At 41.1% G+C, this 121896-nt stretch overlaps 2 protein-coding genes across 4 annotated transcripts; both read right to left on the reverse strand.

Moving 5' to 3' along the window:
- Window positions 1–1426: 1426 nt before the first annotated feature.
- On the reverse strand, window positions 1427–9734 carry LOC138065824 (snaclec bitiscetin subunit beta-like). The gene is made up of 6 exons (XM_068931232.1): window positions 9644–9734; window positions 6906–6997; window positions 5002–5216; window positions 3188–3319; window positions 2047–2182; window positions 1427–1803 (listed from the first exon to the last, which is right to left on the reverse strand). Exons 2-6 carry the CDS (start codon window positions 6961–6963, stop codon window positions 1709–1711), a joined length of 636 nt encoding a protein of 211 aa, XP_068787333.1. The 5' UTR covers window positions 6964–6997; window positions 9644–9734; the 3' UTR covers window positions 1427–1708.
- Window positions 9735–48558: 38824 nt separating this feature from the next.
- On the reverse strand, window positions 48559–121210 carry EPSTI1 (epithelial stromal interaction 1). 3 transcript variants are annotated; one of them, XM_009672447.2, is made up of 12 exons: window positions 120945–121210; window positions 110929–110987; window positions 108786–108869; window positions 105019–105092; window positions 104295–104378; window positions 99351–99424; window positions 84007–84100; window positions 80676–80759; window positions 77660–77733; window positions 76096–76201; window positions 69910–69950; window positions 48559–49166 (listed from the first exon to the last, which is right to left on the reverse strand). In XM_009672447.2, exons 1-11 carry the CDS (start codon window positions 121133–121135, stop codon window positions 69930–69932), a joined length of 945 nt encoding a protein of 314 aa, XP_009670742.2. In that variant the 5' UTR covers window positions 121136–121210; the 3' UTR covers window positions 48559–49166; window positions 69910–69929. The 3 variants fall into 3 exon arrangements, with proteins under 3 accessions (XP_009670742.2, XP_009670741.2, XP_009670744.2); XM_009672446.2 differs by lacking the exon at window positions 48559–49166 and adding an exon at window positions 52196–62837; XM_009672449.2 differs by lacking the exon at window positions 48559–49166 and adding an exon at window positions 62856–68902.
- Between the last annotated feature and the right edge of the window lie 686 nt (window positions 121211–121896).

A 121896-nucleotide genomic window follows, 5' to 3' on the forward strand; every position in this document is an offset into this window, starting at 1 on the left:
GATAGCCTGCTAGGGAAGAAAGGGAACTGTATTCAATGACCAGTAAGCCTCTTCATAAATCAGTTTCCTACCTCAAAGACACAGGCCCCTTTATTCTCTCTAGAGAAAGTGATTTTGTCAAAAAATAAGGAGCGGGGCACACCTCTGACAATATGATATTGTGTTATTTGCAGAAATATGCTTAGATTAACTGGTCAGTTTGTTGGTTCCCCTCTGAACTCACCACAGTCACTTTGATTCGGGAAGTTGCATTCCTTGATAGACAGAAGTTTTGAAGAATGAGAATCAGATCCTCCTTGACTTTGTCCCCAGCTTTGCTACTATCTTCCCTTGTGACTCTGAATAAACCACTATGGAAGTTATTCAAACACTGGAATGACAGTCAGCCAAGAAAAAAAATTCGTTTTGTATAAAGCGTAGCTTTGTCTTGGTAGGGCTGGCGTTCCTTGAGATAATTATAGGGAAAGCCGTTGGACTCTGGGGGGAACCCAGCTATGCCTAGCAGAGAAAGGTGAGTTTCTGGAGTGGCTTTATGTCTGGTGCGCTCTACTCCTCAGCAGCCTGGCCAGACATGCACTCATCACAGGTGGCCTAGAGCTGTGAAAAAGTACATGTTGCCTGCACCAGATGTTTGGTCTCTAAACAGCAGGTGAGTCCTATCTCCAGGACATCCCTGGGACCATCTTGGCACAGCCTGACCCTTAACATATTCATACCCCTACTTTATTCATGAAGAAGAAAATCTCACACCTGCTTAATAGGAAATACTCAGGTAAATACGACAGCTGGTGTTTTATCAATGGAACCGTTCTCTGAGACTGTACTTGATAACAGGACAGTAGAGGGGCTAACACGTTTGCTAGTTTTCCCATCCTTCCTAACTGAGGAGGTTTTTGTCATCACCTGGAAAGGCCGAACAATCATCCATGGCCCCCTGTATGAAGGTTTCCCAGCTACCTTTTTAGCTAGTGAGGGAAAGTATCTATAAATAGGAGCTTGCAACTAACTGTTGGAGTGAAAAACAACAAGTGTACTTACAACTAAGAAATACAAAGTGAAGATATTTGCTTATGTAGCACACAGTCATGGATCATATTTAGAACTGAGGCAAACAAAATGGTGATAAAAAGTTTTGCTTCATTTAACAAAATATCACCCTATTCAGTTCACAAAGTGGTGCACCACCTCCTGTGCCTAGTGATATACTTCTGACTTCTGCCTCTAATGTGGGCACCATCTATTGCTATATTACAGTGTATTGAACTGGCCATTTAACTGCTTAGATATTGGAAACGTTCAATTAACTTTCCTTAGATCTATCTGACACTAAGAAAGGAAAAATTCCAGGACTGAAAATGTATGACTTGACATGATTAAATGGTGAAATGAATAATGTTTTAATGAGTGATTTGTAATTATTTAATAATTAAAGAGCTCTTATGAATATTCTTGAAAACCCTGTGGAAAAGCTAAATGCTTTTTTCATCAAGTATTCAAATCAAATCAGAACTTATTTTTATAGCATCATTTGAAATGTAGTCTACAAGAACGTTGCTACAATAATGCAAACAGAACAGAAAAGTGTTGTGCTATAATAGCTCTGCTTTTTTAAGATAAGAACTTGATTCTTCCATGCAAAAGATTTTTCTGCACAAATGGACTACAGCTGAACTCTATCCGAAGCACAGTGGCAGCCAGTTAGATTTCATCAGTGGTACAGTGACAGGTGCGTTGGGTCTGGTCTGTAAACGCATATGGATGGTAGCCTCTTGCTGCAAGCAGAGCTGCCCCATTCGCCCTGGCCTGGAAATAAAGATAGAGAGAGAATGCAAAGAAAAATAAGAAGAAGTGATAAGGGAACTGTTTCACTCGTGATGTGAAATCATTCAAACTCAGGTCAGTCTCTGGAAATCTAATTTTCTTTTAATTTATGTTTCTGTAGTATGCACATTGCAGCAGTGGGCACATTTTAATAAGATGTTTTCTCCACCTAATCCTGGAAAATACTCATCCCGCAGTTCATAAATCATTTCAAGTTTTGCTTACCTCCAATATCCAGTGTCAAGCAAAATTTAATGTTTAACAAGTTGTTAACTAGTCTTCTGACAGATGTGAGAAGGGATGACAGAGGCCTCTGAATGAAAGTTGTCAGAGATCCGTCAGTCCATTTCAAAGATAACCCCTGCAGACAAAAAAAAAAAAAAAAAAAACAAACCTCCAGAAGCTGACTGGGAACTGCAGGTCCCTCCTGAGTTTAGGAGGCAGTTTGCACATGTATATTTACTGGGATGGAGAATAACTGAATGAGACCTTCTTCCACAGGGATGTGGATACAGTTATTGCCTGAAGGGATATTATTGTCCTACAGAGCTGCATAAATAATTCATTTTTAATTCCATATTAGATTAACTTCACCTCATCTGCTCTTCATGAATTGTCCTCAAATAAACTGTAATTTTCTTGAACATATTTGTTATTCAGAATAGGACTATAGCACTCATAAGTAATTCATTGCAGGTGGGTGACATTCAAAATCTGAGACATCCAGAACAGACGTGTAAGTTGTTGTTGTGCCCTGTTACATTAGTAAAACTTGTAGAATCGAGTTTCTATTTCTAATATGCATTTAAAAACCTGAAATTCACTTGCTTTTAGTATTCTACGATGTTAATTCTAAATTCTTCATATCAGCAAAAGCCCCAGCAGATTCACTGGTTAGAATATTGGTGGGAAGACACTACAAATAAATTCATTCAAATTCTTTTAATGAATATATCTATGCAAGGTTTTTATAACTCAGAATATACTCTACCGACTTGACATTCTGCTAAGCAGAGATTAAGTAGCGAATGTATTATCCATCATCCAGTTTCTCCTTTGATAATTGTACCCAGCTCTCCTTTAGATGATGTCATTGGAATGCAACGTTGATAAAAGCTTGTCACTTAAAAAATTCATAAAACCTCCCTCTTCCTTCACTGTTCATCTGTTCATTGCCTGCCCCTCCCACCCCCCCAAAACACTGAAAGATAAACAGCACTGGCTTTTTGATAACCATTTAGTTTGGCTACAAGGGTAACTATTCACTTGAAAACAAACCATTTTCCATAGAAAAAATTCTGATCAGTTGAGTCATAAAGTTCTTCCCCTTGATGTTTATTTTCATTTCTGGTCATGGCACACTTGCCTTTTGGTAAGTTCCGCCTGTCCAGAATTGGGTTTCCTTTTGTCTCTGAGCAAGTTTATGGAGGAATTCATTCTCGGCTGCACTGGTGATGCTAGTTAGGTGACTTCCTTCTCTTTTAGTCCAACAACTCTTCTGCACAGTAAAGAAGATTACATACAGGAGATATTCACAAAGCTGCAACCACTTCATAAGAGGTGAGCAAAGAAAAACGTAGATCAAATGGTGGGCTTGAGAGAGGGAAAGTGCCAGAGCCATAAAAGAAAGACCCCAGGACCCCAGAGAAAGAAAAATTTTTTGGAAGCAGAAGTGTGAAGTGAGAGGGGAAAGTCATGGAAAGCTTGAAATTTTGAAAGGAGAAAAATGAAAGATAGAAAAAGAAAAGAATAAAGAGAAAGAATGCTCTAAAAGAGTAAAAGCCCAAAGGGTGGGATCCAAAAAACCAAACTCCAATCATCAGAAGTAGTCAAGGAGAAGAGGGTTGTCGGGCACTGGCGATTGCCATCCTTGGAGACTTTCAAAACTCAGCTGGACATGGCCCTGAACAGCCTGCTCTAGCTTTGAGGTTGGCTGTGCTTTAATCACGGGTTGGACTAGATCTCTTCAGATGTCTCTTTCCACTGAAATGATTCCACGGCTGCAAGCTGGGTCTGTAGTGTAAGCAATTACATGGGCTCTCTACAGTCTTTAGAGAATGGGAGACATATCCAGATTGCCATATACTCACTGTAAGAAAGGCATTAAGGGGAGCTGGGATGCAGTGGCTCTCGCTGGAGGGAGTTTAGCATACAGCACAGTCTAGATACTTCCACTTTTTGACAGCAAAAACCAGGCAATTTAAAAAGGAAGTGTGAGAAGAAGATGGACGAGCAGAAATGAAGATGTAGGAATAGTTTGTGGAAGAGGATGCTATTTACACTTTTTCTTCTTCTTGTGTCCCCATTCAGCTGGGGAATGGCAGATAGAGACAGTCATAATAACAATAAACTGGGTCCCTGAGGGGTAGCCTTTGTGCTTGGTAGGGGAAAAGTACTCTTTCATCTGCACCTTTAAACAAGGGCACTCACTGCACTGATGTTCAGGCTCAGGAAATAACTCTTCTCTTTACTAGTCACTTGAATTTAATGCACATGACACCCCATGACAAGAGGAGCAATAGGAACTGACACCCCTTGACAAACTTCTACAGAAGTGTTTGTATTTGGCTCCTGGAAGAGCAAGCATTCTGGTATAAGGCTGCAAAACACAGTGCCGCTCTGTATCATCTGAGTAGGTAGTAAAGTGAAGTCAGAATGCTATTTAGCAAGTATGTTCTATGAAATGTAAAAGGGTTTACTGTTCATAAGGAGCTTGACGAGTTGCAGAGAAAAGTCATGCCTGGTAGGTATCATGGTGTGCGTGGTGACTGGATGGAGAAATCTCTCAACCATAACCCACCAGTTTGGTATCACTATTACAGCCAACGATCCTGAAGGACCCCCTTGACTTCTCTTCACTGCTGTATGCATACAGCAGTGATGTATTTATACATTATTTGCTAATTTTACAGCAAAAGGCAATAGACTTCATGCTTAAAAACTGTAACAGAGGAAGGGAGATGGGGAAATCCAGAAGGTCCAAGCTCCAAACAGGAGTTGGTTCATTGGTCTCCTGTGGCAAGGCAGAGTGCAATTAACCTTACCTGTGGCACCGAGCTGAATATCAAGTACCTTCTGTCAACACTGAAGCAGAAAAGGAGGAAAAATCAGTCTGATACAAGGGAGATAACTGGGAAAGGAGAGAAGAAATGAGTGCTCGTATTTTGAAGAACCAGGTACCTCAGCTTGAGACCACGTCATTCTCTTTTGAACAAACATGTAACAGCGGCCTTTGTAACTAATCCAGCCTTCCTGGCACAGGCTTCGGCAGGTCTGTGTTGCGGGTGAGTCCAGGTGAGATGGGTTATGAATTTTGCTAGGTGCAGGATTAAGTTTGACAGATATTAAGTGCAAGAACCGGGCATTGCGATGTCTGACTGTGGAGTTCTCGCCACCTGAAACAAACATAAAACGTACCTGGAAAAAAAGGTCTCACTCATCTTTTGGAAGATACATAATTATTTCTGTATCTGCTTTTTGATTTAACTAAACTGAGTTCATGACTTCACAGGAACATTCAGTAAAGTGAAACTACAAAATGAAGGGTAAATACTACATAATCAGGGTCTACCTTTTCTCCCTCTTGTGTTTCAAAACTAAAAAAAAATAAAATGTGTGAAACATCACCATATGAAAAGCACTAATTTAGGAGTCAGATGCCATTTAGATTACAAGCAGAATTAGTTTTCTGCTGTCATTACAGGGTCCAGTGGGTGCAGCTGTATTTCAGCAATCCATTTCAATGTGTGGTGCAATGCATCACAATTTGTGAATTCTGCTCTAAATCTGTCCCCCTGAGAGACAGCAGCAGGTTTGCCCTGGAAGGTGCGCAGGCCTTTGTGGATTCCCAAGACTCAGTAGCAAGTGGTTTGGCAAGCCAGCGGGGTAGTGTATTAGCCCAGCTTTGCTCAGGAGGGTCTGGCTCTGGAATAGTAATAGGGATTTCAGGCTGGTGCATCGCGTTACTTTAGAGAGGAACAAAACAGACCTGTCAGACCTGAATTAAGATGGATTTTGTTGAAAGTTCTTGGAATTGGTTTCTTTCCAGTTTCCTTCTTGGTAAGTAGTCAGCACAGTTGGGTTCAACTTACAAAATATCATTGATTTATCTCCCCAAACCACAGATGATTCAGCTTGTAATTTCCTCTACAATTATAGAGTAGATCTCCTTAGAAACTGCTTGTATCCATTCAAAGTTTCATCTTGTGGAAACCACATTTCCCTTCTCTTTGGCTGGATGTGCTTGGCACCAGCCCAGACAAAAAAGGAGGAGGAAGGTGCAATAAATATTCTCCTTCTCCCATTCCCTCTTTTCTGCTTCCTGGAAGGAGATTCACAGCATTGCAATTTCAGCTTTCTCTGAGTGCTTTGGGATCTTGGGCCGCCCCATGCAGTGATATCAGCTATGGGGCTGCTCTGTTCTGCAGTCTCTCTCCTCGCCCCCATAAGCAATAGTAACGGCCAGCATGTTGCATAGCCTTTCTCCTTCAAGATAGGACAAGACAGGGCATAACACAGTAGTCATAGCATCCGCATCCTGACGCAGTGTCATACTACCAACGTCAAGCCAATTGCATAATTGGCTCTGTGTGGGTTGGCCAGCCAGCTGCTGTATGTTTCCCCTTGTATACAACTTCAGGAACACACAGGGGAGCTCTCTATCTTTTCTTGGCATCCCCTGTGACCTTTAAAGTAACTCATTCTTGTGCAGAGAGTCCCTGTCATGGAAAGAGCTTGGCTTCTGGGTTTCAGAAATGGGCTCAGATAAACCACAGGACCTAGTTCGGGTATATAAACCATAGGAGCTAATGACAGTTTGGAGAGCTTTGCGAGAGGGAAGCCTGTTCTAGGGCAAGGTCGTGTACAGCGTGTCTCTAACCTCTAATCTCCCCTCAGTACTTTTCAGAAAAGGTCAAGATGACATTAAATTCATTCTATGTTTAAAAAAAACCCCAAAACTTGCATCTTCTGCCTTAGTAACTGGTCTGTACTGGAAACAGAGGCAAGAAGCAAGGAGGGTGAAGCTAGGAGATAAATTCATTTTTCACAACATCAGGAAGACAACTGAGACATATTACACTCACCTTCTGAGCTGGGGAGAAGTGAGGCTCCAAAAAGCAGGAAAAAAACTAGATGGGACATCGCCGGGAGGCCTGGCAGTGCTGCTGCCTGTGACCTGTAAACAGTGGAAGGTGTTCAGCAACGCACTTAAATGGTGGTGAAACCTGGGGAATAAAAAGATCTGCACCATCATCTTCTGTGTTCCAGAGCTGAAAGATAACTGTTTTTTCATTGCACAAAGACAGGGATAATTCTTTTGCTGACCTGAAACAGAATTTTGCCTCGTTATTGAAGATAGCTTTCATTGGGCCACCTCATGAAAGAGGCTTATGTGAGTTCTTTTTACTTTGCCAGGGGGAATGTGCACATAATCTGCTGGCAGACAGTAACTCTATGGAGCAGAGGCAGATAGAGGTGGATTGAGGACCGGCTGGTGCCGGAGTGGGATCAGTGGCTGGAAGCAGGTCACTAATGGTGTACCTCAGGCATGGATACTAGGGCCAGTACCTAATAGCTTTATTAATGATATAGATTATGGGGCAAGGTGCACCCTCAGCAAGTTTGCAGATGATACAGAACTAGGAGGAGGAGGAGGTGATACAGCAGGTCATTGTGCTGCCATTCAGAGGGACCTCCACAGGTTGCGGAAATGGGTAGAGAGGAACCTCATGAAGTTCAACAAAGGGAAATGCCAAGTTCTGCACCTGGCAGGAGAAATAACCCCATGCACCAGTTCAGGCTGGGGGCCAACAAGCTCAAGAGCAGCTTTGCAGAGGAAGGACCTTGGCGGGTCCTGGTAGACAACAAGTTACACGTGAGCCAGCAACGTGCGCTCGTGGCAAAGGCAGCCAACAGCGTCTTGGGCTGCGTTAGAAAGTTCATTGGCAGCAGGTCGAGGGAGGCGGTCCTTCCCCTCTGCTCGGCCCTGGTGAGGCCACATCCGGCGTGCTGGGTCCAGTTCTGGTTTCCCCAGTACAAGAGGGACGTGGACGTACAGGAACAAGTCGGAGTCAAGTGAAGGGCCACAAAGATGATTAAGGGACTGGAACATCTTTCCTACAAGAAGAGGCTGAGAGAGCTGGGACTGTTTAGCTTAGAGAAGAGAATGCTTGGGGGGATCTTATCAATGTGTATAAATATTTGACGGAGGAGATTAAGGGAGATGGAGCCAGACACTTCTCAGTGATGCCCAGTGACAGGACAAGAGGCAACGGGCAAAAAACGAAATATAAGAAATTCCTTTTAAACATAATAAAAAACTTTTTTATAGTTGAACATTGGAACAGGTCACCAGGAGAGGCAGTGGAGTGTCTATCCTTGGAGGTATTCAAAACCTGACAGGACAATGACCTATCAACCTGCTCTAATTGACACTGCTTTGAACAGGGAGTTGGACTAGATGATCTCCAGAGGTCCCTTCCAATGTCAACTATTCAGTGTGATTTTGTGTGGACTCAACAAACTGCAGTAATTTGGTTACATTTGGTTGTGGATTTCTACTCTCATTCTCTGGGCTTACGTTTGGAAAAGAACCCAAGTAAGTGCCCCATATTCAGTAGTGATAAAAGAAGCAAATTGCTAAGATGTTTAGTGAACTTGGATGGCGAAGATGTAGGATGGATTTTCATAAGAGAAGAATCAGCTCTTTTGACGCCTTTTGATTCCGATTGGAAGTGTTCCTCTTCCATTCACCTTGTCCTTGCTTCTCCCTGGCTACTCTGGTAAAGCATTTCCTATTCCTTGGCTGAAGTTGTTTATGGCAAAGGGGCTACCTCTATGTCACTTTAGGATGCCCAGTAGTCAAGATAACCTTAAAATTCTCATCCCTCTTCCCCATATTTTAGCATTGATATTCCCTTTCCAAATTGTTACCTGTGACTTTGTTTTCCTTAATCAGACTCCTCCCTTAAGTGTTCACTTTAAAATTGAATTACCTTCCTCCCCTCCTCTATTCCAGTTTATCCAAATTGCACATTTACAGCTTTTTTTAATCAGCTCTGAAGAGTATAGGAAGGAATGAACAGAAAGCAGAACAGCCTTGGCACCTGTCAGAGGTGACTGAGGAGGAAGGGTGCCCTGCATTCACATTACAGAAGTTGGGAGGATACTTTTTAAATTCCCTGTACCACGTATAAGTAAGGATGCAATAAATAAAAGCAAAAGAGGCGCAGCGCTGAAAGCAGCAGCAAAAGGGTGAAATTCATTCACTTGCTATAATGGACAAAAGGAAGAACAGATCCCAAAAGAAACATGGTCATCATGATGAACGGGGAGATTTCAGCAGACCTAAGTTAGCATTAATAGGAGTCACTTTGTTAACTCTTCTACGCCGCAGATCAAATTTAGTCCCAGTTTGCCCAGATTTTGACCTTTATAGTACCACAAGAAATCCTCAGAACAATTTCATTTCAACCGTCGCTGTGGCTCTGGATTGCAACAGAGTAAAAGAGACTGAAATCGTAACTATTATATGGAAAATATACATCTGTAGTGAAAAAGAGATAGAGAAGGCATAAGGGATAGATACAAAGGAAAATGATGCCTATATAGAACAGAAGGTGGAAGGTATGTATAAGTGCATTTGTATACATAAGACGCACACACTTGTGTATACACGTACACATACGTGTTTATGTGCATGTGTATATACACACACATATGCATAACAGCAATGCAGAGGTATTAAAATTATATAATGAATGTTACCCCCCATATCTTACTGATAAACAGAGTTTATTAGTGTATGGATGTGTCCTCTTACCTTTTTTTCCTTCTTCCTTTTCTCTGTGGGGAGACAAACTCTTGTCCTTGAAGTATTTATATTATGCCAGCGTTTGCCAGCATGATTCTTTGCTCTGGCAAAGGAAACCACATCCAACATTATACCTGAATGTTCTTGTACAAGTGCTTTCCCTCAAACACAGGTGGGTGGGATCTGATCTTCTCAATACCTTTATGTACATTGTTTTAAGGACCTGATGAACCACACAAAGACTCTTAATCTGAAACACACCCTTAATCTGAACAATTAACTGAGAAATGACATGTGCCTGGAGGGCAAATTCCTGTCGCAGTATGGGAAGTGGTGGGGTTGTGTGTCCGGGGTGACAGGCCTCTGTTAAATTACCAGTGCTAGGCACAGCCGTGATCACCCCAGCGTTTCAGCCAGCACTGTAAAGTCTTTTTCTGAGGCTAGAAAAGGGTGTGCGTGAGTGTATGTAGATTACACTCATGCAATTTAGGTATGTCCTGTAGTGTGGATAGGTGCCTGCTCATTGGTGTGTTGGTTGCAAGACACTTAACCTCGCTGTAATAGAGGCTTTACATGTACTATACCTTCAGGGGAGGATTTTCACATGAGGCCAGTATTGAGGTCTGCTGGCAAAACCATATTATGGGACAGAGCTGAGAAGCTTCTCAAGGTCCATGAAATTTGCATAGACTCTTACCCTTTTCTTAAATCCTGTTCAAACATCCTCATGTACAACAGATAACTTCCTGGGTGCCTTAAAAAAGCATTGACACATAGTACATATTTGCATTGATGCACTTATTTAACATCTAAATATTTATTAAAGGGGCTGAAATGACCTCTTTTATTCCTAGATACAAATATAAGCTCATCACCACCAGGCCAAGAAAAAACTGTTCCTAAAATAACTCTTGACTCTTAAGTTGAGGGTGGGGTATATTTTGGTGAGGACATATTTTTTTACAGATGCCTCTCAGACTCGATTCTGGGTCCAGTTAAGTGTGATTGCTTTTCATGAGTTTGCTCAGCAAACACTGAGACCCAAGTGTCCTTCAGCTTCCTGGGACACCCTCTTGGATATCTGCTCTGGGGCAAGTGTGGTAGGTGTCTCCTGCAGGCAGTGCAGAAAAATAAGATCTAAAATCACATTGGAAAACACTTTCTAGGTGAGCTTTCCTACACAGTGTCTCTCAAGCTGCATATGATGTTAGAAAGCTGTTGCTTCTTCCAAACAATACAATGCAAGATGTGTCTTTTGTGATGAGCAGCAGTGGAGAAGGATTAATGTGCTAATTCCACAGAATAATAGGAAATAAGTGACCAGAGTATTCTGCCTACTCTTCAGTATCATTGTAAAATATTTGTAAAAGAAAGCGTTTCTTGGTACTTGCCATGCACAAAACAGCAATCTTTCCGCTCCAGCTAGATATACAATTCTCACCGGTGCCGATACATTTCATCACCTCTTTTTGTTTTTGTTCTTGAATAATCTGTGAAATAACCACGATCATCCCAAATGCATTCATTACCTGGTATACACTTTTGGCAAATAATCCTTGATCTGTGGGCCCTTTGCGAACAGCCACATTCCAAATGTTCATGCAGATTCAGAAGCTGTCTTGTATGCATCCTTTTCCTGACTCAATGAAATTAATTCTCAGCAGTAGGGTTTCAGACTGGGAATTTAAAATTTTCTTTCTATGAATGTCTTGCAATACTTGTTGGAAAGTTACTGTTTCATTCACTCATTTGCTATTGTATTTGCAGTAAACTGGTAGAGAAAGTTGCAAGGGTTCACGGAGGGGATTTTCAACAGACTTCACAGCCCCTAACCCCCCGACGGAAGTCAGTGGGACACTGTAATTCCATCCCATTTGGCCATATCTGAAATCTCCCCCCTTGGCCTTACTAGCAGAGCTGAAGCTGACTTGTTTGAATCTGTATTCACAAAGCATTTTCATAGGATTTAGTCGGGTCTGTTTCCTCTGCCTTCATTGCCCTATGAAGATGTGTGTTTGCTATCTGGTTCTCATAGCATAGGCGTGTTCCACGTCCCAAAACCTCTGCCTGATTTTAGGATGGCCAATGCTACTCGTTTGCGTTCCAGCTCTCATCAGTCCTACGTGTCCATGCAGAGATGTTTTCTGAGGGCTGAGCAGGGATTTCTTGGGCAGAACCGGAGCAGTCAGGAGCATGGCAAAACAGCAAAGATGTGGTCATTCGAACGAATCAGCCGGGCAATAGCCAAGGTTGTGTAAAACACTTAGACCAGTTCCCAGAGCTCTCTATCATACTCTCTCCTTCTCTTCCTCTACCCCTATGTTGCTGGGATATTTGTCAACAGCATGGAAATGATACTGTTCCTGGGGAGAAATGGAATTTATTATTAATACTATCTCCTGTGGAAAAGCAAGGAGTGAGTCAGAGCTGAATAGAGTTTGTTTTATATATGAAGTCTCTCATTCTGCAAGGTAACTCAAAGCACAGCACTGTGAATTTAATGCTATCAACTCTGGTTGCTGTGTAGGCAAACACAGCAGGCTCTTTGCATTAAGCAGCAACACGCATTGCTGCAGCCATTAGGAACAGTTTCACTAACAAAAAAAATAGGGGAGAAATGCTCATCAGAGTCTTTCTCAGTGGGCAATATTTGATAAGTGTCACAAGCAGCTTTGAATACACACTGGGCTGAGATCAGGTAGGATCACCTTACTTAAATGGCCTGTGCTTTCCTCTCTGCCTTTCACATCTTTTGTGGCTCTCCTTTTCTCTACGTTCCTGCTCAAAATTCTGCTCTCTCTAGCAGTAACTTCTATATCCATGTTGCCCTTCTCATTTCCAAACAAAACAGCATAATACAATTTAAAATGTCAGAATCAACTGATAGAAAGCTCAAAGCGAGAAGCTTTGTCTGTTTGTTTAAGAAAGCAAGCCACCTTTCCCTTCAGTGACCTTTATGTCATCTCTCGTTGTATTTGTCCTGTGTCCTGCGATATGCTGATATTATGTCCTGCCAGAAGCTATTATATGTAGCTGGCGCTTCTCCATAGCTTAATTCCTTGTGGGGAAGGAGTAAATAAAGTATAAGTAAATAACGATGTCAGGATCTGACTCTTGAGATTGTCAGCTGGGCACGGATTAGTATTTTCTCTGAAAAGCACTGCAAACATCCCCATGGAAAATAAGGATGAAAACTGTAATTCATTTCAACTTCGTAGCACAGAAGAAGAGAACGTGAAGAAAAGGAGAACTGAATCTGTCTTACGTCTTTCAAAGGGTACCAGTTTATAAGTCACATGACAAAACATTTGCATAATGCTAGTTTATAGTAGCTTGTTTTTCTCTTCCCAGACGCTCTGACTCTGTTCCTTGTGGGCATAGTGGCCGCATTCCTGTTCTCCTTTCAGCCTCATTTTACAGATCACAGCCTGAATCCATGTAAGGTAGGGGTAGGCTTCTAAGCAGTATTTTTTTCTCTCTAACACCATTTCCCCCCCTCCCTCCATCCCCTTTTCACTCTTAGAGGAGTTGTACTGGATACATCAAGGTACAGAACAATTTCTTTATTGACATAAAGCTTGTTTTTTTGAGGCAGGGAAAGACGGGTGAGAAGCAGCAGCAGAAGCCCAGCTAAAGCTCTCTTCCCTGAGAGCTTTGTGCATAGGAGCCCTTCCAGCTGCCTAGGATAGCAGCTTGCAGCAGGGAGACACAGAGAGAGAAGAGGCACAGGGCACTTTTTCTCTGTGCCTCAGCTATGACCCTAGGTTTTCCAAATATCTAAGGTAAGCCCCACGTTAACGCAGGCCTAAATATTTTCTCATAACGGTGCAAGAGTGTTGAAGGCTCACTTTTATCTCATGAATACAGTGCTTTCAGCTGCTTGCTTTCCACGCTTACAGGAAGCAAATAACGGACTTGGAATTGGTCTGTTGGTTAGTCCTCCATGAAACGAAGTAAAACAGATCTTCCCCCTTGTTTGATCATTTATCTGATCTTGGTGTTAATTTTGAGAGAATAAAAGAATTGAAAGGGTTGAGGACCCTGTTGCTGTGTAACGCAAAACAAATAGGACAGGTTTGGGGTGTCAGTCCTGGAGACTGTATCCTGCTTGATTATCACAGAAGTCACAGTAAGGAAATCACATCAAAGTTCAGGAATATGATGACTAGAATGCACTAAAGAAAAACAAAATTAGATAGGACAAGTTTTGTAACTAAAATTAAATGTGTGAGAAGGGCAAAGAGACAAATCAGGGTAAAGCCATATTTCTGATCTATTTAGAACCAAACTACTTCAGTGTTATTGTTTTGTCCTCACTCCTTCCCTCATCCCTCCTGTGCCTGTTGATGCTCATTACTTTCCTCTACCTTCTCCTGCCTCACCGGCAGCTCTAGCAACATCAGTCCCAAGATAGCACCATAAAGAAAAACGAGACTGCTAGACCCTTTTAACCTGGGTCTGCTCTGCCCTCCTCACCTTACGTTTTGGGGCAGTCACTGCCAGGGAGCGAGGATGAGTGCCCAGGAACCAATAGCGTGGGGGTGGCTGTAAGACACAAGAGGTAGCTCTCCATGGACCAGTTCAGCCACTGTGAGCAGTCTGGATGCACTGAGACAGAGCTTTGCTGTGGGTAGGATACTTCACTTTGCACCACGTCTTGTTTGCCCTGGGCTGTAGCCTGACTACTTCTGGTAGCTGAACCTGCTGAAGTAACTCTGAGCAGCTCTGTATAGTGTTACACAGATATCTCCACTTGGTCAAACAACTTTGTCAAATGAGGGGATTGTGTTGCTTCGGCTTTTCTGCTCTGAGATGCTGCTTTCCCTGCTTGTGACCACTCTTAGATAGACACAGAAGGAGGGGGAAGAGAAAGGATAACAGAATTGGGGAAAACATGGCGTTCTGTTGATGCTTGCAGGATCCAGAGCAGATGGTCAGTCACAGATGGATGCTTTGGGCTGGCAGGTCAGCCACAGCAGCTATCACTTCGGTCACTGGCTCCCTTCCTCGGCTGACTATGTGGCCTGGTCAGCTCTTTTTTCCTTTTTTACAGATCTTTCCCAGTCTGGGCAGATCTGCATGGCTCATAACATCTCATTCTGTGGGCCACAGTACTGTCAGTCCCAAGGTTAGCTGAAAGCTGTGTGTGAGCCTGAGAGAAAAGACAGATGATGGAAGAGGAAGCTTTGAGGGAAGGGGTAATGGCAGGATATCACATCTCTTGGTCTTTGCCCATGTACTAATGGTACTCATGGTGCTACTGTGATTCTTCAGGTCTGAAAGGACTTTGTACCTGCAGTGAAGTGTTGACCCCTGCATGCTGACCCCTGAGCGCCTTCTACAAGGATCTCTTAGCCCATTTGACCTCTTTCCTTCCTCCACCTACATGTCTTTGTTTGTTTTTAAGGAGGCCAAAGACCAGACAGACTCATCCTTTCATTATCTTTTCTCATTACTTCTGGCGCATCTTGTAATTAACTGATTTCTGACTCCAAGCAGTCTCTATATATTCCTTGGGCTTTCCGCGCTGGCACGTTTCATTGATGTAATGCAGTCTCCTTCCCTTACTTGTGCATCTTTCCCGTCTATGCTCACTATTCAAAACTATTAGAACATTTATAAATCTCAGATTTGCATTCCCAAGCAAGACTGGCGCTGCTATTTTTCAGGCTGTTGTCATCTGCCATCCAAAAGTAGACCAGTCTTTTTGGAAGTGAAAAAGGGCATATCTAACAAGCATCACATCATGGAAACAGGCCCTTAGTGTTTTTAAAAGGTTAAAAATATTCTAACATAACCTTCTCTATATACTTTTTGTCCTAGTTTTATTCCCTGCTTTATTTAATAAAATCCTCTGTAACAGAAAAACAAGGAGGGGGGATGAATCCTTTCAAAACCATGTCAAATTACTTTTGAATCAGACGTAAATTCAGTCATATTGTTCACAAATTACTGTGCACTGCCTTTCTCTGACAGGAGTTGAAGTGAGGGCAGAAATATTATCTCTACAGCATTATGAGACTTTACGATAGCAAACCTATGAGGGAAACATTGCACTACTGATATGTGCTCAGCCTCCAACAGCAGAGATCACTGGGTAAGTACTTGCTGGCACTGTTAGGCACATCAGTAGCCTAAAGAAATCGGAGCCTGGAGGATAAACCTGGGGCTGGAGGGGGTTATGAGGAGAAGTTTATGGGCCATGCAGTCAGTACACATACATAAACATGCACACACAAGCTAAGAAGCACTTGGGCAGCTTATGACTGTCGATTTGTGCCCTTACCACCACACCAACAATTACAGATAGTATGCTTCCTGCTATTTATTTCTTCATTTAGAAAGTGCCTGCCCCTTACTCCAGGCACTAACCATGGACATGGTAAATGCAGAGAGTAAACGTGCAGATGAGCTTTGGCTTTGTCCATCAACTAGTTTAGTAGCTGTGGTCTCTGTTCAACCATCATGTCTTTCATCTCTGCACTCTGCATCTCCTTGAGGGTTGGGAATCCTCGGCTTTGTGTTACCACAAAGTTGGGGTTGCAGCCTTTATCAGAAAGAGCCCTACCAGCAGCACCTCTTGGAGATATGCAGTGACATTCCTGAGAGTAGAATGAGTTTAACTAAAACCAATAGCTTTGGTATCCCCCTGCGATAGCTAGGTTCCAGACATCAAAGATTATTTTCAGACAAAACAACCATCAGTTGTGCCATTGAAACTTCTAGAAGTACATCTTAGTCTACAGAGCACTGGGAAAAAGGCAGAGGTGCTGAATGTAGGCAAATAGTTTCTGTCTCTTGGCTGAGCCCACAACCCTGCTATTTCAGGCAAGATTGCTTCTACTCTTACTACTCTTGGCAGGAGTAGAGCCACATCACCGGGAGATGGTGGCTGCTGACAGAAGTCTCAGAAGCTCCAGCTGTTACTGTGGACAGTACCTTCAGACTCCATCATTCACACTTGGCTAAGGTTACTTCTTGACTCATCAGTTTTACGGACCTCTGCTGCTTTGACCAGTGCTGCTGCGTCTCTGGTTCAGGCAGCTCTTATGTGCAACAGGATGCTTCTCCGGCACACTCATATTTCTTTGGCATTTAGTGATATGTGGCCTTGCCACCCACTGGGGCTGCAGCGGTGAATTGCACATGTACATCCACCCGACATGTGCATTCTTTTCCATCCTCCCCATCTGTTATTCAGGTCACATTACCTAAGACGATCTCCTTCCTGGATTTTGGCTCGAAAGATCATCTCAATTGAAAGGTTTCAGCTGGAACTGGAGTCAGCTGCATTTGAATCCAATGGGCTGGCACAGAAAGACAGATGTTGGGAAAAGAGATGTCTGAGAACTGTTAGTGTCTCTCTGACCATCACTTTATGTTAGAGTCTTACTCTGTCTTTGGTGGATGTAATACTAAAATGGCATTAACTTGTATCTCCCTCTGTCCTGTTGACTTCCAGAAATTAATGTAGATTAAGTCCCAGCAGGTGGACATGGTGAATTCTTGACCTTTACAGTCATGTTAAAGCATTAAATTGTATCCTAGCATTAAGAAAAAATTGAATCCAGGCTGGCATTTCTGAGCTACACATTAGTGTAAGCAATGGGGGAAAAGAAAGATCTGTGATAGGAATAGTCTGGGAAGGCTTACAAAAGACAGCATAAAGTCATTCCCACCTGGCCATAGTAATGATTTAGGCTGGGACTTTTAGAGGCACCTGATGCAGCGATGTGTCCAAAGCCAAAAGACTTTGCCAAATTCCCTGACTTTAATGGGGGATGAAGAGCATCAATGCATGAACCACATCTGAAATGCTCTGCTATGTTAACTTTCTGGGTGTTTTGCTGACCATCTCTATTCTTTTTTTGAAGGGAAACAATGGGACCAATGTTTTTGCTTTCTCTCTGCTTTCCCTACCAGCTGTACCTGTAGGAACAGTAATTTTGTCTCTTTGCTCCCATTTCGCAGTGTTAAAAGTGTCTCAGTATGTCTGCTTAGATTTGGCGGAGTGACAGACGTATTAGCTAGCTGTTCTGCTTCTCCATGCCCTGGGGACCTTTTGCCCCTTTATTTTTGTCCCCAGCTGAAAAAATGGGCTTGTGTCTGAAACAAACAAAAAAAAATTAAGACTTTTCATCCCTCTTCTCCAGCCTTAGACAGGGCATGAGCGAGCTTACTCTGTGCTTGTATCCCTTGAACAACACACCAGCCTGCCCACTACTCTTGAAAAGAGACATGGATGGGGACTAAGCAGAGGAACCCAACAGCCAGGTGAGGTTTCAGACCTTCACTCAGAGTTTGCATGTACCCTTAGCAGACTGTGTCCTCGAGGAGGAGATAGACCAGATGGTGGGAGATAGATATTCTAGGCAGAAGCATATTGGGGTTAAGTGTTGCAGCATCAGCGCTGTTGATGTCTTTTTTTGTTCTTAGGCTATGAGAGGAACATACCTGAAGGCTGCACTGGCAGACACCTTTTCTGCAAACTGAACTGGTCCAACTGTAGTTAGTCAAAAAGGTTCCGTGTGGCTTGTTGTGGGCGAAAAACTGGGGTTTCAACTAAGGAAAAGCTCAACTTTGACTCAGGAGATGTAGTCCAACCAAGAATCTTGGCTTTTCTGGGAGAATAGGATGTGATACTTTACTGTGATACAGAAAAATCGAGCCATTTGGGCCTTGACACAACAAAGCTTGTGGGTATAACTTTCCCTCTAGAAATGCATAGGCTGGAACCAAAAAAGAGGCTCTTTTTCAACTGAAAAATAAATATTCTGCACAATAAAAAAAAAAAAAAGAATTCTTAGCAAATCTAATTAATTGTGTAGTTGTTAAAATCACCCTTCCCAGAAAACCAAGATAGCTAAAACATGCACAGGAGTACCTTCAGACAACGTGCTAACAGCCTAATAAAAATATTTACTTACTTTGATTCAATTAGTGATTTATGCTAATTATCAGGCAGAAATGAACTACCTTTCCATATTAGATCCTAAATAAAATGAATGTAATTATATTCAACTGACTTGAATAATTCACAGGGGGAATTTGTGTAAAGAACTGAATAACCTATTCTGTCTGGTGTGGGAGTGCAGGTTGCACAGCACCTCACAGGATGAAGCCTTCTGATGCTCCCTCTTTTGCAGGCATACTCTGTATCTCTCCAAACCTTGAAAGGACCACAGATACGTGAAGGGATAATGAAGTCTGTGTCTACACAATTATAATGGATTGCTAAAAGTATCAGAGTTGCTGTAAATAAATCATTATATCAGGCTCATTTAGCCTGATTCCTACCCTCAGATGGCTTGTAATACAATCCTAGCTCTGAAAGTCAGCCATTTCTTCAAAATTAGATTTATCGCTAATCAAAAATGGAAGCTATCCTGCCAGCTTTGAAATACACTTGGAAATATAGAGTTGGGCTCAAGCTCAAAGCTGTATTTATTCATTTATTCAAATTTTTTAAAAAATCCCACCCATCTGCAAAGATCTACATGGTCTAACTATTAATTAAAGCTTGCAATGACCATCTAGCAACATTCAGAGTCCACATTAACCTAGCTGTCTAGTAAATCGTAGCAACAGAGGAGCTCCTTTCACCTCTGGTCTCCTGGCAACCCACCTTCCACCTTCCTCAAAAACTCTGGTAAATGCTTTGCAGCAATCTCATTTTTGTAAGCCACAATTTCCCCCTTTCACACAGCCCGAATAAACGAGCTGTCGGCAGGCAGTCTTTGCCGCTCCGAGCGAGGCAGCGCACAGCTCACTGCTGCTGCTGGGAGGAGGCACACCAAAACGGAGCCAACTGTTTCTCGCTACTCGGGCCAGGCTCGTGCTGACCGTGCGTGGGAATGAGCGGAGTTTGATGGTGCGCTGGTTGGGCTTGGCTCTGCGCTGTCTGCCCCGACTGCCCACGCAAGGCAACTGCAAGGTTGCCACCCCGCGCCGCAGAGAACTTGCACCGTGGCCTGCGACTGTCTTAAAAGGCATCTCCCGCTCATCTCTGGCTGTCCCATTTGCTGCACCAGACTGAACAGTCACATCTGTCAAGCCTTGCTCACCTCTGACTTGCCCTGTTTCCTCTCCCTTTCGGGTCCTAAAGGACCGCATAGGGAGAATAAGGATTTTGTATCCTGGAAGGTCTCATGTCACTTCAAGTTCAGGGCCAAACTCTCAGGCAGAGGTGAGCATGATCTCTCCCCCTCATTGCCAAATGTATACACTAAATCCCAGCTAAGTAAACCCATATTCTGCAAATATACATGAGGCTGGGATAACAAACAACATACTGTGTGGGTGGATGTAAATAAACTCCCTTTACCGTCACAATCTAGCCATCTTTTGGAAGCCATGGCAACTGAATAACAGTACTCAGATTCTGACATCGGTGATACAGCATAGAAATTTATATAATATAAACACAGCATAAGTTTACACCAAGTTTTGCACAAGGAAGTGAAAAAGTAGCACTGTATTTGCTTAGAGCTACAGTAGGAACCAGGTATGTGGAGGAGGAGACAGACTGCAGTTACACCTAGGATGGCATATGGCCAGATTATAATTTGTTTTTTAATCCCTTTACTGTCTTGTAAATAGATTTAAGTGTCAAAATACTCTTTGAAATTTCCTTGATGAAACTGTTCCTCAGTGAAATTTTGTTCAATGAGCAACATTCCGTGTATATATAGTCTATATACACGATCTCCAAGGCTGCTTCGAAGATTTGAAAGTTTTTTTCTACCACTGTGTGACCTCAAGAAATACTAATATCAGATAAACTTCACATATAATTCTTGGTCCCTAAGGGAATGATTAAGGGGAGGGAAGAATGTTTTGTCTAGGCACAGGAAATTTGTGGGAACAAAAAATATAACATGGAGCAGAATTCCATTCTGTACAAGGCAGTAACTCAACCCGTGTTTACATTCAGACATCCTCCATGGCTTGCTCTACAGGAAAGTGTTGTCTTTGCTATTAGGTAGAGATTTTTTCATGGGGCGATACTCAAACATTCTTTCTCTTCTTTTCCCTAGATTGTATTCCACTGGAAAAAATATAACATATTGCACAGAATGGATCAATTCAGACAAACACTCTCTCTTGGTGACTCTAATGGGCATGTATAAAAGTGAATACAAACCGGAAACACAAACAGAATCTCAAGTTGAAATTTTGTCAAGCATGGTGTACCATTTCTGCAATACAATTTTACTATTTCATTACAACATGTTGTTCAGTAGAGCCTAGTTAAAGATTACTACAGCTATTTGATATATGGTACTAATTAGTGTAAGAATTGAGTGGTGTCGTGCTAGAGACACCAGGAAACTGGTCACAGAGAGCTAATGTGTATGCTTATGTGTGGTAGGATGGCCCAGCAAGGCTTCTGCCAGTAAAATCATGTAGGACTGGATCCTGCCAAAGTGAAAAGACAGAGTGCGAACATGGATCTGTCCCTTCTAATGTGATAGCCACAAAATAGGGAAGGTAGTGCAACCTGTGAGGTTTGACGGTACAGAGCTTCCTGGCTGTGTAAAACAGGAGATCCTAAGGCAAAGACTGCCTTCATTTTCATCCTGGTTCATCCCGAGATACCTGACTCCTTCCTTCGTCTTGAGTGTAAACCCTCAATGTAGCCCCCAAGCCACAAGGCTGAGGTGCAAACTATTCATCAGGCAGAATCATACTATACGAAGAAAGCTGAAAAATAGCACCTAAGCAGAGCATAAAAATGAAACAGGCTCTCAGCTCTTCACAGCACAGAGGAGCACCATAAGAACTTCTCAAACCATTCCATGCCATTAGTTCCCAGAATAATTCAGTAAATATCTCATGGCTAAAATCTCCCCGAGAGCTGATGGCAAGGATAAGTCTATAGATTTGATCTTTTCCCCATTCTTTCTCAGTGGTTTTACACCTCTGGGACACCAGAATTACAGTAATAAACCAGATCCATCATTTTCATATGAAAACTAATAATGTACGTTGGAAATAAGCAATTAAACAGGATAATATGTTTCAACAAAACACCAACTGTTTCAATCCAGCAGCAGCAGCAGGAAATAACTTCATTTTATTTTAGAAAACTCTTCTTTTTTTAAGGAACATTTTAAAAAGTCATAACAATTTGAGTAAATGTAAAGGGAAGTCTTTAGTCAGCACTCAGAAAATGAGAAAATGGATGATTTAAGATGCAAGACCTATAAACTTGGCCTTCTCAAAGTTGTCAAAGCCCGCGAAGATCTGATGATAAAAGGGACAATTTAAAAAAATAAGGAAATGCAGTAGAATAAAAATCAGGAACAAAAGCTACATAGATTAAAGCAATTATTGTTCAGCTTGCTGCAGTAGAACACGTTAATACAGCACAAACTTTACATGCAGTCTTCTGAATTTAGTAAAAGTTGAGAGGAGATAGTTTTGAAATCTTCAGACCAAATGGATACATCAGAGGTTCTGATCACTTTAAAGGCTGAAATGTTCCCTGGGGTCCAGAATGATCCACGATTTCAGCTTTAGACAGTACACGAAAGGCTTGTCACAGACCTTAGGTCACAATTACAGCATGTGCTCCAACAAGGTGTGAACATCAGCTGGCCTCCTGCCACATCCAGTGGAGTGCATGCCTGCCCATCATCTTCCTTGACCCCAGCCAAGGGCCTGCACAGCCACCCCCATCAAGGTCAGTGCCTATCTTTGGCCATATTCTGCAGAAACCCAGGAGGGATATGGGTGCCAAATGGCATCCAAGTCTTAAAGTTAAGAGTGGCTGAGTCTGAGTAGTAACCAGCTGCCGGACTCTTGACTACCCTTGTAGTCAACGGAGCGGGATCCGTGTTCAGATTGCATATGGTAGATACCAACTTTGAGTATTACGGCTAGGCCATGATATGCTTACTCACATTCAGTGAGTTGTTACCGCCACTGTTTGCACAAGGCCTGCAAGCCCTATCTACTGCCCCTCTGAGTCATTCATTATCCTTCTGACAATGAACGATGGCTTAACAGGCATCTCAGTCCAGCTTTGGTGCCAGGGAATATGGTCTGAATATGGTCTATGTCTATGCTGCTTAACTGGAAGAGGGCTAGGGATCTGTTTCTGGCTCTCAGGCTTGGTAGCATGGACGCAATGTCCACATTGCCCGGTTCAAGCCCTCCTAGAGCAGCTTTCTTTTGGAGAGACCTGGCTACAACAAGCCAACAAATGAGCAACGTGGATGATCAGAGATACACTGTTTGACCTTGTTTCCTGACTCAGTTAGCAGTGTAGACCTACCCAATATAACCATTTATGTAAGCTAGTGCGTAGGCTGACATAACATTCCCAGCATAAAAATGTGGAAGAAAATCCAGGCCTGCCCAAGAAGGCCAAAGTCCTCGTTCTAAAATATAAAGATACGGTTTATAGTCTTTATTAGCATCTCTATAAATATTTATACAGAAATTCTCTTGCTATCAATATATTTTCAGTGCCACTTACATGGCGCAAGACATCCTTCTATCGTTAAGGAAAATCTCATCCCTGCCACACCTCTTTTACTTTTTGTAGTAAGGGAATGATGCACTTTTTTATCCTCGCAGCTCCCTTTCACAGGAGGATAAGCTTGCTGTACTATGAAAGAGCTAATGAATACATTCTGGGGACTAATCCTGAGCGCACAGGGGATGAACAGCCTGACTCATGGGCTTTGGTTGCTGGAATTTTGTTAAGCCCATCAGAGGCAACAGCTGCTCCTTGAGTGAGTGAATCTGAAAACGCTTTCTCGCCTTATTTAGTCATCAGGTTTATTAAAAAGGAGGATAAGGCAGTGAGAGTTGGCTTCAAGGCACTCCATAATGTCACAGCTATGTTGTTACAAGCCCTTGGATTACTTAATTTAATGCTTGCTCCAGTATTTACACTGGACTTCGGTGCAGACGAGCTGTTAGATGGCAACTGCAGCTATGTCTGGAGTGAGGGAAATGTGACTTTTCCACCAAAACTGTCCAGCTGATGGATGTCCCTTCAGTATGGTCTATTTCCCAGTTTTGGGGAACAGGGAGAAAACTGCTGTCTTAGTTGCGCATTGACAGTCCTAAGACAGGTCAGCTGTAGAGGCTGTCAACTAAAGAAGGCACCTCACCTTCTCCATCCATTTCCATTCCCACCTGCTTTGGAGGAGGGGAGAGAATTCATGTGAGGATGAAGGTGGTAATGCTGGCAGACTTTCATGTAGGATTGTGTGGTCTCTCCTTTGGTGATATCCAGGTAGTCCTAGCCTTAGTCTCATCCTGGCTGTCTAATACTGCATTGCAGATCCAGCAGTCCTCAGATAAGAAGCAGATGGAGAACTGCTTGTTTTGTAGAGTAAAATTGTTGATGCAAGCAGTTCCAGTGGGGCTACTCAAGGGATCGTTCACCAGTTTGAGAAGGAAACTCCTAATTCAGCCTTATACTGAAAATAAATATGCAGCAATTCAAACAAGTATACAGAAGTCCTTCATTAAGAGACTTCTGCCAGTTATAGTTAATACAAGCACTTGAATTCTTTCAGACCTACTTGGAGCTGGCAGGATGGAAAGCTACAAATAATCCCACTGGAATCCATTTAAGGAAGCTGCTCCTGGGGACCCATACTCTAAACCTATGTCCACTGGGTGGTACTATACAATTCACCTTACTGTATGGATATCAGTAATACCTGCCATGGCATAAAACACTACAGAAAGCTCTCTCACCCTGCTCTTGTCTCTTTTTACTAAGTGAAGGAACCATACTAAAGGCAAGGAGCATTAGAAAGTGGGAGAGAGGAAGAGGGAGTAGCTGAGAGACCTGAGGAAGGAGGTAACCATAAACCTAAGCATTTGATAATCCAAAGAAATCATTCACTTTCCAAAACTCCAATCACAAACCCTGGGGATCAAGGGGGAAGAAAATATGAACTGGTATTAGAAGGCAAGGGCCTAGCAGAAATGCTAAGTGAGTCTATGACTGCTTAGGCTGCCCCAGGATGATTTCTGCCACACGTACAGGGAACAGCCCCAAAATCAGGTTGCATAAAATTTCATTTCATATCTACTATCTCTCTCCTCCTCTCCACCTGTTGGCCACACTCCTGAGCTCAATTTCTGTTCTTTGGTTCTTTGAAACGTGACCAGGATCCACGCTCGCTCTTCAGGGTCACAAGGGTGTCAGAATCTGCTCTGAGTGGGGGGCATTATACAGCAAGAGAAAAGCTGACAGAATAGGGACTAAATCTTGTTTACCCTTCCCACACCCACACAGAAGCACTACCACACAGTAAGGAGATTATATACACTCCTCCTGATACTGGTGGTAATGAGAAACAAGAAGTAATGAGGTGATTTATTATCCCCTGTCCCTCCTGAAGACCTCAACACACTCTGACTCTGTCCTGTACTCCTCGGCAATTGATTTCAGAGACAGAATTCTATTCACTTTTTTGCTGCAGCAAAATACCCTGCCTGTTCCTGAATACAAACAAATGAGGAGATCAGGCAAGTTGCCAGGTTCTCAGAACTTTCCCTCATAAAAGCAATATATGTGCTTATTGTTCTTCTAGATTACAAAAATTGGAATGGAGAAAAGAAAACAGTAAAATTGCACAGTTTATTTTATGGAATGGAAAACACAGCAGCAGACCACTACTGCAGTGAAGTGCATTTAACCATAAATGTGTCAGGGCTTGATTGAGAGTGCCGTATTCACACAGATGAGTCAAGATTCCCCAGAAGGAGTTCCCACTGAGTTCAGCATGGTTTACCAATCCTGATGGACAACGGAGCACTGTGGAATTGCTCCTGTGGCTAACTGTCCCCCCGACTTTACTCAGTCTATCCTTAACTGCTATCAGTCTTTTGTACTCCCGCGCACCCCAAGGTCTCATTCAGAGTCAGATTCCTATCACTGTACAAAGAGAGATGAAGACACAGTTCTTACCCTGGAGACACTATAAGGCTATCTTCAGATTTTTCTATGATTTAAACATGTGTCTGAATGGAATCTAAGGTGGAAATGAAATATTCAGTGTGGAACTGTGAACTATTTGTTTAGGATTAGTTAGATTCTTAGGCTTTTATTGCAGGCTGGTTTTCTTCATCCTTGATCCTCTTGGCTTCTGTGAGGCTCCCGGTGAAGTAAAGCTGGGAAGGATCCAAATCATGCCACTGAAAGGCAGGCACCAGTACACCTGCTGTTATTAATGATACAGTTGAGTGTACAAGCAATAGCAAGGTATCAGGGCTGGTCTTGACTGAATAAGCAGCTCTCCAGAAGGGTGGTGTTGACAGAGTCACGGTATACTGAAAGGTTTAATCCATGTTTACTCACACTCTCACACTGTGTGGGTCATATCTCCAACAAAGAGCAGACAGTGCAAAGCCTGAGAAAAGAATGGTCGCATGGGGCCTGGGAATCCACAGGCAGCGTGAGCTGACGTGGTGAAAAATGAGGGCAAACCATTAGAAGAGGTCCATATATGGCATTTTCCCTGTCCTGGATGGTGAGGACATAGCTCAGAAGCTAGAGAATTTTATAGCTTAATGACTCCCACTCATAAGCAGGTTTTTTTCATTCATTAACCACATGGTTGCCTGTATTTTTAAGAGGTTTGGAGTTCAAGCTGTCCTTATGGTCCTTGCAGGAGCTTGTGAGATCTTCTGCAGATGATAAGAATCTAAAGGTCTTCAGGCTACACTCTTTTTGCCTGCTGAATAACGATGAAGTCCATGGTTGGCACAGTATGATACATGACCACAAGAATAGGGTGAGTGACTCAGACTGCCCCCAGTCCGCAGTTGCCAGGGTCTGATTTCCTGCAACACAGATGTAAAAAAAGTCACTGGGGGAAAAAAGGTCAGTTAGGAAACTCTAGTATGTAATATAACAGCCTGGTCCAGTGGCCACTTGGGAGTCACCAAAAACAAATGTTGATTTCACTAGATCAGTCTTTATAAGCTCTGTTGGGGCTGACAAAACTGAAAGTGGTCCACAGTACATCACTTACATGAGGTAGCACTAGTGTCAAACTAGATGATAACTACAAACTGTATTTTCTGATAGGCCCGTTGGTCTTCTTCATTAGAGATTTCACCATAACTCGAAAAGAAGAACAAGAAGAAGAAGAAGGAAAAGAAAAAGGAGAAAAAAAGAAATAGAAATAGAAAAGGAAATAGAAAAAGTCCTTCTAATAATACAGAGGCTTATTTTTCTGGGGGATAGACACCCTAAAAATGGAGCTGGCATTCTGGTCACAGCACTTACAGTGTTTATCTCATGTTATTCTGCATTATTCAAGAGCAGTATTTAAATATATACTAAGTTAGGATACTCCCATCCATACTGCAGGCAATTAATTTTCAGAATCCTGCTGAATTTACCTGGTCCAGTAGTTTTATTACCTGCAGCTGGCTACAAGGTTTGGCAAAAGCCATCCAGTAAATGAGGATCTCGGTTCCCTTGATCTGCAGTGGACGTGTGTGCACACATGCAGGACGGTCTGCAGGCTCTTCCAGGCAGTTCTGATCCTCATAGTCTCAGTGGAACATGACTACTGACCCTCTCTTCTCAAAAGCCTGTCCTCCCAAAAGACTTGTCCTCAACTCCTGTTTCACTGCGTGTGACTGTGGTGACAACAGCTTTGGGAAAAGTCTTTTTTTGCTCAAGAAGGAATGCATTCTGCATTACAAATAAATACTTGCAATAGATAGTGCAGAAAGTGCAGAAAAAGAACTAATCACCAGTTGTCACCAGTTTAGCTGTCTAGCAGTTCATCAGGAAACTTCCAAATCTGAAGTCTTTACCAGAGCTGATATCTCATGCAAGCCCATGAGAGGCACCATAAAGTGTGTGAAACCTCCAAAACACAGGAAAGTACAAAATGAGAAAAGGGAAAGCCCTGCTTTCCCGAGACATACCGCACAAAGAGGAGCAGCGATTGCTTTTTATTTAACACTGAATTAACCTGGAACTGAGGTCTACTTTGGCAGGTCAGCTCTAAGATATACCTGTAGTTTGCCACAAGGCATTAGGAAAGAGGCTCTGGAGTTAGCACCAAGCAAGCTTTGTTCTGACTATCCCATTCAGTGCAGCGTCAGCAGACACCACATCTCAGATCCCAGAAGTGCTGCGGCTGCACGAACCTGGTGCTGTGCCCGGACTAATTAGACCTGCCTCTCAGCAAGACTAAAGAGCTTGGGCAGAATGACAGGGCAATGTAATTGTACCACTTCTGGAGCTAATTCAGGGATCACTGCGTTAGGCTGCATTATGTAGTCTAGATGTATTAAAAATTACTCCATTTTGAATGATCTGTGGTAAGAACTCACAAAGGACAGATTTAGCACTGCAGCTGTAGGTACCCATCCATCTCGCCCTCCTACTTCAATTAGCAATGCCTCCTGCGGTGTTTGCCCTTCCAGTCGCAAAGCTTGTGGCATAGCCACATGGGTGTTAGACACCCTCGCGCTCCAGTCTCCATCAAGATCACAGTCCAGCATGCTCTCTGGCAGGAAGGCATCTGACACAGCTTCCCGGTCAACCTTGCAAAAGACCTTACTCCAGCAATTTTCAGGATTGAAGAATGGGGAAGCACAGCATTAAAAGAATGAAAATTAATGGTGTCAGGTACAAAGAAATTAGGTTATCTTAATAATATTGGAGGGTCATTATTAAATTTTGCTGGCTTTTCAGAGTATTTTTTTCAAAGCAGCTCAGATACATTACCATGATAAGCACAGCATAAATGCCCAGCCAGAGAGCCAGACACTATACCGTACCTTATTACGTGTGACTGAAACGGCAAACAGCTCAGATCAATCTTAGAGATATTAAATTAGAGCTGAATCTCTCTCTGTCTCCCGTACAAAGTGCGCTGAGCTAAATCTGAGATAATTCCCATATCAAGAGACATTACAAACCACATTCCATTGGATGAAGATTTATTTTTAGTTTTTCCACAGAATATTTCTGGTTATATGAACAATGGGAAAGGAATGAAATTCTCAGCATTAGAAATGCATTGAATCTGTACATGCATTATGTAGCAGCTGGATGTTCTGTCTTAGACAGGGCCGAATAATGATTCTTGCATAATATAACAATACGATAACTGTGAAGAAGGCTTGGGTTGAAATGGGTAGCAGAGAACGTTGCAGAATCACAGTGACAAAGGCATTAGAAAATGAGGACAAGTAAATAAGCCACCCTAGGGGGGAAAAAAAGATAAAAAAGCAAAAAAAGCAGATGCAATGAATAGAAAGGAAGCTTTAATTATGGGGTAGGTGCAGAGCAAGGGATGATAAATAAGTTAGATTCCTAAACTAAACTAGATGGTTACATACTGGCAGTTTTCTATGTGTGCATCCTTGAAGAAGGATCGTTTCCCACTTCCCATACCACTACTGCAGTTCTTAAAGGGATAAAGTGGTTCTTGCACATTGTTTTAGTGCCCTAAGCACTGAGGTAAGCATCTTAGTCATCATTATCATGGCTAAACTGATTGAGGTCACCTCAGATGGCTTTGTGGTCGTTCTTGGCTATGGCTATAGTAATAGATTAGCGCCAGGGTATGGGCTTAAACACTATCATCTGGCATGTTTTTTTCCTTTGCTAACTATTATTTTTCCAGTCAGTTTCTGGACACAGACGGGGCATAACCTGGGCTAGGGACCATTTGAATATGGACTCCCTTTTCTGAGGAGAAAGGGAGATTTAGCCATACGGAAATGAATTGTGCTGTGCCACATGGCCTCAGGGCCAGTGTGTTTGTTTGCCTGTTCTATTTAGAAACATAAAGTGTAGCCTTTGAGAATTCATGGAGGTCAAATAAGGAACTAGGAGATAGGAAAAATTGTAAGCATAGTTTTATTTATTTAATTTTTTTTAGAAAGGAAGAGAAAAGACTAGTCAACTTAATATCAGTTCCTGGAAAAAATCTGGAGCAAATAATCAAACAAACTGTTTGTAAGTACCAGGAGGATAACAAAGGGATAAATAATAGCCAACAGGAATTTGTTGCAAACAATTTGCATCAAACTGATTTTACTTCATTCTATGACAAAATCTTACAGATAGAGATGAGGCAGTTGATGTCACATATTTTGATTTTAATACTGTCTCATATGACACGCTCATAAAAAATCTCTCTATATATGGTCTTGATGGAGCTTCTATAGTGTGGGTCAAGACTGACTGGGTAATCATACTCTGAGAATATTTATTTGTAGTTGACTGTTAAGATGGAAGGATGTGCTAAGTTGGGTGCCAAAGTGAACTGTCTTGTATCTCACTCTATTTGATATTTTCATTAATGACCCATTATTGGGTCATTATTCCATTCATGGTGGAAAAGAAAATAAGCTTATTAAATTTGCAGATGGCCTGAAGATAAGAAGGATAGTGAATGCGTTGCAGGATAGGACTAGAATTTAAAGAGAAACTGAAAACTGAAAAATGTAGAATAAAATTCCAAGTGGATAAATGCAGGATATAACACGTAGACAAAAGTAACTGACTGCGCAAATATGCTGTAGAGAGTAACTAGTAAGACACTCTTCTTTAAGACAGGCTCTGAAAGTTACAGCCTATTTCCATATTAGCAAGCAGGGCTGTGCAACACGAGCAAATTTGTAGAGTGAAAGAGCTCGTGCTGAGGACCCAGCACGCTTGGGTTCCCTTTTAGAGAGTTTACATCAATCTAGCTTGTGGACTGTCCATTAACAGAAAATGCTCGGTATGTGCGCTCTGGAGGACCATCTTTCAGTTTAGTTTCATCCCAAAGGGAATGTTCTTCAAGGCTGCTCTATAATGGAAAAGAAAGCATGGTATGTGGGCATAGGCGCAATCACTTCAAAAGTACTCTTCTGTCAACTGGAACACTAATGTACGTGCATGCTATATAGTATCATAAACTGGCCCCAACAACTTTATTCCACTGCAAAAGTGGCAAACTTTTAGAAGGTTTTAGAAGCAGGAGAATGGCTTGCAACACATATTACTTTGTTCCACACTGGTAAGAGCTCAGCTAGAGCACTCCATTCGGTTGTAGGTATCAGAAAAACAAGTACAAGCTAGTCTAGAAAAAAGACATTTTGAAAACATGATCTATTGGGAAAGACTGCAAGAAGAATGGTTAGGGACGTGATCACAGACTGCAAACACTTTTAGAGGAAAGGGAATAACCTGCTCCCTGTTCCCATAACGGACAGCACAAGCAAGAATAACTTTAAACTGCAGCAAAAAAAAAAATTAAGTTTATACATCAGCAAAAGCCATAGAAATCTATGGGTAGAGAAGCATTGGCATAGACTGCCTTAGTGAGTTAGTTGTGGCAGTCCCCATGCGGGAAGGTCATTAAAATTTCATTCCTTCTCTTCAGACCATGATTTTGAATAGATGTGATTATACTTATTTGGGAGAAGTCATGGCAGTGAAGATCATTTGCAGAAATAGAATTTCAGGTGAGTTGGGAAGTGTATTGTTTGCCTATTTGGGCACCTGAGGATGGTTTGAGAATTGAACCGTGACCCTAGATTCTGCCTAAATGCCACATCAAGAATCTAAGCTGTTTTGTACATATGAATCTAAGCCACTTCCTCCAAACGACGACATATGAAAATTTGGTGAATCTCCCTTTGGTGAATCCATGCTGACTACTCCTGATCACCTTCTTGTCCTCCACGTGCTTAGTGAGGGCCTCCAGGAGGAGCTGTTCCATCAGCTTTCCAGGGCTGGAGGTGAGGCTGACAGGCCTGTAGTTTCCTGACTCCTCCTTCTTGCCCTTTCTGAAGACTGGCGTGACACAGGCTTTCTTCCAGTCCTCAGGCACCTCTCCTGATCTCCAGGACCTTTCAAAGATGATGGAGAGTGGCCTAGCGATAACATCCGCCAGCTCCCTCAGCACTCGTGGGTGCATCCCATCGGGGCCCATGGATTTATGGATGTCAAGTTTGGACGAAAGATCTCTAACCTGATCCTCCTCAACCAAGGGAGAGCCTTCCTTTCTCCAGCCTTCCTCTTTTGTCCCCAGGGTCTGGAATTCCTGAGGACTGGCCTTAGCAGTGAAGGATGCCTTTGCTGAAGGAGCACAAGGTCTGCTGCAATGGGATTTGGACTTGAGTGGATGCTCAGAAACTCAGAGTACTTCCAGTTCTTCACAGAATGAAGGCCAGACATCTCACATGTCAAAAAGTAGTTGCTGCTCAGGACCAACATGACATTTAGCACTGAGTTAACAGAAGCACAATGGCCTAAGCAGTGCTGAATTATTGTGTTGATGATCATATGTGCAGTGACATTTTAAAAATGAGCACTGGCTTTTTAGTGCCCTACAAAACTGAAAATCTGATCCTTTGAAGCCTCCATGCGTGGAATTCACATTGACTTGTATATACAGAGGACTAGCCAGGTCAAGCCCTGACTATTAAATAATCACTTGTCATTCCAGATGTTGCTGCTTAGAATTGGCATCTTATTCTTTGGCTTAGACAGAATGTCTTCCAAACTTTTTCATACCTTGGGCTTAGCTGAACTGAGAAGACTAATATTAATAGAGCAATTATTCCTGGAGGGAAATCTACACTGGTTTTCATCCCTCAGAAACCCCCCTCCCCCAAACCTGAAATGACAATAACATTGGCAATATCTACCAGCAAAGCAATCACTGAAACAAATAGTCAATACTAAAAAGAATATGAGGCCATCCCAGAACAACCTCCACCTTATTAGGCAGTCTAGACAGCCTGGCTGCAATAACATGAAGAATTTGGCTTTCTCAAGCGACATCATATTATTTTTAGCAGCCAAAATGCTCCATAGGCAACGAAAGCATACAGCCAGGTTTTATTTTGTCAGTGCTGTTAATTTTTAATATACAGTGGAATAAATTGAAAAGGTGTAGGCATTAGTGGGGATAGAATACAATGAACTACACAGGTGGGGAGAATGTGCCCCTGGCTTCCAGGACTCTACAACATAACTCCGTGTTATCTGCACATTTAAACCGTATTGAGATCAAATCCTGCTGAAGTCAAGATTGCACCTGTCCCTAGAGGGGGTTAACTCTAGAAATTGCAGCTGTCTGCACAGTTCACTTATTCTCCAGGGAAAATATACTGAGAACCTGTACCTGTGGCATGACTCTTCTGCTTACACTGTATAAGGAGCTGCAAATTCCTCCTTTTTATGAAGATAGAATATAACCCTTAAGTATCTGGAAAGCAGTCATAGTGGTTTTCCTTTTGGCAAATTTTTGCTCATTCTGAACCAGAATGAAAAGACAGAAATGCAGGGATTAATGCTACTTTCTAGAAGAGTGGGGAGCTGCAAATATAATTCATTACAAGGTAGTAATATAGAAGCAGTGCATTTATAGATAGATGCTGACATACCTAACAAATTGATCATTTTTCTAAGTAGGGGATCTTCACAAACTCATAAGCACAGAATCCACAAGGTAAATCCTTGTTAACTGCACACTTGATAAATAACGATGTGAAGTCCATGAATGGAAACACCAAAGGACTAACCATCACCGGATGAATGCCAGATGGTCTGGACAGACTCGCAAACTTTGTTTGTGAAAGTTGTTTTCCACTTGGATGAAAATGAAGAGGAAAAGGAATGAAATGAGGTTGTGCTTTCACCATCTATGGGTTGGATCCAGCACTTGCTGAAGTTGGTGACGGTTTTGCTCCATGCATGCTGGCTACACGTTGTAAATGGTTAGCTGGATTCTGTCTTCAGGTATATCTTAGGGAGCAATCCTTAGGGAGGAATGTGACTCGAGGCTTGCTTTGAAGCAAGGCATTCAGGCTCATTACCAGTCCCATCCACAAGCAGGTTGCTTCATATTTCTGGGGTTTTATTTCCTTCAGGGTGATAATATATCTGATACTACGTGTTTGTACAGTATGTTATTACCTTAGCTTGGCTGGGGTCCCTGGGCAGTTCTCTCTAATAGACAACATTAGTAATATTAATGGTGAGGAAGAAACTCTACCGCTGGCATCAATTTCTTGTTCCATGGAGAGCCCAAAGGTATGCAAAGCCCTGGAAAGCGTTGATCCTCCCTTCCCTCTAGGTCGCCTTTAAGGCATCTGTGTAGGTGCAACCTGCCATACTCCATTGCATAAAGCACAAGTCCAGAGATTTTTAGCTCATGCCTGTTACAAGCACCACAGTTACTTGTATACTAATAATAACAAACAATAACAGCAACAACAACAGCAATAAGAAATGATCAGGTATTCACTGACTGATCTTTTCAAAGGGAGTTACTGTCATATAGTACAAAGAGAAGGAGGTTTGTACGGAGCGTGGGACCTATTCCCCCCCCCCTCCCCGCTCCCCTCCCTCCACACTAATTCCCCCTATTACCATGCCTACTAATCTGGTTATTTTTTTAATCTATTTGGTTAGAGCTAGAGTTGGAGTTAAGGTAGTTTTTTTGTCATGTACTTCCCCTGGCTGGGATTCCTCATATTTCTGGAGCATAACAGCAGCTTTTGCAGGCAGCTTTGAGAGTACCTCCACCAAGATATGCATAGTACATTATTTACTGAGAAATTTCCAAAGAAGAAACTACCCTTTAAAATAAACTTTGCTAGATCTAGGCAAATAGATTTAGAAACATTAGAGCCAGAGCATTTTCATCTATATAAAAGGATTCTTTTTATTTACTAACCAACAGCTGTGCTTGGTGGATAAGCCCCAGCACAAAAAACATGTTCATAGCTGTAACAGCTACTTTGAAGGACTATTGCCAAAATCCCGCTTTGCCACTTTTCTCTCTCTGTTTTCTGACTTTAAAATAAAGTCATAGTTCTTTTCTAAATATCCTATCAACTGGAAACATTATCCTTGAGGATTCCTCCCCCACCACCATGATTTTCTAGATGCATGCAAGGTGAGCAAATGTAGGGCTATTTCAAGACAGACACTTTTTAATTTGTGTGCATATGGGCCTGATAATCAATGCAGAGTGTCCTCTTGACTGAAGCACAAAGACTTTGGTGGTCTAGGTTCTTCTGGTAAATGTGTACGATTTCCTGGAAAGCAGTAAGCAATTTCACACTGGCGCTGCTCAGGGAAAGGGGAGGATTGCATTTTAGGCACTTAAGTATTGCATATACTTTGGAAAACGGTAACCAGAATATTTAAACATATTAAATATCACTTCGTTCCGTGTTGTCAGATACCAGGAAGGGTCTTGTGAGAAGGCCAACAGAGATCAGTCATCGTTTCATTCTCAAGGTTGGGTGATTATGTTGCAAATACCAGAACCACAGCAGTCATTGATCACACTGCTCACAGCACTGTTGCTAGGCAAATTCAGACCTCAGCTGATCAGGGATGCAGGACCACCTTCTCACTTGGGAATAGTCACCTGAAGCCCTCTTTTGCAGGGTCGTTTGCAGCGGGGTTGCCCCACAATGGCATGTCCCGTGGTGGGGCTGCTACTGCAAGCCATCCAGTGCATTGGGGAAGAGCTTGCCTGGCAAGTGGAGCCATTGCAACCTTCCTTTGTTCCAACCTCTGCTCTCTTCCATTCCCCACTTAGGCCCTGTTTTTTTTGAGATTTGCTCCTTAGAGAAGATTTTACTTAAGTTTGATACACATATAGCTGACTCTTTAATGATAGGTCACATTAAAAGTGTAATTTGAGTGCAATTCTGAGCTTTCATACCAACATACTATAAACAGAGCATTTCCAAGGGACATAAAAATGTGTATGCTGGTTGTGCTTTAATAGAGTGATATGCTCAAACTGTGCTGATTGAACTGTTTGTGGTTGACTGCCTCATCAATTTTCGTTTGGGAACTGAAATGGAATATGAAGGTGGATATGGTATTAATTAGGAAGGAAATTGGCTGCAATATGCTTAGAGGCAAAAATCTTTTCTGGTGGGAATCTGATTTTGTATCATGGCCAAATTGTTAAAGAACCATTTTACTGGAAAAGATATTTTTATGCAATACTGTTACCTTTCAAAAGAAAAAAAAACTGAATAAAACCTGACCATTATTGGATTAAGTAAGAAAAAAAACACCCCACAGAAAAAGAGACATTCTAGCTACAATAGATTCTCAAGAATAAATCTTAGGCAATGCACATCCATAACTCATGTGTAGCTTTTATATCTGTGTAGGTACTTAGGCAGTTCTTGTCACCATGGTACCTTCCACTATCTATTTGGCACTGTAGCAGGAACTTGAGATCATTATAAAACACCCACAAAGCCATACAGTAGTTACAACTGCTGCACTATAAGTGCTACTGAAATATATCCCACATAGAAGCGTTGTATAAAGACAGGTATTTTTCAAAGTTAGATAACAGTTTGGCAGTGAATTCTGATTTGGGGCTTTCTGGCGTGGACTAAATTCAGTCTCCCCACCCAAAAAACCAAAGCTCCTTCAAGCTTTGAAGAAATTCAGATGGCTTCCCAATTCTAGAGCACAGCTTCCTGCATTTCAACTAGCCCTGCATGGGGTTTTTTGCTCTACTGCATCTTAAGTGTAGACCATGGCAAAAAGGCAATAGCAACATAGGCCAGAAGAGACAAAAAATTTGCAGGATACACGCTGGACACACAGTCAGGTGTAAAGTGATGAAAAACATCTCAGGAATGGAGGCAGGAGAAGCAGGATGACAGATTAAAAGTCAGGCTAAAGAACATGCTAGGAGACTGAAATTCATTAAAGGCCTCATGAGACGCAGGGAAGAATGAAATATAAGGAAGAAAAGCAAGAAGTAGCTGAAAGGTATGGAAAGCCTGAGTGCAAACTTGAGAGAACAACGCTGGCAATCAATAGGAGTTGAAAGCTGACAGCAGTTCAGGAATTTAAATTCAAGAAGTGAGACTAGAGTGAGGCTGTCAATATGCAAACTGAAATCTGGTCTCCCAAAGAAGGTAGAACTTGAAGTGCAGAAAACATCACAATTGAAATAAAAGAAAGCTGAACTCACCTGAAGATAGAAAAGAGACAAACAGTTGGATTTCCAAAGAGAAGGAAGAGAAAAAGGGAAGAGAGATTGAGTGGACAGGAGACAGCAGTAAGAGTGGGAGTCTGCCAGCTCTGCAGTGGCTTTTAGGTGTCTTAGCTAGACCTAGAAACAGAAGGAGCAAGTGACAAAGGATGGGTCAAAAAGGCCTTCAGGGGAAAGCTGGCAAAAGGTGAAGAGTTGCGTCAGTCGTTGGTTCTAGCATTAGTGTGGTATTGAGGATCTGGGAGACAGGGATTGTGACACAGCAAAGGAGCTCAGTTTGGACAAGTCATGGTGTTGGATGGCACAAATCCAATTGCTTCGTGAGGAGTTTCTGGAAAGGACAATTCTATATTCCTTAGACCAAACCACAGACCCTTAACACTACCTAGGGGTCTGAAAAATTGAAGCTGCGGCTTGTGCCTGGTGCCTTGAGCAGAAAGGGCTGTCTTAAATAGGAGTTTCCACCTTTTATGTTAAAACTAGTTTTATTTCTGTGTGTACCACAGCTGGTAAATCTGAGAGAGAATGATCAGAAAGGGCAATAATTTCCCTGTCATAGTGGAAGGTGTTGGGCTTTTCAGGAAGCACAGGATTACAACTCTCTTAAAGAGCTTCCCAAAGAAGCACCATCTCTTACCTGAATCTGCTTGACCGGAGAAATTGCTTTTAGCTACACTAAAATTAGATGTCAGAAATTTCAGGGTCAAGCTTTTGTTTTTATCAAAGCTATAAATTTTTAAAAACTTTAAGGGCTTACTTTATAGAGAGTCCACGGTTTAAACCTAGCAGAAATATTTAGCAAATCTGCAAAACAGCTCTACTTATTTTTATGGAAGGCTTCTTCTGCACTAGAGCAATTTCAGTTCGTGAAATGCTCAAAGATGCAGTGCCACCTTTTGGACAAACTGGTGTCATGTTAGGTCAGGCATAAAGCTAAGGAAGGGAGAAAGAAATAAAAACTGACATTCAGGCCCTAGCCAGAATTGGTTCTCCTACAAATGATCAGTTGCAAATGGAAAAGACGAGCAGGAAGGGTATTCATGACTTTTCTTTAACATATTTAGGTTTTCTTTAACATATTTATGACCACATTTCCCAATTCATTTGGAAAGCTTTTTAAGGTCAATGAAGTCTATAACTTAAAAAAAAGAAAGAAGAAAGAAGAGAAAAAATGTGCTATGGAACCGCAGGATGGTTGTTAACTCAGAGTACTGCACCTTGTCTACTGTAACGTTAGATAAGTAGTACCAATTTCTCCAGTGACTACAAATCTACAGTATATGATCTTTCACGATTTAGGGAAGAACACACAAGCAAGTATGTATGCTGTCATCTAGATCCAAGGGGACCATCTGTGAGGTCTTGGAGATTTAAAGGCAGACAGCACAGAAACTATGTGTAGTTCTAATCTAGCAGAGGGATTGTTTAAATGATATATCACTCATTTTCAGTTAACTGTAAAGTCTGTGTGACACGTTGACTGGGCAAAGCATGAGTAAACAAGAGTGAAGCTAACTGTACAAAAAGGTGAACTGAGTAGTCTGGAAATACGTCTATACCCAACGGTACTCTCTTGCTGTACTGTACATACATTAGGTAATCTCCATAGGTAAGCTGTTTGCTGGAGAACACCGAAAAGACAGAGTGCAAAAAAAGTACCTGACACAGAAAATGTCAGGAAAAAGAAAGAAGGTCTACATCCTTCTTCAGTGTAATCATTTGCCTTGTACCCAGATCAAATCCAAGGAGTCCGGGCCAGATAAATTCCCTCCCTTTCTTCCCCCCTGTCTCATAAGAGCAGCAGCAGCAATTGCAGCCCTTGCTCACAAGAACTCCTCTGGGCCCCAATAGTGTGCCACAAAATAATATCCATCCTCCAGTCTACCATTAGGGTGTTGTACCGTTTTCCTGGAAAGATGTGATAAAGCCTTGCACTCTGCGGCACGACAATATTCTGCTGCTGACTCCTGGCAGCGCCAGGGCTGCACACCCACTGGGAGGGCAGCAGGCTGAAACCAGCTTTTTCCTTTCTCTAGCTCAGTCTGTCAGTTTGTGTCTGTCGGACTTGTCCATTTTGTCATCACTGGCCCCTTCCATGCCCTCCGCAGCCTCCATCGTATTGTCTAGCCACGGAGATGCTGTTCTGAGGTATGAAGACCCGTCTTATTTTGCATGAGGAGACTACTGGTAGGTATCTTAGTGGTCCCGGGACCCATTAAGAATGTAATCCGTCTCTCCCCTCTGCCAGCACAGGGGTTGTTATTAGACTCCTCTGTTTACTCCCTTTTCTTCTCGCAAACTCAGCTGACTGCCATCACAGATAGTCTTCTGGAGCAAAGTGGATTACAGAGCATGCACATATTGCTTCCTAGTAGGGAAAAGGAGCTTTCAAGAATGACACAACGTTGTTGTTCCCAGCAGCGTACCTGTGCTAAAGCAGCTGTCTAATGAGCATTGTTCGACTTGCCTTTGACAAAGCACCTTCTGTCTCCAAGCCCATTCCAATAATGCAGTGGCTGAATATTGATCAATCTACGGCCTTGCTAATAATGGTATTTTATCTTTTGGTCTGGTGACTAAAACAAAAAATATAATTAAGAAAATGCATTCAAGTGACAGAAATCCTTTTCACTCAGCCTCAAATGAAATATTTCATTTTGGTTTCATGAGTTTCTCTCATCCTTTAAAAACTACCATTTAGCTGAATTTAGTCTGCAAATGCTGTTAGAAGAATACTATATATTATTAGTTTCAAAATTTTGAAATATTTTATTTTTCCCAGCACTAAAAAAGAAATGATTAGACTTGCATCCCTCATCAAAAAATGTTCAATTTCAGCTGTAAATATTCATGGATTTTGGCAGGAATTCAAATATTGATAGTCTAAAACATGTTTTTCTTTGGTGAATAAATGAGGCACCTGTAAAAATGCATCTGACTCTAATCACATATCTCAACTAAAATATGTGCTGCGAATAAAACATTTTGCTTGCTTTTAATTAGCAGTCTATCTGAAAACATATATAAAATAAAGAAAGACCTGCTCAGAAAGTGATATTAAAAGTTTATATTATACACCAATTTAATGCAGATGCCTCCGTTTCACCTTTGTTCAGTATGGGCACAGAACAGCAAATTGCAATTAACTGTTTATATTCTCCATTATTTGTACTTGTCTGTTATTGTGGCAAGGTTGTACTGTGCTTTGTTGCAGCTTTTACAAGTACAGGCCATGTTGCAGGGGTGCAATCCAATACGACAGGAGAGTTAAACTGTAAAAGAAATGTGATGCTATGTAATTCTGTACATACACAGCAGCTGCTGCATATGTGTTTCTATTGGGGAAAAAAGATGAGTAGGAAATGAGTTTCATGCAGGCGCCACCACATTCAAACGTAGTTGAATGCAGAATTAAACTATTGTACTTCTTGTCATGGACAACTAAAGCTGTAAACAGAAGCAGAGCTTCCTTTTACTTTCCCAAGATAATCAAGTTTGGTGGAATCTAAAATGCTATAAAAGGAGGACGTGCACATTCGAAAGATGGACTAGCAGTCTATCAGGCCTAGGGAAAAAATGGCCAGATCTCATTCACACAGCAGTTTCCAATAAATGACTTGGAGGAAATAAGGTGTTAGCCCTATTAAAAAATATGGAATAGAGTAGTTGCCATGCATAAGAATAAGGTGATGGTTTAAACCTGAGGTCATGCTGCAATTATTTTTCCTGAGGTGCTAGCATCTCCAAATCATCATTCAATACCCATGCCAATGTTCTGCAATTAGAGAGGTGACTAAGTAGCAATACACAGTACACAAGGAAGGAGAAGCTAAAGACAATTGAAAATGCTCCTCTTCACAACTGCAGCAAGAAGGTCTTCTAGTGGGTGCATCCATTCCACTTAAGGCATTGAGCTTAATTTTCAGGTCCATATGCAAAAGTTGTTTTCCCTTAACAAGACTGATATCGTTAAAGCAATACAAACCCTTCCAGGATAAACACAGCTGCACAGAGCAGCTTTAGGGGTAATAGATTGTCATCCCTTATTAGAAGTTGAATCAATATCATTGCTTTAAAAAGGGTCACTCTGTAGTTAGTCTATAGTTTCATCCTCTGTAGTTACACATGGAACTGTGTTTGGACCTGGGCCTTCCAAGGATGCATCCATAGCTGGCATGAAATGAAGTTTTCGTGTGTGCTAAGCCCATGGACTGCAGGTGCCCCACCTCTGTTTTGCATGAGGATTTTTAGTATTTCAGCGTGAACGCCCCTATGCACAGATAACATTAAGTAGCTTTATTGTAAGTGAGAGTTGGTGTTTCTGAGGCATGCTTGATCCTGGTGTAAAAAAGGGGGATTTCATTTGCCTTGGGGAATTTGTAGCCATATGCATCATGGTTGAATCAGAGCTATTCTTCTGGCGTCCAGATCTGGTAGGAGGTTTTCTTTGCTTGTTGGTCTGGTTTCTGGAGAGAGACAGAGTGTTGTAATTAAAGCAACGTGACAGATTTTGTAGATTCTTTCTGATGTGTCCTCGAGATGATACTACACTGAAACATTATTGGAAGGTTGTTGTAAAACACCCAGGACCAAGCTGCTCAAATCTCCCTCCCAATGTCTTGTTAGGCATTAAGATTTGCCTGGGTGAATCGGGGTGGCATCACCTGAACAGAAATCACAATTCAGTGGACACCAGAAAGGCATGCCTAGGAATAGAGTGCCCATAGTGTACTTTTACTTGTACAATTCCTGTGTTATTATTGTGTATATGGAAATATACCGCTTGAAGAAGGTTTGAGGCTTGTTTATACTTAACAGCAGTCCTGATGGCAGTCAGCAGAGAGCAATTGGTGCAGCTGAGCCAGTTAAAACATTATGGAGACAAGCAGTAGTCAGATGCTTTGGCTGACGGGATGCTTAGTGCAGGTAGCAGCCTGTGTGTGTCCTTGCCTATTGCTAACTGTCAGAACTGGAGCATCTATATTAATAGTTTGCTGCCAACTGCTGAACTGGGGTTGCTCCTAAGAAGAGTCATGAGAGTTGCCTCATATGTTCATGCCTGTTTTCTATGCACAGCTGGAGCACTAGAATAGTAAAAGATAGCAAATGAAATGAATGTGGGCCTCTGTCCTCATTTCTGGCCCTATTCTGCAGACCTTATGTGCAGCAGACTGTGTGAGTGACTCTTACGGAAACGTACTTTCTAGATGTGCAGATTAGCTTGTACCTTATTCATCAGCAGAAAGTTAAATACTAGACAGAGAGGGAGGATTTCCTCAACCAAATGCCCTCTGTCTGATTTTGCAGTCTTCCTAAAGATTTCCTTTCGATGAAAAATGTTCAAAAATAACCATTTGTGTCATATGCAGCCTTTATGATGCAAAAGAGAGTGTATTTTGGCAATACCAATGTTTTCTATAATTGGCTAGACTGCAGAAGTATGTACTTGACTGAACTCTTGAGCGACAAGTATTTTACTAGGAGTAAACAACGGAAGATCATCAGAGAGGCATTCACAGGAGAGAGACCAAATCAGTGAGTGAGCAGCAGATGGGGCCTGAGATTCAAAAATGAAGAGCATGGGCAACTTCATCTCCTAAATCTATTATTGATTAAACTGTGAACACTCAAGACTCTCATTTCACTGACATTTAGTGCAGCAGCTCTCAGCTGCCCAGCTTAGGGAGTGAGCAAGCTAGCAGGAATTAGAAAAGGGTTGGATGACTGAGTCTATGCAGATGAAGAGCAATAATATCATTGTTATTAATAATAATTCATGCATTGCTGAAGCCATGAGTACAGAAATTAAAATTAGAGATAAGGAGAGAAAATCTTTAGTAGTACTGGTGGCAGCACAGCTGCACAAGTGTGGAGCTGGCACAAATTTCTTGTTAGTGAACGACCAATCAGCTGAGCACCACTCTCTGCAGCACCTCCGTTCACTCCCTTCTACTGAGAGTCTCTCGTTCTCATTTTGTTCTCGTTCCTAGAGTAGTTGATGCACATCTGCAGAAGTACAGGTGGTTCTGCTTCATCAGAGATTTATGCTTTGATTCCCTTTCTCTTTCTTAGCACCTAGCCTACAGTACTAGATTTTCTTTCCTACCATGCTAAACTGTTTTTCTTCTTGGCAGATTTTTTTTTTTGGCCTAGGTCTTGTCTCCATTTTAATATCTTCCTCTTGATCCCAGCCTTCTTCAGAGTTTGGCAACTGTGCTCTTCTCTCTTCTTTCAGAACAAGATTCTCTCTTCCTTCAAGCTTCTCTTCTCCTGACAAAATTTGGACACTTCTCTTAGGGTATTTCTTAATTGGGTGACAAAAACCCAAATAAAAGGCAAACCTCGATAATAGGCAAACAAAGTGTTTTCTCTTTCTGCTTTTAGCAGAGTTATTGTTCAGTCTTTACTTCTTCATATCCTACCTTGTGAACTGAGAAGACGATTTGGCCCAAGCAAGCCGTTAAATATCCAAAGACAATACTTGGGATATTTTAATTCTTCTTCTTCCTTGTCCCTTCTTCCTGGGTTTGACTGATATGATTCCTACTGTTTTGAAAGCTTTTCCTAAAGGCAACTGGTAGCATCAACAGGATTTTGAACCACCAAATGTCATATCATGCTAATCCTGAAAACTTATTGTCCTCTTACTTTCAAATTATGGCCTGAGCATGGGCTCTTCACGAACAGCACTTCTGCTCTCACCCTCTAGCTGAGTGCCAGCCTTTCGCAGTATGTAGAGCAGGTCTTGGGAGGAGACCTGCAATAGGACAACAGCTAGTTGCCTCATATTATTGACCACTCAAGAGTCTTTAAAGACCCTTGCACCCTGGTATGCAGAGATGAAAATCTGCTGTGTTTAGAGCTGCAAGGAAACAGGATATATGTGGGCGTGTATTGTTCTCCTTTGGCTTGTTGACAGAGGCCTGATTGCTTGTGTAACTTGAAGTTACACACATGTGCAAGTCCTTTGCTGGACAGGCTCTATTGGGACCTCTACTTCAAGCTCAAGTGGTAAAAACTGGACTTGCTGGATGGCAGGTCGTAGCCAGAGCTAGACGGCAGGCAAATTTAAGCCAGTAGCTATGTCTGCAACATGTTGCAATCAGCCATCTCAGTGCTTTTGATTCTGTGATACAGAAGATGTTGAAGGCACTTTTCAGCTTCCGAGAGCGCTTAACCCAAGTAGAGCATGACTTGATCCGCCTGCTAACTGCTGTCATCATATTTTGCACTCTGCTCTGTCTCAAGGGGAGGTTACATCTTGCTTCCTGCTAGACGCACCTGGCCACGTTTGATTCTGCTCCATTTCTTAAGAGGTCAGGTCTTTAGGCAAGTAATAAGAATTGCCAGTGGTATTCGGAGATTTACAGGTTTGTTCCATATCTTGTAGGCTTACAGTCCTTTGCACTTGCTCAGCTGACAACCCCTGGGATGGCTGGCTGAGCTAGTTTTTGTTTTTTAGATGGGGCTTTTTTCTCTTCTTCACTAAATTTATTAACGAGGTTTTCAATTACTTTTAGAACCCTGGCAGTAATTTATTTGTGATTATCTACACTAGGTAGCTGTAACTTGCTAAATATGCAGTCAGTTTAAGTTCTCCCTCTGAAAACACGTATTATGCCCATGGAAAGGATCTTAGTCTAGTCCTATTGTTGTTATTAATTCTAATTGAAATAACACTTAGTACTTATCTAGCAGTTTTATGTGTGGAGTGTTTTGCAAACATTTACTGATTAATTTTCTCACAATTATTGCAAGGTAGGTAGGAAATATCAATGAAAAACTCCACAGCATAGAGTGAAAATAAGAAAGAAAAATCACTTACCTACAATAAATGGACATGCGTTGTCCACAGGCTCATTCTACCAGAAGCCAACATAGTTTCCTGCACATGCATGTGGATCTACTGCATACGAACAGAAACCATGTGTCGTGGCAGCATTTAATCGGATGCACACTGTCTGTTTCCTCTCTTCAGGAAGAGAGGAAGGTGAAAAGAAGAGGAAGGTGAAAAGAAGAAATTTAACCATCCAAGGCTAGGATTTAAAGAGAGAATAGAACTGCCTGTCTTGATTCAGAGCCATAAAGAGAATGGGGTTCCTCAGGACATGGTTAAGCACAAAGGGAAAAGGACTAAATGGACAACATTTGATTAAAAGGAAGAGAATAGATCTAGAACTCAAGTTAGGGTACAAATGGTAAATCCTTAGCATTGCTACCAAATTTGACACTGACGGAGGTTAGTCTTGGCACCACCAGTAATAAGGCAGTTGTGCCACTTTTTAAACTAAATTTGCTGCCAATACCCAAAAGGTTTGCCACCCACAGATGAGCACATCACATATCAGAAGCCTAAGAACTGTTAAAACAGTCACTATGTAATGAGTGGAGAAGGACTAAAGGAGGAGCATCTATAGGTTTAGGGAAAGCCCAAAGTCAACACCACGTCTCCAGTGTTACAGCCCTGCATGCCAGCTGCATCTCAAGTTTGGGATTGCAGGGGAGCCTGAGAACAGCAGCGATGCAAAACCACTGACCAGCAAACACATTTGCCAAAAGAAGGCCCAGGATGCACAAGCAAAGGATTTGCCAGGTGAAAAAGAAACTGCTGGCTCTTCTCCTTGGAACAGAACGAGCTGCCAGTATGGCACCTCCAGGCATAGGAAGGATGCACAGTCTGACCACAGGCCATTAGAAAAGATCACAAAGAAGCCATTGCCAAATGCACCTAATACCTTTGTCTTTAAGACCTCACGAGATGAAGAGCAAGTCCTTCGCAGGAAAGGCATAAATGGGAGAAAGCACCTCAACGTGTATGATACTTGCAAATGGCTCGTTTATGTACTTCAGAGGGCAGGACCCAGGTGGTCAAAGGGAGCATGAAGCAAGCAGGAGCCATAGAAACCACCTATTTATCCAGGACTGGCCAGATTTCAAGGATCGAATGCAAAAGATATTTCTATCATGTAAAAGATAGGATTGGTATGTGCAATAAATGATTTTTGTTTATTGGGGCCAAGCAGTTATACCTGCTGTCATGAGATAAGACAGGTACTGAAAAAAATCAGCATATGTAGCACAGATTACTAGTTCAGCCTGTGCATGAAATAGTGGAAGATGTATAATGAGAGAGAGGATCAGCAGAAGCACATTGCAGCCTCATCATGTATTCTCCACCTCTCAAAATATAAGGAAGCCTATTCACTTTTTCTAGGTACAGCAGAGATCACAGCTCAGTACTGTTCTGTTGACTTGTGGAGACCACCTAGAGGACACTCAGACAGGATTTGTGTTTGGAAAGGAGCATTTTGAACAGGAGAGCTTTAAAAACGACATGCTAGCCAAAGCAAAGCAGACTGGAAGGGATCATCACTACCTTAAAATTTTGGGTCACCACATTACATCTTTTCACAGATAGCCTTGCGCAGAGATTGACAAGCCAGGACTGTTCTTGCTAAGGAGAGGGAGGGATAGTTTGCTGCCGCAAATGCATGCTTTAGCAATGCATTAGAGAGGGTAGACAGCGGGCTTCAAGGAAATGGTGAGCAGGTCTCAGACCAGACGTAAATCAGCCAGTCACAGAAACAGAGAACAGTAAAAGTCCATGTTGCCAGTCAGAGATTGACTATGGAGGTGCAGTCAACACAAATACATCTTTGGAGCTGGAGCAGATAGCTGGCGCATCACCAAAGGCAGAGTCAGGACAGGAAGGACATAGCCGCTGGCCAGTAAAAAAAAAGCCTCAGCTGCTGGCCAGTAGCCTGGTGCAGAGATGGATTAAGGCTCCTGAATGCTGTACTGAAATGTGCCTCCCAAGCGGGAGAAACAAAGCTGGAGCAGGGGAAGGCTGCTCCTATTGTGGTGAAAGAAAGGGGCTGGCGCTGGCGTGGAGAGCGTGGGAAGGCCTGAAAAGCTGGGTTCATTGCGTCACACTGCTGCTGGGCAGCTGTGGGGGGCAAAGACAGTTATGCGGCCAGCTTTTATCCCGGTTGAGTTCACAGCTTTGAGTCTCAGCCCCTGAGGATGCCTCCACAGCCCTGACCTTAGCACAGTGAAGATTCCCACCCTGTGCTGGCAGAAAAACTCTCACTGCTCTACTTTTGCTCCCTGACCTCAGAAACGCTCAGCACATTATTTTCCCCTTTTTTCTTCATTTCTTAAGGAGATGCACATACCTGCCTCATCCTGCATAGGTAGCTCAGGTGTTTGGGGTGCATGACACTTGCACGCAAGGAAATGCAGCGCACATCACAAACATAATATATGATCCCAGTGGAGGAGCTCATTCGCTAGAGCCTCTAACAAGGGTCTTTGGCAGCCACAGCAGGGACAGCAGTGTAGGATCTTAGCCTACCCAGGCACCTGGGTTAGCACCCACAGAAACAAATATCTGCTTGAGAAGAGTGCATATTATTTTCAGCACTGATTCACTCTTCACACAAAGCATCACTGTGTAGTGTGGATCAGGTGGTCCTTTCTGCATCCTGTCCCCAGTGCTCTGCCTGATTTCCTTCAGCTTTATAGTTTGGTCAGGGTCTGCGCTGGCCTGGTCAGGTCTACTGGCCCACATCTTCACATACGATAGCTACGCCACTCTCCTGGGTAACATTTCCTGTATTTGTTCTCTAACTGAAGTTGCCAGCATCTTTCCCATTCCTCATGGGTGCTGGACCAACATTGGGGATACCGATTCCTGCTCTCCTTTCAGTTCACTACATTCACTATGACATTGGAAAATGTTCAATATTTTCCTATCTAGTGAATAATTGAATATTTACGCTTGATACTTGGACCCTATAGAAGAACCTCAGCCATTGCCCTATTCTTTGTGAATTGCAGAAACAAGCTTGTGCACGGGTCTCTTCAGGGCCAGGTATGCATAGCAATACCTCAGTCCATGCATCTGTTTTTGCACACAGCCTGGACTGTGGGACTCATTTGACTGCTGTAAGGGCTATATGTATAACAGCTATAGGCTTTCACAGCTATAAGGCTATCATCATTAACTATTTTGCAGGGGTAAGGGATGGAATTTGTAAGGGTCATGTGTTATAGATTGGGGCATATGCTAGAGGGTATAATGGTAAGGGGTGGCAGTGGTGGCCTGGGCTGGGAGAGGTCATGGGCCTTCAAGTGTGGTGTCAATGTTTCTGGCCAGCCCTGAGGCACCGGAAAACAGCAGTGCCCCCCCCCCCCCCCCAATTAACTATCATGTGCCATGTGCCAAAACTTCACCACTACGCACCAAAATTTTATCCAATTGGCGAAACACAGAGTGCCCCTGCTCAGACATATTTTGGAAAGAAACCAGCAGTCCCTATGGCTGGAAGCACGTACATGGGTGATTGAGGGGGAAACGCCATGCCAAAGGAAGTACGGACATCCCCAAGGGACCACAGCCATGGGGCACCCATGCTGGGACAAAGATAGACTGGTTGTAACCCATAGCGCAAATAAGGAAAACTGAGACCATAGAAAGGGGAAGATAGATTTTTATGTAGCTAATTGTGTTTTCCTTTTTCTCAATACCCAAATCTGTAATCATAGGTTTGTGCTGCTTGGAAATAAATTAACTAAAGTAAAATTCCCCAAGTTGAGACTCTTTTACCTGTGAAATTATTTTTTTACTGCATCTCACTGAGGTAATCAATGATATCTAAAGAAAGAGCAGTATTAATAATAAGAATAATGAGGATATTAAAACAGATGATGTATTCAGGATAAAGATAGCAGGAAGGAGACGTGATAGCATGGATGGTACCTGATCCACTCAGTTTCAAAGGACAGATACACATACATATAAATATATATAAAAGTACGTATGTTTGTATATATCTGTGTGTGTATGTAAATAAGTACACATCTTTGTATGCAAACACAAAACGACATATTTGGTATAAATATAAATTGACCTTTATTATAAATTGGTGCAGTTATTTGTATACATAAATTAATATATAAATATTTGAAAGTATATATAACAAAATAATCTACCCAATGCGCAGACATACGATATACAATATAATACTCAATAGACAAGCAAGAGATTAAGGTGTAGTCTTCATGGATGAACACATTCTTGCCCAACCATTCAGTCAGAATTACAGAGAGACAAAAGCCTTCTATGAGAAAACTCACTTTATTTTGAACTTCTATTCTATTTTGACTAAAGCTCAATAGATTCCTGAAATGTGACCAGGTAGGGATTTTTGTTTTAAAAAAAAAAAAAAACACCACAATTTTTGAGTGCGTGTGTGTGTGTGTGTGTGCACATACACACACACACACACACACACACACACACACACAGAGAGAGAGAGAGAGAGAGAGAGAGAGAGATACATATTCTCATGAACAGAAGAGATGCTGTTTTTCAGCTTATAAATGCTTTGAAAATGTTTTTACCAACTCCAGGGAAAGACAATCTGTCTTCCTCTTTTCATATCAGCAGGCTCCACACTTCAGCAGCCATCAGGAATTCTGCTGATTTCACTAGCACAGTCACCGCTGGGACATCTTGCTTCCAATCCTCCCAGTACCTGTTGATGAGAAGAGATGGAGTCCTAGGGACTACTGTGGGCTTTGGTCTGGCCCCATGCGGGAGACCAGCAATGGAGCAGCAATGCAATGTAATTTTTTTAAGGAAAAAAAAAATTACACTTAGGAGAAAATGACTGAAGTGTCTGCTAACAATACATACGAGGACGTTTTGCCTCACTATGTAAAGCAATGCCATTTTTTCTTAATAGTATTCCTGTTCACCTTTTAAGACCCAAAGTAATACAGTTCTTTAATCATGACAGTTTGGCACCACATCTAAATTTACAGCTAAATGTAGCTTTCATTGAAGCCAACCCCCTGCTGGCATCCCAGTGGCCATGAAAAGAAAATGTTCTCTTTCACTGCAGAAAAAAGCAAAAGTGGCTGCAAAAGAATAAATGAGCTACTTATCAAACTGCATTTTAAATATGTACTTTTTAATGTTATGGGGTATTTTAAGTGACTTATTTGCTTTCCACTCTCTTGTTAATTGTTGTTCCTGTACCAAGAAAAGGAAAATTAAGTAAAAGAAAACAGAAGTGCTGATCAGAGAATAGTTTTGATTTCTCACAGAGTGGTCATGCTGTGGTTAGTTAGTCACCTGCTCAAAGACATACAAGTAGCAGGACTATTCAGCTAGCCTCAACTTAGGGAGAACCTTCCAGACCAGTTTCTAAACAACAAGATTACACACTGTTGCCCTTCTGGTGCGGGGCTAAATGATAGGATAGTCAGACAGACATAAAAGGAATGCGCAGAGACAGAGAAAGTAGAGCTGTCATCTGCATGATAAAAAACACGATCATGCTGAAACTGCTCAAGCAACATTGGCCCAGGTTTTGGATTTCCTTTTAATGCTATATTTTACAGAAATGATACAGTGAAATAAGCTGTGGAGGGCTTGGGCAGCTGTATGTGACATTTCATTTCATTTCTGGATACCCAGGTAGATGAATGCACGGAGACCCCAGCCTGTGCATTTCTGTTCCCATTTATTCCAAAATGAAATGTCATGTATAGCAACTTATTCTTTATGGCTTAATTTCCTTCTGCCCAACCAGCCAATCAGAATTGTAAATGGACAAAAGCCATTCTACAATAAGACTGTATGTATATTATATAACAGTCATATTATTCTGAACTTTTGCTCTATTTTTGCCTAAGGATCGATGAATGCTTGAAACATAACAAAGATATTTTGTTTGCTTGCCGCCTAAAAAACAAAATAAAACAAAAAAAACAGGACCACCTGACTGATAATAAAAATTGGTATTTGCCTTCTTGTGAATATATGCCAGTGCTGCAATTAAGTATTGAGTAAATAATAAACATCTCAAGACAAGCCTTTTATAACCTAAATAAGACAAACAACCAACATAATGTTCACTTACAATAGGAAAAACCTGCTTTATCATCACTGGAAGGAACATGAAACAAATGATGTTACAATTCTTGATGTTTTCTCAACAGCAGGGTGGAATATCAGACGTCTTTTGGAATGAAAAAATTCCTTCATTCAAGCACATAGATATCAATATTATTGAGATTTCCCAAATACTAACACTGCATTATCCCAGGAAGAGAGGAAGTCCATCACAGGTGTGTGGGGTTTTTTTTGTTTTTGTTTTTTTTTAAATCTAAGGGTCTTGAAAGCTACTTCAGCTCATAAAGGTATCCAGCAAATGGCTGGTTTCCATAATACTATTAAAGGCATTGACATGCCAGCTGGCAGAGACAGCAATGGAATAGCAGTCTATTAATTAATTCAGTCTGCAAGTTGGATGCTCCTCTGTGGCACTGGCTGCTGCTGTATGAAGTATAGCTCCTACTGCAGGTGATGCCACTAACGGCTTCTGCTGAGTAGGGCTTCGTCCCTCAAGGACAGCCTGTTTTATGTGAGAGCTCCCTGGTACCACTCTCTTGCTCAGGTCGCCTTGGGACAGTCTCTCTCGCTTCTGCTCCGAACCAGGAGAGCTCTGAGCATCGCAAGCTGGAGAGCTGGCTCCTGGGAACGTGACCCAGTGAACATGACACCAGGCTGTCCCCTGTGGACTCTGCTTTCTGCTTTCCTCAGGCAGTTTGTTTGCACAGTTACTTTTTCATTGCATGTTTTTCTGTATATTAACTAGTAGTTGCATTTGCCTAGGAGTGGCTTCTCTGGGTTGTGCCATGTATTACTAATCAATAAGATAGCCGCAGAGACATAACATGGAATGAACTGATCTTTGTGAAAAGAGAAGAATGTGACTAATTATTGCTAAGCCACCTGCCGCTAAGGCTGCGTTGAAACATCTCCGCTATTCTCCGTTATGTTTAGCAGCAAATTGCTAGGTGTGGAGGCTTTTTATGAGCAATGCAAATGCCTAGCACGAGAGGGTGCCTTACTCATGAAGTAATCCCGTTGACTTCAGCTTTTGTAGATACGCTGCACTCAAACAGGCAGCCCAGCTGCAGCCAGCAGAATAGTCATGGAGATGAACAGCTCAATCCATTTACCTAGCTTTTAGGAAGGGTTTTTCAAGACAGTCTGAAACTGAAGTAGGAATATGACTGTGATGTGTAGTCTTGGCATTGACTTTGTTATAGACATAGCTGGAGCCTCGTCTGTTGAAGGAAACTGTTTTTAAAGAGCATTTTTCCTTGATAGGTGCTTCACAAAAGCTGCATTGATTAGCCCCTTTTCTGGAAGGGAAAACTGAGGCAGGGAGAGAGAATAGTGACTACATCTCATCACCCAAGAGAGCAATGGCAGACGCTGGAGCTGAATCCAGGTTATCCGCAAAATCACTCCTAGGTGCATTATTTCCTAGGTATCTGTGCATACTTGTTTCTTCAACTCTTCTGGGAAGTCCTTTGCTCTAAGAGAAATGAAATGATTGATTTCAGCTATTTTCAAAGCTAATTAGGTTATTTCAGTTTCAGACCTATCAAGCTGACCTGAATGTTCAATATGGCTACTCCGGATATATTGCATTGCAGGTTTGGCTCGTTGCTACTAAGATGTAAGTGATGCTCATGTCTGTAAAAAAAAAAAAAAAAAAAAAAAAAAAAAAAAAAACCCTGTTCATAACACCCTATTTGCATTTCCTATAGTCACATGGTCATCAGATAAATTCTCCCTTCTTTCCCTGCTCATTGAAAAATCAAGCTTTTAGCTCTTCTCCCAGCATCAACATATGTCTAGGATTCCCTGAAAGCATTGAATAAATCACAGTGATTTCTCTAGTGTTTTTGACCACCTGTCTCTTTAATATGATTGTGATTCTGATGCACGGAAAAATTTGCCAGCTCAACATTAGACTCATGGTTGTTGTTTTTTATGCAGACTGGTTACCTCTCAGTCTGGAGAGCATCCTCTTTGGCTGCCACTGTAAAAGATTTAATTTGTCATCCTCCTCCACTCATTCCCAAACAGACAGGCAGACAAAAAGACAGGAAGACCTTCACTTGCTTAAGTGAGAATACCTAGGACTGTACAGGGAAAGAGTTTAATATCTCGTATTTGAAACACCTTACATTTCAGATATCCCTGCTTAAAGTCCCTTTGAAGTTCTTTTTTAATTGGATTGGACTCGGAAATTAATTATCATGATTCTCAGCAGTTAGAGAGTGTTTTACCTCCTCTGAGCCTTTCTCAGATATTAATGAATTAAGGACAGTTTCCATCTAATTTGGACGAGGTGACTAAACAGCTCAGATAAGGGTCGTGTTTCTATATACGATGTCTCATTTTGTTGCTGCTGGGAGATGTACCTGCTGTGGGATGGCTGACATTTAAGGGCTTGTTCAGAGAGGATACTTCTTTTTGCAGCATGATGTCATTAAGGTTTGCTCCAAGCAGGTTTTTTTTTATATGGTGCTGGAAACAGTTGAGCTCTGCTCTCTCAGCACACAGGCAGCTGTACCAGATCACTTAAGAGAAACAACCAAAAAGCACAGACAGCCTTTACCAGGGTAGATAGGCATATTAAAGTGCTAAATACATTCAACCGTAGTCAATGGTTCATTGCTGGTGGGTTAAACAATCTTCTCCCTTGCCGAGGGATTTTATTTGACAGCAAGGTTATAGTGAAACACAGAAATCCAATATCCTTTCTATAAAATACAGAAGGAGAAAAAAATTATGTGGACTAAAATTATGACTTAATATCACATTTAGTTTGTCCTTTGCTGGGATTGGTAGACTGTGTTTCAATGCTTTATAATTGATATTGCTCATAACACTGGGGAAAAAGAGAAAGAGGGCAGGCTATAAACTAAAAGATTGGAGCTGTAAGACAAGCATATTGTAAAGTGACAATAGGGAATAAGGTGGTTAAAGGGATCACTAGATGGCAGTCAGCTCTCCGGCAAGGATAGTCGAGGATGGGAAATAGGCTTGTGGAGACAGAAAAACAGCAGGGAGAAAAGCAGCTGTAATGTCATAAAATTATTGAAATGGTGTCAAATTTGCTTTGCTTTACACCAACAGTCCCAGAGCAGCCAGTGCTCCCTCCAGAGTAGTCTCATTGTGTCAATGGATTTACGCACATGAGAAGAACAGGTCAGATCAGTCTGTTCACACACAAAGTAAAAAAGACAAAGGAATTCAGTAAAAAAAGAAAAGAAAGAGAGACAGAAAATTTTCTTCCCAAGTATTTCGTCCTTGATTTGGGATGCGAAAATATGGTAGCTCAAACTCAAATCCTAATGAATTTTTGGATAGAGATTGCATGCATTAATGTTACTTATACAGCATCAGTGCAGGAGTGTTATATATTTTAGCAAGGCTGAAAGCAGTAGAAAATCTGAATACCTGGAGAGTTTATTAATCTTATTTATTATTTCTGTCACACTGTTCGTGGTGCCTCAGGCTGTGCTAACTTTAGTGGGGAAGGAGAGACATCCCCAACCTGTAAAGCAATACTGGGGAATGCATTTAATTGTCTGAATTAAGGAGCACTCTCAAATTTTCCTTTCATGGATACATCAGAGCAAGGCAACCTTAACTGTTTTTTCTAAATGTCATTTTCTCAAAAGCTTCAACTCCAGAATTAGCCAAGATATCAGTGATATCTTTTCTAACACTACAAACCAAGACAATGCCATCAAAGTTATTCTTTGTTAGGACTGTCACTAGTCAAGTCTGTGCTCTGCTCTTTATTTCCACAGGGATGACTCTCTATTTGGCCACATCTATAGCTTATTTGAGAATTTTTCAATGCAGCATGAAAACAAAAGCTGACTCAATGCACTCTAAAGGACTTGGTGATGACTTATCATAAACTTGTCTGATGTCTTGCCCACGTTCCTAGGCAAGCTGCCTGATCGTTTTCCAAACCAAGTGGTCCTTTGTGCACCATGGGTGGGGAAGTCTTGCCTTCCTGCTCCCATAGCTCATGGGAAATCACTGCATCATTATAGGAAGAACAAATTGTTCCTACTGTTTCTGAAATAAAATACTGTAGGTCTGTTATTCAGGGAAAAGTGAAGAAAATGCTTTGGCTCTTCATTTTGACTCAGCACGAGCATTTTCTTTCAGCTCTTGAGATTTTCAATGAAACTGAAATTGTGGGTGTGCCTATGTTATTTTAACTCAGATCAGCAGGCACTTTTGAAGCAAATGTCTTCAGTGTGCTATTCACCACACTTTGTTTCACACTTCAGGATGGTTTTGGAGTATATTTTTAGCAGATGATGCTAAAATGTAAGAACCACTCTTTTAACACAGCCAGCATGCTCCAGCCACTAATGGCCTTCAATCTGAAGAGTCAGTCCATAGTAAACCCACCTGAAACGAGGGCAGTGTGGGCCTGGGTTCCTCAGCAACAACTGGTTTGTTCTGCAAATATGGTTCTATTGAGCAGCGTTGTTTGCTAACCTAACACAGCACTGTATCCCAACCAACCTAACCAAAGCACACATTTTGAATGCACAAAACTTATCCAGCAATAGCCTTATCCATTTCATATCAGTGACCTCGTTTTCATAATTACTACCTACTGCATAAAAAATGTTCCAGCAATTCTGTTACTAACTCCAAACAGGAGTCTTGATTTTTACAAAGTCCCTGCAGACTGATCTGAACTTTAGGGGTATTTCATTTAGAGTTGCTCCCTTGGTCTCACTAAGAATAAAGTAGAGGACCTGGGAGAACAAGGAGCATCTAGATTGCTACATGACACTCACATTTCTGATGCAGCTGCATTAGGCCCCATGGACCTGCAACCCAAAGGCAAGCATCAAGGTCTCAGGATTTTTAAGACTCCATATCAGCCTGCTTTCCGTGTCTAGGAGGAGCCATCTAAAGCTCACCTAATCACAGGTAGCGCCTTCTGTAGCCAGTGAAGAGAGACAGGGGCCTACAGAAAGTATTTAATCTGACCTACATTAGAAACTTTTCTTGGGACGAGATGCATCACCCAACAGAGAGAGATTTTTTTCCTCCGACAAAGGTATTATGTCAGATCTAGGTGTTTTGGTTTTAGAATCATAACAATGCTATATGGGGACTAGCTGAAAAGAGGTGCAAAATTAAGATTTGGGAACAGAAAATTGAAATTTAAAATTTCTTCTAAAATCACTATACATCTCAATATTAATAAAATAAAAATGCCTAGAGTGATGAAAAGTTCCTCAGGTGACAGATCAGGCAGGCAATTTGCTGTTTCTATGGAAGAATTCAGTTGAGATAAGAATATTGTACACAATCAGAATACTATGTATGTAATAAGCAATTATCAGTTAAGAGCTCTGTTCCCTAGGCTCATTGTAAAAAAAGCAATCTAGGGCTGCTGCTTAATATTATTGTCTTAGGCTGTTTCACATTACTGTAGTCACGTAGAAACAGTGAGTTCTTTTCTTAAACCTTTCTCTTTCATGGTAAGGATAAGACATTTGTCATTTGTGTCCCTGGTGCCGTATTATCTATTTCATGCCTAATAGTTCTTGTCTTTGTCTGCACCGCCACCTTACTTGGTAATATCAAAGCAATTCCATCTCTTTCTTCTTACGCATGTATTTCTGCGATAGGGTGAAGAAATGAAGATAATTCACGTCATGGGACTGGGATTTGTGCATCTCATCATAACTGGTTAAAATTAGAAAGCCCTGTGGCTTGCTCCCTATTATTCTCCTATAGAGTTGGTATATAGACTGACACACTGGGAAAGGTAGACGAGGACATTTATGTTTCCCTTCGTAGGGGAAACCCCCTCCCTTGTACTGTTCCAGCTTAGCGATATACTTTCTGTACTATGCTGGGGTATCAATCCTTTGCTACCAACATGAATACTGATCCTATCTGTTCCAGGTATTCCTTCGTTCCTTCCGTCTTGTTTTTGGTTAGCTTGACTTTTATCCTTCTGCGTGGAAAATCCTCATAGAAACCAATGGAGTCTGTAAAACTTTCTACGGCATTTTAAAATCATACCATAGCACTTAGTAAACAACTACACATTTGCTAGTCAATGTTAAAGGTCAGTAAATGAAAATGGATAAATGCCTTGGGAAATTATATAGGCTTTTTGACAAGCTTCTTTCTAGTGCATTCATTTTACAAGAGTTCTTCTGAAGATGGGCCTTGGAGAGAAGTTTTATCTCCCACAGATGTGGAAGAATAACTTGCAGCAGCTCTGAGCTGTTCAACACACCTCAGTTCTGCTCATAGTTCTTGCTGTTAAGGGCTTAACTGGCACACGATTTCAACCTTTATCTAGCTATTCACACTGGCTTCTTTCTCTTTCCTTTACATTCTTATGACTTTCAATTCTTTGTTTCCTTTCAGGACTTACTTGATAAATTCAGTATTCTTGTTCCTAATCTCGTTCTAATGCTATTATTAGGTTGGAGCAGCACTAGCTTCTTATAAGCACTTTATTTAGATCATAAAGCATATTATCCTGATTTTTTCATTATTTCAGATGGTTTTACATCCTGATCAACTAATCAGATAGATAAGTTTCTATGTTTTTTTTTAAATTATTTTTTATGTCTCTTCTGGTATTGTTCCCAGCTGGCTGTTTTATTCAGGCACAAAGATGTTTTGAGGGATGTTTCCTTGCTCAAACTGTGCATAAACCTTCCTGTGCTTCTCTTTCAGTTTTAACACAAAATCTTTCCATGTACCAACTTATGTTAAGTGTTCTGTACTCTGGTGGTGCTCTTGTGTTCTCACAGATCCCCATAACAAAAAAACTCTGCCTTTTTGGGGAGGCTGGAGATCAAATTGAGCCTTGGTACTCAAAGCTAGTCCCTGCCCCAAAGACTGAATTAACCCTTTTTTTTTTTTTTTTAAGAGCAGTCAGTAACATATGGTACTCCCTGACTGGCTCACCTCCTGGACAAGTGGATGCCTTTTAGCCACGCTGACGGCAGATTGAGCTAGTTACTGACTTAATGCCATTGCCATAGGCACACTTGCCTGCCCAGACTCTCTCATGCTTTGGAGGAAGCCCAGTGGGGCACTCGTGCCTGTGCTTCCAGCAGAAAGCTGTCTTGAGGTGCCCCTCAAAAGCTGACAAAGCTTCATCTAAAGATCTTTTGGATTGAATGTGTGGGATATTTGTCACTGTCATTTTTTGAAAATGATTGTTGTCCCCGAGCTAAAAGGTTTTGGCCAGCTGTATGTGTGGTATTAAACTCTGACTCTCAGTAACCAGTAATGAAATGTTCACAGTCAGAAAAGATTAATTTATGAGTGTAATAATAGTTATATGCTTACTATTAAATATTACTAAATGTAACTCATGCACATACGGAATAAAGTGAGTTTTGTGACATCTCTTAACTCTGGTCCAGTTTCATTAGCTTCTATTTTCCTCACCTATCTGTTTCCAATGCCATTATTGTCAGCCTGGGGGCAGACATTGCTGAAACATTCATTTTCATTACAGCACAATAAGAAAACAACCCCTTGTGATATTTATTGGTGGAATACTCAAGAAATTTTTAATATATTGAAAATAAATCCTGTTTATAGCATACTGCTTTCCCAACTGTAGAAGATTTTAGCAGTTCATATATCATGCATTTACCACCTTTTTAACATTTAAACAGAGCCTGGAATTTATACCCTTTGATGACTCACTAGTTCCCACTGCTCAGATGTAATCATCACTCAATAAGAAGTAGAAGAACTGAGTGAACACAACTAATGCTGCAGTGCCGATCTGAGCTGAAGAGCTGAACAAAGTGGATTAATAAATACTGGTATGATCTACTCTGACATTCAGACATGGCCACCTCAGAACAGGCTAGCTCTGATCCATATACCTGCAAGGCCAGGTAACAAAGAAACTGAGGCAGGCAGATGCTCAGTACAGAAGCCCATAATGAAAGCTCAAACAAGAATTGTACTGGCCACTCAACACATAAGAAATGCAACCTTTGATGAATAAATGATTCACCACTTGCTAGGAGCATGTGGAAATCTCAGAACAAGATATCTGCATGATATTGAATGGGCTCCGGCATAGCATCCCTTTGGCAGGCTAACTGTACCTTATTACAGTAGCATAACATGTCATAGGTCCATTAGGAAGGAAACGTCCAAGGAAAAGACTAACTCATCACTGCTGAGACCCACACTTGCATAGTGTTGCTGCTCTTTTCCCTAATATGTGAAAGGACTCAACATAGCCAAATATTCAGTCTCATACTTTTGCTGTTAATGCCCTATTGCAATTAAATACAGAGAACTGGATTCTGCCTTTGTTTGTAGGCTTTAACTGAGCTCGTACCCTGGTTTGGTATATCATTTGGCCTTGCCAGGCATCTCCAATAACTCCTTTACTGATGTGTACAATTGCACTGCTTTGGCATCCATGCATTGGTGTGTTTTGGAGGTGCAAGGAGGGGCAGTAGCAACAGGTTTGCAGCTTGCTGAAGGGGCTCCCAGAGGGGAAGAACCGCCAGGTGAGAGGGCTTGTCCCGAAAAAGAAGGAGAAATTGCAGATCCGTCTGCCCAGAGCCAGCTGTGTGGCTCCTTTGCAATGCATTAGACTCAGCTGCTCGGGATTGCTTGTGCTGAGATACGTAACTCATGTGCAGTTTAAGGGACCCAATTTCACTGAAGCGATGCTGATTTACCCCTCCTGATGATCTGACCATATATATTTATTTAAAATCCTGTCAGATTCAAGGTACCTTAGAGTTCTGTGTGGTCTATATTGCCTTTAGGATGAAATAGTGTATCAAGCGACATAAACCTCAGTACCGGTAGCGGGTATTTATGGCTGTTGTCACGTCCTTCAAATGGATGCCTGACAAACAGCAACCCAGAGAGAAACAAGGTGGCTCAGGGATAAAAAGCTTTCTTAACAACACTAAAGTCGTAGAACATCATCTCCTCAAGACCTGACCCTGCCTACATGTCTGCTAGCTGGGAGCAGCATAAAGGCTGATCAATGGCAGAAGCACCTCTACAGGCCATGGAAAAGGAAAAAAAAAATAAAAAGATGCAACTTAGTCATAGTCAGAGCTCCCTCCTGGCAACTCCCTCCAGAGATACTGAGTGCTGTCTCTCTGCCTTTAGCACAACCAGGATACCCTGAGCCATCTCTCTCAGCGACATTTGGTTCTCAGAGTAAATTCTTTCTACCCCTCAAGCCTCATGGACTCAGTGAAGGAAGATTCTAGGAAAAGGTCACTGTCTTACGACCAGAAAAGCTTTTAAGTTGGCTGTCTGCTCACACACTATCTCCACAATCTCTTCACTGCAACCGCAGGCTCCTACCTTTCTCCTCTCTTCTGTCCTGCACTAATCACTCCCTTCCACTTTGCCTTCCCTGGCTTCCTCTGCTTAGCTAATCCTCCCCAGTTAACTCCTAAATAATTAAATAATTTAAAATGTATCTCAAAGTTAATTTGGTGTTTGCTAGCCATCACTGTGTCCATATATAATATCCCTTTCTCCCTACCATTTGCCTTGTCTGTTTTGACAAAGCCTTTTTGGGTCAGGGACTCTCAGAGTGCATAGTAATTAGTACAATGGGACTCTAGTCTCACTTGACCCGTGAGCAACCCTTAAACTTATATCGCCACAGATATTAACATCCAATTTCAGCCGGTCTTAGGATGTTGTGCTAAGAGATATCAGTAAAGGACTGAAGCCTCCATTTTAGACTGTGATCCTTATATTTCCCTTAAGAATGATTTGCAATAACTGCTAGAGTGAAGTATGGAAAACCTTTGTCTTTATCTGAGAAAGCAGTTATTAATAAAGGCCCCAGGATTGCCCATATAGTTGTCACTATGGGAATACAGAAGAGATGATGAAGTGTTGGGTAGATGAGCAGTCAGGGAGGTGGACTGACAACTGGCTGAACTGCTGGGACCAGAGGGCTGTGATCAGAGAGCAGCATGAAGTACAGCTGGAGGCCAGTCACTAGTCATGTTCCCCAAGGGTCGTTATGGGGGCCAGTACCGTTTAACATCTTTAAAGACCTAGATGATGGGACCCTCAGCAAGTTTGCAGATGATACAAAACTAGGAGGAGGAGGAGGTGATACAGCAGGTCATTGTGCTGCCATTCAGAGGGACCTCCACAGGTTGCGGAAATGGGTAGAGAGGAACCTCATGAAGTTCAACAAAGGGAAATGCCAAGTTCTGCACCTGGCAGGAGAAATAACCCCATGCACCAGTTCAGGCTGGGGGCCAACAAGCTCAAGAGCAGCTTTGCAGAGGAAGGACCTTGGCGGGTCCTGGTAGACAACAAGTTACACGTGAGCCAGCAACGTGCGCTCGTGGCAAAGGCAGCCAACAGTGTCTTGGGCTGCGTTAGAAAGTTCATTGGCAGCAGGTCGAGGGAGGCGGTCCTTCCCCTCTGCTCGGCCCTGGTGAGGCCACATCCGGCGTGCTGGGTCCAGTTCTGGGCTCCCCAGTACAAGAGGGACGTGGACGTACAGGAACAAGTCGGAGTCAAGTGAAGGGCCACAAAGATGATTAAGGGACTGGAACATCTTTCCTACAAGAAGAGGCTGAGAGAGCTGGGACTGTTTAGCTTAGAGAAGAGAATGCTTGGGGGGATCTTATCAATGTGTATAAATATTTGACGGAGGAGATTAAGGGAGATGGAGCCAGACACTTCTCAGTGGTGCCCAGTGACAGGACAAGAGGCAATGGGCACAAACTAAAATACAGGAAATTCCATTTGAACACAAGGAAACACTTCCTCACTGTGAGGGTGGTTGAACGCTGGAACAGGCTCCTTGGAGGGGTTATGGTCTCCATCCTTGGAGATATTCAAAAGCCGTCTGGATGCAATCCTGTGCAAGGTACTCTAGATGACCCTGCTTGAGCAAGGCGGTTGGACTAGATGATCTCCAGAGGTCCCTTCCAACCTTGACCACTCTATGATTCTGTGATCTGGATTCTCTCTAAAGACAGTGAAGAAAAATTGACATCCTCAGAGGCTGATTCATCCCAGGTGTCAAGGGTCCCCTTCCAGATGGGCTAGCATAGAGTTGCTCCTTAAATAGTTGAAGCTCAGCAAGCTGAATCCTTCTCTCAATAAAGGCACTCCTCAAAACACAAAATAAGCTGCTTTTGCAGGACCAATACATATTTTCTTTTCCTCTCTATATGCGCACTACAAATCTAATATATGGTCTGTTTGTATCAACTCCATGGTTGTATTCCACCTACATCTCCAGTTTTTTCTGCCTCACAGCATTAAAAGATTGCTGTAAAGATTATTGTTACTCATGCTAAATTGAAAATAGAACCTGTGAGATAGATATCCCATATGAATCATAGATTTTACAAAATGCTACAATATTAGCATCTGTTTTTAGTGCTTGTTCATGCACCCACACACCTAACCTAAAGTCTGAAAAAGTGCTGATTTTGTGTGTCCATTTTGTGACAAGAGAGCTAATCTTCAGAAGATCCAAGTGCTGACCATTCCACTTGAAGTCAACAGCAGCCACAACTTGTAAGGTAGGAATTACTTTGAGTCCATTTATTTATTAAATCTTTGTAGTTGGGCTTGCTTCCTATTCATTTAACCAATTTCAGTTCCAGTATTTCCCACTGCCTTCTGCCTGGACACAACTGCTGGGGTACAAAGAGCACAGCAATGCATTTTCTAGATTAAACAGTGAAAATAGAATGAATCACTGCTTCATACAGTCTTTTTTTGAAGGAGAGCCAAGAGATGCATTGATTTAAAGAGTAAAGTAATTGGCGCTTTGAGTTTTGATCTCACATATAGAAAACATAAAAGTTCAAGAGACCAGAGAATTCATCAGAATTGATTCAGTATGACAGCGTACTACAGAACTTCTGAAAAGTCATTTAAAATAAAGGCTAACCCAAAAAATTCTCCAGTCAATCAAGTTGTTACCTTTCAACCTCTTTTCTTTTTGGAGGAAATGAAAAACAGAGAGGTTTTTTTTTTGACCTTTTTATTTGAGGTAAAAATAAATTGGGGCATTCACAGGTGAAATTTACCTAAGAAATTTCATCATACATTACAGCTTAGCAGTTGCAATCAGTTTACCTTAACATCCAGTAAAAAGTCCAGATCAGTTCATAGTAACTAGTTATTTAAATGAGGCTGGGTCAGGTGCATGAGTAAAGAGCAGCACTGAAATTTCTAAGCCTGAAGGTACAGCTGACCTTCAGGATGTGCTACAAAAGCATCTGTTTTCCCACACTTTCCACGAAGATGGCAGAAGCAATTCAATTGTCTACAAAACAAATACAAATCAAAATAAAACAAGTGAAGATACAAGAATTCCAACAAGCCTTTTACACATAAAAATAAAAAGTCAAGAGCTGTAGAGTCTGTCCCCAAGAACAGAGCAAATCTAAAACAGAAAAGAGTACTCCGTATTAGGAAGGAAACCGTAGAGTCTTAAAATGGGAACTGCTTTATTTGTATTGAACAAATGCAATTGAACAAATCAGAAAACTTTGGCTGCAACTGAGAAGCTGGTAATTAAGAGCAGAGCTAGCTGAGATTTTCTTCTGGCTGTTAGAGTCACGCTATTACTCAAAGCTTTGAAGCGACAGCTAGAAGAGAACTTTGGTGTCACAGACACACCAAGACTCTATTTACTATTTTCCTCTTTTCATAACTTTGTTTTCTCTTTTGCAGGTAGGACCAAACCTTCAGCTTTGGTAGAACAAATATGAATGTTTGCCGTTAAAAGCTTTTCTGCTGCTAAGAGCAAATTGTGCGAACATGAGGCACCTTGCTTCTCCAGTGGTCACCTGCCAATGTACCACAGATTCTATTAAGACACCTGCCAGGGATTTCTGTAACTTGAGAGGAGTTTGGGAATCTTTGGCACTGGAGTATGTCTTTGCCAAGTGGCCAGGGTCATCTGGGGGGGCTATTATTACCAGGTGCCTACTTCCAGGGAAACATCCCAGTCCAGGCAGAGAAAGACAAGGAGCACCAATAGAGAATCCCTCACAGATAAGCTCAGTAATGAACACTGTGACAAAGAGGAGGCAAAAGTACAAAATCCTTTTTTTCTGGTAGTAAAATAAATCTTCATTTAGTTTTGGGAAACAGACATATCCCCAGTTTAGAATGGGGAGATATACTTCTTCAGTCCATCAGTAAAGCACGGTTACTAAATAGCAACAAAGCAGAACACTTGGACCATTGTCTGTGAAGGCAGTGACTGAGGAGATTATGTCAAACTGCGATTTTCAAAGTGGGATACTGGGAGTGTCCTTTCAGATAAAGTGAATGTCCAAAAGATTGAACAGAGAAGACAGGAAACAAATTTTTCAATATTTCAAAAGGATAAAGTGCTGAAAATGTAACAACAAGTCTGTCAGTTTAACGCTTATCCAAGACAAAATCTCAGGAAGACAAAACAGGATGTGTTCAATAATGAACTAAGGGAGAAGAGCATAACCGATACTGGACAACACGGTTTAGTGAAAGATAACGTTTTGAAGATAAGTAGGATGTATTTTTGGTGAGATTATTAGTCTGTTTGACAAAATGTTCGTATGTTAAAATAGCAGAGTTATATAAGGTCATATGACATTCTCATTAAAAACAAAACCAAGACCAAAGAAAAAAACATTCAGACTTCACAGTCCAGGCAAGTAAATTAAATATTTACTTGTGAGAGTTTAAAAGAAAACACTGAATGGAAATGATCTTTCAAAAAGAACATTTCTGGAAGGGTTTTCTATCCAAATGTAGTTCAGTGAGTTCATGGACTCAAGGGGAAGGGAGGAGAAATTGGTCATAAGGTTGTGGTTGGCACAAGCTGAGCTAGCGATTGATTCTAGAGAAAGGTTCAGACTGCATGAGAATCTGGGCTTACCCTCTTTTAATTAAAGAGCTAGGTGCCAAGATCAAACAGCTAGGAGCATGGAATAGGGGCTGTATGTGAAATAAAAAATGAATTAATGTTGGCAAGGAAAAAACATTTTAATGACAGCAAACTGGAAGGAGTTCAGAAGACATGCCTGAAATGATTTGAAATTTGATAAGTCTTTAATGAGAGACTGAAGAAATTGAAGTGTATTTTCTCTTATCTTTATGCTTTACTACAAAGTCCCAGTCACAACAAACACTTCCCCCCTACCTATAGTGCCGGCATCTGCCATGTGGGTGCCCGTGTTTACTACGACTGTCCTTTAATGCCAGGACAAGAGAAAGCATTTATTCCACATAATATGAGGCACTTACAGGAGTCCTCCTCCACAGACAAGGGAGGGAAATGAGCAGTTTAAGTCTCAGATGCACTGAAACTGGCATTCAGGATCTTGCAGACCTACCCAGAACCACCCGAGGGAGCAACCAGAGAGGAGAGGGAGAGCCACCATGGGCAGAGCTCGAGAGGACTGGGACTGGCTGTTGCTAACAAGGAAGGAGGTTGAAGACAGAGACAATTCCAAGACATATCGCAAAAGAAATCATTTGAGATTTTGATTAAAACCACTCCAGTGGACTGTCAGATACAGGAGCTGAGAATGGCTTGAAAAACGTACAATTACTGTAAATAAGCTGCAAAATGAAAAAGAAAGGAGTTGTTAGCAGTTAAAATGAAGTGGGGCGAGAACATTTTTGTTGTCTGTCTGTAAGATGACACAACTCTTTCTTGGGTTGTAAGATGAAAGTGGAAAATGTGGATTAAGGAGAAAAATGAGTGATAGCAGGAGATGAAAATAGCTGTAGACAGTTTAGGAGATGGGAAAGAATGTGGTAAGCTGGGGACCTAGAGGGGAGTGAGGCAAATATATATCTGAGAAAGGAGAGAGGTGACTGCAAAACAAAAAAACTAAGTTGAAGAAACAAAATGACATTCATTTTTCATCCATTTGTTCTTGGACAAGATGCAGTGGAGAGACCCTCCTTTGATGACTGGATCAAGAGCGCCAAAAAGAATCTATAGATTACAGGCATCTGATTCAATTCAGCTGGTAAAATTTAATGAGACAGACATGCCCCTTCTCATTTCCCATGGAATTCAGTTCTTTTATGTAAAGCAGTAGAGTCATCAGAGCCTAAGCACTGAGAAGTACCATAAAGAGCCTGATAGCTGAGATATCCTCCAAGGTGGGAGACAGGGATTTGCATTTCTTCATGCAACAACATTGTAAATCCTTAAACAAACACTGCATTTCTTCCCAGGAAGGCATTTTCTGATTTAGACAGACCATAAAATCTAGACACAGGAATCTTGCTGTCAAGTCGTATTGGAATTTAAAATAGCTGATCATAAAGATTTAACCGTTCTGTTGAAATGAATTTGCATTACCCTGGATAAAGCAAGCGTGGTTCCTGTCCTAACTTCTAACCTCATACTGTTCCTGTTAGCAAGATTTGTTTCTGAAATACTACCAAGATCATCAATGCAGATGATAACTTTCAAAACAACCAAAATTAACCTCTGTTGCCCTTATATATTAATAAAAATTGTTTCCATGTCACTGAATAACAGATAGTTAATTTTGTGATGCAAATCTATAGCCCGAAGAAAACTATTTATATTCAAAAGCCTTCATCAAAGCTTCACTGCCATAGGTAGTTAGCAAAAGCTATTAGTTCCTAACTGTTGACTGACATTAAGCCAGTTTTCCAATCTATAGCCAGTCCATTTCATTATAGCCTCTTTAAAATTATGTCATACTATCCCTGTACTTTCAGGTTACTATTTAAAGTCTTGGCAGGGTGTATGTGGGGGGAGGTGGTAATTCTGAGATACTGGAAGCTTTCTAAGAGGGTAAGAGAAGCCTTTTCTAGACAGCCTGGTAACTTAAATTCTTGGGTACATGCAACTTCTTATCGTCTCCATAGCAGGCCTTGGCTCTCAAAGACATTGCCCAGGCCTCTATTCATATAGAGTTGTTTGTTCTGTTCAAAAGTATAGGGAAAATGTAGACACTTTGCCATTAGAAAAGGCTGGAATAGTCAATGTCTGAAATAGCTAAACGCTGTGGAGAACATTTCAAATAAGAGATTGAAATGCTGGATAAGAGAAAGCACTTTGAAGGTTGTGATCAAGTTTCATCTTTGAAGACAGCCAAAAGAAAGTAGACAAGCTTAATGGAAGAGGTTACCCAAGGTGACTTGCCATTACTGTTCCTGAATGGGAAAGCAGCAGGTTAATAAAAAGATCTTTTTTTTCTTTGGTATAGAAACACAGCAACATGATCACACTGTATTTTAACTTGTCAGTGACCATGGTGACTTGCCTTCCCACTTAGCTTCCTCAGCAGGACCTATGGGTATGGTACTCCAAGTACGGAGAAGCTGCAGGTTCACTGTTTCAAAAAGACTACCTGCAAGCCTTAGTCAGATTAGAGTACAACACAAGGACCTGATTAAAGCAAAAACATTTCCTGTGAAACATATGTTCATGCATTACCTATCCCACCCAGCAGACATCTAGTTCCGGACTCCGACATCTACAAAAGGAGGTTAGTGAGAGAAGCCTTGGAGGGAGAGGTAAATTTAATTTTCAAAGCAGCATTCAGATAGCACAGTGAAGCACTATTGGCAGTACAGTGTCATTCTGTAGGTATGCATAATTCTTCCTGAGGAATTTTCCCAGTGTCAGATGCTTGAAAGAGAGTGAAAAACAGAACATTGCCAAAACCAGTGGTATTTCCATGAACTACTAGCTACACTAGCGACTGACTTGTAAGAGGTTAGAGTAACTCTCTGAGACAGACATAACTAAGGGCAACTGCAGAGAGTCACAGAGGGGAAAGCAAACACAGCAACATCCACACTTCAGAAGAAAACCGCAAGTGATCCATTATGGAATCGTCATATCATAATGGTGGCGGAAAAATATCATGGCATGTCTGTGCATTGGAAACACTGCTCAAGAAATCTTTACCTTTGCACAAAATGTACTTGTAAATGCAGCAGATTTGTTTCATCTGCATGGTTTATTTACCGTGTACTGTGGACCTTCCATTTTCACTAGGCATATTTAGGTTATGCATCTGACTCTTGAAAAGTATTAACACATTGTTCTTTGCAGAAGCGGGGATGTATAAATTCAGTTCCATGCAACTATAGGTGAAAAAGAATAGTAAGAAACTAAAGCTAAGCTTGCAATACTGTTCTCCACTCATGTAACAGAAGTTACCAAAGTAAAATAGGCAAAAGGAAAAACTGGTATATCATATCACTGAAGATGAAATGACACTGAAATTTATCTAGTTTTATTTCTGTCATGTACCTTTTTAGAAACACTTGAAAGATTTTGTCTACTATATATATACTCTTTCTTCTTGAGCCTTTGCTGTTAAATATAATAGTTGTTAACAAACAACAACATGAACAAATACGACCCTCTCCCCCATCAGCTACTTCAGTTCAAGTCTCTGAGAAGTTTTTGCCTGGGTACAGAACAAAACGTACACCCAGATATTCCTGCAGCTTCTGTAGGCACTAATGTCTTCTTTTTTCTGAGTTCCCAGTAACTAGGATAATTGCATTTGGTAAGAGGCAAAACAATTTACGAAAAAAATGACACATTCACTTATTAAAAATTAAATAGGACTTTCATAATCAGCTGCTTCAAATATGTGTGAATAATGACAGCTAGAAACCAGTCTCTCCACATTGCTCATGAAGTGGGTGTGAAGTTGAAGTCGGGGTAAGGGGAGGGGGTGGGGGGGGGAAAATCACCATGATAAAAGAGAGCTTTCTTGAAGCTTTTACAAGGTCATTTGGCCAAGGCCAGATAAAAGTGAAGAATATTTCTCCAATACACTGTAACAAGAGGAATAAAATAGAATTTAAACTAATCTTTTGCAGCCAAACAAAAATCAAAGTCACACTGCTCCAGGATTAAGTCTGCTGGAAAATAAAGTCTCCTTTTTCTTCCGACAGGTTTTAGGTTTTAATTATGTAAAGCACTCATGAAAGGATTTCTATCTTTTTTTAAATGTGATTCACAAAATGTTCTAATTATTTGCAGATATATTAATAACCCTTTGAACAATATATTAATGTAGCAAGCTGAAACGTGCTTTCAAAACAACAGTAAAACAAAGCTTAGAAAAAGTATACCCATCTGTAACTCTTATACTGTTCATATGTAAATATATCATTAGTGTTGTAGATACTGCAAAAAACAACAAACAAAAAAATCCAACGAGTTGAAGCTCCTTCAACTGCCCCGGGTTTGCAAAACCAAACAGTATTGTGTGCTGCAGAAGACGGTCGTTTCTTCCCCACGGGGAACTGCCTTTGTCTATTCATTGTCATCTGTTTGGTGAATTTAAGCTAATTCTTAAGAACATTTCACTCCTCCTAAAACTGAAATGACACTTCATGAGAGGTGAACAATATTATTTGGATCCCATTTTCATAATACAACCCTGCTCCAAAAATGTTCACTACAATAACGATTGAAACAGAAAGCTAGGAAGAAAGAAGCAATAAGAATTTGAGAGTATCTGAATCTGTGGGAGAAGGGCTGAAAGTAAGATTTGTTTCTAAGCTTGATTTTTTTTTAGTTCCTCTTTATAAAATTCTAGCTTTTAAAAAAACAGTTATGTCAAAGCCATCTCCTAAGGCAAGAATAGTGTGTGTCAGGACCTGCATTTGCTTCAAAATTCCAAGAGCCTAGAAGCAAAGGCTCTGCAGAAATTTTAAAATGAGAATTGGGAATTAGAGTAGGGAACCCATTTGAGAAAAGGACATCGGTGCAGTGAGGCTTATGAAAAGGTCATTTGAAAACAGAGGGCCTGATTTCCGTCACTCAGTACTGGTGTTTGACCTACAGACTCTATTGATATGAATAGCCTCCCTTTTTTCTCATGGGAAATAGCTGGAAGAATGCAGCCCAGAACAAAGCCATTTTCTTTCACTTACATCCACTGGAAATTTGCACAAACGAGTCCTGCATTGCCAGCTGCATTCCTCAGCTGCCCAGGTTTTTTGGACACAGTCCGTGAAAAAGTGACTGTGACCATTCTGAGGTTTTAGCATCAATATCACCACACCTGGAGCCGATGCTTTCAGCAGCATCGGCTCTTCCTCTGATAGAAATATACATTGTGTCATTGTTCTTTATGAGAGAAAACGGTTGTAGTGATTTGGCCTTCAAAGACCCAGAAAGGAACAGGACAACCTGGCAATAGCCAGTTTCAGAATTAGCTTGCTTTTATGAGGCTATGTAATGACAGAGTTGGAAACCGTTTATTTTAAGTCCCCTTGCATAATTCTTGAGGATAAAACATCATAATGAAATATCAAATATGAAGTCAAAGTAACACCAGCACTGGTATTAAAAACAACTAAAACAAGTTTATTATTCTTACCTTTGGGCAACATGGACCCTTTATTCCAGATATTTTGATCCCTAGATTAAAAAAAAAAAAGTAAAAAAAAAAATTAGTACAGTATAAACAGATTTACAATGATGTATTTATACAAGGAATTATGGCTATCCACTTGGATGGATCTTTTCTCTTAATCATTTGGTGCCATTTGCTGCCTTTTGAAAGTCCACCTAAATTTATAATTACATCCTTCTGCAAGATTCCAGTTCCAGTAATAAATATTTCACTTATTTGAACTGAATGTGACTAGAAGGACGTACGAACTCAAAGCGTAAACATATCTTAGTTTTGCTGAAAAAGTTAATACAGAAATGTTGCAAATACCTTTAGATGCCGCAATCCTTTCTTGATCTCACACAAACTGAAGGAACAAAAGGTTTCTTCCCTTCCTCCCCAGGCTCCCACTATTCTCTTTTAGGATGAGATTTTCAAAGGACAGAATGATTGAACTCAAAGTCAAGTCAGGCAGAACACATCTGCATATGCTGTTTGACTGTTTTTTCAGAGGTAAGTTATTAAAGTCAGCTACAGCATGTCAGGACTCACTCAATTTTGGTCACTCTATCAATGCTAATACTTCTGCAGAATGATTTTTTATTTTCCTTCATCATTCTGGCAGGAAAGACTAGCACTTTACTCTCAATAAAAAAAAAAAAACAGTTTTAAGAAAAAAAATGATAATCTTTCCAAAACTGATTGTACCTAAACTAATCAGGTTAAAGCTAAGTTAGCAAAATGCATTCTTTGTTAAAACAAAAACAATCATGTTGGATTGCACTCTAGAGCCTTCTTATATAAATATTCAATTGCCAATGTTCCCATGTTGAATGAAAAGCTTTTTCTTGTGCTGGGAAACCAGCATTTTCAATGCAACTCTACACATGTAAAAGCTCATTAAAGTCTCCATTACAGTCTGATTGTCTATGGAAGACTGTGGCATACATGCTGGCCTTGTGACTTCATAACTTTGAGCTATGATTTTTCTTTGTTGTACAACAGTAAAATTCATGACACGTTCCCTGTTGAATTGTAAGCAAATAATATAAATCCAGTGTTCACCGAGACTCCAAAGAAACACTCCAACGCAGCAAACTACAAAAACAAAACCAACTGTTAATCCACTAACCATACTTATTTAAAACAGTTTTATCTAGTCTCCACTGAGTTCCTGTTCTATATGTGGGAAAGAATGTAGTTTCCTGTCGCTCTGCACCTGTGTATTCAGGCCATAAGTTGTCTCCCTCTTTAAATATCTGGAATTATGCATCATCTGAAAGAGCAGAGTCAGCATCTGAAAGAGCATTCCTCATTTTTATGCATGACATGCTGTAATGGAGACATGAAACGGGAAGGTGTAATATGTCATATCGCCTTCTAGATTGCAGGTTGATTATAGCTCAGAGAGTTTCAGCAAGAAAACTAGTATTTCATTAAAGAAGAGTCAACACATAAATTGCAGCTATTCACCGTTATGACCTTTCCTCATTAATAGAATTGACAAAAGGGTACTTGACAATGCTCGGTTTCCATATTAAAACAAACAAACAAACAAACAAAAAAACCAGGAGCCCTGCCACAAGCTTTCTATGCATTAGCACTTGGCCTCTGCAAATCCCTCAGTACTGGAGTATGGGCAAATCTCATGAGGGAGCAAATATAAAAGTGTTTAACTGCGTAACTATTCTAAAATAAGTCTTTCATAAAAATAGAAGTATTTTTATATTTAATTAAAACTGATAATTTGTGCCACTACAGTAAACAGAAATTGTCTCAGATCGTGGCTAAGTAAGGATTAAATCCTATTGGTCAAACTTTGATGTTGAAATGCAAGCTGGTTCTTTTTCCTCCTATCCTAAAATTCCTTACACCTATGTTAAAGACAACGGCAGCACAGAGGACATCAAAGTTTTCCACATAGCCTATAATAAGACTCACGTCCATCTCAAGGGTGCAGTAGCTCACAGAGAGAAGTGGAAATTAATTAATTTTTCTTCCCATTAAAAAAGCAAACAACATAATCAGCCAGAGAGAGCCATAGCATTTACAACCAGAAAGGGAGACTATATTACTTTCATGAAGATACTTCTTGAAATAACAGCATATAAATATTCCTAATAAAACACAAGATGTCTAGAGGGCAGAACTAGCAAGACCTCGTTTCCTATCAGTTAGTGGACAAAATGATGGGCAGCGCAACTACTCTTCTTCCTGTTCCCAAAACCTGCAGAACAATTTCACCTCCTTCTCCCGTGTCCTTTATGATATTCTTCTCCTCCTTTTCCTCTCTTAGCCCACAGGAAAATACCGCTGAGCTGCAGTTGGTGTGGAGTTGTGCCCGTGCTAACTGGCCAGATGGCGGCTGCCCAACAGCACATTGAGCGCTCTGTCCTTCCCACCTTCCTGCGGACAGGGGCACTGCGTTAAGGTCCCTCTCCTCTATCCAGTCACTACTTTTCACAAAACACATAGAAACCTAATTGTCTTTGGGACTTATACAGCCTTTCAAACTCAGCAAAGATTGGCCAGCAGGCTGGAAAACCTTAACTGCAAGGCAGCAGGCAGTGCGATTGTAACAACTTCATTTCCTAGGAAACCGGGCTAATAGGAATAATAGTAAAAAAAATATAGTAGGTGCATGGACAGCATGGCACAATGCTCAGTTTCTGCAAGTTTGAAGTCATTGTGACTGTGAAGAGTTCAGTCAGGGAAGGACAAAAAAAAAAAACACACACACCCAAGCAGCAACAAATATTTCCTCTTCACTATTCCTTCTGTGCTCCTGTATAGAAGGAGCGGGCTCAAAAATACCTGCAGATCTTAACTTCAGGAACCTATTTCATTCCTTTTAATCTCAGTATATAGTCTGACCTGCTTCCGTTAACCCCATTGCAATATTAAAGACTATGCTGCAGACTACATGACTTCTAATCCCCATCTTCAGTTAAACTCTTTTTGTTTAAAAACCCAAAAAAGAACTTGGATATAATCAAAGACACTGAGGTTGCAGCCTCCAACCTTTTTTTTTTAGACATATTTTTCTTGTTACTGATGCTTCTTGTTACTTGTTGCTCGTTACTAACACTCATTTTTAATTCCTCTTGATGATGACATATTCTTTCATACTTTATTCTTTCCTTGCTTTGTTTAGCCTTCTTATCTCAATTCATGGCATATAGGAAAAACAGATAGTCTAGCATTATCCAACAGAAGGTAAGTTCCTTGGGAAACATTAAGTAAACACCCAGAGTGGGAAAATTATCACTACTCCTACGCAGAGGGTTTTGTTGCAATTGTATTGATGCATTCTTGCTATATTAAAAAACCCCAATAATAATAGATTGTTTCTTTATGTCATAGAGCTGTCTGTTATTGAAACTGTGCCTGGGTTCAGTGCACTCATTTGGTGGTACAAACACCTGCCCTGTTGAAGGATATATAGCATCTGACTGAAGGCAAAGCTCCACTCCCATCACAGATGACAGCAAAGTTTCCAGTGATGATGGTGGATGCTTGAGATGCTAGAGTTTATAACACAGCCAGGATCCGCAATATCCTAGACTTCCTTTTGGGTTTCCCAGGAGAACTGGGATAAAGGACACAAAGTGAAATTAAAGAATCACAGAATCACAGAATTGTTTAGGTTGGAAGGGACCTCTGGAGATCATCTAGTCCAACCTCCCTGCTCAAGCAGGGACCTCTAGAGCACATTGCCCAGGATCACATCCAGACGGGTTTTGAATATCTCCAGCGAAGGAGACTCCACTACCTCTCTGGGCAACCTGTTCCAATGCTCTGTCACCCTCACAGGGAAGAAGTTTTTTCTCAGGTTCAGACGGAACTTCCTGTGGTTCAGTTTGTGCCCGTTGCCTCTTGTCCTGTTGCTGGGCACCACGGAGAAGAGGCTGGCCTCATCCTCTTGACACTCCCCCTTCAGATACTTGTACACGTTGATGAGATCCCCTCTCAATCTTCTCTTCTCCAGGCTGAACAGGCCCAGCTCTTGCAGTCTTTCTTCAGAGGAGAGGTGCTCCAGCCCTCTAATCATCTTGGTAGCCCTCCACTGGACTCTCTCCAGGAGTGCCATGTCTCTCTTGGACTGGGGAGCCCAGAACTGGACACAGTACTCCAGGTGAGGCCTCACCAGGGCTGAGGAGAGGGGCAGGATCACCTCCCTTGACCTGCTGGCAACACTCTGCCTCATGCACCCCAGGAGACCATTGGCTGCCTTGGCCACAAGGGCACACTGCTGGCTCATGTTTAACTTGTTGTCCATCAGCACTCCCAGGGCCTTCTCGGCAGAGCTACTTTCCAGCAGGTCAACCCCCAGCCTGTCCTGGTGCATGGGATTATTCCTGCCTAGGTGCAGGACCTTGCACTTGCCTTTCTTGAACTGCAGGAGGTTCCTCTCCGCCCAGCTCTCCAGCCTGTCCAGGTCCCTCTGAATGGCAGCACAGTCTTCTGGTGTGTTAGCCTCTCCCCCCAGTTTAGTATCATCAGCAAACTTGCTGAGGGTGCACTCTGTCCCTTCCTCCAGGTCATTGATGAATATATTGAACAAGACTGGACCCAGGACTGACCCCTGGGGGACACCACTAGCCACAGGCCTCCAACTTGACTCTGCGCCATTCACCACAACCCTCTGAGCTCGGCCATCCAGCCAGTTCTCAATCCACCTCACTGTCCACTCATCTAGCCCACACTTCCTGAGCTTACCTAGGAGGATGTGATGGGAGACCGTGTCAAAAGCCTTGCTTTATATATATATATAATTATATAATGCCTTCCCTTGCTTGTCGTATTTACCAGGCCCCATCCAGAAGACTTTATCTTTTGCCCCTTACTAGGCACCAGTTGGCTCTTTCTTACCTGAAGTCTCTTATACTGCAGACACGTCATCTTTTCAGGTCTGCCATACAGAGCATTGACTCACTCCTTTACTAGCCTGGATATCACTAGCTTGGCTTCCAGTAACTCTTGGATTGCCTAGCATGCAATACTGAGGGCCCTTCTGGTAAAGGCCCTAGCCATCTGGTTCACCCAGTGGCTACCGTGAGATGCTACGGGACATTGAGCTGGCAGGTTGGGAGAGCCTTCCCAGAGTTTGGAGGGATTAAGAGAATCTTTCTCCAGTTCCAGTGCCTAGAAAACTCCAACAGTAAGAATACTTGCTTTTCTGTCATGCTTTTTATGTTTAGGACTCAGTAGCAGCCTGAGCCCAAGTTCTCCTGGCATTCGTCTGCCGAGATACAAATCCACACTCCCGTGAATGTCTACCAACATGTGGATTAGATACAGCTACTTTTACATGTAATTAAGCAGATTTATATAACTTCAGGATGGGGCCTCAAGTGGCCAGAACAATCCAATCATTCCAACTCAAAAGTCTTTCTGATTTCCAACTAAACAGTTTTCTCTGCATTGACACATTCACTATACTCTCTTAGACCCACATCCCTTGGCTGTTCAGTCTTCATAAGGCTTCCATTTCTGTGCTATCTTCCTCTTACCAGTGGAATTTCACCCTAATGCAACTTTCAATGGTAGGAATACTACAAAATATTTTTGCACACTGAAGTGGGCAGTTCTTAAAAACAACAATCACATTTATGCCTCACTAAAATAGTGGGAAAAATCCCGTATCTAGGACTGAATGTTTAATAGGCTAGTGTCAAGATACCTTCTCTTCAAAGAAGCCTTGTAGGTATTATATTTTTTAAATGGATGCAGTTGGGTCTTCCTTGTCATAACTTTATATAGGAAAAATTGAACAGCTGCTTCTTTCTCTCATCCACTTTCAGTATCATATTAAAAAGTTTAGAGCATTTCCAAGCATCTTTCATTTAAAAAAAAAATTCCAAAAATCCCTTAATGTTTTACGATCCTTGTTTCAAACTTAAGGAAGCGCTTTGGATACAGTACCTTGCAGCACCTTGCATGAAAAGTAATCTGCATCTGTTGCAAGGGTGCCTGTTCTCTCTCCCTCCCCCCATATGGAGAGCTTACATTTAAGGCAGAATTTCTTTTTAAAAGCTATTGTAGGCAGCCAGCCAGGACTGTAAGTTCTATCATGCAGACTAAACACATACAACCACATAATAGCATCCGGGGAAAAAAATAACTTTTAAATAATCCTATTGCTTTCACGTTCTGGATCCAGAAACTTACCCAGCAGCTGTTATTGAAGTAGTCCGGACTCCTAGAATATTCACGTTGGTAGATGCTATTAGCTTGCATTTTGTTCTGTAGTCGATCCAGAAAAGCATTATTGACCCTTAAAAACAATAAAAAGGTAGCTGAGGAGTTGACAGACTGTGGAGATTTAACATTCTGTGAGTGGCTTTCCCTATTCTTAGTTAATTACACAACTCTCTGTCTTTCGAGCTTGTGTTGAATAACCAGAGACTGGCATAAGACTGAGTGGATTACATTTTCAGTTCCCCAGGTTTATTCCTACCCTGTGATCAATCTTTTATGATTAAAATGTACACTGTAGCTGCTGTGAGAAATGCACCAAAACCCTCAGTACAAAGTCTACCTCCATAGCCCCCACATTCCCAATGAGTTTAGCTAGTTAGACAATTCACTTTAAGCAGTCTTTCAACTCTCAGTACATAAGGAGAGTTTCTAGAAGTAGTGACTTCCTAATGCCAATTAAAAAGCCGCTTAAGTTTGTTACTAATAGAGACAAGTTGTGCAGCTGTCAACTTTCCCTACCGTCCGGTTCAGAAAGCACCCCTAGCATCTTTTTATACTGCTTTATTAATCTGGAACACATACAAATACAATTTCCATCAGTCTGTTTTAAATATTTTCAGATTGGCTGAAAGCTGCATCTTTTTTTCCTTATTCACGCCTAGGACCGACACACATGCCTAGAAATGACAGTCATATTTTGCAATACTTTTCGTAAAAAGGATGTAAAATGCACGATCCTGGATTATTTCTATCTAGGGACACTGAAATGGAGTCAGTCTAAAATATTTCATTACTTTCTATGGCTCTTTATCTAAATATCTTCTTTGCAAACCTCTCCCCTTGCAAGAAATGAAAACAGTATGGAGAGTGGTTGTCCAAATAATTACTTTTTTTAAAAACTCCTTTATGATAAAATAACTCCCCCAAATGATAGGACTTTTATTATTGAGACTAAAAGGTGTTTCTTTTTACCTGCTGAAAATAAAACTGAGAATAGAGCTATGCTTCAGGATAACAAAAAGTCAGCTAGTGACAGAACTGCAAGATTAAAACCACAGAACACAAATATGGCACACAGTGGGGCACAGTCGGGGACATGAAACACTGCAACTACGGAAGGCCTTGCCGCACTGCAGTTTCTATCTACATAAATATCTAAACTCATGTTTAGCTCTGCCTGTTAGCTTCAGTGACAATGCAAAAAGTTGCATGGACAAAGCAGCCCATTATAAAATATCCTTGAGCCCATTATAAAATATGTTTGCATGTATGTATATGCCTGTATTCAGGTGGTTTTTAATGGTTCAGCTTAATGCTGACAGAATAAAGTGAAAAAGGTACTCTATGTCATATTGCATACTGTGAGCAGTTGTAATGCTGGGTATTAGTGGCTCATCCGAAGGCAAAATTAAACTAGAGGCTAGGTCAGGGATCCTCATTGCAGTAGTTTTCTAATGCATGAATGAAGGCAATTTTGAGACCTTTTCTAGAAAGGAATTCAATTAAAGTGCATTCTGGGTTTTTTGCATCCTACCTCCTCTGTTCATTTTGGTGTGCTCTTGTTCGGGCTTCCTCTTCCTGCTTTTGTTTGAATTCCATTAATTCAGCCTGGGAATGATAAAAATCAAAAAGTAAACTTTTTAAATTAACATTCCTATGTTGAAAACTCAATTAATTCCACATGATGCTAACTTCAACCAGAACAACGTGCCATTTCCAAAACTTCCTTCAACTGCATTCTATTTACATGACAGCACTACATTAAAAACTGAGCTCAGTTTTCTGTTCAGGGTTGCACTAGACGAGATATATTTGTGCCCAAGAAGTTGGAAGTAAAAGAACTCAAGCAGCTGCATTCGTGCCTTTAGAGGGATATGCCAGACTTCAGTCCATGCGCAAGGTTTGTCCTTCTAGCCGAGCCCCTAGCTTCCAGGCACCGCTCTTTCACTCCCTCAGCACCCAAAGCTCCAGTTTGCTATGCAGCATGAGGGAGAAACACACAAAGCCTTCAGCTTGAGACCCTCAGTTTCCTCCTCCTCCAACCCACAGGTCTGCATATCCCTGCGGGTAGGAGAGCGAAGGTGGCTGAAGTTCCTTTGCAGGAGCCGACACAGTCTGACGTGATCCCTGTAGGTGTAAAGGACATGTATCCTTTGCCTCCTGCCTCGGTGGAGCCCTTCAGGAAGCACACCTACTGTATCTTTCCCTCTTTCACCCTCTTGCCCAAATTTCTGTCTGACAGGAAAACTCTTCCAAAAGTATTATTCCAGTTTAGAACCCATAGCAAAACAACGACACTTATACTCCATGTACAGTGACCTTGCTGTATCTGTGGATGTGTCTTCTCCCATTACACTAAAAACTTTAGGACTGGAGCCTACAAACCTTACATTATGTAATATTAAGGCATATAAATAGCTTCAAAAGAACTTCTCTCAAGAAGAGAATTTGTCTATGCGTTTTCAGGCTGGACTGCCAAGGAAGCACAGTTTACGACTGAGCTATGCATGTGTACTTGTTTGTCTGTCTCTTACTCCCTGCAATGCACCCAAGAACTGAAGATGCAGATTTTTCTGCAAAGAGAATTTGGCTTGCAGGGGGAGGGGAAAGGGATAAGAACAGAGATATCCTTCACATTTTCCATAGCAACTGAGTAGTACTAGGAATAGGAAGTAAAATAAAATGGTGCAGTTAGATAAAAGCTTCAATAACTGAATGGAACTATGAAAGTTAAAAAAAAATCAATTTAAGTGGAACATTAAATAAAAACCATGCAATAAATGTATGCAAAAAAAGAGATCAATAACTGCAAATGTGTTGTGTATCAATATTTGTCTAGCCCTAAAAGAAGAAACAGGATTAAGAAATAAAAAAGCCAACCTTAATTTTCACTGTTTTAAATAACTATTCAACCTGAAAATTAAAATCCAGTATCTGACTTTCCAATATGCTGAGTCCTCTCCTGGAGTAATGTTCTGAAATATATTGTGTGTATATGATGCAGTGTTTAAACCGTACTGAAAATTTTTAAATCAAGCAATACATACTAAAACCTGTTCTGAAAAAAAACCCGCAACTGACAATACATATACGTTTTATAGCAACACTGTACTAGAAGGTGCACACAAGACAGAATTTACAATTCCTTTAATACATATTAGTCTGAAGTAGAAATGAGCCAACATAAATTCGAGGGACAATCATTGGGCCTTTAAAATATGTATTATTTACAGTAGGTTTGTAAGTAGTACATTACTCTGTGCAATAGGTAACAGTAAATATGAAGGCAAGGAGTACTGTGGAACAGCACACCAAGAAAGAATAGCCTTGGATCCAGTCAACATCCTCTTCTTAACCTATGTTAAATAGTGAATAGTCAAAAGCGCAACATAAGTCTCTTAAACCAAACTCACAGCACATGGGCATGCTAATGCACGTTTGCATTCATTTTGTCTATGGTAGAATACATGCACAACACAACAGTTGCAGGCCATATGCCCCACGTGACTATCTTTCAAGGATTTTTCTTGTGTACGGTTCTTGGGAAAGCAGTTAAGACTCTCCCTAGTGGTTTTTTTTTTTTTTAGCTTTTGTTTCTAGCATTCTGGTTACTAAAATACTGTGAAAAGAGCACAATTATCCCAAGTGTTTAAAAAAAGGCTTCTGGGAGGGGCCTGAATTATTTGTCCAGCTCTATTAGAAACTCATTATATGGGATTTGTTGAGCTACCTAAGATTCTACTAGTAGGGAAGTAGTTTAACATTAATTTAGATATAAGTAACGACACAGGCATAACAAGAGTCTTAGTATTTGCTAATGTATTTCTTGAGTGGTTTGCAGTTAACGTTGCCCTCCCCATACTTGCACAGTTAGAGCTGGGGCCGAGATAGTCAGTTTAGCACAACGCCCTAATCCTGTGTAGATTAACTTCATGTGGATATAGTATGCAAAATATTGCTAGAGGGACTGCAGTGGTCAGGATGCGTTACAGACAACGTGCCTTGTGTGTGCAGAAGATGGATTTCTAACTCGTAGTTATGGTATGTCTGCTTTTACGACTGCTCAAAATTCTTAGTTTATGTGGTTAGCAAGGAAACATGGAAACAGACACACTTCATGGCAAATCTGAATGCTTCCATACACATTTCAGAAAGCAGGGCACACAGGCCTTGGTTCTCTAAAAACAGACTATATTCAGAGTCTGAGATCATCATGGATATCTCAGTAAGACTACTTCTGCCTGCAAGAGAGGAAATTGGTTTCCTAAGAGTATGAAATTGCACACCATGATCCAGAAAATGCTCTGCACAATTGTTCAAATGGGGAGAGAAGTAGAAACTTGTCATCCAGATGCATGAACTCTGACGATAATTCAATCTATATCCAAATCTTACAGCTTAGCTCATCTCTTTCACAATATTTGAAAACAGTGACCAAACCACTTTCCCTAAGGAGAAGCTCTGTGCGTAGACTACAGTAATCAATGCATTTAATTGGTTTCACAGCATGCAAAAATGATACAATATGCACACTGTTATTGTAAAATTACCTTCCTCCGTTGTTCTTGCTTCATTTCCTCTAATCTTCTGTTTTCATCCTCTTGAAGAGCTTGCTTGTAAGTATGGCTTCTAGTCTGTTGTTCAGCAGAGAATATAAAACATATTGATAAGGAGGGGGGACCACGTCACAATCCCAAGCCTCATTCCTAAATCATTTTGCAGGTAATCAACAAAACAGAAGTGGTTGAAGGATTCCAGTTACTTAAGAAAATTCTAGTTTTCACACTAACATAAGCTAGAAGTGTTAAAAAAAAATCCAGCCATTCATTCAGCTTGGCTGAATGTCTATCTGCACATCACAACAGACCAGCCACAGCACATGCTATTCCTTGTCCCAGTGATAAGCATAAAAACACCCTAAATAATCAGAAACTGCAGTTGGCCTCTCTGATAGTGAGATGGGGTATTCTGAGAAGAAGAAAAGATTTGGAAGTATTACTAAGATAGCTAAGCAGAAGGGATGCCTGGTAAGAGAGGGGAACCCTGGATTATTTCCATGGAAGTATTGAAAAGAGATGTGCAGAGGAAGGGCAACAAAAGCCAAGAGATCCTGCCTGCTGTTATTCGAGGGGCAAATGAGAGAAATGAAAATCCAAACTAGACATCACAAATAAGATAACTGACTGTGCAGGAGTTCCTTACAATAACTAGCCCAGGTCTTTCATAAGTTGCAGCTTTGTGTGAAGTTCCAGCCTAGCATCAAGTCCTTACGCACTTATACTGTAAAGTCTTTGAGCAGGGACAGAGCATACGTGTAGCACACTAGATAATAAACCAGTATTATTTAATACAAAATGTGTGCAGGTCTAGCTCATAGTTTGACTTTAGTGGGGGATTTGATGCAGGTCTATACAATGTTCTTCAAATTTGATATATGTGGTTCAGAATGACACCATTAAAATGACAGACACATAGTCTGCTAAAAGGGCTGAACAGAGAGAGCAATTATTAATAGCTCAGTTTTGAGCTGGAAGGAGTTGTTGCATGTGTCCAGGGAGACTCATTCTAGGTCCAGAATTATTCATTACTTTCAGTAATGGCTTGGAGGATCATGTGGAGTGTATGTTAATCAAGTTGGAAGAAAAAAATCTAGACAGGATTGTTAACACTTTGAAAGACAGGATTACAATTAATTATGAACTTGATTAAATAAGTGGGCCAAAAAAGTCTCCAATGAAATGGAGTTACTCAGAAGAAGGCAAATTTTTCTACATGCATTTGGGTAATAATTGACAGTGATACTTGAACTAGGTATGCTAAATAAGTATCAGTATCAAAGAAAGGATGGGAGTGAAAAAAATTCAAATCTACATGACATTGTCTAGAACTTGCTTTAGAACATTAACTTAAAAAAAAAAATCAACACAAAACCCTTAACATGAATATCAAGTACCTCCCAGATTTATCATACTTCAGAATTTCAGATAAATTAGAATGTTTTAGTTACTCCAAACAAGGCACAAGTCCAAGATCACATCAAAATTAGAGTGTGAGCTTCCTCACAGGTTAAGTGATCTGGTATCATGCCAGTTCTATTTCAGTAACAAATCATTGGTCATGTGGTTCTTCCAAGGGTTAGATGCCCTTACACAGAGCACAGAGGATGTGAGCATGGCTGTAGACTTTGCTTCATCTAAACTGGCTGAAAAGACATTTTGCTAACTGCACTGTTGCATTATAAGCAAGTGATAAACTGAGTCACAAAGGTATATAAATGCTATCACGCAACAGGCACATGTAATATCAGCTGGTATTAATAAAGAACATTACAGATAAACTATGTATTTTATCTGCTTGAATATTGGTTAAGCCAAAGATGAAGTATGGTGTGTGATTTGACATAATTTATTAAGAAAACCCTCAAAAACTGCAATGAGAATGACACAAGTAGGTAGATGAAGTAGAAGGCAACCACTAAAAGCAGGACCTGCATGACTGAAAGAATGCAATGTTCTCTAAGGCATCTACCCACTTCTATATAGATATGCAGACATAGCACTAAAATTCTGAAATCCAGCTCAGTCCTGGCGACATGCACTCACTTATCTTCTCAATTTAGTGCTCATGTCCTACGAAAGGCTGAAGAGCAGCGTCTGCCCTAAACAAAGGATGAGCTCCCCATTGTTCAGAGCGCAGGATGCCTCAGAGGGAGGCAGAAGTAATTTCAAGACATTTTTTCTCCCTTCCCATAGTACTGCATATTACTAGTCTACTCAGGACTAAAAAAGACAGTCTGAATGCCACCGGCTTTCTTCCGCGGGCCAATGCTGCTGGGCAGTATTTGGTTCTCTCAAACTATAAATCTGCCTGCATACACTAAGATTGCTTTATCTTTTTCAGAGACAACCTGACCTGAGGAATTGAAGGGGAAAGGAACATACTTTCAGTATCACCTTCTCCTTTCATACAGCTGAGACAGAGGAAGAGATACTACAGCAAGATAGAGCCCTCATATATTGTTTGCAACAATTCCTATACATGGGAGAAAGTTGAGCATATTTTCATGGCTCCTGAGAAAATATGCAGAAGAATCTTTTCCTCCCTTTCTCAACAGTTGATGTTCGAGACTCCATACAACAGAGGGCTGTCCAGGTTAGAAAATTCCAAGTTTTTGCTGATACAGAACTACTGTCCGTAACAATAATTTCTGTCCAAATAGCTGTCCACTGCAGATTTTCCCCCATTTAGAAGCCCCCACAAAGGGAAAAATTTCTATCTCAGGGTTAATACGCCTCACTGCAAGTTTTTCCATCAGTGAGGAAGCCTAGTTTAGACACGCAGAGACTAATCACATATGAAAAAGCCTTTTTGAAACAATTAGAATAATTAGAACTCAAGCAACACTTCACATCTTTCCTAATTACACTGATCCTTTACTAGGCTCATTCTAACAGGGACAAAGTCCCCACGCAGACCATGGAATCACTTTTATGACACACTGAAAAATAAGCTTCTTTTCTGACTAGATTGTCAATGCAGTACAGCATCCACTGACACGAAGCAGCTGAGATTTCATAAAAGCATGCCACTAGCTGATGGGCACAGGCACATTTAAGATTCTGATCCGAACTTAGAATATAAATCTGCCTCTTAGTTATGAGAGAGAGATCTGCAAGTAATAAAGGCTGACCCTTACCATGTAGGATACTCTGCCAGTGTATCACAGACAATGCACACAATCTCACGCACTCAGAAGGACTCCTTGGTACTCACTGAATTATGTCTGGGCAATTAAGCTCAATTAGAGTATTCCAATATTACACTATTGATAGTACCTGGAAAATTGACAGAAAATATTTCACATTCCATAGCTTTACTTACCCATGCTGTAGATTCTGGGCCACGATTAGCAATCTGACAGGAGTGACTCTTTGGCAAACCCAGGTCCAATCTGTTCAATAATTCAGTGGTTTTGCTACAAAGAAATCCAATCCAAATAGAATTGTTAGTGCTTTCATAAAAAAAAAACCCAGCTTTTTATTCCGTCCTTGGAATCTAGCCTAGACATTTTATCATGTGACTACTGAAAAACATCACAGGTGGAACAAAAGGTTATGGAGACAGACAGAATAAAATGGGATAGCTGAAAGAGAAGCTATATTGTGGGTAAGGCATTTGTTGGGAGGATTTTTAGGTAAACAATTATTGTCATTTCCACGTTAGGGGTCTGTATTGGCTGTGCTTTCTTTCCTCATTATCAGGCTCCTAAAACAGACTCGTACACTACTGGACCTCATCAGAATGCAATTACTCCACTGACTTGTTGCAAATCTTTCTATATCAGATCCATAAACCTCAGATAAGTAATTTAAAATAATATTTTAAAGTATTTTCCTTCATGATTAATACAATGTACACTTACCACGGACTTAATCAAGTAGCAGCACTTTGAAACATTTCATAGCATTGAAAAAAAAATTATCTTTAGTTGAAATGGAATTGCCCAATATTGCCATTTCTTATTCAGGCAAGGGCAGGTTTATTTTTCTCATTGTATCCCTTATAAAGCAGATATTCAAAGAAGCATCAGTTCATTCACAGTTTCAACCAAGTACAGTCAAACAAAGTCACAAGAGTAACATTTAAACAAATGCTAAAAACAAGAGTTTCAGTGCAGTGACCAGGAATGCGAGTTTCCTAACCTGCAGACCCAGGCATATCTATTCAGCTATTTTCTCATTCAAAGGAATCAAGTTGGAGGAAAAAGGCAATTTTATTTCTGTACACAGCTTTGGATACAATGGTTCCCGGTCAGTTTAAAGAAAGCATGAAAGTACTGAAGTGAGAGCAGAAAGAGTGCTTCAAAAGGGATTCAACACAAAAAGATTTACTCTGCTTACAGAGCAACCAGTGAGCTCGGTGGGGAGAAAATGCCAACAGTAAGGGCATCTTAACCTTGGAGAAAAACCTTAGGCTGCCAAACAGTGATGATGACTAACTGTTGAAACAGACTATTAAGCATGGTTTTATCTTTCACTTCATGTCTTCAAATGGAGAGTAGATGCATTTTTGGAAAACGTCCTGCTGGCCAGTGGGTGTATTGAGAAGAAGTGGGGAAAGAATAAATAAATAAAAAAAAAAGTTAAAAAGTCTCCCTCAAGTTCTGTGTTACTATACAGAATACAAAAACATGTTACTGCTTCAAAGTATAGACCACTGAATATGCTCAGGCTGCGGAAAGTCATGCTTTTAGAGTCTTAATGTTCCCATTTCATTCCTCCTTTTCTTCATTACGGGGGAAATTAAAATAGATCTCAGGCAATGCACAATAGAGAAATAACCAAATTAAACATAAGATCTCCCACTATATAGAGTACCAGGTTAAATGAACTAATGGCTCTTCTTACCCAGGCTTTAAGAATACAAAATTTCTCCATGAAAAAATTGGTGGGTGAGTGGTGAGATTAAACAAAGTAATTTCAGAAAATTTAAGTTTTATATTTAAGATTTTATATTTCTTTAGCTATGCCAAAAATAACGATTCTGCACCAGAAAAACTAAATTCAAGCTTTTCTACAGAAAGCTTGGAATACATTTGAGAAGTCTGTTGCTTTATAAAGAAATATTTTGCACCCTCAGCAAGTTCTCAGTACAAAACTGGGAGGATACACTAGGTGGTTGCACTGCCATTCAGAGGGACCTTGACAGGCTGGAGAAATGGGCAAAGAGGAACCTCATGAAGTTCAACAAAGGGAAATGCAGTCCTGCACTTGGTGGGAAATAACCTCATGCAGGGGGCAGACCAGCTGAAGAGTAGCTCTGCAGAGAAGGTCCAGAGGTCCTGGTGGACAAGTTGACCACGAGGCAGCAATGTGCCCTTGTGGCCAAGAAGGCCAATGGTATCCTGGGCTGCATTAGGAAGAGTGTTGCCAGTAGGTCAAGGGAGATGATCCTCCCCCTCTCCTCAGCCCTGGGGAGGCGATGCCTGGAGTGCTGAGTCCAGTGCTGAGCTCCCCAGTACAAGAGAGACATGGAGCTACTGTAGCAAGTCCAGCAAGGCCAAAAGGCCACAAAGACGATTAAGGGACTAGAGCATCTCTCATATGGGGAGAGGCTAAGAGAGCTGGGACTGTTGAGTCTGGAGAATAAAAGACTCCAGGGGAATCTTATCAATGTTTATAGATATCTGATGCGGGGGTGTAAAAAGGTGGCAGTCAGATTCTCAGTAGTGCCCATCAACAGGGCGAGAGGCAACAGGAACAAACTGAAACACAAGAAATTCCGCTTGAAAATAAGAAAACACTTCTTCACTGTGAGGGCAATTGAAAAAGGTTGCAGTCCAAAGAGATTGCAGAGTCTCATCCTTGGAGATATTCAAAACCCGACTGGATAGGATCCTGAGTAACCTGTTCTAGCTGACCCTACTGAAGGTAGGCAGGTGGACCAGATGATCTCTACAAGTCCCTCCAACCCCAACTACTCTGTGATTCTGTGATTTGGCAACTTGAGGTATAGCTGGATGTCCTAATATCTTATGGATGACAAAAGCATGATATGGGAAATGTGGAAATTCTCATTACTGGCATAAGAAGGGGGCAGAGGGTTAAGACTTCTCCATATCTGCACACTAATATGTGAAAAGCTAACTCAGTTTCACCACTAGAAACTATGATTGCAAGAGTGGAAACAAATGAAGTTTCTCAGCAAGACTGTGTGCTGCCTTTGAACTCACTTAGACATCCTACTACACCACACCAAGTAATATATTTATAGTGTTCCTTTCATAAGAAAGGGGCTCAGATTTCTGAATCTGACTGAAGACGGACACTGTCAAGTCAGTCATACAAGTTAATACATTGTGCATCATCTCTATGGAAACCCAGCAATGCATCCCGAGTTGCCAGACTATCAAAATGTTGTATGGATGGTACTTTTCATAATATTTATCCTAAAGTCATAACAATGCACAGCATAATATAAGTTATGTTGCTTGGAAAAAAGGAAGTCAGAGAGATGACAGTTCAATTAACATCTTAGAGAGGCAAGCATCATCTCCAGAAGGAAATAAGCATATTAAAGTGTCCATAGGTATCCCACATGCAGACAGTTGGTGCAACTTCTCACTCGCACAATATTTCAATGGCTAATCAGAGATGCCAATAAAGTGTATTCCCCTAAAATAAACAATATTAAGGAACGAAGAGCAAGAGCTGAAGAACCAAAATTAATTTGCATACATCAGCGTCCTGATATCTTTTAAAAATAGTTAGGCAGAAGGGGATCCAAAATTTAGACCAACCAAGAGGAAGGCACCCTCCTCTTGATGAGTAGGGTGCTACGAGAAGTAGAGTTTAAACTGGAATGTTCTTATGAGGGTATTTTGTGTTTGTCTGTATCCCTCTTTCCCATTACACAGCTGGGAACACCACCTTTTGCTTTGCTAGTAACAATGTCTAATATGTTTAATAACACCAGGCAATACTCTTAGCTTGGTAACTTAGCCATCTGTATTATCAGAACAGTTACTGGCAGTTTTGACCTGTTCCAAATAGCACTTTAACACCTGCACAAATAACTCCTGGATACTGTCCAGTATTAATATTAACCATGAATAACTCCCATTTTGGATGCACATACCGCATTTTGGAAACGGGACACAAAATGTGTCTTGTCCATGTTCCCACTGAGGTGAGACAAAAGGATGGATGTGAAAGCTTGTATTAGCCAAGGTTCCTATGGTTTAGATAGGGTTTAACAGGGTTTTCTAACAGAGTCTAAGAGGGTCCCCAGCCTTGACAACTGAGAAACAGAAAGCTCCATTGTTGATTCCAGTAGGTAACTGTGGAAGATCTGAAGACCCACGCTGACTTTACTGCAGACTTAAGGTCCAAAGTCCTATGCAGAACAAGAGCTCTGACTTCTCATATCACCTGGGTCTTAGCACCCATCTAATTTATTATCAGAAAGTACATGTCTACAAGGTGAAGAGAAGATCCAGTCCTGAAAAGCATTCAGCCCTAAGGACATGAATACAGAACGTGGATCCAGAATCTTCCTCCTCCCAAGATTTGTGCTATGAGGCTTGCTAAGCTTTTCGTTTGAGAGAGTCCTTACTTCTCTGAATGAAGATCTAAAGGAAACTTTTTTTCTGCATACAAATAAAGTTCTCAACTTTTTTGATTCTATTTTTACAGACTAACATTAAAAATGCATATATTAAAAGCTGCTTGTAATCTTCGTTACTGCTTCCCAATGAAACTAGTGGTAGTTAATTCTTTTGCTTTAACTGATGGATATTGAAATGCCAGGGTACAGAAAAATGGGTTTAATGCCAGTACTTTAAAAAAAGGACGGTACTTTTGAATATATCATAAATCTTTCTTTTTTCTTGACAACTTTTAAAAGATAATGGCCACTCTTATTACTACTGAAAACAACACAACCTCTAAACGCTGTTTTCTCAAGTTACAGAATCTCCAGCATTACAATGCTACTCTAACAAAATGTCCACACGTAAGTTAAGAGCCATCCAAACAAAGCAATACAAAATAAACAATTCCAGTCCAGGTGAATCATCACAGCCATTTCTGACAGAAGAGAACATGATTGACTAAGCAGACAAAAGTAGCATCCAGTGATGAATGACGAGGGACGCATCAGCTTCCAAATTCATTGCCAGTGAGCTATGCTAAAGTGGTAGTCCACCATTCTCTTCAAGTTCATCTGAAGTAGTAAAATCTATGCATGTATAGTGTTAGTTTCATAGATCTGCACAGAAGTTTCATGATGGCTTTTTAAAAAACTAACGGGACGCTCCTTCTCAGAAAAAAAAAAAAAAAAATCTGAATTTCATTTCAGACATCTTTTCACAGCACTAGCAAGCATTTCAGTAAGGTTCACAGAGGCTGTGTTCTTACCACAGCCCCAAAATTAGGCTCAATTAGCCCAGATCCTGATAGTCAGTATATTTAACAGAAGTGAACTTTGTGTTTTATTCCTTGTTTTTGTTCCTGCCTCATCCAGAGCATCCTTGTGCATTGCCATATACATCCTCGTCACTCTCTTGGCATGACTCACAAGCCAGGCTGGCTGATACTAAGGCCCTTCCTTCTCTATCACACAACTTAACATAGGCCATTAAAATTAAATATTGAAATAGAATAAAGTTTCAAAAGTCCCTACACACAGGTAGATGGGATGAGCATTGATTTATGCAGATTTTATGCAGATTCTATGTTGGAAGATGGAGAAAAAGATTCCAGATGGAGCTGTAGTTGGGATTTTCATGCGTGAAAATCATTTGCTGAAGTGAGAATGAAATTGGAGGGCGATACCAAAATTTATGAAAAAAATCCCACCAAAGGCACCTATTTTAAAGTTAACCCATTAAGAAAGTTGAAAGCTGTCTCAGGGGAGAGATGAAAGGCTTTTTGATTGTGTACAGTCCATACATGTCTCCTCCCACATCTCCTTTGTCGCTATGATAAACCTCTGTAAAGGAAATCTAAAGGTTACAAGGGATTGCCCTGCTTCCTACGGCTGGGCCATGACAAGGGGCAAAGTAGTAAAACCACTGCCATCTCTTGGCAACAGATATGCCCTCTGCTCCTACACAGATGCTAATTTTTTTCCTCTACCTCAAGCGTAATGGATGTCTGCAAGACAGGTCCACTTCAGGGTAAAAAAAAAAAAAAAAAAAAAGACAAATGTGAGCCGTGTGCAAAGTTGTTAGTATTAACTAACGCACATTTTTTCATGAGGGGGTTCATCTTTTCCTAGAAGTTATTAGGTGAACGAGCCTCATACTTAACCCATTAGATTCTTGTATGATTTGATAACTGCCTCTCAATAGCCTTTACTGGGGAGAAAGGCACCGCTAAATACCGCTGGGTATTTAGCTCACTTACTTACCTTCTAGCTCAACTCCTTCTGGTAGTCACATACCAGGCTTAAACACAGTATTCACGGACTTCACTGAGAGTCATGCACAGGCATGCAAAGGAGGATTTGAACAAATTTAATATTATTGATCAAAACTGTGCTACCTTTGGCTGGTAGCACATTCCTGTCTGCAAGTCCCTGAGCATGAGTTCTTATTCTTGCGGAGAAGAACAAAATATATGGCATTTCTTTTTAGGTATAAAGCTTGAAGAAAGTATAAAAATAGGTTAAAAGAATGCAGCAGCTTTCTCAGTAGACTTATTTTCTTCACTTTCCACCCACACCCAAAACTAATTTTTCCTGTCAACCCACTTGCTTTTTTTGTTTTCCTGACTGGATGAAATAATACTGCTAGAATACCCTATTCTTTCCTCCCACCAACTCATCCAGTATTCTAGGAAGTTATTTTAGACATCAAGTTTCATTTATTATGTGAAGTAATAAGCATAAATCCAGTTTTAAGGAAAATGCAGTTTTATATAAGTCTATTGCATAGATCTTCCATTCTGTGTGCTCCATCTGCATGTGCAATCTGCTTCTATATTTTCAGCCAGCTTGCATGGGCAGATTAATGTGTACAATTAGAAAGCAACCTCACAGGCGTTCAATAAACTGCCTTCATTATTACACTCAAGAGAGTCCCTTTGGATGTCTATAAAAGCCTAGTTTTCTGCCTGTTAGCTAAATAATTGACAACGCTTAAAATAATCAGGAGCAAATGAACAAAACAAAGATCATTGTGGTGAAAAGAAGCAAACAAAAGATTCTCAAGGCCTCTTTCACTCTTTGGCAACCTGTATTAAAAGTCTGGTCAGGTTTACATTTGCACTTCTGTGGGGATAATTTGCTACCAGCCTGCTGTTTGAACCACACATCACAGAGGACTGAAAACTGGCAAGGACACTAGTGTTTATCCTGTAAAAATAGATAAATAAATAAAAATTCTGTTTTGATTCAGGTTTTATTTTCCTGCATTTTATGACTTTCAAAAAGACTGCTTTGGCAGGCAAGTGTACATCAGCTCCTGCATTGTATTTGGAATATTCACTCTGTGGCTCTTAAGCAAGTTCTGTGTTTCATGCTCCAAATTCTGAGCAGAATATGTTCAGTGCACACATGGATCAAAGTGAAACAGTGCCAGGAATTTTTAAGGGAGTGTAACCTTCACAAAAACAAAGATATGAATATGTAATAAAGAGAGGAATTCAGTTATATAACAAATATTAGGTAATACCTCTACCTCCACCAAAAACCCCAACTGTATATGCTAGAATACTTTTCCTATTATACAAACAGGTGGGCCTATTACATAAACAGGTATCACAGAATCACACTGAATCACAGAATGGTTGAGATTGGAAGGGACCTCTGGAGATCATCTAGTCCAATCACCCTGCTCAAGCAGGGTCCTCTAGAGCACATTGCCCAGGATCACATCCAGACGGGTTTTTGAATATCTCCAGCGAAGGAGACTCCACTAGCTCTCTGGGCAACCTATGCCAGTGCTCAGTCACCTTCACAGCAAAGAAGTTTTTCCTTATGTTCAGATGGAATTTCCTATGTTTCAGTTGGTGCCTGCTGCCTCTTGTCCTGTTGCTGGGCACCACGGAGAAGAGTCTGGCCCCATCCTCTTGACACCCTACCTTCAGGTACTCGTACACACTGATCAAGTCACCTCTGAGCCTTCTCTTCTCCAGGCTGAACAGGCCCAGCTCTCGCAGCCTTTCTTCAGAGGAGAGATGCTCCAGTCCCCTCCTCATCTTTGTAGCCCTCCACTGGACTCTCTCCAGGAGTGCCATGTCTCTCTTGTCCTGGGGAGCCCAGAACTGGACACAGGACTGCAGATGTGGCCCCACCAGGGCTGAGGAGAGGGGCAGGATCACCTCCCTCCACCTGCTGGCAACACTCTGCCTCATGCACCCCAGGAGACCATTGGCTGCCTTGGCCACAAGGGCACACTGCTGGCTCATGTTTAACTTGTTGTCCACCAGCACTCCCAGGGCCTTCTCGGCAGAGCTACTTTCCAGCAGGTCAACCCCCAGCCTGTCCTGGTGCATGGGATTATTCCTGCCTAGGTGCAGAACCTTGCACTTGCCTTTGTTGAACTTCAGGAGGTTCCTCTCCGCCCAGCTCTCCAGCCTCTCCAGGACCCTCTCAAGGGCAGCACAGTCTTCTGGTGTGTTAGCCTCTCCTCCCAGTTTAGTATCACCAGCAAACTTGCTGAGGGTGCACTCTGTGCCTTCCTCCAAGCCTTTGATGAATACACTGAACAAGACTGGACCCAGGACTGGCCCCTCGGTGACACTGCTAGCTACAGGCCTCCAACTAGACTCCGCACCACTGACCACAACCCTCTGAGCTCGGCCATCCAGCCAGTTCTCAGTCCACCTCACCATCCACACATCCAACCCACACTTCCTGAGTTTACCTGGGAGGATGTGATGGGAGACAGTGTCCAAAGCCTTGCTGAAGTCCAGGGAGACAACAACCACTGCTCCCCCCTCCTCTCCCCAGCCACTCTTTCCATCAGAGAAGGCTCTCAGATTGGTCAAGCATGATCTCCCTTTGGTGAATCTGGTAAAACTGGCTTTCTTCCAGTCCTCAGGCACCTCTCCCGTTCTCCACGACCTTTCCAAGATGATGGAGAGTGGCCTAGCAATAACATCCGCCAGCTCCCTCAGCACTCGTGGGTGCATCCCACCGGGGCCCATGGATTTGTGGATGTCAAGTTTGCACGAATGATCTCTAACCCAATCCTCCTCCACCAAGGGAGAGCCTTCCTTTCTCCAGACTTCCTCTCTTGTCTGGAGAGGGTCTGGAATTCCCGAGGGCTGGCCTTAGCAGTAAAGACTGAAGCAAAGGCAGCATTCAGCAACTCTGCCTTCTCTGTATCCTTTGTCACCAGGGCACCCGCCCCATTCAGCAGCGGGCCCACATTTTCCCTAGTCTTCCTTTTGCTAGTGATGTGTTTGAAGAAGCCCTTCTTGCTGTCCTTGATTGACATCCTTTGCCAGACTTAATTCCAGAGGGGCCTCAGCCTTCCTCCTCGCATCCCTGCATACTCTGGCAACGTCCCTGTATTCCTCCCGAGTGGCCTGTCCCCTCTTCCACATTCTGTAGACTTCCTTCTTCTGCTGGAGGTTTGCCAGGAGTTCCTTGCTCAGCCGTGCAGGTCTCCTGCCCGCTTTGCTGGACTTCTTCCTCAGAGGGATGCACTGCTCTTGAGCCTGGAGGAGGTGATACTTGGCTATTAACCAGCTCTCCTGGACCCCCCTTCCTTCTAGGGCCGCACCCCATGAGATTCCTCCAAGTAGGTCCCGGGAGAGGCCCAAGTTTGCTCTCCTGAAGCCCAGCGTTGCAATCCTACTCATTGCCCTGCTTCCTCCTCGCAGGATCCTGACCTCCACCATCTCATGCTCCCTGCAGCCAAGGCTGCCCCCAACCTTCACATCTCCAACCACACCTCCTTTCTTTGTTAGTACAAGGTCCGGCAGCACACCTCTCCTCGTTGGCTTCTCCACCACCTGGGTCACAAAGTTACGATCAGCGCTCTGCAGGAACCTCGGGGACTGTTTGTGCCTAGCTGTGCTCTCTTCCCAGCAGACGTCAGGGTGGTTGAAGCGCCCCACGAGAACCAGCGCCTGTGATCGTGAGGCTACTTCCAGCTGTCTGTAGAAGGCCTCATCGGCTTCCTCTTCCTGAGCGGGTGGCCTGTAGTAAACCCCCACCACCCTGTCACCCGTTTTAGCCTGCCCTTTCATCCTTACCCAGAAGCTCTCCACTTGCTCTTCCTCCACCCCGAGGCAGAGCTCCACGCATTCTAGTTGCTCCCTCACATAAAGGGCAACTCCACCACCACCTCGCCTTCCTGGCCTGTCTTTCCGAAAAAGCACGTAGCCGTCCATGACAGCATTCCAGTCGTGTGAGCTATCCCGCCATGTCTCTGTCACTGCAATGAGATCATGGCCCTGCGACCGCACACAGATCTCTAATTCTTCCTGCTTATTCCGCATGGTGTGCGCATTGGTGTCCAGGCATTTCAGAGAGGCAATCGAGCATGCAGGCTTCTCAGGAGGAGTGCAAGAGGATCCTCCATAGCCTCCATAGGTAGATGGCTATCAGAAAGAAAGTAGAATATATCCAACACTACAGTTCCTGGGAAGCCAAATCCAAATTAAATAAAAGCATCTTATTAGAGAGCTGGGATGAAACCTTTTAATGAGATACCTGACAGTTCAGGCTCCGATTCATGCAGCCTGCACAGCAAGTCACAGAGAAAGGCAATGTATGATGTAGCCATTCCTCATTACAGTTTGAATGATAATTTTTGTTTCCTAAATAAATAGGGACTTCCAGGAGGGTCTTGGGCAAGTCACTTAACCTCTTCTTCATTCCTGCTCAGAAAGATGGACGCTCCGTCTTTTCCTCATAAGAGTTAGCAATTGCAAATTTAGGATCACAAAAGCAGTCATTATCTTTTAACCTAGTTTGACAGAAATATAGTCTCTAGTGCAGGGTATTAACAAATGTAAAATGCATCCAAGACACCATTACTTAGAGGAAATGACTCTAATTCACACATAAGGAGTTTCCAGTAGAAAAATGTGCATGTATGCCTCCCCTTCCTGATCCGATGTTTGTACAGTCAAGACCACAGAAATGCTGCCACCAACAAATCCCCAAAGTGCTTCTCGTCTGTTAGTACAAGCCATAGCAGTCGTGTGGTGCAGCAACTCCTCCAGCCTAAAGTCTGCTTCTGTGGGCTATTCAAGCTTTTTATACAGGGCTACCTTAAGACACACCTTCTCGGTTTTGCCTGTCTTAGTCACCTAATAGACCCTGAACCCACCTAAGTTAGCAGAGCTGCTGACCCCAAGAGGCAGACTTGGAGTCCTTTCTACAACTCTGCATGCTAGTCTAGACCTCATTTCCAGAGGATATCAAGAGTTCAAGCAACTCTCATAGTAGATATAGTCCACTTCTAAGAGACTTTTGTACATAAAGAAGCTAACAAGCTTTCAAGAGTTAGGAAATAACTGTATTCCCCAGGCAGTGGACAAGGTCGCAGTCAATTTTTCCTCTGTCATTTGTTCACATAATATTATACCCTTCAAAAGGGGATTTCAGTGAGAAGTGAGAAATTCCTGTTTTTAACAGCGATAGGATTTTAGTCAGAACCAAGGAACTTCTGTACACTACTGTGCTTTATTAGCACAGTATGTTAATGATCCAAGAGTCTTAGATGCCTTTCCATATCAAATAGAAGAGGAATTTCATTCAAGGGAGGGCTCCAATTGGACTCTACCCTGCGCAGGAAGATACAGCTGAAGGAGGTGATCAATTATAAAGGCTTCCCAGCTAATGAGACCATTGGTAGGCATTGATCTCTTAAAGAAAACAGAGATGTTGCAGCTAGAGATACTTAGAGAAGACAGACTAACAAGGCAGCTTATCTTTTGAAAAAGTCCCACAGGCCACGATTTTGCAGAGGTCATTGTTCTGTATGCAGCACATGACCTTCTCTCCCCCAGCAAGCAGGGAAGGAGAGCAAAACACTCCAGTAGAGACAGGGAGTAAAGGGGCACAACTTCATATTTATTCATTTCACCTCTAGACATGGACTCCACAATGATGGAAGTAACAAGTCACTGATTTTTAAAAAGTATGCATACAGTACTGTGATAAATACCAAGCACTTGTCACTGAATATGTCTCTAATAATGAATAGTCAAGAGTTACTTTACAAGATCTGAGATGTCACACAACAGCTTCCCACTACTGCTGGATGTTGTGTTCCACCTTAACAACATCCAAAGATAAATTAATTACTGCCCAAGACTGCTTTTCCTCATTCCCTTGGAGGATTTCTTCAGAGTGGTCACACACTAATGTAACACTTCACAGTATGAGAGGCTTTTGGCTGACCAGATTTGCTTTCAATATATATAGGTTTTGAACTCACTTTCTCCAGGTACAATATCCACTAGATCCTCCTGGTATATTTAGTATACAGAGTACAAAAAATAAATCTTTGGACAGTTATATGTAATCTCCACTGTAACAGAGTTGGACAGTGCAAAACTTCATCTTTAACTTGAGTACCTTTTGTCATTCTAAGAAGACCCCAATTGAACAAGGCTATCCAAAATCAGCAGACAGAATAAGCAGCCAACCAGTCTCATTCTCAGTGCCAAGTCAGTGTGAGCTCCTGCATCACCTGGGGCTAACTGATTCTGCTCACATGAGGGTGTTTTAGAGGGTTCAGGCCTCTGTTTGACAGGACCAAGCTTACTCTTAATAGGAAAAAGTGCCAAACAGCAGTATTCACTTCACTCCTAAGTGAAAATAGACAGTGAAGGTGGGGGAAAAGAGGAGCTATGCCTTCATTCATAACTGAATAAGCTGTTAAAACAAAAGTCAGATTAAATGGAAAGAGGAGAACCTTAAGAATCCCCTCAGAAAGTCACATAACTGAGGACACTATACTGAAAATATTTGATGAGGTTGTTGTCAGGTTAAGGTCAGAGAGCATGAGTCACAGAATCACTGGGGCTGGAAGAGACCTCTGGAGATGATATAGTCCACCCCACTGCTCAAGCAGGGACAGCTAGAGCAGGTTGCCCAGGACTGTGACCAGTCGAGTTTTGAGTAGCTTTACGGACAGAGATTCCATCATTTCTCTAGGAAGCCTGTTCCAGTGTTCAACCACCCTCACACTAAAAAAAATTGTTTCTCTTCAGACAGAATTTCCTGTTTTTCAATCTCTGTCCAATGCCAATTGAAATGAAGGTGCCTATTCTATCAGAAATAGAGATTTAAAGCTATACGGGGTCCTCAGAAGTCCTGAGGAATCAAGGAAGGGGGGGAATCCACATTGACTAAGCCAAATAGAGGACAAAATACTAATATCTATGAGGGAGACTTTGGAAATATATTTAAGGAAAGATCTAAAGCTAAATAGGAAAAAGAAAAATAGAAGAAGGAGGAAAAAAAAGAAGTGGAGGGGAGAGGCTGAGATCAGCGAGAAAGCACTAAAATATATACACATTAGAAAAAAAGAGTTTGGGCAAAAGATGAAGGAACTGGAACTACTAGCATAGGACACGGCTGGCTCTTTTAAAAGTCAGAGAATATAGAGCAATCAATCATTCTAGGAACACAAGTGAGCTATTTCAGGAGTTAGAGATAGAAAAGGTAAAGGTGACTGAACAGTATTGTGGGATAATTATGTGATATAATTGGTCTGGATCAGTTTAAAAAAAAAATACTTCAGGGTGGAGTGAATCGGCAAGGCAGGAACTTCACTGCCAATAGAATCAGTTATTTCAGGAGTTAATCCATATCTAAATCTGGCAATAAAGAGGTATTCTTGGGAAACAGGTCTTCACATCAGGTTAAATTCCAACATCTAAATTGTAGAACTGTGCTAAATGTAGGAAGTCCTCATTATTTTCCTGTGGGTTATGTTTCTTTACCAGTCACTAAAATAAATGAGCAGAGATGTAATTTAGATCCTATTCTGATAATTAATCTTGGATTGAATGATCACATATTCATTCATTTAGATAAAGAAAGCGCGAAGTCGGTCTGTAACTCTCAGTTTTCATTTCAAAGTGTATCGTTTGAGAATTTAAGAGAAATCTACTGGACAAAAGAGCTCACAGAATGAACTATGAAGGAGGCCTGTATTGCTTCAAGTCAAAAAGTGAAAAAAACAACAGCAAACACACCTCCCTCACCCAACACATCAAAAATAATAATTAAACAGGAGAAGGGGAAAAACACTAGTGCACACCACACTCGTTGGGAGGCAGTTCAAATTTAAAATATTAGTTACTAATGTTTTTACCTGATTTACATACTAGTTAGCAAGGAATGGAAGACATATATTGATCAAACGGCAGTATATCAGACATTAAGAAATTAAGTAAAAAATGCCAGAAGTCTGTAGAGTGTAGCTCAGCTAAATCAGCAACAGATTCTTCAGCCACAAAAATGCATAGAAGACAGGAAAAAGAAGTAGGACAACTGCATACAGAAAAGGTGGCAGAAAACAATTGTCAGGTAGGCTCCTGAAGTGAACAGTTAGTCACTGGAAGAAAGTGAGTGTGCTGAAAAAGAAAAAGGTAGCCAATAGTCATCCTCTCTTATTTTGCCCTCACTGACTTTCACAGAAGGAAAGAATCAGCTTCTCTTTAAAAAGAGGAAGAAAAAAAGTGCCATGACAGCAGTTTTGGTCAGTTTCCATGACCACCTCAAAATTATTTCATTTATTTTTAAATGGTACAGGAGAGGAAGAGAGAGGAACACTTTATCTGAAAATTAGTTATTATTAAAGTGAAAATTACTATGTGGAAAGTTATTATGTCCAGTAGAGACTGGATTCTTCTCACCTACTTTAGAAGAGATTGTTGAAGTTAATTGTCCAGTCTCTGTCCATGGTCAGCAGAGGTGCAGAGGTACACTGCTAGAGGATGATTCATGTTCTCTATACTAGACATTTATTTTAGGATGGGTGAAATTACTTCCTACAAAGGACTCTCTACATTCCTAGAAAAAACAGACTTGTTTTGGACTCAGTGTCTAATGCTAAGCAAGTTGAATCCCTCCCTCACACATAAGGTCTTGCCTCTGATTATCTGATAGAGGAGATGAAGAGAAAAGAAAAAGAGTCTCCTGGCTGTTACAGTTAGTTCTAGAATAGCAGTTATGGTTTTAAAACTGTGTTGTTGCAATATGGCAACACATGACTATTTTTCCCCCCCCTTTAGCAGTGTACCCTCACCATAAGTGCTTCTTTATCCTGTTGCAGGACTTCTATTTTTAAAGAAATAAAATTCAAGCACTACTTCTATAAAACAACCAGAGCACTCTAGATAGTTACATTCTTTCCTCTTGCAGTTCTGCACATTCTTTCTCTACAAAAATATTGTGATCTTTCAAAGAAGTTAGTTTTTGAGACCAAAGATCGGGAGCTGGCGTCTTCTTTCCTACCTAACCATACACCCCCAGCTTCTCAAACATGAGGAATTCCAAAGTAGCTAAATATTTAAGAGGAAAACATTACTTGAGGAGGGAAAAAACAGTTACTCTAGCCAGTAGAGTCTAACGGTGTGACAGATAATTCAGAATTACCGTTCAATATTTGAAGCCAATGGACCAGATGCCACTGCTGGAAGAATCTCCAAAGACATCAGTTTTTGTACAGACATAGATGGTAACTACAAGTTTCACATAACAAGCAAATAAGGAATTTTAAGTAGTCAGATTCAAATTTTACTTACTAATATTGATCTTTGAAGTACATTTCTCTTCTCTGCATTTCTTCTTGCTTTTTCTTAGCTTCAAGCCTCTCTGCCTACAGCATTAAAAACATTAAAACATTAAAAGAGTAAAACATTCTTGAGATTTCTAGTAAGCAAGAAACAAATTATTTAAATATTCTTGTTTCCAAAATAATAATAGCAGTAGTTGGGTACATAGGTGACTCAATCTCAAATTAAAAAGTATTCAAACATGACCCGGAGTCAGATAGCTTAGTAAACTTGTCAAGACACCAATCTGAAATATAAAAACACACTGTTTTCCTGGTAGACTTACGTACCCTCACAGAGGGCCTCATGAGGCTTCACAGTTCTCAAGCCATAATATTAAGGCCATCTCTAGGATTAATTAATGCAGCTTAATGGGAGCCGTATGGGCTACTCTGAGATGTGGAAATGTTTGCAATTAGATTAGCTGTTAGTTGACGATGCTTCGGTGGCCCTCAGCTGTGCCGCCCAAGGAGCAGTGACACCCGGGCGCGCATCACACATAGACCTGGGGCCTTCAAAAGCTTTAGGTTCTGATCAGCGCAAAGATGCTGAAGATCGGGGATATAGCTAGACTTATCAAATACTATTCTACCACAGATACCATGTCCAGTGCGAGAGTCAGCCAAAGTTTTGACACACAAGATTACTGTGGATATCTGGATAACACAGAAGTAATGAGCCTCTTTAACTTAAAACTGAATGTAACACCCTTGTGGAAAGGTAGCATAAGCACCCCCCCAAAAGCCCCTTCACATAGGATTAAAATGTTAAAAAAAAGCAGAAACTAGAGAACTTTCTTTAGCCACGATATTCAGCTTAACTTTAATTTTCAGCCAAAAGCAGGCCAGCCATTTTTTTTTCTCCAAAGTGCAAGTTTCAGGTAGGTCCAGTGGGAAGGGCAGTCAAGAGGCAGTTCAGCGTACTACATGCACAGATCACAGAATCGCAGAATCGTTTAGGTTGGATGGGACCTCTGGAGATCATCTAGTCCAACCTCCCTGTTCAAGCAGAGTCACCTAGAGCATATTGCCCAGGATCACATCCAGACCAGCTATTCCATGACCAGAATAGTGCCTGAAGAAAACTCCAGCATAGTGAAGTTATTTTCTAGTGGCTGGTGTAACTGCTTTCTATTTTGAAAGTTTACCTTGGGACCCTGCTTAGGACACATGGATATGACAGGAAAAGGGAATGGAATATTCTCTAACTAATGACAATCTATCAATAAACATTGCCAAAGCACTCTACATTTGGCATGGTCTTCAAAAATAAAGCCAAGAGTGGAACAGCTGTGATATTGAAGGTAAACACGTTGAAAAGCATTAGCAGAAGGTCTGTAAAGTGTCTGGTTTTAACCAATTCCCAAAAAAGGCCATTCATGCTGATTAACAGAGTTAAAGTAAAGAGCACATGATTTGATAAAGAATAAAATGAAATTACAGCTTATTCTTAATAGGACAGTTTCTAAACAGACATGACTGTTACCATGTAATGTAAAAGTAAAAGAAAAGTTAGTTGCACACTAGAATTAACTTAAGCCTTTTCACTTCAGCTCTTGAATCTTTCTACATTTAGGCAAGTTTTAGAACATACACAGGAAATTCTAAAGGCAGGATAATAGGAACAGAGATCGAATGACAGAAAACTGAAACATACAATGCACCTAAATTTGGCTTATGGTTCTCTAAGATTTCTACAGGTGTGCTATATGCAAAATAGCTAACCTCAGTGCTACGTGTTTATTTTCTTGGAAATTTGACTGCCCTTTCATTCGAAAGACTCAAATTAAGTTATGGTTTAGTGTGGTAGAAATTTGTGATGTGAAAGGCTACACAAAAGATACCAAATTGCAGATGCTTGCTACAAATAGGGAAAGAATAATAATGCTACTTCCCACATATTCCCATACTTTTTGCAGATCAGACACCCATCTCAGCACTACGGCCAAATATACAAAAAAAAGAATTCATTGCTTACATCGAAGTCTCTCCAAAATTATTTCAGTAAGCAGACAGAAATTACCACCTTAGGAAAAAAGAAAAGCCGAATGAACTTGTGGAGCTCAGGTTACCCCGTGAACAGCTCAGAGAAGTCCCAGGGCAAGCTGGCTGATGCAGAGCACATGAGAACCCAAATCTCATTTGCTGTTATCCACAGAGAGCGGAGAGCATAGGCTCATGCAAGCTGGTTCTCTGGAATATGGGATGGGGGAAGATCTACCTTTCTTCTCTCTGGGAGCTGCAGAGAGACAGAAGAGATGCCAGGAGCACTGGTATCACAGCCTCTAACTTAATCATTGGAAAACGACAGAGACAGACAGGCGTCTCCTACTGAAGGTAACCCAGACCATCCACATTTGGGTACTGCTTTAGTAGACAACCATTTTTCTCTTGTTCACAAAGATAAAGGAAGAACAGCTACTACTTTTCTCTGTAAAACAAGTATTGAAGCAATAACATAAGCAGAACCTATGTTCATAGGTAGCATTGGCTTGCAATGCATCATCCTTACAATCATGGGAGACCTGAGCTGAGTATCAGCACAGGTTCTGGTTGTCACACTTTTGCAGGGCTTTACAATTCACTCTGGCTGGCAAAGCAGCTCTCCAGCTGTGAAAGTTTCAGGGTCCCTGCTGACAAAGCCTCCTAGCCATTATCTCCTCTCAGACTGCCAGACAATTTGTTTTTACTGAATGAATAATAACCTTGAGCAAAAGAAGGTCTGCCCAGCAAGAAAAAAAGGCTTGTGAATTTGCAGAAAGACATGCTCCTAACTGAATCCCTGCATCTGCTAATTTACCATTTAAAAACAGTTCTTACTCTGGAGTAACCAGGGCATGACATTGGCCCTACAGCAGAAGTCCTTTAGGATCCCTTCCCTGCCATTCCTACCTCTCCGGGACTATTCATCTACAGCAGGGAGAGATAGCCAAAGCAACACCCTTTAGTGGCTTTCCAGAAAGCTTTTCTTAAAATTGACTTTTAGGTATGTTAACATCTTACTCCAAGAAATCGTCACCAGCTCAGTTACTATTGTGGAAGACAACACAAATCCAAGTTAAGAGATCCCCTTCATCCTCCTCTGTTTTGTTCGCTTGCTTGCTTTGTGAGTATAAGTTTATTCATTCAAATTAAACTGTTTGCCAAGATGTTTGCCATGATATTGCGTTCTTCTTTAGAAGAAACTTGACAGTTAGAGTTTTACTAGCTCTACCACCTATAAACATTTTATAATCTGTGGGTGTGAAGGTAAAGAAATTAAAGAGCATGAAAATAGAACTGATACATCAATATATTTTCTAGGTATAACTATAAATTACGGCAGTCTTTCAACATTCTTCTTGCCCAGTGCCCACAGGCAAACAACATATATTTAATAGGTGAATAAATATAACGAATCCCTTTTCTACCCTTGTTATCATCATTGCTTTTGGAGGTATACATGAGCTGCTAAGTGTTAATGAGATTTCCACATGATACTATTTATGCTTCTGCAGGTTATTGTGTATGGGCTTATCCTCAAGGACTATTTTTAACCGATAAAAGGCAGGGAACAGACTAACCTTTATCTAGGCATAATTAAGGCTATTTTTGTTTATGCAGTCTAGTATTGATGATTTCTGAGTTAACCTTCAGCCTTCAGGATGCACACAGAAGATTATTTTTACTGTTGTGGAGACAAACCTTGAAAATCTCAAGTCTTCCTTTCTCTCATAACTATTGTGCACATCAATATCGTCCCCCCTCTCCCCATTTTTTAATTCCAGGTTACATTCTTGACTTAATACCAGTTGGTTTCCACCAAAGAGAGTGGAGGACCAAACAAACTTTCCCAAAACCTTATACAGCACACAGGACTAAAAGCAGCTTTGTGGAAATAACTGGAAAAGACAAACAAATCTGAAATAAAACTAAAGATTTGAAAGAGAAGTATCGGCGTGATTATATGCCAATAACAGAAGAGAGAGTGATCTTACATACTAGCCAGTGCTTAGCACTGTGACAGGTTTATCAGTTTAAAGGCCAGAGGTCTACACCAGAGAGTAACATCAGCCTCTGGGTATGGGGGTGGATTTGTATGCTCAAAGGAGGCATTGCCACAGCTCTCTCTGCACAGGACCTGCAGTGCAGATGGCCTTAAGGTTCCACTTTCAGGGTCATGGCGAACAGCAACGCTGCAAGGCACGCTAGTCCCCGCAGCGCTACCCCTAGACTCTCCAGGAGCCCGCCAACAGCCATGAGCAGACTTCCACGACACTGATACGCATATCAAACAATACATTTCTGCCCACTCAAAAGAATGAAAGGCCTTTCTGAAAGAAATCTGGATCTGCAAGCCACTGAGGAGCTGCAGTGCTTGCCAGCCGGCACCTCAGTCTGGGTAGCTGGAAGGGCACCAGAATTTCAGGTTGCACGAGGGCACATTGCAAACAGACTACCATTATCTTTCTATAATTTGGATGCCTTTTCCATCATGACAGGCTGACTGTTCTTGCATGCTTCCCACACATGTAGCGGGCAACTACAGATTTGTGTAGGATCTTCATACCATTTGCCACAATCTGATTATACAGAAAAAGTTCATGCCAGAATAAACTACATAACTCATATCACTATTTACAACATTATTCCTGACCCTGGTGTTTTCCCTTTATTTCTGCTAACTCCTGAGGACGTACACAACCACAGCATTGGAATTCCTGAAGCACCAAAGGAATAGGAAAGCCTAACAGAACACCAGGCCAGATTTCCTTTAGTGAACTAGTAAGAAAGGGAGGACTGGATCCTCTAACTCTCTGGTGAAATCCAGGGATGCCATTTTATTTAACAAAGCTGTTTCATGTAGTTTAGTAAAACAAAGCATCATAACATATGCTTTGTTATATGGTTCCAACTCTACAGTAACTACGTTTACCTTTTCTCTTTGAATTGCTTTCTTTTTCAGGATTTCAGCTTCTTCAGCAGCCTTTTTTGTTCTAATGTATTCTTCTCTCTTGTACTATATGACAAACATAAAAAGATACATATGTATGTATAAAGAACACACAAGATAAGGTACCTTGACTCCTGTTCTGCACATCTTTCAAACTTAAAGTGTGTTTATTAAAAGTTACCGGAAATTTTTCTTAAACTGAGATACCTCATTAAATTAAATAAAGCAGGCTGTGCAACAGCTACTCTGCTACTGGCTTTAAGAAAGCTGAGAAATCTGGGAGCAATAAATGGGCATCTATGCAAGGAACCACAAAGCTGATTGATAACTTACAAGCATTTATACCTTTTATAACAAGAACAACATTTCTACGTATAGCACTGGATAGTTGGTACACTGATCAATTAGCTGAAGTGTAGGCAGCATGCTGGAAGATACAGCAAAGTGTGTAAGTGACTTTACAACTACACTGATTTTAATTTTAGACATGATGTGCGATATGGTTTGCTACATATTTACAGCTGGGTTTCTCATTTTCTTTGGTGCAGAATGTTTGTTTCCAGTTTTCTGCTCCTTCCTTCAGGTTTCATGACTTTCTATTGTCAAGCAGCTGGGAGTTCATTTTACAGACATATGAAACAGTGACACTCCCTGAAAAACCTTCTTTGAGCTAGTTTTTAAAATAAACACATTTATTCTTCCTGACCTTTTGCTGGTATTTAGATTGCATGAGCATCATCTGTTGTTTTTGCCTTGCTTGAGCCTCTGATTCCTTTCCACCTATTAAAAAAAAGAATATAAATTGCATTTTGCATGAGCATTTTAGGTTCAAATGCCAGTCATTTCAGAACACAGCAATATAACAGATCGGATGTATGCATATACGGCAAATTTTTCATAATTACAGTAGCTGTCTGACATTAAAGAAAACATATAGGAAACCTTTTCGATCATTCTATTCAACCTTCAGAAGCATTGGCTTGTTATTCACTTGTATCCATTGTATCATCCGCTCTGCCAGTAAGTATGTCCTACTGTGGGTGATCAGTTTGCTGGAAAACTATTCAATTTTCACAAGATTAGTCATGCTTTACAGATAAGTCTTCATTTCCGACCTAGACTCCCCCACCTTTGCTCAGTTCATTTGCACACACACATACAGACACACACTTACATACTTTATTGCCAGAAAGTTTCTGTTCTATCAATTATAAGAGCACGGAGTTTCTACCAGTTCTAATAGGCTGTTACCTTTATAATATCTTCTTCCTAGCAATGTCTTGGGGCTTGAGGAATAATCCCCTTTCTAAAACAGAAATCAAAACCTTTTCTAACAGAACTCTCAGTCATACCCAGATAGCAGAAGATGCCCTTTCCAAAGGCACAGGCTCTGATGAGAACATCTAAACCTCTGTCCATATACGTTCAGCCTTCAATTAAAAAAACAACCCTCCTCCCCCCCCACACAGACACACACACATACACGAAGTGATAGGCTTCTTAAGGGATGGAGGGTAGTAGTAGGAAAACCAATAATTTATTCCCTCAGTTGTTGTGCAGTGGGGAACACAAAAAACAACTGCAGGTCCTATTCTGTAGACAGAGACTGTATATTTGCTTACTGATTTTCTGAGAAGTTCCCCACTATAGGACTATTAACTCTGCAAAGACAGCTAGACTACTCTGTGCAGGCATCAAGGACCTGACTCATCTCAGCTACTTGAGGTGTCTGACATTTGAGACAACTACCCCCATAGCTGTCCATCCCCCTTGCAGCAAAGGGCATGAATCACCTTTTAGTAAAAGTTGCTTTCTCCATTTACTAATGGAAGGTAACTAATCTTTAGGTACCTTTGTGAGGTTCAATGAATGGGAGATCAACTCCCTGAGCGTGGAGTCTCCCTATGCACACAAATAACTCCATAAGAATAAGGCTATATAGGATACAAGTAATAAGCTTACAGAAGCAGTAAGTGTACAGCTGATATTCTATAGTGTCTCATCCCCAGGTCTAGGAAGCCTTTAGAAGCTTGATATTTCTTTCTTTCCACTTTGCTATCAGCAAAATTTAACACTCTTGTGTTCACTGTAAGTTCTGCTGGACATCAGCTCTAAACAAGTATTTTACTGATCATAACCAGCCGTTACCCACAGCCTTTCAGCCAGGTTTAATTCATTCAAGATGGCTTGGTTGTAATATATCTAATGTTTCACTGAAGTCAGACTGGTGTGTTATGACTGGCATTCACTTTATAGAACATAAAAAAGAGGTCATTGCATTTTCAGGCATGATTTGCTCCTTACAATCCTGCTCCACTCATGTTTAGAGAGCAAGGATGGAACTTACATCATTCATCGCCCTCATCCCTCCACGGTAACCTTAAAGTCTGCCAGTCAAATAAGTGTTCCGGATTTCAACTTTATACTATTTCCATATGGAAAGCATGAGTATTAAAAAACTTCATTTTTAAGAATCCTCTGGTGATTTGGATCAGATGTGCAGTCTCCTAAAAATCACTCTGAGAAAATAGCACAGGATACTTTTTACCTTAATGAGTACCTCAAGTTGTGAGATTAGAGACGACACTTTATTTTTTTTCCTCTTTGAGCTCTCTTCTGTTTCAAATTTGTTCCTGTGGGAATGATAAGATCTAATAATCTTCACACCTTACCTCTTTTCAGAGGCACTGAACATAGTTCATGTGTCTCAGTCCCCAGGGGTCTTTCTAAGTAGTAGCTAGACAGTGACTGAAGAGCTTATATAACCTCAAATTCTTTCAGAAGCTTTTTGATTTTTTAAAATTTGCTTCTTTTTCAAGAAAGTTTTTAAATGCAACGGAAACAGAGAAAGTTAAGACTTCCCACATTCTTAGTCACTGTAGGGTTCTCACCACATCCCCAGTCATGCAGCCAGCCACACATCAACTTTCTGTTTTCAGATTTCACTTTCTTCAGCAATCAGCTTTGTAGTCCTTTTGGGATAGAAGCATATTTTCTAGGAATTGCTCACAGGTAGTAAGCAGCTAGTATGTATGAACTGATAAAGAACATACATGTCCCCATGACTACACATGGGGTGGAAATACAGGGTATTGCCCTAAACTGCAGAGATAGGTTCACCACTCCAAGAAATCGGGACTTGGGCAGAAGGACAAAACAGCATGTGGGACTAGTACCACCTCGACTCCAGAAACAAATCTGGCTTGGAGGCAGTTCAAATTCTTTTGCAGACTTCTAATCCTCCTCTACCTCCCACCTGGTGTCAATTTTTATGTATATCATACTGCCCCAAATAAACTTGCGTACCATGGCAAAGAAATAACTTAATTCCCAAGAGGTCAAGACAGACAATAGTCTGCATCGTGCACCCCAAATTCTTCTCTAACAGCTAAGAGAAGGAGGGGGACCTATAAATTTACAAAACTAATAAAGGCACCATTATAATCCTTCACTTTGTCATAATGACTTTTGTTCAATTTCTTTTAATGCAGTCCCTCAAGGTCATCCCAGTCTTTCTGTGCAATATCCTCATCATATTCTGTACAGACAATGCTTTCAAGCTTTGTCTTGCCAGCAGGTTTCATCAGCCCACTCCTACTTTTTGTCCCAAAGACATTAATGAAAGATATTAAAACAAGATAAGTTTGAAGGCTGCTACTTGAAAAGCACTTCTAATAACCTACCTCTTGTTTCATACTTCTTTGCAGCACAACCTGCAGCCCTATTCTCCTTATAGTTTTTTTTTCCTTTGTATTCTGGTCTTTTTTGTTTCTTTAAGCTAACCTTCAAGTAGTACCACATTAATTGCTTTATAGGTGTTCCATTTGAAGAGATCTACTACGTTTCCTCTCATTTGCCTAGAAAAAAAATTGCCAGTTATCTTATCAAGCACACACTTCAACTCAGTGTGATTTAATTCCATGTTGCTTTTTATCCTGTTTTTCATCTCATCTCTATAACTATTTTTGTTAAGATCGGTTATACAGAACCTCATGCACATTTTGCCTGAAGTTGAAGGGATCACTTTTGCCTTTTCAGGAGCCAGGAAAGTATACTTACTGGCCCCTAGCACAAGTCAGTTTACTTATGAGTGAACTGGAGGATCTCCGACACAGGCCATCCATCTGCACAATAGTACCTAGCGTGTGTTTCTTCAGAGACGTCAACCACAGACAGTGTTCCCAGCAGGTGGATTCATCAGCTTCTCACTCCCAAATTTTAATACAGATTTTCTGCGCTGATCTTGACAGATTGCTTGAATGATAATTTATGCTGCTTTGTTTCAAAAATATCTTCATTATCAGGGCCATCAAAATCCACCAAGCGTATAAAGCAGGCTCCTGTTAGCACTTTTTGACAGTGAATCTCTTAAATAAGTTTATGAAAAGAAGTGAAAAACCTCTCAGGTACTGAGGGGTTTATACTTATTTATATATATTTTGCAATCCATAACAACTCTTTTACATGTCTTACCCAGTCTCTGTGGAGTCAACTTAATCGGCCCTGACCTGTGTTCTTCCTTCCACCTCTCCAGGTCATCTAGCTCTTTCTGAGCCACTAAGGAGATACAGAAAGAAATAAACATCCAGAGGTGAGAAGTAGCATTAAAAAGCAGGCTGTATCATTAATTGTATACAACATTGAAGAGCCACCCAGGAACAGACAGATCCTTGTTTTCCATGGATGCAGAGAGCCCCCCTAAGACACCCACTGGAGCTATCAGCACGTGGGGCAAACACTCTGTCTCATCCCAGAATGTATGGTGAGCAAATCCTAGGACTCTGTTACCAACCCAAAGAGCAAAACTAAAAACAGCTAATGGGCTGCTTTTTAACTCCTGGAAATCTGTAGGTATATACCACACTACTCATGGCTAAAGCAGGAGTTGTCACATTTAAGACTGTTGCATGCTTATGTAATAACATTCCACAGCAGAAAAGTGAATAATAAGCAGTCCTCCCTCTCAACCACATGCTCCTTGAACAAAAGCAGGAGATATACACAATTCAGCTTCAAATTAAGACATTTCAACATATGTGTGCACAAGTGAACTGGATGTCAAGCTCACACTGTTGTCAGTGGAGATCTAGTCAATACAGTTAGTGGCACTGGGAGACCTATGCAGCCAAACTATATGCTCTAGGATGACCTGGTTGATTAAACTGCTCTCTAGGAACAACTGACAGAGGAAGAGACAGTGTCTTTCAATAGCAAGGCCCACAAAGCCTATGAAAAGAGAAGCCATGTCTTAGAGTAGTATCTGAGATGCTCTAAGAGCTCAGTTCACTCTTACCAATATCAGTAAAAATAACATGAACCATAGTTTCTCATAGCACGTTATGGCTAACAGATGCTAACACTACTTCTCCTTTCACAAGATAAAGCCAGTCCCTGGGTAGGTTTCCAAAGAGGCCCAGGAGAGTCATTCACTTGTTATTTCACCTTTATAACAACAAGGGTTTAGGTAGAGATTGGATTCAATGAGTTAGGCTGGATTTCTGCCAGTATCCAAGGCAAAAGTACTTTGCATGCTTGATATCTTGTATGCTGGTGGCATGAAGTGAAACCAATTCTCTACTAAAGCAGCAGCATCTATGCTCTTAGGGTCAGAGTCAGCTCTAAGCTGATCTCTATTCTTCGTCCTTCCAAATGATTAAGGTTTGGTTCAGATTAAGGTTTACATTAAGGTTTGGTTCAGATTAAGATTTAGATTAAGGTTTGGTTCCATTTTCTTTCTTGCATTTCAGCACAAACTCACAACATTTGAGAAGAAATGTTTTAACTGTACCATTTCCCAGAGGGCTCTAAACTTGAGGAATGCTGACTGACATTCCTTCAGCTGTCATGATGATTCTGTGCAAATAAACAGCCAGGAGCACAGGACTGCAGCATTTGGTCACTTCTACATACAGGATTTATTTCATGACTCTCTTGTTACAACTTTTGGCAAAGAAAGCTTTTTAATACATGCTTAATCTTTCTGGTACAGGTTCAGGGTGTTTTCTGCTTAGCTACTTTCACCAGCAAGGCTTGAAGCCAAGCAGAAGTGAACTTTTAAAACCACAGATGTTTTACTATTTAGAATGGTCTTTCCTAATTTCATTAAAAGACCCACCTACTCTCTCTAAAAGGATATTCAGGAACGAATATGCAGTGTCGTTCTAGTTACTCTAGTTTCCACATGAGAATACTTTCAAAAATATTGTCTTATTTATCAATCTCGTCTTCCTCCCCCAACCTTAAGAACGTTCAAAGTCGGGTTCTCCAATCTATATTCAAGCCATAGAAATCACAAGCTGTAGGAGCAAGGTACAGGTAATTCTAGATGAATCTTGTAAAAGCTAATTTGAGCGGCTATAGCACTGCTATTATGTATAAACTTTTCTTGAATAAGATCGATGGATTTCTGCATGTTTAGTCAAATGGGGACTTAATCTTAAAAAAAAAGTCTACATGATGATGGAGAATGCTCACAGTACTGACTTTACTGTCAAAGCTGCACACATAAAAGTATTGTAAAAATAAGGATATAGATTGCAAGGGTGATAAAGCACACAAAAACGTGACCTTTTACAAGTTGAAACAATGTATTACAGTATTAGATAACTAAACTCACTTTGCTGCAACTGGTTTCTTCTTGTTTCATTTGGAGTTATCAAGACATATGGGCTGACACTGAAATGAAAGAAAAGACTTGGTTTTTTTCTGTCTACAGAAAAATAGGACTGGAAGAGACTTCCTTGGTTATTACGGACGGTTTTCTGCTGTTGTAGCCAGTAAGCATAAAAACTAGCATTTATTTTGATTCAAATCTTTAGAATTTTTTAGTAAATACTCTAAAAAGAACTCTTAGATGTTGAGTTAAGCTACAAATATCAAGGGTAAAATTTTCAGAAACTCTTAGCACCATTTTTACTCTTCTTATTTAAGTCCCACCCTAGACTCCCAACCTCAAATATCAGCAGTTTCAAATCCAGTAACTTCCTCAGATCAAAAACTCCATGTGGTAGACAACTATTCCCACAGACTGGCTGTTGCTGTTTTATAGCTCAGCTTGCTCAAGCGCAGAGGAAGACTCTTATATTTTAGGAAAAGCATGGGTGCTAGCAGTCCCACCCCATGCTTCAAGGGCACCAAACACCTCAGAGGATTTAGGCAGCATACCCAAGAGTTACCCAAGGACGGCACAAAATCATACTGTCTGTCCTGGATTCATGTGACTTGCTCTCAGCCTGAGCCTCAGTTTCCTTATTAGCCTCGTGTTTGTCAGGCACTTGCAATGCTTTGGGCATATTTATTTTGCTGTCATGCCTACGGTGCAACTCACTAAATCAGGACAGAGGCCCTGTTTTGCTAGGCTTAATTCAAAACAGAGTTGCTGGCTCAAAGAGCTATCAATCTAACGTGACAGCAAAGAAACAAGACAGAGTTCAGAGTGTATTACAGACTTGGGGTGACCAAAAGAGTGATGAAAATATGTCAGTTCCACTTGGAGAAAACAAAGGTTTTTATCTACACACTACATTGTGCAGGCATGAGTTTACGCTGCCTGTGCTCCACACCAGTGAAAGCTAAGCCACAGGGACGCAGGCTTACTACAAATGCACTTAGCAATGGCTGGCTCCAACTATCAGATTAAACTCCACTTCTCTGCGGTATTCATTGTGGTTTTATCCACACACACGGGTGCAGATATTTTATCTGACTTCCTCACACGGGAGATTGAAGGAGATGAACAGAAAACAAAGAATAATGAAAGATGAAGATTGAGCCTTTTAAAGGAAGAAAGGGCCAAGTGGGGTGGCTAGTGGACAGGTGAGCAAGTAGAAAGAACACAGTTGGCTGTGGAAAAGTAATGAGGGAAGGAGGCCTGAGACTATGGCTAAAAAGGGGAGAGAAAATCATGCTAAGAGATCAAAGTGCAAAAAGCTGCCTACTGCTGTTTCACTCTAATTTGGAGTTTGGTAAGGAAAGTATTTATATTCAATTACCTCTTTCTCTTTGAAGGCTTATTCTAGGGCAATGTGGATTACTTTATCATAAGCTTCTTGGTCACCGATCATTTTCCATATTTTCCTTTATTTGATTGAATAGAAGCATTTAAAGTTTATCCCAAACTGTCCTTGACTGAGCTGCTCTACAGTTTCAGTGCTACGAATTTTGTTTTCAACATTTTTTGTTAGCTGTTTCAGATATTAGTGCCATATTTCTCTCAAGTTCATGCACAGAAATTATTACTTCGTACCTTTAACTCCCCTCTCTGTCAGTGAAAAAAATAGCTGGAATTTTAAATTGCATAACTATGCATTTTTCCTCTGACAAACACAAGTGTATCTCAGAGACCCTACTGATCCACAACATAAAAGAACAGAAGAGTTTTTATATTCTCAGTGTACTCCACTGACCTCAAACAGTTATTTTTTTTTAAATTAGGATTCCAATTAAGAAGAAAGCAAGGAGCTCTGTGTGAGTGCATGTGTATGAGGAATCATGTCAAATCTAGCCCTTATGCCACAAATCATTTCTTTCACCCAGTTTTCCTTTTTGGCTGGAAGGCTCTGAGCCCACAAGGCCAGATGGACCACTCCTCTGACAACTGACTGCGGTCATTACCCAGTAATTCAGAAATACGGCACATGATATATAGCAAAGAAGTTATGAAAGGGATAGAGGTGAGACCAGACAAGAGAGGGAATTGGACTCGCTTCTAGGCAGAGCTCGGCTCTCTTGTCTAATTGACAGCTTAAAAATCACCACGGTTAGAAGAGTGCTTGTTTAAAGGCCAGTTTGGTTTCCATGTTACTGAAGTAGGTGAAGTTATGATCTGAAATCCTTGTTTTCTTTTAAGGTGGGGGAAGGGAGAACAGGACACCAACTTTGGGTTCTCTTTTACTTGGTGCTTATGCTACATGATTTTTTTTTAGTCCAAGTTCAAAAATAGAAGACAAAAGCGTTATCAACTTTATCTAGTTTCATAAGTGTGTTCATAGTGTAAACTCATGTGCAAAACCCAGGGATGTCCTTTCTGCTTCTCATCACAAAAGAGAATTTACGCAGACTTGACACTGCTAACCTTGGTCTCCCTGAAGTACTGAAATGTGAGAGCATAGCTCTGGGTATTGGGATCAGGGAAAGGAAGAGCAAGTATGTGGTGGACCTCTTATGGTATTGGTGAAAGTCAGGATATGAAACCCATAGCCATGAGGGAAGCCAGGTGAGTCATTTTTAGAGAGACTCCACCTGCTCTATCCGTTCTAATCTTAAAATTCAATCCCATACCTACTGCCCCTCATTTTCTTGAGATCTCTGTATTCAGAATGAACTTTCCTTTTAAAAAAATGTAGATATATAGGTATATGTGCACACATATCTTTCTTCTTGGGTTTAGGCAGTTTGTAGGATATTGCATGTTAATTCTTTGATCAGACGAATCATCTCAGATCCTCTGATACAGAAAAGCCTATAAAATCTGCTATAGCCTGTCAATTTAATATTCTAGTCAGTTCCTAAGTTGCCACAGTTGCCATATGTTTGGAGCAAATCATTCTGCTTGCCTGGGCAGCAATTAAGGAGCTATTCTAATGTGAAGATTAAGTTATCAACACTGTGCAGACTTTTGTACTTTACACCATTATTTTAAGTGCTGAAAAATCCACAACCAGAAACAACAACAAAGAACTTGATTTTTCAGATTCTCTAATAATGATTCTTATTGATATATGATTTAAGTCTGTCATTGAGATTGGGTTGTTTTATACACAAAAATACAAAAGTCACTGGGGGTGGAAGGAACACCTTACCCAGCTTATAGCTCTTCATAAAAGAGAGGCAAATCCTCTTCCACCTTTATATATCATATTAAGATTTGTTTTAGTTTGCTTTCCCTACAGAAAAGGGAAACGGATTGGCCAATGTCTCAGAGTGAACAAATATTAACATGAGTAAAGAAGTTATAATCCAATAAGAAAATGCATTTGTACTAAAATAAGAACAATCTCATATGAGTTCTCAAGTAGACAGACATCAAACATTACAGAAATACAGTGGGAAGATAAATAACAATGTAGCTATATGTATTTGCATATATACAAACATATGCACATACATATGTATGTGTAGAGAGAGAGAAATATATCAATCAGAAGGAATGCACGGTCCCCTCATAAAGATGATCTTCAGAGATCCCTTCCAACCTCAACCATTCTATGAAAATATCTGTAAAGATAGTTTACAGTTTGAATTATCAGTTACACAAAGAACATCATGTCTGCAATTTTCAATTCTTAAGCCTGTGTGTAGCACTACTCATTTACCTAGCACCACTCAAGGACTAGTTCTCAACGCTTTCAGGGTAAAGACCATAGAAACCTTCGCTTCCTTTCTTCTAGGTATGTATAAAATAGATGATTTGTAAAATGAATAAATACATGAGAACTACAGCTCACAAATAATGGTTTTTGCAGAGCTGTGTCCTTCAGTTTTTCCTCAAGCCCTCTCCAGGCAGCTACCACGGGTAGCCTTCCAAATGAAGTGTGAAATAGTTTAAAGAGTTACAAAATTAATGGCTCTTATAAACTATTTCCAATTCCATTGTGTTTTATACTGCCCTCCCCTCCTTTTTTTTTTTTTTTTTTTTTTTTGCACATCAGCACTGCAATACCACATAAAGCAGAAAGCTAAATAGTTTGCTCTCTAGAGCAACGGAATTTCTGCATTCCGTCAGAGAGAGAAACGAAGAGAATTCAGTACAGAGGCTAAAGCTTTGCAAGAAGACCTAGGCAGGTCCAGTCTAGAGAAAGGACTCAAGGGAGACAGTACCTGTCTGTATATGTACCATTTCATTTATTTTTCTTAGAAAGGAAAAACAATCATTTATATTCAGTAATCAATGAAGAGAGAGGCATGAGGGGGGAAAAAAAATGCATGCACATCTATGTGTATTTGCAAACATGTTTATTTTTTTTATACCTGTGGGTATGTGTGTGGAGACTGTTCCCCCTTTGCTTAATATATATACTTAATATATAGCCTTAATTTCCAAGAGAAAAGATTTAGGGGAAATACTGTATTAAATAATATGTTAAGATTGATTAACTTTAAAAGAAAAAAAAGAAAACAAGGACAATTGTAGAATCATCTTCAAAGGCATGCCAAGCTGAACTTAGCACTCAATTATCAAGAATCATTTAAAACCAGTTACGTCAATCCCACCACAAAACATCATTTTAACCAAGGCTCTTATCCTGACGGAGCGGCTGTATGCTGTTAAGCACCATGGAAGCTGCCAAAGCAGAGACCTACAACGTGCCAAATCCAAGTGAACAGACAACTGTCCTGTAGGTATCTATATTTCACAACGTGCCACGGCCAGATCCTAACGACAACTGACAGCCGCAGTTCCAGACCTCAGTCTTGCAATGTGATCTGTGCCCAGGCAGTGCCATAAACAGAGCTCCAGGAGGATGTAAAAATCTCATATACAGGTTTGGGGATCTCACTTTCCATCTTTATCAGTAGCAGCATCTTACCGCTTTACAGCTCAAGACACAAAAGTAAATTACTGGGACTTAACATTACACAGCGGCTGAGTCATCCTAGCTGTGTGTGTGCTCTTAACGTGAGAGGCACAAAATAGACATTTTCAGCTAGCACAGTTTATCGCTGAAACTTTGCACTCATGGATTTTGTCCTGTGTTTGCCATAGGCTAAGAGTGTACTTAATTACTACAGCTCACACGATATCTGGAAGCTTATTAAGCCAAGGTAAATCACTTGTATATCTGGGTCCCTCTGTTTAGTTAAAGCCTCTATTAAAGTGACCAGCATTTTTGCTAGAGCAAGGCCTGAAGGCAAAACAAAGAGTTAGTTCCCCAAGTGAACTTGCATAGGGAAAGAGGGATTTCTGGAAAAGGGCAATAGTAGCAGAGAAGGGCACAGGAGAAGGTATGAGTTGGAAACTAGTAAAACAACAGACTTCTTGTTCTGCTATTGGCACCCAAATCTCAATTCTCTGGTACCCCTGAACTTAGGGAGAACCTCCTCAAGTTATAACCTGGTCCCAAGAGTAAAACCGAAATTCAGAACTGGATTTCTAAGACTTGAGAAGGGGCTCAGATTCAGGTTTGGCTAAGCACACGACAGCACAGCAGAAAGAGCAACAGGTGCTTTAAACCAGAACCCCTTCTGGTGCAGTAAACGCTGTAGGCGTAGCAGCGGGGAGCGAGGCCTGCAGAGCATCTACTCCAGTAACACATGCCAAGCACCAGGCTTGGCAAAATGTGTGCTGAGCCAGGCTGCCTCTTGCAGTGCCATCTGCACGTTGTGAGTCACGCTTACCACCATTCCTGGAGAGCTAGGCTGGTCGGACTACGCGAAGACTAAGACCTGAGCTGGTGGCATGTTCATCTCTGCTCTCCCCACTTTCTTTTCAACAACCTATCTCCTCCTTTTCTCTCCTTCAGCCATTTGTTGTCCTTTTATTGTCCCTGCCCAAACACAGTACCCTCTCATATGTTCCTTTTTCCTTTTCTTATCACAGCTCCTCAACAAGCTAAGCACAGAGGGAACATATCTGACCTTGCGTATGCCAAGTCCTTCTGAGAAAGTCTTCTAATACAGGAATTAGAAGCACTTCCTTTCCCCCCTCCCCCACGTTATGGGGAACACAGAAACCCCCACAACTCAAACTAATGGAAATCTTACTGTATAAGATATATGTAACTAAACACTGCATAGTTATCTTCTTACGCTGACGCAGCCTCTGAACACTCAGTTCGAGATAAGGGTGGCTACTGATCACACTGAAGCTGGACATCTTTGAATTGCCTCACTGGGCTGTAAAGATTAGTACATCACCCTGAAAGCTGCAGAGATGGGAGATTTTTCCTGTGTAGCAAGTACAGAGTTCAACTCTAAACAAATTGTCCATAATTCAAACTGCACTTCTGCAACTCCTATCAATGGCAGGGCAGCAGGCAAAATGAACATTTTGATAAGCATCCTCCTCTAGCTTAATGGCCTGATTCAGCATATTTAAAAAGTGAAAAAAAAACCAAAACCCTGATTGTCAAATGGACAATAAAATTTTCAGGAGAACTGTAAGTACACTCTATCAGCAGAAGGTTGAGAGGTGCAACAACACTGTAGTTTTTTTTTTTTTTTCAATTCAGGATGAAGACTGGAAAAGGAAGTGGGGGAGAGGGGAAAATTGATATGGCTCCTGCAGTTAAAAAATATGATTTCTCAGTCAAACATTCTAGTACCTCCAATCTTCTTTCACACTAGGTGATGAGGGACTGTTACCAGTTGTGGGACAACATATCTTCAGATTTTGTTATTTTGAATTTTTTTAAAAATAGATTTTATTAGAAACAATATTATTCTTTGCATGTTTAGGGAACCCAAGGATAAGCTGCTATACGTGGGGTGGGGACCATCATAACTTTTCTCTTTTTCAGGCCTGTAGTTCAGCCTCTAGTTTCCCCACTTTCCTCCACCTTTCTTCTGTACAGACTTTTGTTTCTGAATAGTTATGAATAGGTACAATTTGGGAATTCACTTTCTACAAGTTAATTTCATGGCACTTAACAGACTTCAAGAGAAGTAACTTAAATGCAAGCTTATTTATAAGCAGTTTCAAGCACTTGTCATCCTGGTGATTTTCTCTCCATAGCCTGAAACAGTATCCTATATAGAAAGGAGGGTAGCGTGTGCAAATTTTCATTTCAGCTTTGGACTTGTACAAGTGTTTTTCCTACTTAATTAGAACCCCTTTAACAAGGTTTTTCAACCTCGACATAGAATGGCTTTTCCAAAGTAGGAGAAGAATTACTACCTAATACTACTTTGCACTGTGTCTTCCAGAGGTATGAAGAGCCTCATGGTAAGCTCAGTCATAGCTACACCTAGGTCAGAAACAACGTTCTTGATTTATCTAGTCTCATTCAAGTGAGGGCCTAGAAATGCGTCACCACTAAACATCACAACCCATACATTTTCTATTTGCATTGCCAGTGTTAGCTAGGGTCCAAGTGGCCCATACTGCACCTGAAAAAGAGTAAAGTTTGTATGAGGCTATAACACTTTGGGTCCCACAACTATCTGATGTGTCCAGGCAGCGTGAAGGGACGCTCGATCCCATGCTAAGATGCTGCTAAAGCCAGAGTTTTCCCACTTCCAAGTGCTCTGAAGCACAGCATGAAACTGTGAGAGCGTGCATGGAAAAAAAAAAAACCATGCACATACAAAGGCCATTCACGCATAGACTTAAACTGAGACTCAGACTCCTGCCTGGAGCTGCAAAAACATATCCTGGCTGTTTCTAGAAAATAGCAACCAGCATACAAGCTGGAATGGAGCCGCTTCTTGGCACAGAGATATCCTACCTGGGCTCCTCATGGTGTAGCAGTGCTTTCCTCTAGTAGGCATATTCCAGAAAGCTTTCTTGGTTAATGCTATTCTAAAGAATTTTTCTTTTACTGACACTCAGTTACATTAGCTCTCAAATTGCCCCATACAAGTCTTGGATATCCCAGAGCCTGAACAACTGGGCTATTCTGAGGGTGTCCTAGAGTTTTGGTTTTAAGCATCATCTTAAAAGGCATTGAATGCCGAAAGACTAAGTCAGGTTTATCTTGACCAAAATGATATTTTAATCTGAGGTCTTACCTGAAAGATAACTTGCACTAACAGAACAAAGAGAATAAATACAATAGTTTATTGTTGTTTTAAGAATAAAGATCTCCTCTTGTCAGCTTCAGCATCTCAGACACCTTCTATCACTTTCATCTGGGTGAGTTAAAGGAATCGTATTTTAAAAGGATTCATCTCATTCAAATTGTCGGTCATCCCCTTCCCCCTCCAAGGGTACAGAACAAAAGTCAAGCTTGCCCACTTCCTTTTTATGAGCATTTATTTACCAGTTATATCACATGGTACTGCTTGAACTTACCTTTCCCACATTCCTTCTTCTCATCAACTACACACTACTGTAATTTGTAATGCTCCTTGTCTAAGAACAAATTGTTACAGTTTTCTGAAAACATATAGATAAAATCTTTTGTATTGCACAGTGAAAAATATTAAGTCTAGATTCACCAGATTCATAACACTTTTGGGGCTGCAAGTATCAAATCAAGATAAAACAGGGAACAAGGCTTTAAATTATTCTTCCCCAAAAGCATATCGAGTTGTATTGGGGATTCCATCTTCTGGTTAGAATCTATGTGGAAATTTTTAATCTAGCCTTAAATTCTGTGAGGAGTTCAGGCTAACCAGCTGACCAAGTATTTACATAAGCTTTACTAGAGATTTTGTATCCCAAACCAGGCTCTGTGCAAAGATAGCTGTACCAATGAGAGGACAGCCCCTCTCCTCCCCTAAAAAAAAAAAAAAAAGCACATACCACAAGGACCGAAGCTAAATAGGGCTGTTCTCACTGTACTGTGGATATGCGGTAGCATGAGGGAAGGCAAGACAGAGGGTCTTTCGTGTTTGGAAGCGGCAGAAAATAAACATAGACTGTAAGTCAGGAAAGGCTGTTTGCTCCCCTGAAAGTGCATAATTGGAGGGCTCACTGATTTCTAGGTTACCCCTCTCTATATAGTCCATGTATCATCACTACCTAGAAGGCAGCCTTTTAAGGGTTACAATGCAAAGCTTCTGGTTGCTGCTTGTGTCTGCCACCGTCTGCGGTGCAGTCTGCCACCGTTTCACAGCGTGGCTCCACCTCCTTCTTCCAGAAAGCAGAGAAAAGAAACTGAAACAGCTCTTTGAACGTGGAACCTGTTTCCATCAGCTGCACTTTGAAAGAAGGGAAAAAAAGCAAGCTAAGCAAACTCAGCACATATTAGTGCATGTAATACTGTTAATAACAGCTCATGAAAAGTACATTTGAAAGAAAGAACTGTAAACAATTAGTTTGCATCAGCTACACATATATACATTAAGCACATGTGTATAAAATACACACTACGATCAACTGCTATGCTGTATTATATATGCCTGCTAGGGCATATACAAGCTATCTAAGAGTAGACATCCAGAAAAAGAGATGGACCAAGCACAGATCCCAGTAAGGCTTAAAATTAAATTCAGGGCTGAAGTTTGGCTTTAATTCCGTCATATCCTGGATTGCATTCAGATCACTTCTGGGACACAGCCTATATCCATTTCTTAAGCCAGAAGTATTTTCAGACTTGCAATGAAATATTAGAAGAGAGAAAAAAAGGGAGGTAGAACTGAATTTGAAACTCTAGTTAGAAAAGGATTCCAAGAAATAGGCACCACATAGAGCAATATCAAATGTACAGAACCTGCTGCTGTTATTGCACATGGTACTGACACTATCTGCATAACATACAACACATTTAAGCAGCTCCAGCTGTGAGCCACAATATCACAAAATCTGTCAGAAAAACCCAGGTCTCGTTTAGGAAGTGTCATCAGTAGCTACACCTCAGACTGACAGCAGGTTGCTCCAACAGCGTGAAGACATGCTGCTTACATGCTCTGTCCCATTCACAGACTTGTTATAAAAGTATTTCTACCTCTAAAGGTAACATCATGTTAGGTGGAGAGCAAGCACTTGATACAAGCAACATCACTGTTTTGGCCAAACTCCTTGCTACTCACTGCTGTTCTTGTTGTGGGACTGGTGCTTGGCCCCGTTGCTCCTCTTCAGGTATCATCAGCTTCTGGGATTTTTCAGCCCCCTCTGTTTTCTCACAGTCTTCCCTGAGGAAACCAGAGGAGGAAAAGGGGGTACTGGAGGCAGCAGCCACCCCATACCTGCTTCCTGCCCTCACTTCTCTAACCCTAGACATCGCCACAGGAATGTCCTGTCTTGTCAGCAAGGAGTATTGCAACTAAGCACAGGAAAAGACACCCAGCTCAGTTCTAACAAGTTAGTTTCAATTTCTCATAAGACACACCCCTACTGAGATTCCCTCAGCTGTAAAAGTGCAAATCCACTTACTGGTTTCTGGGTCATCCTCCAGCTGAAGCTCAGGCTGTGATCATCTGAATCACAGCACCCAGAAGGACTGAAGCTAGATTCATGGGCCGATAGCAAAGCTGATCTATTGCTCTTACTAATAAAACACAGGAGTAATAGTTTGTGCAGTCTTGCAATAGATTCCTGTGGAATAAGCAAAGTGAGGTCTAGCTAAAAGCAAAATTTCTGACAATTTTTGACTCCAGCACTACAAATTTCCCTAAGAGAAAGTAGAACAACTCTAACATTTTTATTTTACTTGTTTGCTTCTTTATTGCAGGTCTGCATGCAGACGGAAGTCAAATTAGAAAATAAGCCTCTGATAAATGCTAAGGTAATGCTCCTGTAAAACTCCAGTTCTGCCTTTGAATTCTGCTCAGGCAGAGTTTTTTTTTTTACTTCAACTTTCCTAATTCTACTCCATGAATAGTGAACAAATGCGTCATCCTTTTAAATAAAAACAGTCGTCTTCACTGAGCGCATACGACCAGCGGTGCTGTATCTGTCAGATCAGATACTGTGGAATCACAGAATGGTTGAGGTTGGAAGGGACCGCTGGAGATCATCTAGTCCAACCCTCCTGCTCAAGCA

Source organism: Struthio camelus, chromosome 1 (genome assembly GCF_040807025.1).
Source record: "Struthio camelus isolate bStrCam1 chromosome 1, bStrCam1.hap1, whole genome shotgun sequence".
Taxonomy (NCBI): Eukaryota; Metazoa; Chordata; class Aves; order Struthioniformes; family Struthionidae; genus Struthio; species Struthio camelus.

Excerpts from the sequence above, each read along its gene's own strand:
- LOC138065824 (XM_068931232.1), bottom strand. The coding sequence starts at position 6,963 with ATGTCCCATCTAGTTTTTTTCCTGCTTTTTGGAGCCTCACTTCTCCCC. Across the intron at positions 5,217-6,905 it reads ACTTCTCCCCAGCTCAGAAG|GTGGCGAGAACTCCACAGTC; the intron begins GTGAGTGTAATA and ends TGTTTGTTTCAG. Across the intron at positions 2,183-3,187 it reads CAGGCGGAACTTACCAAAAG|GGGTTATCTTTGAAATGGAC; the intron begins GCAAGTGTGCCA and ends TTTTGTCTGCAG.
- EPSTI1 (XM_009672447.2), bottom strand. The coding sequence starts at position 121,135 with ATGTCTAGGGTTAGAGAAGTGAGGGCAGGAAGCAGGTATGGGGTGGCT. Across the intron at positions 84,101-99,350 it reads TACTTCAAAGATCAATATTA|CAAAACCACTGAATTATTGA; the intron begins GTAAGTAAAATT and ends ATTTCTTTGTAG. Across the intron at positions 76,202-77,659 it reads CACCAAAATGAACAGAGGAG|GGTCAATAATGCTTTTCTGG; the intron begins GTAGGATGCAAA and ends ATTGTTTTTAAG.